The sequence below is a fragment of the Ursus americanus genome, chromosome X, assembly GCF_024610735.1.
Source record: "Ursus americanus isolate L20-20 chromosome X, mUrsAme1.1.p, whole genome shotgun sequence".
Lineage (NCBI taxonomy): Eukaryota > Metazoa > Chordata > Mammalia > Carnivora > Ursidae > Ursus > Ursus americanus.
In genome coordinates, this window is record NC_142164.1 from 82,523,075 (window position 1) to 82,667,253 (window position 144,179).

General features: G+C 41.3%; 1 protein-coding gene and 1 pseudogene across 1 annotated transcript; both read right to left on the reverse strand.

Annotated features, from left to right (window-relative positions):
- Positions 1-13,735: 13,735 nt before the first annotated feature.
- Positions 13,736-111,824, reverse strand: ZNF81 (zinc finger protein 81). The gene is made up of 4 exons (XM_045790878.2): positions 111,652-111,824; positions 39,215-39,341; positions 31,569-31,664; positions 13,736-16,304 (listed from the first exon to the last, which is right to left on the reverse strand). Exons 1-4 carry the CDS (start codon positions 111,721-111,723, stop codon positions 14,608-14,610), a joined length of 1,992 nt encoding a protein of 663 aa, XP_045646834.2. The 5' UTR covers positions 111,724-111,824; the 3' UTR covers positions 13,736-14,607.
- On the reverse strand, positions 40,235-43,803 carry LOC123787951 (calponin-1 pseudogene; annotated as a pseudogene).
- Positions 111,825-144,179: the final 32,355 nt, after the last annotated feature.

Genomic DNA, 144,179 nt, shown 5'->3' on the forward strand with positions numbered 1-144,179 from the left:
GTCCTTTTGTATCTGGCTTCTTTAATGTAGCATAATGTTTTCAAAGTTTATATTATGGCATGCATCCACGCTTCGTTCCTTTTTATGGCTGAATAATATTGCATTGTGTGAATAGACCACATTTTGTTTACCCACTCATCAGCTGATAGACACTTGGGCTATTTCCACCTTTCAGCTATTGTGAATAGTGCCTCTATGAATATCTTTGTACAAGTTTTTATTCGAACACATGCTTTCAACTATTTTGGGTGTACATCTCTAAGTAGAATTGCTGGATCATATGGTAATTCTATGTTTAACTTATCGAGGAGCTGCCAAACTATTTTCCACAGAGGTAGTTCAATTTCACATTCCCATAAGCAAGGCATGTAAGTTCCAATTTCTCTCTATCCTTGCCAACATTTCAGAATACATAATTTCTTTCAGAAAAAAAAGGAGGGAACAGTTCCCAACTCATTTTATTAGGCCAGCATTACCAAATACTAAAATCAGAAAAAGATATGACAGGGGCACCTGGGTGGCTCTGTCGTTAAGCGTCTGCCTTCGGCTCAGGTCATGATCCCAGCGTTCTGGAATCAAGCCCTGCCATCAGGCTCCCTGCTCAGCGGGAAGCCTGCTTCTCCCTCTCCCACTCCCCCTGCTTGTGTTCCCTCTCTCGCTGTCTCTCTTTCTGTCAAATAAATAAATAAAATCTTTAAAAACAAAAAAGAAAGAAAAAGATATGACAGAAAAAGAAATCTGAAGACCACTGTCTCTCACAAACATGACACAGATGTCATTAAAGTATTAGTTATACAGGGGCGCCTGGGTGGTGCAGTAGGTTAAGCGTCTGACTCTTGGTCTTGGCTCATGTCATGATCTCAGGGTCATTGGATCAAGCCCTGCACTGGGCTCTGTGCTCAGTGCGGAGTCTGCTTAAGACTCACTCTCCCAATGCCCCTCCCCCCGGCTCTCTCTCTCAAATAAGTAAATCTTTAAAAAATATTAGTTATATATATATAAATATATTTTATATATTTAAATTTATTAAAAGATATAGAAAACATACAGGAGACATATAAAAGAGATCACACACACAGACACACACACATATGTATATATCTCACACATCACAACAATGAGGGCTCATGCCAAGAGTGCAAGGCTGTTTCAACATATGAAAATCAATCATTTTAATTTACCATATTAACAGACTAAGTAAGCCAAGCCACATAATCATCTCAGTAGATACAGAGAAAGCATTTTATGAAATTAAATATCCATTTATTATAGAAGCTCAAAGCAAACTAGGAATATAACGGAAATTCCTTAACCTAACAAATGGCATCAACACAAAACCTACAAGTTACATCATACTGAATGGTGAGAAATTGTACACTTTCTTCCTAAGATCAGAAAAAAGGCAAGGATGTCCTCTCTGACTACTCCTATTCAACATTCTGATGGAAGTCCTAGATAGTGCTGTTAGATAAGAAAAAGAAATAGGGCGCCTGGGTGGCGCAGTCGTTAAGCGTCTGCCTTCGGCTCAGGGTGTGATCCCGGCGTTCTGGGATCGAGCCCCACATCAGGCTCCTCTGCTGGGAGCCTGCTTCTTCCTCTCTCACTCCCCCTGATTGTGTTCCCTCTCTCGCTGGCTGTCTCTCTCTGTCAAATAAATAAATAAATAAATAAATAAATAAATAAATAAAATCTTAAAAAAAAAAGAAAAGAAAAAGAAATAAGAGGCATTCAGATTAAAAAGAAAGAAATAAAACTCTATTTCCAGACAACATTGTTGTCTATGCAGGAATAATTTAAAAATCTACAACTAGATCTAGTGAGTTTAGTAAAGTTTCAGGCTACACTGTCAATATACAGAAGTGAATTATATCCTATGTACCAGTTATGAACAATAGGAATTTGAAATTTAAAAATATAACACATACAATATCACCACAAAAATGAACTCCTTAGGTAGATATCTAACAAAATATGCATGGGATCCATATACCGAAAAGAAAAAGACATCAGTGAAAGAAATCCACCATCATCTAAATAAATTGGGGAGGGGGTGCCTGGATGGCTCAGGTGGTTAAGCTTCTGACTCTTGATTTCGGCTCAGGTCATGGTCTCAGGGTTGTGAGATTGAGCCTCACGTCAGACTCTGCACTGGGCGTGGAGCCTGTTTAAGATTCTCTCTCTCCCTCTGCCCCTGCTCCCCTCTTTCCCTTTCTAAAAAATAAATGAATAAATGGGAAGACAGCCCACACTCAAGGATTGTAAGACTCAAAAAATTAAGATGCCAAGTCTCCCCAATTTGCTCTATAGATACAATGTAATTCCAGTCTAATTCCCAGCAAAACTTTTTGTTTTTTAGATACCAACAAAATAATTCTAAAGTTAATATGGTAAAATAAAGGAGCAAGAATAGCCAAAACAATTCTGAAAAATAAAGCAAAGTTGGAGTCTTTGCATTAGTTAATTTCAAGACTCACTGTAGAGCCTCAGTTATCAAGACAGGGTGGTATTGACAAAGTGCAAGAAACACAGATCGATGGAACAGAGTAGAGAATGGAGAACAATACAGAGAACCCTAAAATTGGCCCACACAAATGGAGTTAACTGTTCTTCTTTCTTGTCAGAGAAAGAAGTACAAACAAGCAAGGACAGGGAGAAGGCTAAAGGAACCTTCTGGTACTGGGTTTGAGTCAAAAACGTCAGTATAAACTCATGTTTATTTAAAAATATATATAAAGAAGTAAAAATAAATATGTATGTATCCATGCGTTAGAATATATATATAGGTATTTCCTTGCTCTTTGACACTAGTGGTGATACACTAGTAGCAATAAACACACCTAATATGAAGAGTCTGGTTTCTAATGCCACTTTCCGGCAAAGGAACCAGATCTCATTATCGAAATTAATTGCTGATTGTAGATCTGGAATGGGGAAAACGCAAGATGAGCCCGGGCCATCCTATTGTTCTAGTAAATAAGGAAGTGCCCTCCTCTACAGTAAAGAGATGGGGGCATGTCAGAGGGATGCAGGAACCAACCTCAAAGACCTAACAGTGGCCAAACCTGTAACAATCTGTGCCACATAATAAAGAACACAGTATTGGGTTATAACACAAAGAATAAAATAAATGTCCATTCATTCATGTTAACAAATAACTGAATAAATAAATAAATGGGGATGCAAAGGGCAAATCTGTCTTATAGAAGAATCCCAATTAATAAATGTAGAAGTGGGGCACCTGGGTGGCTCAGTCAGTTAAGCGTCTGCCTTCGGCTCAGGTCATGATCCCAGGGTCCTGGGATCGAGCCCCATGTCGGGCTCTCTGCTCAGCGGGGAGCCTGTTTCTCCCTCTCCCTCTGCCTGCTGCTCCCCCTGCTTGTGCTCTCTCTCTCTCTGTCAAATAAATAAATAAAATTTTTAAAAAAAGATAAATGTAGAAGCGATGAGGGAAACAAAATCACTCTTGGAGCAAGACAGCAGTATTACTGAAGGGAAGATCCACTGATGAATGCTATAATTACTGAGTAAAACTTTAAGGAGAAACAGGGTATTTGCATAACCTCAAAGTAATTCCCTTGTGGTGATTTTAATATGTGACCATGAACTCTTTGATACCCCCTCCATCCAGAATGTGGAGCTTAATCCCTCTTCTCCTTTAGTACTGAGGACTTTGACTCATTTCTAATGAAGAGTATGGAAAGAGGAAAAATAGTAACTTTATAACAGAGAAACCTGGGAGATACCACTATAGCAAAGTAACCGAGGTTAATATCACCAGTAATAAGTCATGTGGATATCATCTGTCCCTGAAATAATGAGAAGGGCACATGATCTCTGTGACATCCATCCCCCAAATCCATAACCTCATCACCTTTTTATAATAAAACATCAGACGAACATAAGATACATGACTACTCTTCAAAAGTGTCAAGCTCATGACAGACAGACCAAGAAGCTGTCACAGACTGGAGATTATGGAGACATGACATCTAAAAGGAATGTGATATCTTGGATTGGGTCCTGGAATAGAAAAAGCTTAGTAAGGGACTCACCTTGCTCAGAGAAAGGTTTGGCCCTTTGCCCTGACTCCTAGGAGGTAATTTCAGCCTTTGGAGTGTCTTGTTTGATAAGAGAATCTGTTTACCTGAAGGCTTGAGCCATGCTGGACGGTCTATACTAACAATATAATTTATGGTAGGGGCTTTGGGCCATGTGGTATCAGTCCAGCCTCTGGAGGACTAGAGACTTTACATGTATCATGGGAAAACACATACTTGCTAAAATTAATCAAAAGAAAAAATGGAGTGGCTATTATAATTTTTTTTAACCAGGATAGTCATTTTATAATGAAATAAATGGAAAGATACACCCTGTTCATGGACCTGAAAGCTCAATATTGTTAAAATGTCAATTACTTCCAAATAGATCTATAGATTCAATTCAATCCCAATCAAAACCCAAGCAGGCTTTTTTACAGTAATCAACAAACTGATTCTAAAATTCATATGGAATTTCGAAAGACCTAGGATAGCCAAAACAGCTGTGGACAAGAAGAGGAAAGTTGGAGGACTTACACTATCTGACTTCAGACTTCTTATGAAGCTGTAGCAAGCAGTAAATGCCATCATAATACAGAAGCTACCACAGTCCCAGGAGGGGTACTGGCATTAAGACAGACAAAGAGGAAAACAGAACTGAAGTACTTCAAGAAATACTGCCAACTGATTTTTTACAGAGATGACAAGGCAATTCAGTGGAGAAAGAATAATCTTTTTCAACAAATGGTTCGAGAACAGTTGAACAGCCATAAGAAAACAAAATGAATTTAAATCTTTTCCTAAGACCATATAGAAAGCTAACTCAAAATGGATCATAGAACCAAAAGAGTCAATATTAGAAAATGTCTAGATGAAAGCATAAGATAAAATCTTAGTGACCTTGAGTTTTTTAAAAAAAATTTCTTAACCATTACTCAAACAGCATGAGCTATAAAAGAAAGGATAAATGAAATGGAATTATTAAAATTAAAAACTTTGGCTCTTCTGTTATTCAAATGAAAAGGCAAACCTGGGAGAGAATGTTTGCAAAATATATATCTAACAAAGGATTTATATCTAGGATATACAGAGGACTCTTACAACTCAATAACAAGACAAACAGCCCGATTTAAAAATGGGCTAATTATTTTAAGGGAAACATCAACCAAGATGATATATAGATGGCAAAACAGCACAAGATTCTCAGCAGCATTAGTTATTAGGACAGTGTCCATTAAAACCACAGTGAGATACCACTTCACTCCCACTAAAATGACTAAAATTAATAGGAATACTCATACCCAACGAAGGCAAAGATATGAGGCAAATGGAACACTTATATACCACTGGTGGGAATATAAAATTGGCAAGCTTAGCAGTTTCTTAAAAAGTTAAATAAATACTCACCATATGACCAAACCATTCATTCCTAGATATTTACACAAGAGAAATGAAAGCTATGTCCACACAAAGACTTATATATAAATGTTTGTATCAGTTTTATTTGTAATAGAAACAACACATTTTAATCAACACATGAATGGATAAACAAATTTGGTATATATATATATATATACAATGAAATTCCACTTAGTAACAAAAAGGAATGAATACAGATGCCTTTAGCAACACAAATAAATCACAAAATAATTATGCTAAATGAAAGAAGCCAAACAAGAGTGCCTATGGTAGGATTCCATTCGTACAAGATTATAGAAAATGCAACTAATCTATAATGACTGAAAACAGATCGGTGGTTGCCTGTGGATGGGGGAAGGGTGTAGGGTGGGAGAGTTGGATGACAAGGGGGTATAAGGAAACTTCTGGGCACGATGAATATGTTATTTCTATCGTAATGGCAGTTTTAAAGGTGCATACGTATGTCAAAACTCATCAAATTCTATTTACCATGTGCTAATGACACCTCGATAAAGCTGTAAAATATATTTTGAGGACGATGGGATAAATTTGAAAACAGACCAGCTATGAGATATCACAGAATTAGGTGGATAATAATAATCCAGTTATGTGGGAGGATGTCCTTCTTTTCAGGAAACGGACGCTCAAGTATTTATGAGTGTAATGCTAGGTCTGTAACTTACCATCAGTTTTTCTGGAAAAAATTTATGTACACATTGTTAAATCCAGATGAAAGTTATACATGTGTGTTCACTGTACTGTTCTTTCAGTATTTCTCCATGATTAGAAATTTGCATAATTAAATGTGGGAAAAACAATCTTGCTATATCATTTTATTGCCCATCCTCCTCTTCAGAGAGAGAAACATTATCTTTAACATACTGGAATGTAGGCAGATCTTTTCTGGGAATTTCTCCAGGGAGAAAAACATTCTCTATCTTTACAGCCCAGGAATATAAATAAATCGGAGCACATTGGCTGTTACTGTCCAGACAATAAGAAACATGAGAGATTCATGGAGAACTGTCTTTGAATAGGAGGGACAATCACTCACAACTAAAAAGAATAATGATATGAAATGAACGTAGACTGGCATGAAATGGATGGAGAAGATAACAAAGACATATTATATATGCAATAATTGACGTCCTTGAAGAAGAGAAGAAATGGATCAGAAAAAAAAGGCATCAGAAAAAGAAGTTTATAAAATAAAAACTTCACTGGAATGAAAGGCCTGAATCATGATTGAAACAGCTCACTCATTGTAACTAAAATTTATTCACAAAAATCGAGACCAAGGCATAGGCTTCTAAAGATCCTTAGCCTCGTGCATAAAAAAGAATTATATGGCAGAGAGGTACAAGAAAAAAAGAGAGGGGATTAGTCTGAGACTTCTCAATGGCATCACACCACTTTATTTATTTATTTATTTATTTATTTATTTATTTATTTATTAGATTTTATTTATTTATTTGACAGAGAGAGAGACAGCCAGTGGGAGAAGCAGGCTCCCAGCAGAGAAGCCTGATGTGGGGCTTGATCCCATAATGCCGGGATCACGCCCTGAGCCAAAGGCAGCAGCTTAACCGCTGTGCCACCCAGGCGCCCCATCACTCCACTTTAAAAGAGCAACATTTACCACATTCTCAGGGAAAGGAAGTAACTTATCAATCAGGGTTCAATCAGGGAAGTGGATTCACTATAATTATTACGGAAGAAGGAATTTGTTACATGAATTCGACCATGCACAATTGTGCGCGTAGCTGGGAAAGTAAAGGTATGGAAAGGGGAGTTGGAAGATTAGAGAAGTCACTAAACCAGCCTTTTGAAATGCTGGCATGGGTGGTGGCTAAGTTCCAGCTTGCAGGAAAATCTGAGAAGCCAGGCACATCCAGCTGCTGAACTGCCATTGTCAAGGGAGAGCTTATAGAGAAGTCTGTGAAAAGCTGTGGCCTTTGTGGGCCTCAGCCAAGCATCTGGTGGTCAGCCCGGGACGGCTGGTGGTCAGCAGTGCTGGGAGACACAAAGAAGGGCTGAAGAGAGAACGGAAGAGAGTGAGGAAAAATCCAAACTTTCGGGGTACCTGTGCGTCTGTCCTTCACTGTATCTAATCTTAAACTTGTAGAGTAATGGTTGCTCCTTCCCTTTGACCTCCCAAATCTCGTGCAATCTCTACTTCTGGCCAACTCTAACCTGGAGTCAATAGGATTCTTGAAAATGCATTTCTTAGTACAACCCCAACAACAAGAGAGTAATACAGCCCAATGATCTAGTATTTTTCTATCGAAAAAGTTTTGTGGTAAAGTAGCATTACTGGAGTTCAGAAATCCCTTCTGGTTTGCTCAGGGTTTTTTTCTTTAGTTAAATTCACTTCTAAAATAACACTCATCAAAGTTAACAGTGACCTTCTTGTCACAAATTCCAAGAACCGATTTTCTTCCATCTTCCTATGAATTGACCTCCAGTCTGGACAATCCCCCCACTGAAATACTGCTTCCACAGTGTTTCCAACACTGTCTTCTGTGAGCGTCTTGCTCACCTGGTATGTTTTTACCTCTCTGGCTGCACCTTCCCATTATCCTCTATAGACGAATCCCTCTTGGCCTGGTCCTCCAATGTTGGTAGCACAAACCTCGGTCCTCGGCCTGCTTTTCCAGTTACCCAATACACTTTCTTTTGGTAACCAGACGGGACTAAGAGACCACAGACAATCTCTCCTAGCCTGGCCAAGCAGAGAGAATTATAGGGGGACCTGAGCAGGTACAGGAAGTGGGGTACATCTAATATTCACCGAGAACTTCTCTTCACACGTAGTTCTAAGTGCTTCATACAAACAAGGGCATTAACTTCTTGTCATGGGTAATTGCGTTCCCCCCCAAGATATGCCCAAGTTCTAACCCCCAGCATCTCAGAATGTAAACTTATTTGGAAACAGAGTCTTTATAGAAGTATTCAAGTTAAAATGAGGCCATTGGGGGGGGGCTTAATTTAATACAACTTGTGTCCTTACAAGGGGAAAATTAGACACACAGACAGACACGCAAAGGGAACACAATGTGAAGATACACAGGGAGAAAACGGCCATGTGATTAGAGTAATGCTTCGAATGCCAAGGAATGCCTGAGGCTACCGGAAACTAGGAGAGAGGCAAGGAACAGTTCCTTTCCTAGAGCTTTCAGAGGGCAGGTGGCTCTGCTGACTCCTTGATTTCAGACTTCTGGCCTCCATAACTGCGGGACCAAGCAATTTCTGTCGTTTTGAGCCACTCAAGTTGAGCTTTGTTACGGTGGCCCTGAGCCGTTAATACACTTCTCATATCAAACCTGTGAGACAGGTACTAGTGTGGACGTCCTTCACAACTGAAGAAATCCGGACAAAAAGGTTAACTAACCTGCCTAAGGTAACACAGCCAGTAACTAGTAGAGCCAGGATTAAAACCTTAGCAGACTGGGGGCGCCTGGGTAGTGCAGTGGTTAAGCATCTGCCTTCGGCTCAGGGCGTGATCCCAGTGTTCTGGGTTCGAGCCCCACATCAGGCTCCTCCACTAAGAGCCTGCTTCTTCCTCTCCCACTCCCCCTGCTTGTGTTCCCTCTCTCGCTGGCTGTCTCTCTGTGTCAAATAAATAAATAATCTTCAAAAAAAAAAAAAAAAACCTTAGCAGACTGGTTCCTGAGCCCATCTACCCAACCACTATGCAAACTACCTCTTCGTATTTTTAACAGCATTGCTCCTAGTGAGGACAAAAGTTTAAAAAAAAAAGGGTGTGTGTGTGGATAAGTCTTAAGAAAAAGGTTGAATAAATTATTGCGTATCCATCCCTATGAACTATCATGCAACCATTCAAAATAGTTGTTGAGTAATAAAGCAAGATGCAGAGACTGCTGTATGACATGATCCCATCTTTGAATATCAAGGAAGAAAGCAATCTTTATGTAGCTTCTATCTGATTATAAGCACGGGAACATATGTATGTCTATATAGAATTAACAGCACAGATTAAAACATGGAAGTGTTCATAGTAGTTGATTAGTGTTGGTTATCTGTTGGAGGTGAATAGGTGGAGGAGGAAATTCAATAAATAATTACTGTATTAGTTAGCCTTTTCTGGATAACAAGCCACCCAAAATTTAGCACTTAAAACAATCAATCCATGATTCTATGAGTTGTCTGGGATGGATGGCAGAGCTTTTCTAGTCTGCGCCAGTGTATTACTAATCTGTTACTATGTAACACGTTACCCTAAAATTGAGCAGCTTAAAACAACAAGTATTTATTAGCTCACAGTTTCTGTGGGTCAGGAATTCAGGTGAGGCTCAGAAGGGTATCTCTGGCTGAAGGTCTTCATGAGGTTGCAGCCAAGCTGTCATGTAGGGCTATGGTCTCATCTGAAGGCTAGACTGGGAGGGTATGCACCCAAACTCACCCACATGGGTCTCTCCATAGATCTGCCTCATGAGACGGCAGCTGGCTTCCCCTAGGGTGAGCCATCTGAGAGAGTACCTGAAACAGAAGCCCCAGTTTCTCCGTGACATCGCATTACCTCAGCTTCATTCTATTTACTAGAACCAAGTCACTAAATCCAGCCCAAGCTTGAGGAGGGGGTTATACAAAGGTGTGGATACCAGGAAATGGGGATCATGCAGGGTCATCTCAGATGCTACTGACCACAGTGGGCTTGACAAGGGTTGGATGGCTGTATAGCTTCATCTGCATGTCTGGCAGATGAAAATCTGGTTGGTGTAGGGAACCTCAACTGGGATGGTTCACCTCTATTCCATCACTGCTTCATGACGTCTCTCATCATCTAATAGCACAACCCAGGCCTTTTCACACTTGTACTTGGGATTCCAAAGAGAAGCAAAAGTGGGCAAACCTCAATGTGTAAGCACTTCTCAAACATCTGCTTGTGTCCTATTTGCTAATGTCCCATTGGCCAAAGAAATGGCCAAGCCCTGTTTTAAGGTTTGGAAAAGTGGACTCTATCTCTTGACGGGTGAAGTGGACGAGTCACATTGAAAGGGGGGCATATATTCTGATGTTAATGGCCAAAGGAAACCATCAAGACTTCTGGCTTCTGCCTAGGATGCAGACATCTGGAAAGAGCATAGCTTCCATTCTTATAATAAGAAAAAATTTGGGTAATCTACAAAATCATAACTTTCCTTGAACTCATCAGAGAACTAAGATCATAGAGCAACCAACTAGCTTGATGTATAAGACAAGTACCTCAAAGGAGACAGGAAGTGGTCACTGGGTCACCTGTGGCAAAGCAAGAATGAAGATGGGTCCACCATACCAGCAGTAAGATTTCAGCAAGAAGTTTTAATGAAGTTCTAAAGGCTGAGTGTGGGAGAGTATGAGAATATAGAACTCCTGAGAACTGGAGACCAAAGGGTAGTCGACCTTCACTTGCAGGCTTGTTGCTATAGACCCCCCTGGATGCTCACAAGAAATAATGGGGGTAGGGAAGGAGACTGGAGAAAGCCTCTCTCAGTGGTGTAGGCCCGCAAGGGGACAGCTGCGGATACAGAAATGGCACAAAGCCCCAATGGGACCCTACTTCCTTACAGAACAAAAGCCTTAAACCACTGGGGGAAATGATGCAAACCCAGTCCCCCCCAGGACACAGGTGCAGATCCGCTGTGGCTAGAGAAAAAGGAAAAGGAAAAAAACCTTCCATTCATGAGAGAAGGGTGTGTAATCATCCTGAGCTGAGACCATCAAAGGCCATTTACCTGTGGGTAGGGGCATGATTACCAAAAAACCCTACCCTCAAGACCTAGGGCTACAAGGCCTGCCTAAAACTGAGGTTGGCCCAGGACAACTCCTGACCCCCTACTCATCAGGTCACCAAGACCCAAGTAATAACAGCAGTCTATTACTACGGGAGAGACAAGGGCATGGAGAGAGAGCCTCCTCCCTGAGATGCAGGCACACAGGAAAGGCCTAAAGGCAGGGGTGGTACAAGAATATTGAGAAAAATTATCTGGAAAACCAGTGCCTACCCTAAGCCCAAGGTAATACTTGAGAAATTTGAAGTCCATGGTATAACGAAGGTACCACGGCAACAACAAAACCTGAACCCAGCCCAAATGCTGACTAGATGGACTCATCCCCTCCCCCCTTAATGATTTATCAGAAAAGCAGTCATAACTATTTCCAGGACTAAATATTAATTACCTCAGTTTCTACCCTCCTATATACAACATCTGACATTCAGCCAAAAATTATTAGATGCAAAAAGCAAGAATAAACAGTCCACTGTTAAAGAGACAGAGCGATAAAAAAAAATCCAGACTCAGCTGACCCAGTTGTTAGTACTATCAAATAGGGAATTTAAATTAACAATGATTAAAATGTTAGCAAGGATGGTGGGAAATATGAACAACAAGTATGAACAGATGGGGAATTTCAGCAGAAAAATGAAACCTGTAAGAGTCAAATGGAAATACTAGAAATAAAGAAAACATAACTGAGATGAAGAATGCCTTTAATGGGTTCATCAGCAGACCTAACAGAAGTAGGGGTTAAACAGACCTAATGGGGTAGGGGTTAAAAATCCGTGAACCTGAAGATAGGGTAATAGAAATTATCCCAACTGAAACACAAAGCAAAATAAAGACTGAAAAGGGACACACATATAGGGAGGGTAGAAATTTGTAACATTTTTCTATCTAACACAATCTATCTTCTGGTCATTAATTATTCACATTACCACACCATGCAAAATATGTTCACCCTCATTCCACGACCTCCAACTGTCTCATCCCACATTAGGGCATCAGGCTCAAATCCAGGACCTCAAGTCTTCCGTATCAGGTTCAGATGTGGCTGAAACTCCTTGGGTGCAATATCTCAGTTTCTTGATCCAGAGACCTGTGAGCTAAATGACAAGTTATATGGCCATCACCGCCCTCCCCATACACACACACACTCCACACACACACAATGGTGAGATAGGGACTGGTGAACTGCAGTAGATACTCTCATTTAAAAGAAGGGAGGAACAAGAGGCACATCTTAGTCACTGTTCCATAACACAGTCCCACAGAGCAAATGTTGTCTCCCCGCTCCAGGGGATGATGTTTCTTGAGTGGGTCCCAGTTCTACCTGGGAATAGCTTCCCAGTCCATTTTAATATACTGTTCTTGGATCTTCCCTCTGAGACATCCTTCTTTTCCCATAAGAAATGGCAGCTGAGTAACTTTCTCTGCTTGTTTCACGTTCATAGAAGTTAGAGAAGGTAGTCCAAGGCTGCTTTTCATTTTGGACTGTTTCAATTCCTTTAAGTTCAACCCGGAGGTAGTAAAACTCTATTAAGAAACTTCATAGATGTTCCATGAATCTCGTTTGTATTTAGTCCATGCCCCGAATGCCACATTGACAATTCTTTTTAAAACAGGTCCCTCTCTACTTCAGCAATGTGTCAGGCTACTGGACGGACAGTGTCATGCAGTTTTTAGAAGCCATTTGGTTTAGCTGACAGAGTCTCCCAAACACCAACTTACATATTTCCCACATTTTAACACAGGGTCTTATAGCCGCATTCATGATTTGATCTCTACCCTGAGACCATTTTTCGCCTTGAGAATATTTTGATGGCTGGAGAGACTTGGAGATGTGAGAAACAGTTATTTTCCAACCCAGCAAGTCCTGGCTTTTTTTGTATTTCTTCTGGAGTCTGCTTATAAATGGAACAGTTATTTCTTTAGTTCCTCTCTCTTTTGGTACCTTACCATATGCAGCTAAAAAGAAGCAAACTGGTATTTCCAACATTCTCCGCAAGTTCGTTTGGTATGTTCTCTATCTTCTCACAGAGCATGGTGACTGTTTTGCTATTCTTTTCCTTAGTAAATAACATGAGCTACCATCTTTTCCAGCCTTTCTTAACAGTTTTCCTCATTGTTTCCAGTCTCCACCTGCCACCGAGGCCCAGAGCTAATGCCACATGTCTTATGTTTTGTATAATGCCCCCCCCTCCAGGATTTTACACTTTTAGGTATTACTTGGCATTTTCTGTGCAACAAACTACCCAAAACTTAGTAGCTTAAAACAAGAATCACGTTATGTATCTCGTAATCCTTCAGGTTGGCTGGGGTAACTAGTATGGCTCTTTCGGTGTGGGCCAGTTTGGCTGGGGCTGGAGGCTGAGGAAAGTCTCAGTCTCATGTCTAAGTTGGTCTAAGAGGCCTCATCTGTGGCAGAGTACTCTTGAATTTCTTCACATGAAGGTCTCAGAATTCCAGGGAGCAGCAAGAGAAGAGAAGGCTCAAGGCAAACTTTTCTCCAGCCTCTTGAATCTCTTTGCTAATGTACATTGGCCAAAGCAAATCACATGGCCAAGCTCAGAGTCAAGGAGTAGAGAGAGCTCTACCTCTTAATAAAAGAAAAAAAACAAGTAACATTGCAAAGGGTTATGCATAAAAGGACGGGAGAGGTCTGTGGCTATTTTGCATTGTACCACAATGAAAGATGATAAACAAATGATGTCGTGGAAACAAGTATGAATGATAGGATATTTATGTGTTCAAGTGAGATTATATCTGCAGCTGTGTGTCTCTATCAATCCATAATGACTTTAAAACTGTGGATTCACACGAGGATTCAATAGGAAAGATATGTGACAGACACAATTATATTAAATTCCAAAAAGAATTTCAAGTCAATGATTCGTCCTGTTGTGTAATGTGTTCTGCCACAAACACCCTACGGAACTGAGAGTAGGTCTACACATCGAATATGGTATTTTGTTGCTCTTCATTTTCTTGCCACTTTACATTGCTTAATATAACACAGTAAACATGACTGTCACATACTTTTGCTCACTCCATCTACAAAGAATTTGGTAACACTTTGCCTTATAATACTTTCTAGAGGAAGGCTCTTCCGAATGCATCAAACTGACAGCATTTTTCCCAGTACGAATTCTACGATGTGCGAGGCCATGCAAATATGAAAAGTCCCTTTTATTCAATGCATTCTTAGGGGGTCTCTTTTGAATAATTTTTCTCATCTCAGGTGAGAGAGCCTGGTGAATGCTTTTTATTATGCAGTGTCTTCATATAGGATCTGTCTTGGGTGGATTTTCTAACACACACTTGGACCTAACTTCTGTGATAAGCCTTCCTCATTTGTAAGAAAAAGGTGACTTTCATGTATGAATATTGCGATGCATACTTAGGACCGATTTCTGAGTGAAGCCCTTTCCACAGTCACTGCATTTATAGGGTTTATCTCCAGTATGAATTGTCTGGTGTTTATTGAAATTTGACCTGTCAGTGAAGGCCTTCCCACATTCTGCACACATGTATGGCTTCTCTCCTGTGTGAATTCGCTGATGTACTTTGAGATGTGGTTTCTTGGAGAAGGATTTCTCACACTCAGGACATTTGTAAGGCTTCTCTGTAGTATGAATTCTCTGATGTGTCATTAACTCTGACTTCTGGATGAAGGCCCTCCCACAATCAGCACAAACATAGGGCTTCTCTCCGGTGTGAATTGTTTGGTGTTTATTGAAATTTGACCTGTCAGTGAAGGCCTTTCCACACTCAGCACATATATAAGACTTCTCTCCAGTATGAGATTTCTGGTGAGTGTTGAGATTTGACCTGTTGGTAAAGGCCTTCCCACATTCAGTGCATATATAGGGTTTCTCTCCTGTGTGAATTCGCTTATGCATCTGGAGTTGTGACTTAGAAGGGAAAGATTTCCCACAGTCACTGCATTCGTAAGGCTTCTCTCCAGTATGGATTCTCTGATGGGCAATCAAGTGCGCCTTCTGGATGAAGGCCTGCCCACATTCAGTACATATGTACGATCTCTCTCCTGTGTGGATTCTCTGATGCATCCTGAGTGTTGATTTTTGGGTAAAGGCTTTCCCACACTCACCGCATTTGTGGTGTCTCTCTCCTGTATGAATTTTCTGATGTACATTGAGAGCTGAGTTCAGGGAGAAGCCTTTCCCACATTCACTGCATTCATAGAGTTTTTCTCCAGTGTGAGTTGTCTGGTGCCTAAGTAGAGAGGACACCTGAAAAAATGATTTTCCACATTCATTGCATTTATAGGGTTTTTCTCTAGTATGAGTTTTCTTATGCACGATTAATTCTGAATTCTGGATGAATGCCTTCCCACATTCGGTACATATATATAGCTTTTCATCTCTGTGAACTCTCAGATATATACTGAGTAGTGGTTTCTGTGTAAACACATCGACACATTTGCTAAGTTCATGAGGTTTTTCCATAGTGTGGATTCTCTGAGGTGCAAAGAGGTGTGACTTTTGGGTGAAGATCTTCCCGAGTTCAGAACACATATCTGCTTTCTCCCCAACAGGAAATTTCAGATTGTGACTGAGTGCTTGCTTGAGACTGACGACTTTTCCACACTGATTACTTTCACAGAACTGCACTCCTGTATGCGTACTTTCGTGGTTGGTATAAGAAGAGCTCTGCGTAAACACTTGACCATGTCCGATGTTCTTATCAAAGTTCTTTGTTGCACTGTTTTTACTAGGAATATGTATGTCTAAATGATGCCTAAAACTCTTTCCAAATGAGTCACATTTATGGGGTCTTTTCGGTGAAAGAATACGATTTGCGCTTGGATGAGCAAATTTTCCACTGTCTTTATATTCAAAATCCCATTCTGTATTCAGTATTTTCTTATTGATGAAAGCAGCATGACTCAGAGGTTTGCTCTGTTTTTCCTGATATCTTTTTATCTGTTCAGAATCTTGCCACAGTTCTTCTAAAATGGAATACAATGAATCATCCCTTGTGTCTTCACTATGAAACGAAGCTTTTCCAGAAATTCTTTTTTGTGAGGTCTTAATCCCAAACCTCCCATCTAAAAAGAGAAAGAAAAAGTAAAATTGACACAAAGAATAGATAACAGAGGATTAAAAGGTACACATAAGCTAATCCAAATTGAACACAGGGGGAAACCAGTAAACATGATGATGATGACCACGATGATGACAAGAGATACAGCATTTATTATGCACCAAGTTCCTGCATAACATTTACGATGTTCCAGGCATTACTCTAAGAAATGTGTGTATATATATTATAAATATATATATAATATATATATACACACATACACATTCTAAGAAATATATATATATACACACAATATATATGTGTGTATATATATTGTATATGTATACACACACACACACACACACACACACACACACCCCTACTCACTTAATGCTTTCAAAAGCCCTTTGAGGTATTTTCTACTATTATCTACCTATTGTAGATAAGGAAAGAGAAGCTCAGAATGGTTATTTATATAATTTGCCCTAAAACATAGTTAATTAAGTGTTGAAGGCTGGAGTTCAACATAAGCAGTCTAGCTCTAGTTTGGTAGGAGGCTTGGATATAAAGTAGGGTGGACTGAAGATTAAAAAGACAAAGGTTTTAAGGGAAATGATCTGTGGAGAGACTAGGTTTGGATGGCATGATTCAAAGTCTGAGTTCACATTAGCTTTTGATTCTAAATCTTCACCTCACCACTCTTGCTCCTTTTTGCTTGTTAGCAACAACACTAAATCAATGTGATCAAAAAACCAATTTAGGGGCGCCTGGGTGGCACAGCGGTTAAGCATCTGCCTTCGGCTCAGGGCGTGATCCCGGCGTTATGGGATCGAGCCCCACATCAGGCTCCTCTGCTATGAGCCTGCTTCTTCCTCTCCCACTCCCCCTGCTTGTGTTCCCTCTCTCGCTGGCTGTCTCTATCTCTGTCAAATAAATAAATAAAATCTTTAAAAAAAAAACCAATTTAATGTGCTAATGGAGTAGACTCGAAAAGTTCTCATTACAAGGAAAACACACTTTGTCTTTTTTTTTTTTGCTATCTTTACGAGATGGATTTTAACTATGCTTATTGTGGTAATCAGTTCACAATGTATTACGTGAAGTCATTATGCAGGACTCCTTAAACCTATACAGTGATGCAGCATGTCAACTGCATCTCAATAAAACCAAGAAAACGGATTTACTCATGCCTATAGGAAAAATACTGTAGTCATAGCCATCCTGTCCTATACAAACAATAAACAGATTTCTATACTCCAACTCTCTATCTAGGTAAAATTGTTTTCTTGGACCTAAAAATACATATACATCTAACAAGAAGCATGAAATCGGAGAGAAGACAAGCTATTTGTGGTAGGTTGAAAGCCGTCCACTGGAATCTGTTTCACCATTCTTTTGCATTAACAGAACAGCAGCCAGGCATATGGCTGCCCAGTCATATAACATTTCTCAGCCTCCTTTGAAAATTGGTATGGCCATGTGACAATGTTCTCATCAACAGAATATGAGAGGAAATGATGGGTGTCACTTTCAAGCCAGAGCATTGAGACTGTAGGCGTGTTTTCTCTATACCCTCTTCTACCTTCTTGCTTACTAAAATCTGGACTTGGCAATAACACAGATACAAACATACAGATGCCACCAAAAAAAAAAAAAAAAAACCCAAGAGATGGTGGGGTTATGTAATGGAAGGAACCTGGATTCTGGAAGCAACATGAGCAATGAGGTTTTCCAAAGGCCTGTGGTAATAGAAACTTCATATAAGAGAGAAGTAAAATCTTTAGCATTTAAGTCACTATGTCTTATAATCTCTTTATTACTACAAATAAGCTTTAACATAATTAATATACTATTTTCAGAGTGGGAATCACAGATGTTTCCATTACCAGTATAATGCATGAGACAGATTCTCGATAATTTTAAAATGGAAAAATTGTACATTATTTCATCAGCAAGAGATTTTATTTCATTTTTTAAAGATTTTATTTACTTATTTATTTGACAGAGAGAGAGAGAGAGCGAGTGTACAAATGGGGGGAGCAGCAGGCAGAGGGAGAGGGTGAAGCAGTCTCCCTGCTGAGCTGGGAGTCCAAAGTGGGGCTTGATCCCAGAACTCTGGGATCATGACCTGAGCCAGACAGACACTTAACCCACTGTGCCACCCAGGCACCCCAGCAAGAGATTTTAGATAGTGAGAACACTCGGAGTCATCAAATCCCGTTCCCCTGTTGGCCACTTTGATACTGTATTCTGCATACATATCCCATCCAAAATCTCAGCCTCTTAACTCTTAAGTTGCATTTTTTTTAAAAGATTTTATTTATTTATTCAACAGAGATAGAGACAGCCAGCGAGAGAGGGAACACAAGCAGGGGGAGTGGGAGAGGAAGAAGCAGGCTCATAGCGGAGGAGCCTGATGTGGGGCTCGATCCCAGAACGCCGGGATCACGCCCTGAGCCAAAGGCAGACGCTTAACCGCTGTGCCACCCAGGCGCCCCCTTAAGTTGCATTTTTATTCTTACGTACTTGGCTTTAATTTATTCTGTAGCTATTAAGCACTGGATTCCCAGGCAGGGTTTCAGAAGTACTTCTGCTTTTCACTTTAACTTTATATATATATATATATATAGTATAACTTATAAATAATAAAGTTAACTTCTAAACCCCTGCTGTACTGGACAATGTTTAGATCACCAATACCCATTTTCATTGTAAAAAAATCTGTTCCTGCAATAATAAGCTTCTCTACACGTTTCCTGAGCCACAGATTCAGTGAACAGTACAAAAATGGAGAGTCAACAGTCTAGGTAAGAGCTGTGTGTGCAAACCTGCAGGCTATTTGCCACTCACAAAAATGCCTCCAAAAGTCCCGTTTATTCTCGAATCAAGAGACACATTCATGCCCTCTTCCTCCATTTAGCCTTCTTAGCATTTTCTTTTGTGCCATTTAAAAACATAGATGATTCATTAAGCAGTTTGAACCTTTTACTTTGAAAATTAATCTGATCATATTGCTAATAAGACTTTTTTCCCTAAATTTCAAAAGCAGACACCTTCTGTGCTATTCATTTTGCTAATCATTTTAATAGATTTCTATCATAATAGAAACACAATGCACAAGCAGTAAATTTTTATTATTTGATGCCACCATCTTCACTTTCCAATTACAATCTATGTTCTACTGAAACCTCTCAGTAGAGTTTTTAAAAATCCCTCTGAAATTTAGCAAAATCCTCTTATATTCTTATCCCCCACAAATTCGATGAGTTAATCTTGGTAAGTATCTCCTTCATGCTTAGTGTTCAAATACTGAAAATAGGATAGAGGCTCTGATTTTCGGGGACTTTTAAAAAAGAAGCATCAGCCCCTAGTAATTTTTGAAAGTCCCTGAAATGGAGAAGGGCAATGAATTTGCCATTTCATGGAATAGATGATAACCTGAAATGAAACAAAATGAAAGTGTCTATTACCTAGATAGGCAGAATACAAGATAATAAAGATCCTAGATGCAGAGACGAACTTCATCTATGGTACACATTAAAGACGAGGTGAAAAGTGGAGAGGCTCACGAATTAAGGAACTGTATGGATACAACTTGAACTGGAAATACATGGGCCACACTGGCCATGTGTTATATAATATGGAACAATTGTAAGTTTACTTCATAAAGCCAATGACAAAGATAAATGCAATGTTTCAGGTAACGAAATCTATCAGGAGCATTTAGGATGAACTAGACACAAGAATAGAATCTGCAAATCTCATTAGGAACAGAATAATCCAAGCACAAGAAAATATAGATCTGCTTTTGGGTGATGCTACTAGGAGTCAAGCTGAGAGTATATCTGAATAGTATTCTTAAAAAAAAATAGGAATCACAGAGTATAAAAGTTAGTAAGAGAAGATAATTAAGAGGGAAGAAACAAGAAAGAGCAGAATCTGACAAAATTTATAACATGAAGATTCCTGATTTGGGCAATGATGATGCCAATTCTCCACATACTAAGTAAGGATGAATAAAGTAGAATATTCTATGGGAATTGTCTAATATGCAGGTAAATGTGGTACCAGAACCCAGTTATAATATAGCAACCAGTGGTGTCAATATAGAAGTCATCAGAATACAAATAAAAAGCTTAAGTGTCCAGAATGGAAGATTCTTTTGAGTTAATTACTATAGGAACAAATATCCAGAAGATGGTAAATAACACCCATAACCAGGGGTATCTCAGTGGGGGTAAAGCCTCTATGGAAAAGGAAATGAGCAAATTAGATGCAAATCAAGGAGAGAAAAAACTAGTTAGAAAAGATAAAATAGGGGCGCCTGGGTAGCACAGTTGTTAAGCGTCTGCCTTCGGCTCAGGGCGTGATCCCGGTGATCTGGGATCGAGCCCCACATCAAGCTCCTCCGCTGGGAGCCTGCTTCTTCCTCTCCCACTCCCCTGCTGTGTTCCCTCTCTCGCTGGCGGTCTCTATCTCTCTGTCAAGTAAATAAATAAAATCTTTAAAAAAAAAAAGAAAAGATAAAATAATAGGAACAAGCAATTCACAGAAGGGGAAACCCAAACGGATAACTGATATTAGAAAGAGCAAGAAATAGGGCGCCTGGGTGGTTCAGTCAGTTAAGGGTCTGCCTTCAGCTCAGGTCAGGATCTCCGGGTCCTGGGATCCCCACTCAGCAGGGAGTCTGCTTCTCCCTTTGCCCTCTGCCCCCCACTCGTGCTCTCTCTTTTATGCTCTCTCTTTCATGCTCTCTCTCTCACACTCTCTCAAATAAATAAATAAAATCTTTTTTAAAAAAAGAAAGAGCAAGAAACAATCATTAGATGGGCCACAAAATAAGAAATACGGATAATACCAAGTGTTGCCATAGATGTAATGAAATGGGCATACTTGTGTACTGCATGTATATCCCAATGATCAAGTAATATCATTTCTATAAAAATATCCCCAAGGAATAATCTCATAGGCTCATAAGATGACGTGTATAGGAAATTCTTTGTTTTTTAAAAATTGAGGTATAATTTCTACATAGTAAAATGCAGATCTTAACTGTAGAGCTCAATGAATTTTCTGTATGTATATACCCCCAGTTACCCATGTAACCACCATCTAGATGAAAATATAAAACATTTTAATTGTCCCAGAAAGTTCCCCTGCAGCTCTTCCTAGTCAATCACTGACTCTCAGAGATAACCACCACTCTGATCATAGACCACTAATCATTTATCACTATAGATTAGTTTTGCTTGTCCTTGAACTTCACATAAGTTGAGCTATATATATATATATAGCATGTATCTGCATACGTGGCTTTTCTGTTCAATAAATTTTTTGAGATTCATCCAAGTTCTTGTGTGTGTCAGTAGCTCTTTCTTTTTCATTGCTGTGTATTATCATATTGTAAGAAAACAGCACAACATTCACCCATTCTCCTGTTGATGGACACTTGGGGTGTTTCGTGTTTTGGGCAATTATGCTAATGCTGATATGAACATTCTGTACATTTCTTTTAGTGGACATATTCATTTCTCTTAAGTAAATGCCTACGAGTGGCACTGCTGGGATACAGGATAGCTGTACATTTAGCATCAGTAGGTACTGCCTGTTTCCCAAAGTGGTTGAAAGTATTTCTATTCCTACCATCAATGTATGTAAATTCCAGTTGCTACAAATACTCATTAACACTTGATATTGTAAGTCTTTCTAACTGCATCCATTCTTTTGTGTGTATGTATCTGTGTAGGGTTGTCCCATTGTGGTTTAAGTTTCATTTCCCGGATAAGTAGTGATGTATAGCACCTTTTCATATACATAATGACCATTTACTTAAAAGTGTCTGTTCATGTCTCTTACCCATTTTTTTTACTACTGGGTTGTCTGCCTTTCTCTTTTTTTGATTTCTAAGAGTTCTTTATATATTCCGAATATAAGTCATTTATCCAATCTATGTATTGTAATTATCTTCTCCCAGTTTCTGGCTTCCTATTCACTTTCTTAATATCTTTTGAAGAAGTGTAATTCTTCATTCGAATACAGTTCCACTTACTATCAAATGAGACGGGAAGCGTTCTCTCTCTCTTTTTGTCTCCAAAAGAACTTGAATAATATTGGTATTATTCCTTCTTTAAATAACAGGAAGAATTCACCAATGAAGCCATGTAGGCTGGAAGCTTGTTTGTAGAAAGATTTTATTTTATTTTATTTTAAAGATTTTATTTATATGATTATGAGAGAGAGAGAGTGTGTGTACGCACAGGGGGAGGTGCAGAGGCAGAGAGAGAGAGAAAGAGAATCTCAAACAGACTCTGCACTGAGTGCAGAGCCTGACATGGGGCTTGATCCCTTGACCCTGAGATCATGACCTGTGGAAACCAAGAGTTGGACACTTAACTGACTGAGCCACCCAGGCACCCCTGCAGAAAGATTTTAAATTATAAATTAATATTTTCTTTAAAAAAAAAAGATTTTATTTATTTATTTGAGAGTGAGAGAGCACAAGCAGGGGTGTGGCAGAGGGAGAGAGAGAAGCAGGCTCCTCGCTGAGTAGGGAGCCTGATGTGGGTTTCCGTCCCAGGATGCTGGATCACGCCATGAGCCAAAGGCAGACGCTCAACCAACTGAGCCACCCAGGTGCCCCATAAATTAATATTTTCAATAGATAAAAAGACTACTAGGATTTTTTTCTTTCTTTTCATGATATTTCTTGTAATTCGTGTTTTTTAGGACTGTGTCCATTTAATCTCAATTACCAAATTTATTGGCATACAGTTGGTAATATCTTTTTAATATCCTTTTAATATCTGTAGGATTTATAATGATGTTTCTTTTTCTTTCATGGCATTAATAATCTGTGTTTTCTCTTTTTCTTGATTGGTCTTGTTAGAGATTTATCAATTGTATTAATCTTTTCAAAGAACCAACTTTTGGCTTTGTTAGTTTTCATTATTTTATGTCCTGAGTTGCAAACTTAGATCACTACTTTTTAAACTTTCTAATTTTCTGGTAGATATGTATAAAGCAATACATTTCAAGCTGAGTGGTGCTTCAGCTTCATCCCACAAGTTCTAATGTGCCATATTTTCATTATCATTCTGCTCAAAACATCTTCTAGTTCCATTGTGGTTTCTTCTTTGACTTACGGGATATTTGCATGTGTGTTGCTTACTTTCCAAACATTTGGATATTTTCTGGTTGTCTTTCTGTTCAGTTTTAATTTATTTCAACAGTAATTACAGAACATTTAGCATATTATTTCAATCCTTTGAAATCTGTTGCAATTAGCCTTTTACCCTAAAATCGGGTCTATTTTGCTCAGTGTGCCATATGCACTCGAAAGAGATGTATATTCTACAGTTGAGGGATGTTGGGACCGATGGTATGCCAATTAGGTTACATTGGTTTATCGTGTTCAAATCTTCTATCGTTTTTGAAAGATTTCTTTATTTTAGAGAGACACAGAGAGAGAGCAAGCATGGGAGGAGGAGGGGCAGAGGGAGAGAGAGACTCTCAAGCAGACTCCCCATTGAGTGCAGAGCCCAACGTGGGGCTTGATCCCACGACCTTAAGACCATGACCTGAGCCGGAATCAAGAGTTGGATGCTCAAGTGACCGAGCCATCCAGGCGCCCCTCAAATCCTCTCTATCTTTAGAGATTCTTTTGTCTGTAAACAGACAAAAATCAATTACAGAGATAGGTATGTTAAAATCTGCAACTATGATTATGCATTTTGTCTATCTCTTCTTTTAGCACTTTCAATATTTACTTTATATATTTTGAAGCTACATTATTAAGTGCATAAAAATATAGATTTTTAATATATTCCTGTTGAACTGAAGTGTTATCAATTGCAGGGAAAGAGGGTACATTGTGGAAGATACAACAGACATTAAAACAATGATGAGGAATATTATGAAACAACCACATGCCAAAACTTTGATAACATAGATAAAATGTACAAACTCAAAGAAATCAAAACAAGAAGAAATTGAAAATCTGAATATTTCCGTATCTATTAAAGACACTGAATTTGAAATTAAAGGTAATCCCACAAGGAGAACTTCAGACCCATATGAGTTCACTGATATATTTTATCACATATTTAAAGAAAAATTATAAAATTTAAAGCAATCTTATGTAAAAATCACAAAACAGAGGAGTGAATATTTAAAAATCCTAGCAAATATAGCAATTTTACACAAACTCTTTCAGAAGATAGAGTGGGCATGAAATTTCCCAGCTCATTTTATGAGGCTAGCATTAACATGATACTAAGATACTATATGCAAAGTATCTCCCAAAACTGAAGACTAATACCTCATTTAAACATACTGTTAAAAATCCTTACCAATTATTAGCAAACTGATTCAAGAAATACATAAAAAAATATAATAATCATGATCGAGTAAGGTTTATCCCAGTAAGGAGGCAAAGTCAGTTTAACATCTGAAAATCTGAAATTCACCGTTATCAGTAGAATAAAACGTTCGTCCCAATAAATGCAAAAAAAGCATCTGGAAAATCTAATACCCATTCATGTTAAAGACCTTCATCAAACTAGGAATAGAAAGAAACTGCCACAAATTAATAAAGGACATCTAAGGAAAACCACAGCTAATATACTCAATGCTGGAAGACTGAAAGCTTTTGCCCTCAAGGTAAAATAAAAATAAAGGGCATGCCGACTAAAAAGGAAATGATAAAAAGACATGGTAATTGATGCCAAAAAAATTTAAGGAATTTACAAAAATACTCACTAGAATTAATAAGTGAATTTAGCAAGGTCTCAGAATACAGGATCGATGTACAAGAATTAATTGTAAGAGTTCCACGTCTAGTATGGAGAAGTAAGCTCCTAAAAAAATCCTTCTACAGACAGTAACTATATTCTCTAGAAAAACAAAACAAAACATGTACTGGTAGAGTGAACAGAAGCAGGCAGATTTTGAAGAGGAGTTAGAAGTTAGAACAAGTCTGAACAGAGATCTATCTAAGTTGTTACTCACCATAGGTGAGACAGCATCTCCAGTTTGAGTCTAACCTAGATAACTGCCTACTATGACAAAAACACGTAAGAATGTAACAGAAAATGGTGTTACTGTAACATAACCCTGATAATATCTGGGATAACAATCCAAAATTACTCAATAAAAGATGACCCAGAAAAATGTTCCCTTTGGTCACTATCCAGTGTCTTCAGTAGTTTTTTTTCCCCAAATGTTTACATTCTAGGTAGTTAACATACAGTGCAATATTGGTTTCAGAAGCAGAATTTAGTGATCAATCACTTACATACAACACCCAGGGCTCATCCTAACAAGTGCCCTCCTTGATACCCATCACCCATTTACCCATCCCCCACACACCTCCCCCCCCCCCCCCCCCCCCCCGTCAACCCTCAGCTTGTTCTCTATCATTAAAAGTCTCTTATGGTTTGCTTCACTCTCTTTTTTTCCCCTTTCCATATGTTTATCTGTTTTGTTTCTTGACTTCCACATATGAGTGAAATGATATGGCATTTGTCTTTCAGCAGTTTTTAAAGTGTATTTTTCATAGTTAACAGTTTATATCTGTTAGATGGGTTGGTCTAATAGAAACATCTCAATCATATTAAACTCAAGGTATTTTTATATATGGTGTGAGGTGTGGGTCAAGGGTATTTTTCCTCCAGTACCGATACCCATTTGTTCCAACACGATTTGTTCAAAAACAAAATTCCTTTCCCCCACTGAATTGTATTTGTACCTTTGTCAAAACTCAGTTGTCCATATATGTGTGGGCCTATTTTTGGACTCTCTCTTCTATTCCATTTTTTTTTTAAATATTTTATTTATTTATTTGACAGAGATAGAGACAGCCAGCGAGAGAGGGAACACAAGCAGGGGGAGTGGGAGAGGAAGAAGCAGGCTCCCAGCAGAGGAGCCTGATGTGGGGCTCGATCCCATAACGCTGGGATCACGCCCTGAGCCGAAGGCAGGCGCTTAACCGCTGTGCCACCCAGGCGCCCCTCTTCTATTCCATTTATATATCTGTTTGTACTTACATCAAAACCACACTATCTGGATTGTTGTAGCTTTATAATAAATCTTAACACTTTTCCTTCTTTTCAAGACTATGTTGGCTATTCTAGGGCCTTTTCCTCTCCGTAAAAACTTTAAAATATCTTTGTCAGTTTTTATCCCCTAAAATTACAAATAATTGATTGAACTAGTCAAATACAATTCAGTAAAGCAACAGATTTCAACATGAAACCAACTTGATTTATACGCTAGAGAACACAACACCCACCAACAGCTGAATATACATTCTTTTCAGAGACACATGGATTATTCCCCTAGATAGACCATACACAGAAATCATGCAGAGTATGATTTAAATTAGACAACATAAAGTACATAGACAAGTTCCTTGAAAAATACAACTTACTATGTCTGACAAAAGATGAAAGAGAAAATCTCAATAACCCTATGTCTATGACAGAAATTGAATTTGTTATTAACTTTCCCAGGGAGCCTGATGGCTCAGTCAGTTAAGTGTCTGCCTTTGGCTCAGTTCATGATCCTGGAGTCCTGGGATCGAGCACCGTATCTGGCTCCCTACTCAGCAGGGAGTCTGTTTCTCCCTTTGCCCCTTACCCTGCTCATGTCCTCTCTCTCTCTCACTATCTCTGTCTAAAAAACAAAAAACAACTTTCCCATCAAGAAAATCCCAGGCCCAGATGGTTTCACTGGTGAATTCCATGAAACAGTAAAAGAAGAAATAACAATTTTACACGAACTATTTCAGAAAATAGAAAAGGGAACACTTCACAACTCATTTATGTGGGCAGCATAACCCTAATACCAAAACCTGACGAGGACATTGCAGAAAAAGAAAACTACAATCAATATGACTCATAAAAAATGCAAATACTTTAAAACAAAATACCAGTAAATATAATCCAACAATTTATAATAAGGGTTATATATCATAATCAACTAGTATTTATCTTAGAAATACAAGGTTAATTTAACATTTGAAATTCAACAAACTCACATATTAACCAAATAAAGCAACAACTCATATGATTCCTCTAATAAGATGAAGAAAAAGGATTTGAGAAAATTCAACACGTAACCATGATTAAAAAAAACAAAACCAAAAACAACTCTTCAACAAGCTAGGATTAAAAAAAAACTTCTATACCCCGATAAAGGGCAGCTTCAAAAAACATCATGCATAATGGTATGCATTTTTTTATCCCTAATATCAGGAACGAGGCAAGCATGCTCACACTCACCACTTCTATTCAGCATCAAACTGAAGGGGTTAGTGAAATCAGAGAAGGAAAAGAAATTTTAAAAAAGTATGAAACTAGGGGCGCCTGGGTGGCGCAGTCCTTAAGCGTCTGCCTTCGGCTCAGGGCGTGATCCCGGCGTTCTGGGATCGAGCCCCACATCAGGCTCCTCCGCTGGGAGCCTGCTTCTTCCTCTCCCACTCCCCCTGCTTGTGTTCCCTCTCTCGCTGGCTGTCTCTCTCTCTGTTAAATAAATAAATAAAATCTTAAAAAAAAAAAAAGTATGAAACTAGAAAGGAAAAAGTAAAAGTGTCTCTAAAGTGCTAATGATTACTTACACGAAAAACCTCAAGGAACCTACAAGAAAGCTAATAGGTGGATGTAGGAATGCTTCAGGACACAAAGTCAATGTACAAAACTCAATCATGAGCAACTTATACTAGCAATGAACAATCCGTAATAAATTTTAAAAATCGTCATTTACAATACTGTCGAAAAGTATCAAATACTTAGGGATAAATTTAATTAAGGATGCAGCCTTCTACGCTGAAAACTATAAAACACTGCTGACAGAAATCAAACATTTAAATAAATGCAGAAGGGCCCCTGGGTGGCTCAGTCAGTTAAGCGTCTGCCTTCAGCTCAGGTCATGATCCCAGGGTCCTGGAATTGAGTCCCATGTCGGGCTCCCTGCTCTGCCAGGAGTCTGCTTCTCCCTCTGCCTACCCCCCACTCGTTCTCTCAATCTCTCTTGCTCTTGTGCTCTCTCTCAAATAAATTTAAAAAAATCCTTTAAAATAAATAAATAAATGCAGAAAATATGCCATGCTCGCAGATTGGAAGACTCAATATTGTGAAAATATCAATTCTCCTAACATTGATCTGTAGAGCGAACTCAACTCCAAACAAAAGCCCAGCAGGCTTTTTCAAAAAAAAAAAAAAGTGCAAACTGATTATAAAATTTATATGGAAATGCAAATGACCTAGGAGAGCCAAAGTAATTTTTAAAAAGGCAAAGTTGGAGAACTTATCCTACCTGATTCCAAGACTCATTATAAAAGCTACAGTAATAAAGAAAATATGGGTTTGCCAAAAGAACAGTATACATAGTAACTATATTTTCTGTATTTTTTTCAAGTTTTTAATTTTAATTCCGGTATAGTTAACATACAGTGTTATATTCGTTTCAGGTGTACAACAGAGTGATTCCACAATTCTATACGTTACTCAGCGCTCATCATGGTAAGGGTGCTCTTAATCCCCATCACCTATTTCACCCATCCCCCCACCTCCCCTCTGGCAACCATCAGTTTGTTCTCTATAGTTCAAAGTCTGTTTTTTGTTTTGTCTCTCTCTCTCTCTTTTTCCCCTTTGTTCATTTGTTTTGTTTCTTAAACTCCACATGGGAGTGAAATCATACGGTATCTGTCTTTCTCTGGCTGACTTATTTCCCTTAGCATTATACTCTCTAGCTCCATCCATGTTGTTGTCAATGGCAAGGTTTTGTTCTTTTTTATGGCTGAAGAATATGCCATTTTATACATAATCACATCTTCTTTATCTTATTTTCTGTATTGTTGATGCTTGGCCATGTGGTGCCTTCCTCAGTGCTAGTTAATTCCTAGGGATAGCAAATGCGTTCCCTGTAAGCACACCTTTTATATGCAAACCAACCAATCCAGAGCCCACCTCCACCAACTCTCCTCCTTTGTTAAGCTCTCACAGGCTGAGCCACTATCCTGGTCTCATCACCTCAGTGCCAGGTACCAGGTACCTAGAGACAGTCCCTATACCCCTGGAGCCCCACTGAGATTACTCAGAACTAGCCAATCCTGAACCTCCCCTGCCTGCTCACTCCGCTTCACCCATTCTTCCCCATGAAAATAACAATAAAGGCTCTTATCCGTGCTTTCCCCTAAAACTGTGGCCTCCTGACTGACCCTAGTGTTCCCTGGTGTGGCCTTGCATGGTATGGCATGTCTCCTCCTCTCGGGAACTGTGAATTACAAACTCTTTTTAATGGCAGTCATCTCTGGATCTGTTGGCCTCACCACGCCTGACTAATATTAAAACCTACATTTTAAAGCGGAAAGGCATATAGATCAATGGAGCAGAATAAAGAGTCCAGAAATAGGTTCACTATATAAAGTCAATTGATTTTGATAAACACGACTGGGAAGTGCAATAGTTTGGAAAAGAAGCCTCTTCAGCCAATGGTTCTGGCACAAGTGGGTATTGTACTGATAAAAATGAAGACGGGGTCCTTACATCGAACATACAAAACGGACTGTAGGTCTAAACTGAGAAAGCTAAAATGCTAAAACTTATGGAACAAAATAGGAGAAAATCTTTGTGACTTTGTGGCAGGCAAAGATTTCTTAAACAGATCACAGAAGCACTAGAAAATTTTAAAAGATGATAAATTAGACTCCATCAAAATCAAAATGTTTACTCTTTGATAGGCACCAGTAAGAAGAGAAAAGTGAAAGCCACCAATTGGAACAAAATGTCGGCAATGTATATATCTGGCATAGGAGTTATATCCAGCAAATATAAACAACTCTGAAAACCCATTAAGAAAGCAAACAACCCAATTAAAAAACGGGAAGATATCTGAACAGACACTTCAAACAAAAATGTACGAATGGTCAATAAGCACACGAAACGATACTTATCATTACTCATCAGAGGAATGCAACTTAAAATCATAATGAGAAACCATTACACATCCACTATAATAGCAAAAATTAAAGAGATTGATGGTAACAGGTGTTGTTAGCAAGGCTGTGGAGCAATAAATTCTTGTGTATTGCTGCTGTAAGTATAAAATCACACAGCCGCTTTGGAAGATAGTTTGGCAATTTCTTATAAAGGCAAGCATACACTTACACAATTAGATGACCCACCAACACCACTCCTAGGTATTTACACACACAAAGACATGCCAGAATGTTCACTACAGCTGTACTCATAATAACCAAATAACAACCACCTGTCATCAACAGGTATGTGGATACACAAATTGCCGTCTATTCAATCATGGAATAGTCTTCAGCATTTAAAAGGAATAAACTAGCAATATACTCAGTAACATGAATCACAGAATCATGATGCTGAACAAATGAAGCCAAACCCAAAAGGGTATAGACAGGATTCCACCCACATGAAACCCTAATAAAGACAAATCTAATCTACAGTGACAGAAAGCCTGTCAATGGTTTGCCTGGGGCCGAAGTGGTGGTGCCTACTGACTACAAGGGGCATGGAGGCTCATTTTTGTGAGAAGGAATGTTCCCCATATCACGATTGGGGTGGTGGTTACACCAGTGTGGACTTTCATCAAACAGGGCACTTCAAATGGATACATTTTACTGTATGTAAATTATATCTTAATATAGTTGATTTATTTAAAAGATAAAAATGTTAAGTGACGGTGATCCCAAGTTCAGCAGATAGGAGAGAGGCATGGCGGCAGGGGAAGCAGAGAGAAGTGAGGAACCTGAAAAGAGAAGAGGAAGTGAGGCTGGTTCTACATGAGTTTCTTGGTATTTTAGAGTTGAGAGGAAGAAAATGAGGAGGAAGAAAGTGAAAAGGTCCTCAGAAGAACAGGAGTGGGGCAACCAACCAGTTTTCAAAGAAGGCAAACCCATTAAAACCTGACAGTATATACTGTAAGAATCTCAGGCCCTGGGGGTGGGGCTTAAGGAATGAAGGATAAAAACGTGATGGAAGGAGAGAACATCCAAAGAAGCAAGATTTATAGGGAGGAAGCCTGGCATATGATCCTGAGTGTAGGAATTACAGCAATTCTCCCGGAGGAAAGCCAGGCAAAAAAGACAGTCAAGTGTTAGAACAGCTGGTACCTAAGAGGCCAATGTTCTCTCTTCTCAAGCAGTTTCCAAAGTTAAGATCCTTCAAGAAGGTAGCAATAAATAGCATTTTCAAGGCATAGGCCTCTTAGGAAAAGAAAAGCATTTCCACGTCCCCCATCTGCCTGGATCTCACTCACTCACCTGAACAGCTCTGATGTGGGGTTTTTCTCTCCAAAATCCATGGTTCCTCTCCTTGTTCCAACTTGAAGATGATCTCTGGTTTGGGAACTTCATACCCTGTTAACAGGACATGAGAGAATTGGGTCCAGTTAATTGCTTTCCACTTGTTTTTTGTTTTTTTTTAAAGTAACCACATTTCATTGGGAAAAGAATAATCATCACAGAGGTGAATGGACTGAAGGATCTCAGGCCAACCAAGGACACCACCAGCACACACTTCAGATGGCTCAGAGTACTCAGCAGCTGAGAATGGAAATACTCTCATGGAGGCTCTGTGTTCATTTCCTAGGGCTGCTGTAACACAGTACCAAAACCTGGGTGGCTCAAAACAGTGGGAAGTATTGTCTCGGGCTTCTGGAGCCTCAAGTCTGAAATCAAAGTGCTAGCAGGGCCATGCTCTCTCTGGCAGATACAAGGGAGAATCCTTTGAGTCTTCTAGCTTGTTTGCCAGCTATCTTTGGTGTCTCTTTAGCTTGTAAATGCATCACTCCAGTCAAATGGCCATCTTCTCCCTGAGTGTCTTCACATCGTCTTCCCTCTATATGTGTCTATTTTTTTCCTTTTTTTAAATAAAGATTTTATTTATTTATTTGAGAAACAGCACAAGCTGGGGAGAGGGGCAGAAGGAGAGGGAAGAGCAGACTCCCTGCTGAGCAGAGAGCCCAACACAGGGCTCAACCCCAGGACCCTGGGATCATGACCTGAGCCAAAGGCGTTCACTTAACCAACTAAGCCACCCAGGCATCCCCATAATGTGTCTATTTCTATGCCCAAATTTCCCTTTTTTTATAAGGACCCCAGTCATATTAGATTAGGGCCCACTCCAATGAACTCATTTTAACTTGATTACCTCTGTAAAGACACTATGTCCAAATAAGGTCACATTCTGAGGTACTGGGGGTTCAGATTTCCACGTATGTTTTTTTTCAGGGGGACACACAATTCAACCCACTAAACATCTACCCTCTGGCACCCCTGCCACCAAATTCATGTCCTTCCTATGTGCTAAATAAACCATCTGCATCCCAATATCCCCAAGTCTTAATCATTCCAGCATCAAATCTTAAATTCAAAATCTATCTGAACATCAACTCTAAGTCGCAAATCTTATCACCTAAATCACCCGAATTGGTTATGGGTGTGACGTGAGTATGAGTCATCTCAGGGCAGCTTCTCTCCACACAAACCTGTGAAAGCAGACAAGTTACCTACTTCCAAAATGCAATGGTAGGACAGGCATAGGACAGACACTTCCATTTCAAAAGGGAGAGAGTGGAATGAAAAAAGGGATCACAGATCCCAAGAAAGTCCAAAACCTAGCAAGACAAAGCCCATTAGATTTTAAGGCTTGAGAGTGATTCTTATCGGCTCAACGTTCTGTTCTCCAAGCCTACCCGGGTGGTGGCCCCACCCTGCTGGCCCGGGGCCAGGAGTGGCACAATTCACGACTACCTCTACTGGTCCGCTAGCAAAATATTTGCTTCCTGTTTCTGTGCCCCTTTCACTCTGCTGTTCTCTGTCTTAGTTCTTAAGGGAAGAATGCTTCTGCCAGGAGACACAGTAGTGATTCCACTGAACTGGAAGTTAAGTCTGTTAAATGGACACTTTGGGCTCCTCGTGTCTCTGAATCAAAAGGCAAAGAAGGGAGTTACTGTGCTGGCTGGGGTGACTCATCCTGACTACTCAGGGGAAACTGGACTGCTACCCCACAATGGAAATAAGGAAGAGTGTCTGGAATACATGTAATCCCTTAGGGCATTTCTTAGTACTACCATGCCCTGTCATGAAAGTCAACAGGAACTACAACAATCCAATTCAGGCAGGACTACTAATGGCCCAGATCCTTTAAGAATGAAATTCTGGGGGGCACCTGGGTGGCTCAGTCAGTTAAGTGCCTGTCTTTGGCTCAGGTCATGATCTCAGGGTCCTGGGATAGAGTCCTGAGTCGGATACCCTGGTCAGCGGGGAGCCTGCTTCTCCCTCTCCCTCTGCCTGTCCTACCCTCTTGCATGCGCGCTCTCTCTCAAATAAATAAGTAAAATCTTTAAAAAAAAGAATGAAGTTTTGGGTCACCCCACCAGGTAAAGAACCACAATCTGTTGAGGGGTTTGCTGTGGGCAAAGAAAACAAGGAATGGTTAGTGAAAGAAGGAGTTCTATCTTAAGACTGCAACACAGACACTGTCTCAGTGTGCAGTCTACTGGCCTGCACTGCGGATTTCGGATTACAACATGACCTCACTCGAATTTCCAGCCTGCAGGCCTGCCCTATAAATTTCAGACTTGTCGGTCCCTGCAATCAGGCGAGCCAGTTCCTTAAATAAATCTCTTCCCCGGACTCTGTGTACATGTATTCATTCTCCCTGTCTCTCTTTCTCTATATAGGTAGGTATGTAGGTATTTATAGAGTGTGTGTGTGTGTGTGTGTGTGTGTACTCTGTATGTATGTGTGTATATATATATAAACACACACCCATATCTTATTGATTCCATTTCTCTGGAGAAGCATAATACAGATTTTGAGAGTGGTGCTAGAGGAACAGAATACTAAGAATGACTTTTCTGAACGGGTTATAGGGGTTTCTAGAATTGGTTCCCTACTCCGATTAGATGTGAAGGCACCAACGACTCTATTTCCAGTAGTAAAGAGCACACGGTCCACGGGGTGATGTGGCAAAAGAGCTACACGAAATATCACCGCTGGATACTTCTCATCAAATGCTTGTGAGAGGCATGGTTCTGGGTGACCTTGTATTTGACACCTTAGAAATTTTTGTGAAACTTACAAGTATAAGATTGCCAGCTGGCTCCTAATTGTGCTGGACAAAGCGGGAGGGAAAAGGATGGACTCAGGGATTTGATTTCCCAGCTCAAGCGCTGCATAAATGACCCGAAAATTGCTATGTCTGTCCTGAAAGAAACCCCTAACTTCTGTAGCCCCAGAGCTGATATTGCTGAAAACCAAACCCAGAGTCTCATCCTGGGAGTGGCTACGTTACAACACAGATAGAATTCCCAACCTTACAGGGTGTCTGCTATTAAGGTAAGGGGACTGACTGAAAGGAATCCAGAAAATTGGAACGGACATATATGAGGACACTGAACTTCTAAGTTCTGATGAGTCTCCTTTCCGAGCAGAAGCAGCCCTCTAGCCCTGTCTGCGAAGACTAACCCTACTTTGCCTGAGAATCCCGCAACGGTCTCCCCTGAGGTACTTGCCTTGCAAGATACTGCTGATTTCTCTCACGACCTACCCCCACCACCCTTATTTGCTTCTCGACCTAGAACTAGACTCAAGTCTCATCAGGGCCCAAAGGGGGAGGTATACTGTAATCCAGGAGGAGGTGCAAGAGATCTGTATTATTTGTCCAATTTATACAGACAGAAAGCTGGGAAAGCTGGGTGCAAATGGATATTTAAGAGTATGGGATAATGGAAAAGACATAAAGTTGGATCGATCAGGCCAAATGTGTTGATGTGTGCACACTAAGCAGCAAGGGTTAGAAAGGGCTCGAACATTTTGTTTGGCTGGCTGAAACATGGATGAAAATGTGGCTTGTACCAAATGCAATTGAAATGGAGAGTGCTTTGGAAGATCTCTCTATACTACAGAGAAAGGCATCCAAGGTCTTCGGGAGATTGGCATGTGCAAGTGGATTTATCATGTAAGACATGCTCTCCCACACTGGCAGGGTCCAGAGGACACACCTGTCACCATGACTGGGAAGTTAGGGGTTTCTTTCAGGACATAGCAATTTGTGAGGGGGGGGGGCAGTATTCTTGAAGAGCTCTGTGATTGCTCTTCTCTGTAGGACTCAAATTGGGAAACCCCAATGCCATGGGAGTAGTTGGGTCCTGGGGTGACGGGGCCAAATGGGGGCACTGAATTGCTAAACGCAAGGTGTACGTGGTTACTATAATGTACAGCAGGGTCAAAGCAGTGATCAGAAGAGTCTGACCCGCAGAGACCCATGGTGTTGGCCAGTTGATTATGGTGCCCCTAGAAAAGAAAGAGATGAGCTGTCTATTAAATTCTTACTTGATCTGCATTAAGAGAAGAGTTCTAGGTCAAGTGAACACAAGTCTAACGTGAAACATAAAAACAGTCTCAGCTCTTCAATCAATTTCAGACTTGAGCCAGTTTACAGACCCAGAATCCTTTGAACGAAGGAGAGCCCGGGTCCCCTGAGAGAGGACCCCACTACACCATCAAAATGTATACCGCTAATCTTTCTCTTCCCTACAGGGATTTATAGCCCTTTATCAGGGTGACTGTGCAGGGAGGGAAAGGACATAATGAGGCCTTTCTGAGATTACTGGAGATCAGTTCTGAACTGACACGAATTCCAGGAGACCCAAGATGTCACCATGGCCCACCAGACAGCACAGGGGCTTATGAGAGTGAAGTCATCAACTGAGTTTCAGCTAGCTCCATCTCATAGGGGGCCCTGCAGGCCCCCCAATCCATCCTGTAGTTATTTCCCGGGTTCAGGAATGCAAATTTAGAATATAGATATTCAGCAACTGGCGGAATACCCATCCTGGTTCCCTGACCCGTGCAGTGAGGACTATTATGGTGAGAAGGGCCAAGTGGAAGCTACTAGAATTGCCTCAACTAGAAAAATAGTAAACCAAGAGAAATACTGCATTCCTGTAGGAATTGCAGAGATCAATGCCACCATCAAGAACCTGAAGGATGCAGGGGTAGCGAGTCCCACCACATCCCCATTCGACTCACCTCTTTGGCCCGTGCAGAGGACAAACAGATCTTGGAGAACGTAGCTCATCATGAGCTTAACCAGGTGCTAACTTCAATAGCAGCTGCTGGACCAGATGTGGGTTCATTGCTTAAACAAACTAACACATCCCTTGGTACCTGGTGAATAGCTGTTGATCTGGCAAATGTGTGGGTTTGTCTTTGGTTTTTTGGGTTTTTGTTGCGGTTGTTGTGTATTTTTGTTTTTGTTTTTGCAATACCTGTTATTAAAGACTACTAGAAGCAGTTTGTTTTCAGCTGGCAAGGCCAACTATATATATGTGTGTGTGTGTATATATATATGTGTGTGTGTATACAGTGAAGGTATACACACCTTCACTGTCCTACCTCAGAGGTATATCAGCCCTCCAGTCCTACATCATAATTTAGTCTGTAGGGATCCTGACTGACTTTCCCTTCCACAAGGTATCACATTGGTCCATTACACTGATGCCATTATGCTGACTGGACCTGATGAATGAGAAGTAGTAACCACTCTTGACTTACTGGTAAGATATTTGCATGGCAGAGAGTAGGAAATAAATCTGACCACAATTTAGGGGCCATCCACCTTGGGGAAATTTCTAGGGGTAGAGCAGTATGGATCCACCGGACCCCCAGAAATTTCTAAGTGAAGAATAAGTTTTTGCCTCTGGCTCTTCCTACAAATAAAAAGAGGGACAATGGCTACTGGGCCTCTATGGACTTCAGAGGCAATATGTTCCTCAAACGGGCGTGTAACTCTGCCCCATTTACCATGTGATCCAAAAAACTGCTAGTTTTGAGCAGAGCCCAGAACAAAAGAAGGCTCTGCAACAGGTCCAGAGTGCCATATGAGCTTCTCTGCCACTGGGGCTGTATGATCTGGTAGATCCAGTGGTGCTTCGAGTGTCGGTGGCAGATGGGGATGGCGCCTTTGGCAGGCCCCTATAAAGGTGAATCACAGAGCAAATCTTGGGATTTTGGAGCAAAGCCCTACCATCCTCTGAGGATAACTGCTCTCCTGTTGAGAAACAGCTTTTGGCTCGCTACTAGGTCTCAGTTTACTTGCTTGCTGAATTTAAGCATATTTGTCAGTGGAAGAAAGGAAACTTAACAGGTACTCCTTTGGTAATGGTCAGTGAACACGGACGAGCCCACACAGTGGTAGGACATGAGAAATATGGCAAACGGTAAATAACCACTCAGAGGGGGGCCCGAGTCCTTCTGTTCAAGCCCCCACCTGCGGATGGTGTGAGGTCAGTAGCAGCCCCTGGAGCACCGAGCCTGAGTCCTCTCAGAGTTGTGCTGCTCGGGCACACAGCCCAAGGTGGGTGGCAAGCTCCTTCTAAGGCTAAATGATGGCACAAACTCAATCGTCAACAAATACCGGAAAGGAACGTTGAAAAGCACTTTAAAGAGCGAATTCAAGAGAGCACGAAGTTGTTATGAGGTGTGACCTCAGATGAGATGTGGCAACTCCACACCCTTGACCCTGGGTGGTGGCTCTGCCCCTTCAGGCCTGGAACCACGTAAGGTGGCTTGCCCTCTGGAACTGAGGAGGTGATGGTCTGTCACATCCCATTTTGCCAGCCTGGGCCCTCAGAACAATCCTTAGAGTCATTCATCCCTCTTCCAGAAGGCTAACGCATGTGCGCAACTGAATAGTTTTACCAGTCCATCTCCTACCCGTAGAATCCCAGATACCCTACCGCCTTCCCTCACTGTTTCCTGTCTCTGTCTTCTTCACTCGAAGCTGGAAATGTTTCTACTGACATGGTTGATGGGATCCACAAGCCATTCATCTGATCTCTTTAGCAACTGGTTGTGCATACCTTTGGTGTTCTTTCCAGAGTCCATCTCATGTTTCGCAGTATGGATAGGCTGAACATTTTCCAAATCTTCAAGTTCTGCTTCTTCTCTTACTAACGATTCCTCTCCAATGTCTCTCTTTCCTCCACCATTTTATGGTAAGCAGCAAGGAAAGCACAGGCCATGCCTCTAACACTTTTGCTTAGAAATTTCCACAGCTAACTATCCAAGTTTATCACTTACGATTTCTGCTCTTCACCCAACAGAACACAATTTAGTCAAGTTCCCTGCCACTTTTTAACACGGATCTCCTTTCCCTCCAGTTTCCAGTAACACCCTCCTCACTCCATCGGATACCTCACCCAAAGCCCCTTTAACATCCATATTTCTACCAGCGATCTCTTCAAGGCAATGGAGGCTTTTGCTATCAAGCACCTAAAACCTTTCTAGCCTCTACCCATTGTCCAGTTCCAAAGCCACGTCCATGTCTTTTCCCGTATTTGTTACGGCAGCACCCCACTTCCCAAGTACAAAAATCTGTATTAGTTTCCTAAGACTGTTATAACAAAGTGCCAGCAGCTGGGCAGCTCAAAATATCAGACGTTCACTGCGTCACCGTTCTAGAAACCAGAAGTCCGAAATCAAGGTGTCAGGAGGGCCATGCTCTTTTTGAAGGAGAACCTTCAAAACAGGAAGGAACTCTTCCATGCTTCTCTCTGAGCTCCTGGTGGCCTCGGGCATGTCTCGCCTTACAGAGGCGTCACTCCAGTGACCTGGCCATCCTCTTTTCCTATGTGTCTTCACACTGTCTTTCCTCTGTGTGTGTCCGTCTATGTGTCTAGATTTCCCTTATTTTAAGTCCACTGGTCATACTGGATTAGGACCCACCCTAAAGACCCTGTTTAAGCTTGGTTACTTGGGTAAAGACCCTAATTCCAAAAAAGATCATATCCCGAGGTGCTTAGTCCTAACCAAGGTTAGGACTTAAACATAGCTTACTTGGAGGATACGATTTTACCCATAACACGCTCCTCGGAGTATCTTCGAAGGGCTGTGCTTACCCACTGACAGCAGGTGACTGTAGTTCTCCAGCGTCACATCCTGGTACAGGCGCCTCTGAGCAGGGTCCAGTTGCTGCCACTCCTCCCTGCTGAAGTCCACAGTCACATCCTCGAATGACACGGAGACCTGTAACAACACACTCCTGTTCAAGGCAACATGGTCAGCAGCGGGGGATAGGGAGAGGATCAGTACGAAATTATTTTTAATGATTTTTCTCTCCAGAATATGCTCACAATATGTCTATTAAATACCTAGTTATATATAATGATGTGTAGCATATAAATATCTAATTGTAAATTTTTGCCATTCATTGTATACGGCATTTAGTCAGTCTTTTTTTTTAAGATTTTATTTATTTATTCACGAGAGACAGAGAGAGAGAGAGAGAGAGAGAGAGAGAGAGGCAGAGGCAGAGGGAGAAGCAGGCTCCCCCAAGGAGCAGGGAGCCCGATGAGGGACTTGATCCCAGGACCCTGGGATCATGACCTGAGCTGAAGGCAGATGCTTCACCGACTGCGCCACCCAGGCCCCCCAGTCTTTCATTTTTAAAAATAATAATTTTGTACAGGATTTGACCTTGATGCTATTTTGTTGTTCGTTTTAATGGGAAGTCTGTGTTCTATAACTTTTATTTGTTTTTATTTTACAGCCATTTATTGTGCTCCAGTGAAAAAGAAAGTGCTCGCATTACGAACGCCACTGTCACATCCACATATGCCAGTCGCAGCAAACCAAACCACATGTGTCCGTCCACTGGGTCTCCGGGCATGCAGTTTGCTTCCACTGCAGGAATGGGGAGGGGGCAGGCCAAACCTGGGCTCTGGGGGTTTTGCTTGGGGGGGGACTTCTTGTCCTGGGGGGACCCACCTGTAAGGGAGTCAGGGGACAGCTAGGGGTAGCTTTGCTCAGTGCATCATTTAGGTGCTGTTGGGAACACCCGGCTCAATGTTGGATCCCGCAGCGCTCTGAGGAGGAGGGCCCCTCCCCCACCACAGGCTCCCCAGTCCGAACCCCCAGTGTTAACCCTGTAGGCAGATGCCAGGGTGCTGGAGGACGCCATGCAGGGGGAGGGGATGGTGGAGCCGGCTCAGCCCTGCCGAGAGCAGCAGGCTGTTCTCCAGGGAGAGCCTCCCTGGAGTGAAGGCAGGGTGGGGGGCCCAGGGCCCCAGGCTGAGTTGTAGTAGTTGTGTGGGTGGTGGTTGTGGGTAGGCTAGCCCGGCTGAGTATTGAGGCATCAGGCAGTACTTGGGGTCACAGACCTGGCACAGCAGCCCATACACTGTCACGCTCTGCCATGAGGCCCCCTTGTTGCTGCCCATCTGCAGACTGGCGTTGAGCACGTCACAGTGCTCCATGCCCAGCCCTGGCTTGAGGATCTGTTGCTTGGTCCCGGGTGCAGTCAGGCCGGCCAGGCTGGCTCCCTTGTTGGTAACTACCTGCAGGCTGATGGTGGCCTAGACCAGGGGCTGGTCCTTACCCAGCTTGGGGTCATAGAGGTGGCGCCAGGGGCCATAGGCCGTCACGCCCTGCTGGCTAGCAAACCTGTTGGTGCCAATCTGTAGCCTGATGATGTTCGGCCCTTCTCTTAGCTTCTCTGGCTCAAATTTCTGTTCCTGCTTCTCTGCATACTTCACCCCTACACTCACCTCATTCCCTTTCATCTTGGCCATGGCTGGGGGTGTGCACTGCACCTGGGTGCGGTCGGTATTCTCAAACAGGTCATGGGCCTCAAAAATGTCATGGGCCCTCACCCTATATTTGGTGATGGCCTTGATGCAGTTGCCAATGTTTTCCAGCAGGTGCCAATTTTGGGTCGACTTACCGACCTTTTTCATGGAGCCTGGCTGGAACTTACTGATGAACTGCAAAGAATGATGCCAATTAGAGGCCGTCCATGAAACTGTTGCCGATGCTGTGCCCTATCACCCCCTCGATTCATTCTCGAAGCTCCCGCTCCCGCTTGTGATTGTACTTTTGGGCCAGCTTGTTCTCGACCTCAACAGACAACCCATAGGCGGGGCCCTGGTTGAAGTGAGCAAAGGACATGCTGGCTGGTGGTGGGCAGCAGTGGCAGTGGCACTGAGAACCAAGGGAGCAGCTAAGGCTCCGTCTGCCTGTGTTCTATAACTTCTAGAAGGAAGCATGCATACTTTTTTTTTTTTAACTTTACATAGCTCCCTCTACTGTTGTTTAATTAATTCTTCACAAATATGGCCATTTTCTCTTCATGCCTTTTTACTGCTCATTTCTAATTTAATTCTGTAGTGTTCAGGAAATATATTCTGTATGATTTCAACATACGGTCTATCTGGGAGCATGTTTCATGTGTCCCTGGAAAAGAACATATATTCAGCCATTGACAGCTGTAGTAGACTATAATATATAAATCAAGTTGGCTGAGTGTTGTTGAAATTTTCTATCACCACCCTCACTTGTCTTCTACTTGTTCAACCAATTATTTGTCAACTTTCTGGTAAAAACTGGCAAGGAAATGTTCAAGTTTATATGGCTATGCAAAGGACCTAGAATAGCCAAAGCAAGAAACAGTGTTGAGGATTTATATGTAATGATAAGTCTTACCGTAAAGCTATGATACTTCGGACAGTATGGTATTGATGTAGGTACAGACAGATATATCAGTGGAGAAGAATAGAGAATCCGGAAACAGAACCACACACATATGGACAACTGTTTATTTGACAAAGGTACCAAAGTAATTCAATGGGGAAAAGGAAAGTCTTTTCAAAAAATTGTGCTTGAACAATGGATATGTTTTGGAGGAAAAAACAAACCTTGACCCATAGCTTACACCACATAAAAATTAACAGTAATTAAGTTCCAGTATGACTGAGTTAATTTTATCAGACCAACTTTCACATAGATAACTATACTCTGAACAAAATATTTTGAAAAACCTATCTGGAGACACTGAAGAGTAACAAAAATCAGGTATTTACTGGAAGAGAACTGACAATTAGAAGAAGGGATGGCACTGGATGTGTTTACCAAGTTTACAGCCTTCTGCTTGTAAACAGACCTAGTCACTGCCATGCAGGGTAACTACAATTCCACTAGAAAAACTTCAGTCTTACTGACTTGAAGAAGCAAAGGAGAGTTTTGCGGTCATCATGACCACCAGAAAGTCCAGGGAGATTTCAGATCAAAAAAGGTGCCTAAGATCTGTGTGTTAATTCTTCCTAATCTCTGGTTGAATAAATTAACTAAATTTGAGTTACCACACACCACAGAGGAGACAGTTGCCAATTTGAGTCCAGCCAAATTAGGTGCTTGCTAAACCAAATGAAACAAAAAAATCAGCGATCTTCAGGGGGAAATAAACAGAATTCAAAAGGTCTACGATATGATTCACAACAACCAAGATAACAGCTGAAAATAATCAACATAGAAAGAAACAGAAAGGTACCGAGAAAAATAAAAGAGGTTCAACAGGAAATGTGATCAGAGACTGACCCTGAACTGATTCAAATGCTGGAATTAGCAGTAAAGGATTTTAAACCAGCTGTCTATAAGCATGCTCAAGAACATAAAGAAAAACACATTCACAGTGAAAGAATAATACGATAGTTCAACTGAGAAGAACTATAAAAATAACCACCTAGATTACTATGAACAATTTTATGTGAACAAACTGGACAACCTAGAAGAAATAGATAAATTTCTAGAAACACACAACCTACCAAGACTGAATCATGAAAAAACAGAAAATCTAAACAGACTGAATACTAATAAGGAGACTGAATCAGTAATCAAAAACCTCTCAACAAAGAAAAGTCCAGAATCAAACAGCTTCACTAGGAATTCCACCAAACATTCAAAGAAGAATACCAATCCTTCTCAAACTCTTCCAAAAAACAGGAGAGAATGGAACACTTTGAAATTCATCTAACGAGGTCAAAATTACCCTGATACCAAAACCAGACACCATAAGACAAGAAAATTATAGCTCAATATCCCTGATGAATACAGATGCAAAAATCCTCAACAAAATATTACCAAAATGAATTCCACAATCCATTAAAATAATCATGCAAAATGATCAAATGGGATTTATTCCAGTGATATAAGGATGGTTCAACAACAGCAAATCAATGTGACACATCACACATTAACAAAATAAAGGATAAAAATCATATGATCATCTCAACAGATGCAGAAAAAGAATTTAACAAAGTTCAACATCCATTTATGATAAAAACTCTCAATAAAGCTGGCATAGAGAGAAGGTATCTCAACACATTAAGAACCATATATGACAAGCACACAGCTAACGTCATAATTAACAGTGGAAAGCTGAAAGCTTTTCTAAGATCAGAAACAAGACAAAGATGCCCACTCTTGCCACTTTTATTCAAGGGTATTGGAAGTCCTAGCCAGAGCAATTAGGCAAGAAAAAGAAATAAAAGGCATCCAAATTGAAAAGGAAGATGGCAAACTGTCGCTATTTGCAGATGACATCATATTATACATAGAAAACCCTAAAGATTCCACCAAAAAAATCTGTTAGAACTAAAAAATGAATTCAATAAAGTCGCAGGTCACAAAAATCAATATACAAAAATCTGTTGTGTTTCACTAATAAATTATCAGAAAAAGAAATTAAGAAAACAATCCCATTTATAAACACATTAAGAAAAATACCTCTGTTTAAAAAAAAAGAAAAAGAAAAAAAAGAAAAATACCTAGGAATAAATTACCCAAGGAGGTAAAAGAACTATACATTGAAAATTATAACACATTGATAAAAGAAACTAAATAAGACAAGTAAATAGAAAGATATTCTGTGCTCATGGATGTGAAGAATTCATATTGTTAAAATATTACCAAATTACCAATATTACCATATTACCAAAAACAATCTACAGATTCACTGCAATCCCTGTCAAAATTCCAAAGGCATTTTGCAGAGAAATAGAACAAACCTGAAATATTTATGGAACCACAAAAGACCCTAAATAGCCAAAGCAATCTTCAGAAAGAACAAAGCTGGAAGTATCACAACCCAGATTTCAAACTGTATTACAAGGCTATAACAATCAAAACAGTACGTTATTAGCATAAGAACAGACACTTTAAATCAACGGAATAGAAGAGAGAGCCCAGAAAGTAGCCCACCCATACATGGCCAATTAATTTACAACAAAAGGGACAAAAATATACAATGGAGAAAGAACAATCTCTTCAACAAATAGTGTTAGGAAAACTGGACAACTACATGCAAAACAATGAAATTGGACCACCTTCTTACACCAAACACAAAAATAAATTCAAAATGGATTAGGGGTGCCTGGGTGGCTCAGTTGTTAAGCGTCTGCCTTCGGCTCAGGGCGTGATCCCAGAGTCCTGGGATTGAGCTCTGCATCGGACTCCTCCGCTGGGAGTCTCCTTCTTCCTCTCCCACTCCCCCTGCTTGTGTTCCCTCTCTCGCTGGCTGTCTCTCCCTCTGTGTCAAATAAATAAATAAAATCTTTTTAAAAAACCAAAAAACCAAAATGGATTAAAGACTTAAATGTGAGATCTGAAACCATAAAACTCCTAGAAGGAAACACAGGCAATAATCTCTTTAACGTCAGTCTAAGCAACATTTTTTGTAAATATGTCTCCTCAGGCAAGGGAAACATAAGCAAACATAAACTATTGGCACTACACCAAAATAAAAAGCTTACGCACAGCAAAGGAAACCATCAACAAAACAAAAAGGCAGCCTAGTGAAAGGGAGAAGATATTTGCAGATGATATATCTGATAAGGTGTTAATATCCAGAATACATAAAGAACTTATAAAACTCAATTCCAAAATAAACCCCCCACCAAATAATCTGATTTAACAATAGGCAGAAGACCAGAATAGAAATTTTTCCAAAAAAGACACACATGAAAAGATGCTCAACACCACTGATCATCACGGAAATGCAAATCAGAACCACAGTGAGTTATCACCTTACACCTGTCAGAATGGCTAGAATCAAAAAGAAACAACAAGTGGTGAGGATGTGGAGAAATGGGAACCCTTGTGTACTGTTGGTGGGAAGGGAAATTGGTGCAGACACTGTGGAAAATCACGTGGCGGTTCCTCAAAAAATTAAAAATAAAGTACCATATGATCCAGCAATTCCACTACTGGGTATTTACCCAAAGAAAATGAAATCACTAATTCAAAAAGATACGTCACCCCTTTGTTAACTGCAGCATTACTTACAATAGCCAAGATATGGAGGCAACTCAAGTGTCCATCGATAGATGAATGGATAAAGAAGATGGGGTATATAAAACAAAATATTACTCAGCCTTGCCATTTGTGACAACATGGATGGACCTAGAGGGTATTATGCTAAGCAAATTAAGTCAGACAGAGAAGACAAATACCACATGATTTCACTTATATGTGGACTCTAAAAAACAAGACAAACGAACAAACAAAAAAACAGACTCTTAAATACAGAGAGCAAACTGGTGGTTGCCAGAGGAGATGGGTGAAATAGATAAAGGGGATTAAGAGGTACAAGCTTACAGTTATAAAATAAGTAAGTCATGAGATGAAAAGTACAGCAAAGGAAATACAGTCAATGATACTGTAATAATGTATGGAGACTACACTTATTGTACTGAGCACTGACTAATATATAGAATTGCTTAATCAAGATACTGTACACCTGAAACTAACATGACATTTTACGTTAGTTATATTTCAATTAAAAAAAGGAAAAAGACCCTAAAATTAAAAGTGCCCTAAAGAAAACATAAGAGAATATCTTTGCAACACTGAGTCAAGCAAGGATTTCTTGTAGTACAAAAAACAATAAATATGAAAGAGGATTTTGATAAATGGGACCTCACCAAAATTAAAACTCCTGCTCATCAAAAGATGCCATGAAGAGGGGCGCCTGGGTGGCTCAGTCGTTAAGCGTCTGCCTTCGGCCCAGGGCGTGATCCCAGGGTTCTGGGATCGAGCCCTGCATCAGGCTCCCTGCTCCACTGGGAAGCCTGCTTCTTCCTCTCCCACTCCCCCTGCTTGTGTTCCCACTCTCACTGGCTGTCTCCTCTGTCAAATAAATAAATAAAATCTTTAAAAAAAAAAAAAAGATGCCATGAAGAAAATGAAAAATCAAGACACCGCCTGGGAGAAAATATTTGCGACACATACACAAAACACCCATAGTGAGAACACAGAAAGAACTCCTACAAAGTAAGAACAAAAAGACACATAACCCAACTTTTTTAAACGGGCAAAATCCTTGAACAGACACCAAAAAAGATCTACAAATGGCCAATAAAGCATATGAACAGATGTTCAACAGCTTTATCCCTGGTAACTGAACACTAGAAACATTCAAAATGTTCATCGGCAGGTGACTGCATATGCAAATTGTGCTATATTCATACCCTGGAATGCTCAGCAATAAAAAGGGAAGAGCTGGTGACAGACACAACATGTATGAGTCTCCAAAATATTTGTTCGTTTAGAAACAGAAGCCAAACACAGACCAAATGATTCCATTTCTATGATAATCCAGAACAAGCAGAGCTAATCTATAGGGATTAAAAATCTTAAAAAATGGTCGCCTCAGGGGTAGGATACTGACTGGTCAAGGGGATGATGGACCTGTTCTGTATTTTAGTTCGACTGGTGGTTACATAAATATATTTGTCAAAACTCATCAAACTATACATAATTCAATGTCTTTCAAATATAGCTCAGTTTCAAAAAACAAAGAAAACAAAAGCGCGTGTTAGAAATATACTTAGCGTACACTGTAGGCCCCAAAGAGAAAGGAGTTCTACTGGGGGTGTAGGGTTAGGGTCCTTAGAGTTGGTACAGTTCAAAAAAAATGTTGGGGGGGGGTAGTAAGTATGATGGAGATACATGGGGGAAATATTCTCTAGAAAAGACAAAGAGAAAGGTATGGAGAAAGGAAAATACATGGTAATTAAGGAAGAACGAATAGCTCTGTAAAAAAGGAGAGAAGACTATAAAATATGTCAGGCAGGTGATTGTAAGAAAAACAGCCCAAGGAAGTATGCTAGAGTCTGATCATGAAAACAGTGTAAATTCTTTTCATAATACAGTTGTACCTTGTTTTATTGGGCTTCCCTTTATTGCATGTTGCTGATACCCCATTTTTTACAAATTGAAGGTTTGCTGCAACCCTGCATTGAGCAAATCTATTAGCACCATTTGTCCAATAGCATTTGCTCATTTCGTGTCTCTGTGTCACATTTTGGTAATTCTCGCAGTATTTCAAACTTTTTAATTATTATTTTCTTTGTTACGGTGATCTGAGATCAGTGATCTTGGATGTCACTACTGTAATTGTTTCGGAGTACCATGAACTGCGTCCATATAAGACAGTCTCCTTGGGCCTCCCTATTCCCTGAGACACAACAATATTGGAATCAGACCCATTAACAGCCCTAGAGTGGCCTCCAAGTGTTCAAGTGAAAGGAAAAGTCACATGTCTCTCACTTTTTTTTAAAGATTTTTTTAAATTTATTTATTCGACAGAGATAAAGACAGCCAGCGAGAGAGCGAACACAAGCAGGGGGAGTGGGAGAGGAAGAAGCAGGCTCATAGCGGAGGAGCCTGATGTGGGGCTCGATCCCACAACACCGGGATCATGCCCTGAGCCGAAGGCAGACGCTCAACCGCTGTGCCACCCAGGCGCCCCCACATGTCTCTCACTTTAGACCAAAAGCTAGAAATGATCAAGCTGAGTGAAGAAGGCCTATCAAAAATGGAGATAAACCAAAAGTTAGGCCTCTTGCCCCAGTTAGCCAAGTTGTGCAATGCAAAGAAAAGTTCTTGAAGGATATTAAAAGTGCTTCTTCAGTGAACACATGACTGTTAAGAAAGTGAGACTACCTTCCGGCTGATATGGAGGAAGTTTGAGTGGTCTGGGAAAGAAGACCAAATAAGCAAACACACTCCCTTAAGCCAAAGCCTAATCCAGCACAAGGCCCGAACTCTCTTCAATGCTGTGAAAGCTGACAGAGGTGAGGAAGCTGCGGAAGAAAAGTCTGAAGCTAGCAGAGGTTGGTTCATGAGGTGTAAGGAAAGAAGCTGTCTCCTTAACATCAAAGCGCCAGGCGGAGCAGCCAAGTGCTGACGGAGAAGCTGTATCAAGGGATCCCGACGATCCAGCTAAGATCGTTCATGAAGATGGCTACATTAAAAAACATATTTTAATGTAGATGAAACAGCCTTCTGTTGAAGGAAGATGCCAGTTGGGACTTCCAGAGCCAGAGGGAAGTCAATGCCTGGTTTCGAAGCTTCAGCGGCCAGGCTGACTCTCTTGTTAGGGGCTAGTGCAGCTGATAACCTTAGGTTGAAGCCAGTGCTCATTTACCATTCTGAGAATCCCAGGGCTCTTAAGAATGATGCTAAACTGACTATAACTCTATAAATGGAAGAACAGAGCCCGGATGACAGCGTATCTGTTTACAACATTACTGGATATTTTAAGCCCACTGTTGAGACCCGCTGTTTAGAGACAAAGATTCCTTTCAAAATATGACTGCTCATTGACAACGCTCCTGGTCAGCCAAGAGCTCTGATGGAGATGGACAAGGAGATGAATGCTGTTCTCACGCCTGCTAACATAACATCCATTCTGCAGCCCATGGATCAAGGAGTCATTTTAACTTTCAAGTCTTACTATTTAAAAAACCCACTTTGTAAGACTATGGCTGCCATAGATGGTGATTCCTCTGATGGATCCGGGCAAAGTAAATTGAAAACCTTCTGGAAAGGATTCACCCATTAAGAACATTCATGGTTCGTGGGAAGAGGTTGAAACTTCACCATTAACAGGATTTTAGAAGACACAGATTCCAACCTACACTCATGGATGCCTTTGAGGGGTTCAACACTTCAGTGGAGGAAGTAACTGCAGATGTGGAGAAACAGCAAGAGAACTAGAATTAGAAGTGGAGCCTGAAGATGTCAGAGAATTGCAGTCTCACGATGAAACTTTAATGGATTGCTTAATGGAGTTGCTTTAACGGAAAGCAATGGAGTTGCTTCTTATGGATAAACAAAAAAAAATGGCTTCTTCTTTTTTTTTTAAGTAAGCTCTACCCCCATCATAGGGCTTGAACTCATGATCTTGAGATCAAGAGTCACATGCTTTACTGACTGAGCCAGCCAGGCGCCCCAGCAAGTGGCTTCTTGAGATAGAATCTACTCCTGGTGAAGCTGCTGTGATGATCACTGAAAGGACAACAAAGGGTTTAGAGTATTACAAACATTCGGTTGACAGAGCAGTAGCAGGGTTGGAGAGGACTGCTCCGATTTTGAAAGAAATTCTACTGTGGGTAAAATGCTATCAAACGGCATCACACGCTACAGAGAAATCACTCATGAAAAGGAAGAGTCAATCCCCACAGCAAACTTCATCATTGTCTTATTTTAAGAAATTGCCACAGTCACCCTGACCTTCAGTGCCCACCACCCTGATCAGTCAACAGCCATCAACACTGAGGCAAGATCCTTCATCGGCAAAAAGATTTTGACTCGCTGAAAGCTCCAGGTGATGGTGAGCATTTTTTAGCAATAAAGTATTTCTTAATTAAGGTAAGTACTTTTTTTTAGACAGAATGGCACTGCACACTCTATAGACTGCAGTAGAGTGTAAACCTACCTTTTATATGCACAGGAAATCAAAAAAATTCATTTGACTCGCTTTATTGCAATATTCCTTTTATTGCAATGGTCTGGATGTGAACCTGAGATATCCCCAAGGTATGCCTGTAGGTCACCACTGAAGTGTTTTATGTATCAGGAAGGAGATATGACTTGAGTTTCATATTAAAATGATTATCTTTCTGGGGCACCTGGGTGGCGCAGTCGGTGAAGCGTCTGCCTTCGGCTCAGGTCATGATCTCAGGGTCCTGGGATCGAGCCCCATGTCGAGCCCCACGTCGGGCTCCCCACTCAGCAAGGAGCCTGCTTGTCTCTCTCCCGTTGCCCCTCCCTCTGCTTGTGGGCTCTCTCTCTCAAATAAATAGAATCTTCTAAAAATTAAAAAAATGATTATCTTTCCTCTAAGTACTGCACTTTAGGATAAATAGTTGGTTATGGAATTTTATTCTTTGCAGAAGTATTCCAGCTAATAGGTGCTAATAAAAGCAGAGATCTTCAAAGGGTGTAAAACTATTAGGTGAAAGACTGAAGAAACTTTACCATCTGGCTCAGGTTGATGACCCCTGAACACACTGCGAGAGATAACCAGGCATTACGTTCCTCCTGGAGGTATGAATTAGCAAGCCCTCACCACCACCTATGAAGTATTCTTGCCAAGAAATTAAATCTGAATTGATCAGACCTCTAGGTTTATCAGTTCGAATTAAAATGGAGATACAGGAACTGCTAAATAAATAACCATGAGAATACAACTGGCAAATTCCAAAAATGTGGGACCTAGGTCAGGGCAAAGGGCCCAGTTTCTTCAACAAACAAATAGCAGGGGGGAAAATACAAGGGAGGACAATGTGTCAGACCTGTTACAAATTAAAAGGGACATGAGAGACTATTGACAGACAATTCTCCAGGCATCTCACATTTCTGCATGCCTTGCAAGCAGACTCACTGATGGCTTTTTTTTCTGAACTGTCTTTTTTTTTTTTAAGACTTTACTTATTTATTTGAGAGAGAGAGCGCGCGCACACGAGTACACACACACACACACACACACACACACACACCAGCGAGAGGCGGAGGGGCAGAGGGAGAGGGAGAAGCGGACTCCCTGCTGAGCAGAGAGCCTGACTCAGGGCTGGATCCCAGGGCCCTGGAATAATGAATGACCTGAGCTGAAGGCAGACACTTAACCCGACTGAGCCACCCAGACACCCCCCACCCCAAACTGTCCTTTCAAGCATGTTTATACAGCAAACAGCCTTAAAAGATAGAGTCCCCCAACTCCAGAGCAAGGGACAGGTTATATAAATTACACTCAAGGTAATTTCAGGTGCCTGGGTGGCTTAGCAGGAAGGCTCAGGGTTGGGCTCCCTGCTCAGCAGGGGGTCTGCTTCTCCCTCTCCCTCTGCCGCCCCCCCCTCCCCCGCTTGTGCTCTCTCTTTCTCCCTCTCTCTCTCTGTCAAATAAATAAATAAAATATTTTTTTAAAAAAGGTAATTTCTCCCTCCAGGCAAAGATCAGGTTGCTCACTATGAAAGATGTGGCGTCCAGAGGCTTGGGGGTTCCTCCCATATAATGGAACCCACTGCATGTGCAAGTATCATCTGGCCTTCTTTGCATCACCCTGTGGGAACTGAGGCTTAGAGAAGCGGCAAATGTTCACATTGGCTCCCACGACTATCCTGAGTATTCAAGTCCTTTGTCTCTGACTCAGCAGTCTCATGTCTTCCGCCAGCCTCCATGAATCTGTGGCAGGCTGTTGTTAGCTTGCAAATGGGATAAAATTTCAGACCCTTTGCAGTTCTTGGAAGTTTGGGTGATTAGGAATGGTTGCGCCCAGAGATGGGGCTTTCCAGAAAAGGGAAGAATGAAGGCGTCGTGGGCTTCTGTGGTAGGCAGAATGATGACCCTATCACCATTACCACAAAGATGTTCACGTCCTAATCCCTGGGACCTGGGACCTTTGAGGGAAGTCCATGGGAACCAACAATGAATATGTTGACCTTATGAAGGCTCCCCTGTCACATAAAACTTATATGAAGTAAATATGTATGCTCTTCTCTTATTAATCTGTCTTTGTCAGTTTCATTTTCAGACCAAGCCAAGGACCCTAAGAAGGTCAACCTAAACTTTTTCCTCCCTTAAACGATCATGAAAATGGGCAGCGAGTGCCCCCAGATTAAAGTGGATATGCAAAAAAAAAAAAAAAAAAAGGTGCCACTATCCTCGGAAAGCCAATGGGCACAGCTAGAAAGCAACGTGGCTGTGGCTATGGAATTGAGGCATCCCCGATGTTGAAACAGACGGCGCCGGTCATGAGGACCTAACCATCTGACACAGAGCTCTGTGCATCCTGAAAACAGGAGCTGTTCATTTGGGTAAGTCCTGAGTAGCTGCTTCATGGTTCAAACCCAAAAATAAACATAAAGATGGATCCATGCTGGTTGGCCTGGATCCACCCTCTCACTCCATGTCTCCCCCCTTCCTCTCTTTCTACCCTGACATCAGCTGCTTTGAAGAAATGATTAGGGGTGGGACAGAGGCTCCCTGTTCCCAAGAGGGACCAAAGGCCAAACACAGCCCCTGAGTATGCTGGAGAACTTCAGGGGTGGGAGTGCACCCATTTTTAAGACTCTTTTGGAGACAGGCACCCGAGACCGTCCCATCTGATCTCAAGGGGGCAAGGGAACACCCAAATTCAACCAATGGGCTTTTGGCATGGATTAGCAAGGAAAGGAAGGTTGTGACGGGGGGTGGGGAGGCTTTGGGCCAATTCAGTATACAGTCATTGTGGCTTCCGTGGCTAAATGCATCACCGGTATGGTGTTTCATGGGCTTGTTCTGTGAATGTTCATAAAGTCCAAAGGGGGTCCTCCCATTCAGGGACTGCCCTAGGTGAAGACATGGTAGTGGGACATGCAAATTGCTCCCCAACCTATCTCCCTATCCTCTCCCGGGTGGCCCAACAGAAACAGCAGAGAATCCCTGGAGGACAAAGGGAAGTCACAGCCTTGATTAAGACCAATATGCAGCAGGTGCAGTAAGATATGTAACACATCAATACGACCACCTCGTAGGGCCAGTGAAAAAGTCCAGCAGAAGCCACACGCTCGCCGTGGATTTCTGCCCACAGAATTCAGCTGTCGATCCCGTGCACCTGGCTCTTCCAGATACTGCGACTGTAACTAAATAGACAGCACAGACCGATGTCATTTGGGATGCTGGCTTGGACACTGCATTAAGTTTTCTTTTCTGTCCCAGTGGAGTTGGAAGATCCTCTTCCATGGGTCTCTCATGCTCTGCTGGCTTGGACAAGAAAGCAAGCTCTAAACACTTGTTCCCTGGCATTTCTCAGGTTCGTGTGTGTGGCAAGCAACTTTGAGGCTGGCTTGCAGGCTGCTAGTAAGCAGCAGATTACCCGGAGCTCTGTCGTGCAACCCACTGCCTGCACACACAGCTGTCAAGGACAACCTGAGTTCCCGTGGGAGAACTGTGGCCATCAAGGAAACACAAATCGAAACCACACTGAGATACCACCTTACGCCAGTTAGAATGGCAAAAATTAACAAGACAAGAAACAACAAATGTTGGCGAGGATGCGGAGAAAGGGGATCCCTCTTACACTGCTGGTGGGAATGCAGGCTGGTGCAGCCACTCTGGAAAACAGGATGGAGGTTCCTCAAGACATTAAAAACAGAGCTACCCTATGACCCAGTGATTGCACTACTGGGTATTTACCCCAAAGATACAGATGTAGTGAAAAGAAGGGGCACATGCACCCCAATGTTCACAGCAGCAATGTCCACAATAGCCAAACTATGGAAGGAGCTGAGATGCCCTTCAACAGATGAATGGATAAAGAAGATGGGGTTCATATATATATGATGGAATATTACTCAGCCATCAGAAAGGATGAATACCTACCATTTGCATCGACAAGGATGGAACTGGAGGGGATTGTGCTGAGTGAAATAAGTCAAGCAGAGAAAGACAATTATCATATGGTTTCACTCATATGTGGAATATAAGGAATCGTGCAGAGGACCACAGGGAAAGGGAGGGAAAATCGGGAAGAAATCAGAGAGGGAGACAAACAGTGAGAGACTCTTGACTGGGGGAAACAAACTGAGGGTTGCAGAAAGGGAAGTGGGTGGGGGGGATGGGGTAACTGGGTGATGGGCATTAAGGAGGGCGTGTGTTGTGATGAGCACCGCGTGTTATATGCAACTAATGAATCACTGAACACTACATCAAAAACTAATGATGTACTATATGTTGGCTAATTGAATTTAAATTTAAAAAATAGTAAAAAATAAAAACATGGAGCTTTCCCTGTAACCAAAACAGAGACCCTTCCCCCCTTCCCTTAGAGTATTTCCTTAAGAAAACTGGTATTTGTAAATCCTTCCTCTGCCCCTTGGATATATATGTAAATCTTAAAAAAGGCTAAATAAGCCTTTTGTCAGCATTACAACCCAGGGATGTTTTCTCTAGGGAAGCCATTGCTTTCAAATGGAAACATCAAGGAAGACAGTGTTCCTATCCACCCCCCCCTTGTGGGGGAATTTGATTCTGCCTTTTAGATGAAGCAATTAACTGGCACAAATGGCCACTCCAATTACCAGGTGAAATTTAGGAGGAACTATGCAAGAATGTGTAGCAAATGGTGCCGTCAGGTCCTTTCCATGAGGACTAGCTACCATTTATCTTGAAAACATGCAGATAATGGACTATATCTGCTCCGCTACAAAAGAGGGTGAGATTTCTTTCTGTCTTTGCAATCTCTTTAGCAGATTACCCACAATGCAAATCAGTCTGGTTTAATACTCAGTAGTAAAATGCTTTTCTTTTTTTTTAACATTTGTAGAAAGAATTTCCTAGATTGCCAGATTTTATTTTTAATTTTCCCCAACAATCCGCTGATAAGGATGGGATGGCCATCCTGAAAGTTCCTGAACTGAGGGGCACCTGGGGGGGTCAATGAGTTAAGCATCTGACTCTTGGTTTCGGCTCAGGTCATGATCTCAGGGTCTTGAGATCAAGCCCCATGCTAGGTTCCATGCTCAGTGCGGAGTCGGCTTGTGATTTTTCCCCCTTCCTCCCCTCCCCCTCTGCTTCTACCTGCCCCACCCCCCCCAAAAAAATTCCTGAACTGAGCAGAGCAGAAGGTGAATTATAAAATATCTCCCTTCTAGCTCTTGTGCATTTTTCAAATACTAGCTGGACAAATCATGCTCTCCAATTCTAGATCTTATCCTTGAGTAAACACGTATAATACAGGACCTAAAATCTATCAGGGTCACCACTAGTTTTGATGGTAGAAAAATATGGTAAGCCAGGAATGTTGCCTGCGGGTCTCTCTCTTAAAGAGCTAACGTGTCTCCAGATAGCATTTGGAATGGAATCTATGTGGAATGAGAATCCAGTATTACAGTGGCCTGAGGACAAGGCCTTTGGTTTGAGTGAATTGACTTGTCTGTGGTGGTTATTAGAAGGACCCCACCTTCAGGAAATGAATCACTTGTGTTCCTGGGATGAATCTCATTCCAGGGAAAAAGTTAAAAATTATTTGGAAAAAAAATGAGCAAAACCAAAGAAGAAATGAAAGAATTAAAGCCACTTTTTCTTTACCAACCTCTCCTCCTTTCTCTGCCGTCCCCACTCCCTTCCTTGCTCCCCTTCCCTTAGATATCTTTATCCCTTCCTGTCTCTAACTCCTGGTAAGAGGGAAGCTGTGATCTTTGAGACAGGCAGTTCTGTTCATTAGCAGATTGCCCTGCAAAGAGGGAAAAGGGCACAACTTTTTGAGCCAGTAATGAATTATGTGCCCTGTGTGAGGTCTGCGTGCCTCACGCCCCAGCTCTAATCTATTTCATGCTTCAGCTAGCCTCCCCCTCCAAGAGTCCCTTCTTATCCACATACCGTGTGGCTAGGAAAACAGAGATGGTAAAACAGCACCATCAGGGAATAATTGGGAACTTGGCTAAAAGGCTGTGTCTTCCTACGAAAGCAACAGGATAGAGAGTAGCAAGGGCAGTCACTTGGAAAAGACAAACCAAAAAGGTGCTAGGCTGAAAAATACCAACACGGGGATACCAAATCCCCCATACGTGACACCAGGGTGTCGTCTAATTCGACATTTTCCCTCATTCGGTGAGAAGACAGACAGCCCTTCCTTTTTTTTTTTTTAAGATTTTATTTATTTATTCGACAGAGATAGAGACAGCCAGCGAGAGAGGGAACACAAGCAGGGGGAGTGGGAGAGGAAGAAGCAGGCTCCCAGCAGAGGAGCCTGATGCGGTGCTCGATCCCAGAACGCCGGGATCACGCCCTGAGCCGAAGGCAGACGCTTAACGACTGAGCCACCCAGGTGCCCCGACATTCATGTTTTTTTAAAGATTTTATTTATTTGTCAGAGAAAGAGAGAGAGAGCGCAAAAGTAGGAGGAGCGGCAGGCAGAGGGAGAGGAGAAGCAGGCTCCCCTGCTGAGCAGGAAGCCGGATGCAGGGCTTGATCCCAGGACCCTGGGATCATGACCTGAGCCAAAGGCAGACGCTTAACCGCTGTGCCACCCAGGCGCCCCGACAGACAGCCCTTCCTAACCTCATAAAGTTGATGTCATTAAGAAGCTAGCTGGGCTCCCCAGAAGGGACTTGGAAGAGGAAGAATGCCCTTCTGCTCTGCCAACTTTACTCATCCAAGGCCGCCTTCTCCCGTGCCCAGGGAAGAGCCACAGAAGTTTGCACACGTACTTGGCAGTGCTTTTGCAGCTTACAAACCCCACACGTGGGGATGTGCAGCGGCTGCTGCACAGAATTCTGCAACCAGCAGGCTTTGCTTGTTTGGTGGAACAAGCCCGTCAGGACTGGAAGATGACCCCCTGCGTCAGGGGGTATCATGGCTCAAAGACTCCAACTATCTACTGCCAACCCCCCCAATCATGGAAAAACTAAGGGCTTGGGGTGCCTGGGTGGCTCAGTCGGTGAAGCATCTGCCTTCGGCTCAGGTCATGATCCCAGGGTCCTGGGATCGAGCCCCACGTTGGGCTCCCCGCTCAGCAGGGAGTCTGATTCTCCCTCTGCCCCATCCCCCTGCTTGTGCTTTTCCCCTCTCTCTCTCTCAAATAAATAAATAAAATCTTTAAAAAAAACCCTAAGGGCTTTGGGGACCCACTGAAAGGGGCTGCAAATGGCCACACTTGAATTCTTTCTAGCTAAAAGTGAGTTGAGAGAAATGACGGCAGTGTGCCCAGATGAGTGAGTTTCCTGTTGATGTTCATCAGCACTTTGAAGAGGCTTTCTCACAAGTTACTGCGAGGGATCCAGGAGCAGACCAAGGTCACCTGCTGGTACTACCCACCTCAGTCTCTGCCCAGGACAGACTATTGTTCAAATCCTCGCAGCAGCTGCTGCGTCTGGAGACGATCTAGAGAAAGATGATGAAGGAGAGAAGCGACCAAAAACCACTGTGTTAGCTGCTCGGTTACAAGTATTTTCTAAGGGAATGTCCCTACTCTGGACAACATGAGGGGAGCTGAGGCAGCCGGGAAAACTGTATGTCGTTGTTGCAAGAAGCCAAGACATTGGAAGAAGGTTTATAGGAAGAGACTCCAGAGGACAGAGATAAGAACAAGGAACAAGGGAATCAGGAGAAAACCCTCAGTCAGGGAATAAGAGGCAAATGGCTCAACACTGACCCGTGGAGGAAGCCTTGGAGGTGGGACCTGGCGAACCACAGGTTCAATAACTTCCCCTCAGGCTAAACTATGCTTGCCTTTTCCGGTAAACACGGACGCTGCTCATTCTGCAGTTCCTTCAGAAAAGTGTCACTAGCATCTAGTGGTAGGTCCACACTGGTTCTTGACATTTCATGGAAGCCTTCTATTTGTTCCTTTTCTTCCACGGTTTCCATACAGACAGGTCATGTGAGGAAGAACATGCTTTCTTACTTTCTCCTGTAAACCTAAGGGCAAGAGACCCGCTTGCAAATTTGCTGAGCGAAAGAAAGGCCACCATATTCGGAGCCCTGGGCGGAGTGCAGTGGTGCTCCCTGCAGAAAAGACAACCGATCTGGTGGCTCCATGGCTACAGAAAGAAAAGGGGTGTGGGAGACAGTGGCAGTCTCACTCTGTGCCGCAAAATACCCCACACTGGGACAAATCAATGCATTGCTTTGGGGCCCTAGAAAATAATGATATTGGTTCAATTAAAGGCCTAGAATTGTTCAAAGAACCTTACCAGAAATATAAGCTCTGGCTATGTGTAAAACAATATCCTTTGCTGAGAGTCCCATTAGAGAGAATAAAATCGGTTATGAAAAAATTAGAAAAACCAGGGATAATTTAAAAAGAGAATTCACCCTCTGATACTCCTATACTCCCAGTAAAGAAGGAAGGTAAATTTGATGAAGGTGGACCGTCACTACATAGATTTGTACAAGATTTTAGAGAAGTAAATAAATTTGTTGTTCCATTAACCCCTAGAGTTCCTCACCCAGCCACTACTCTGACTTTGGTACCAGAGACTGCAAAGTTGGTCTCTGTAATTTATCTGTGTTCTATTTTTTCTGTTCCTCTAGCTTATGAGTCTATATTCTTTTTTTTTAAGTGGTTAAGATGGCATATATTTTAAAAATATTTATTTGTCAGAGAGCGAGCGAGCGAGTGCGTGTGCACACAAGCAGGGGGAGCTGCAGGCAGAGGGAGAAGCAGGCTCCTCGCTGAAGGAGGAGCCCCATGTGGGGCTCGATCCCAGGACCCCGGGATCATGACCTGAGCCAAAGGCAGATGCTTAACCCACTGAGCTACCCAGGTGCCCCATGAGTCTAAATTTGTAAGGATTTTACTTCTTAAGGACTCTAGTATTTATGGCAAGGGACTCTCCTACTACTTACTCAAAGCCACTTGCAGGAAAGCTTAGTGAAATCTGTCCCACTAGAGGAACTGATAATTATTCAATATGCAGATGATTTGCTACGAGCCTCTGAAACTAAAGAGCAATGCAAAACTGGTACTTTGGCTTTGTTACCATTCCTTGCTTCACTGGGGCATAGGCCTCTCTGGACAAATTCTAATCCTGCCATCCTGGAATAAAATATCGAGGTTATCTGTTGTCAGCTAAGGGATGTAATTTAGCAGATGAAAGGCTCTAGTCCAATAAGACATTCAGACAATTTGAGGGACTAGGAGGGTACCGCACCCAGTGGACCCCAGCTTCTGCGGGGGTTGGGGGGGCAGAACCTCTAGTGGGGCACTTGGATAGCGAGGCTGCAGAGTCTCTGATTTGGTCCCTAGGACCCGAAGAGGCCTGTGAACGACGGAAATTGGCTGTAGCCTCTCCCCCACCTTTGGAGATTCCAAATCTTGAAAAACCTTCCTGCTGGTCTTGCGGAACTTTAACTCCAAAGATGGGGTTCAACTATAGACCAACGGCACATTTCTCAGTTTTGGATGCTTTGGTGTGGTGGAAGCAGCCACCACACTTAGTGAAAAGACTCAAGCCCTTAGGTGGGATGGCTTGACTTTTCTGCACGTCCCACATGCTATGACAGCTACCTTCCAAGTATATAAGAGCCAGCATTTATTGGTAGCCCCATCTGACTGTGAATAAAGATCATTATCCAGTCCTACTAATCTTGTGCTTGGAAGATGTAATCTCCTAAACCCTGCTACTCTTCTACCAGATCTTGGCCAAAAAAGATGATCATGAGTGTATAACGGTAACGGACGGCACTAGGCAGCAATCTGAGGTTTCCGATATTCCTTTTCTTTTTTAAGTTTTTTTTTTTTTATTTGACAGAGATAGAGACAGCCAGCGAGAGAGGGAACACAAGGGGGAGTGGGAGAGGAAGAAGCAGGCTCATAGTGGAGGAGCCTGATGTGGGGCTCAATCCCAGAACGCCGGGATCACGCCCTGAGCCGAAGGCAGACACGTAACCGCTGTGCCACCCAGGCGCCCCTCCGATATTCCTGTTCAAAGTGCATATTTGATAACATTTACTGATGGATCATTGGCCCGGGAGGAAAAGAGCCATCTTGAGGCTTTACGCATTGTGGCAACTGCTCAGGAAATCTTGGAAGCTTATGTTTTGCCTGGAATTAAATCGGCAGGAGCAGCCAAGTTAACAGCAGCTCTAGGACTGCAATTCGTGGTTTGGGACTTAAAAGTGAATCTATATACTGATAGTAAATATGCATTTGGTGTCTATTACGTCATAAGGAAAATGTGAAAAAAATAGGGGATCCCTGACTTCAGTGGGAACTGAAATATCTCGTGGAAAATGAATATCCCAGTTGTTAGTGGCTTCACAACTGCCCGCTCAGGTATCAGTAATCCGTTGCAAAGCGCATACAGGGCAGAATGACTGAACTTCTAAAGGCAAGGATTTCGCTGGCAGAGCTGTGGAAGTCACTGGTAAAATGTGGTGGACTCAACTTAGAAGCCCCACTTCTGACACACGAAGAAACTCTCATCCTTTTTTAAACAGATGCCTTCCAAAAGGAAATGGACAGATTAAGAAAGGGGCTAAAAAAATTCAACTGTACCATGGTTATTACCTAACAATATAATGCCTGGTCCACAGTCTTTACAAATTTGCTTGGTATTGTTGGGTCATCAACAAAATCAGCCAAGTCAGAGAGGGATTTTAAAGGCCTTAGCCTCTTACGACGTTCACCAAAAAGATGAACTTCTTCAAAACATATTAAAGAGGAGTGCTCTTTGTCAGCAGAATACTTTCCAGGCTGTTCCCAAGGTAAGCGGCAGAAGTTTTCCCCAACCAGCTTTACCAGAACCTGGTGGCAGGTGGATTTCACAAAATCGATGCCTGCCGGAAAGATAAGAGGTTTTGTCTAGGTATGAAATGTGTGATGTCAGGAGAGCCTGAAATTTTCCTTTCTTCAAAAGCCAATGTGCAGGCAATGGTAAACATTCTTTTAATAAACAGAATTCCCACTTTGGGGATACCAGAGCGTACAGAATCAGACAGAGGAAGTCAATTTATTTCTACTCTTATTTAGGGAACGATGCAAATGATTTCTATAAGCTATCACACAGTCTGTCATTCTTTGTTCTGTGGACATGCAGAACAAATGAATCAAACTCTAAAAAAAAAAAAAAAAACCACTGGCCAAAATTCAGTGTCCAATTAGGGTAAAAATGGCCTATGGCTTTATCACTAGCTTTGTTAAAAATCAGAACCCCTGCCAGCAAGCACAGAATCTCTCTCTTTAAACTTATGGTTGGCAGGCCATAAATTTTGGTGTGAGACCATGGCCTGTACCTAACTGAATCCTCTCATAATCATATTCAATACTTAAAAGGGTTTCTCTCTTCCCTAGAAGCTCTGGGACATAAAGTCATAAGAACCTGGAAGGACCCCCTGAAAGAAGTCTGCCACCTCTATCAACCAGAAGATGGAGAACCATCTATCACGCTAATGAACGTCCATAGAGAGCCGGGTAGCCATACTTATATCAGGCAAACTAGATTTTAAAACAAAGACTGTAACACAAGATGAAGAAGGGCATTATATCATAATTAAGGGTCTACCCATCAAGAAGATCTAACAATTGTAAATATTATGCCCCCGACTTGGGAGCACCGGAATATATCAATCGATTAATAACGAACACAAAAGACCTCATTGCTAATAACACAATTATAGTAGGGGACTTTAATACTTCACTTATAGCAATGGACAGATCATCTAAGCAGAAGATCAACAAGGAAACAAGGCCTTTGAATGACACAGTGGACCAGATGGACTTAACAGATATATTCAGAACATTCCATCCTAAAACAGCAGATACACATTCTTTTCGAGTGTACATAAGACATTCTCCAGAACAGATCACATACTGGATCATAAATCAGGCCTCGACAAGTACAAAAGAGATTGAGATTGTACGATGCATATTTTCAGACCACAACGCTATGAAACTTGAAGTTAACCACAAGAAAATAATGTGGAAAGACCACGAATACGTGGAGGTTAAAGAACACGCTACTAAAGAATGAAAGGGTTAGCCAGGAAATTAAAGAAGAAATTAAAAAATACATGGAAGCAAATGAAAATGAAAACATGACAGTCCACAATATGATTCCAGATTTCAAGCTATATTACAAAGCTGTAGGCATTAAGACAGTATGGTACTGGCACAAAAACAGACACACAGATCAATGGAGCAGAACAGAAAACCCAGAAATGGACCCACAGCTATAAGGTCAACTAATCTTTGACAAAGCAGGAAAATATCCAACGGAAAAAAGGCAGTCTCTTCAACAAATGGTGCTGGGCAAACTGGACAGCAACATGCAAAAGAATAAAACTGGACCCTTTCTTATACCATACACAAAATAAATTCAAACGGAATGAAAGACCTAAATGTGAGACAAGAAACCATCAAAATCCTAGAGGAGAACATAGGCAGGAACTTCTTTGATATCAGACATAGCAGCTTCTCACTAGACATGTCTCTGGAGGCAAGGGACACAAAAGCAAAAATGAACTAGTGGCACTTCATCAAGAGAAAAAGCTTTTGCACAGCAAAGGAAACAATCAACAAAACTAAAAGGCAGCCTATGGAACAGGAGAATATAATTGCAAATAACATGTATGATAAAGGGTTAGTATCCAAAATCTATAAAGAACTTATCAAACTCAACACCCAAAAAACAAATAATCTAATTATGAAATGGGAAGAAGACAGAAATAGACACTTTTCTAAAGACATCCAGATGGCCAACAGACACATGAAAAGACGCTCAACATCACTCATCATCAGGGAAATGCAAACCAAAGCTACAATGAGATGCCACCTCACACCTGTCAGAATGGCTAAAATTAATAACACAAGAAACAGCAGGTATTGGCGAGGATGCGGAGAAAGGGGAACCCTCTTACACTGCTGGTGGGAACTCAAACTGGTGCAGCCACTCTGGAAAACAATATAGAGGTTCCTGAAAAAGTTAAAAATAGATCTATCCTATGATCCGGCAATTGCACTACTAGGTATTTACCCAAAGGATACAAAAATACTGATTCAAAGGGCACATGCACCCCAAAGTTTATAGCAGCATCATCAACAATAGCCAAATGTCCATCAGCGGATGAATTGATAAAGAACATGTGGTATATACATACACACACACATTCAAAAAGAATGGATTTTGCCATTTGCAACTATGTGGATGGAGCTAGAGTGTATTATGCTAAGCAAAATAAGTCAGTCAAAGACAAATACTGTATGATCTCACTCATATGTGTAATTTAATAAAGAAAACAGATGAACATATAGGAAAGGAGAAAGAAAAAGGAAAGGGGGGAAACAAACCATAAGAGACTCTTCACGATAGAGAACAAAGTAAGGGTTGATGGAGGGAGGTGGGTGGGAAATGAGCTAGATGAGTGATGGGTAATAAAGAGAGAACTTGTGATGAGCACAGGGTGTTGTGTGGAAGTGATGAGTCATTGAATTTTACTCCAATAACCAATATTGCACTGTATGTTAACTAAAATTTAAATAACGAAAAAATAAGGTGGAGAAACTTGGAAAAAAAAGTTAATCAATGAAGACAACTTTAGATCCTATCAACCTGGAGATGGCACCTACATAACAAAGTTTACTAATTAGCCTTTATCTACCATTAATTTCCTCCTATATGTTTACTTTCCCACAGTTCGGTGGCACTGGAAGCCTAAAACTGTTTTGTTTTGTTTTTTGTCCTGTCATTTCTCCATTAATGTATTGTTCTTTGTTGCAGATGCTCTATAAGCCAGAGTTCTAAGCTACCACTTTGTGCTCCTCATTCTCCCTTGGGTATCTCCCATGTATACATGAGATACTAACATGTGTTAATAAACTTCTTTTTGTTTTTCTCTTGTTAATCTGTATTTTAGTAAGGGGCTCAGCCAAGCACTTAGAAGGATGAGACAAAAATTAGTTTTTCCTCCCCTGTAAGATATTCTAGTGAACTTACTACTATTCCCATATACTGCCTTGCTGTCCTAGTAACAGTAGGGTTATTTCAATTATTTAAGAATCACGTTTTACTAGAAAACAAACATCTTATTTGCTACACTGCTTTTTCTGTACTTCCGATAACGGTCTCAAAAATTACATATCTCCAATCTATTCCATATTGTATTCCCAGAATAGACATGATGTGGACTTGCAATTCCAACAACTCAATTATTGGCAGACTAAAGGTGGAACCATCTTCATTAGTAATTTTTTATAATACCAAAGTAAAGTAACTAATAGGCATCAAGATACTGAAGCCCTAAATTCGACATACAATGTTCTGTTAACTGGTTTGATCAAAAGGATTTTTACAGAACAAAGAAATCCTTTAACTACACTACAATCAAGAGAACTGTAGGCGTAACCCCATTAGCACATTATTCTCTCACCTTTACTATGGTAGGGGTTTGGTTCAACAAAACTACTAATAGCTATAAGGAGAGTGATAGTAAGTTACATTCAAACTGGTGGAAATCCAAGACCCCTCAAGATTCGTATTTTTATATATTGCATATATATATAATATAAAGGTCTCCCTCCTATATTTGGAACATGGCAATACCCTGAGCCTATTTGAATACCCCCCCCAAGAATTACAGGTGGATAGTTTCTCTTAATATATCTGAGGACGATATCAGTTTTCACAACCAGACAGGTAATCCTTGAGTCCTCCCATTACAGAATCTGTTTAAGGGGCCTGTTTGGGGCCAGAGAAGGGCAAAAGAAGACTTATTAGAATACAATCCTGGGGGGAACAAGAATAGGCACAGGTACAGTGATCCCTTATGATACTGAGACTTTGCATAATAAACTTTTGCTTTGGGAGAATTATAAAACACACAACACAATCACAAGCTGGACTGAATCATATCACGCAAGATGGTTAAAAGCCACGGGAGCTCAAGGAGGATGGAGATGGAGAACATTTTGGAATTGGACTGCTTGGAATAATTTAACGATAGAACAAAACATCACCAGGAAGGTCTCAGAGCCACCCACTTGTACAGTCAAGAAGCAATTAGCTATCAAATAGCTCCATGACAGCATCGCAGTTCAGAGTTACAGGACTGTTCATATTGAAGGGAACAAACAGATATTAGACTATGACTACACCAGAAAGGAGAGAAGACTGGTGTAAAAAAGCATCTAATTAATAGGCAACAAAATCTGGCATTTCCATAAGGGAAATAAGTCAGTCAGAGAAAGACAAATACCATATGATTTCGCTCATATGTGGAATTGAAGAAACAAAAACACATGAGCAAAAGGAAAAAAGAGAGAGAAGGGCAAACGAAGAAACAGACTCTTAACTATAGGGAACACGCTGATGGTTACCAGAGGGGAGGTAGGGGGAATGGGGGAAATAGGTGATGGGGATTAAGGAATAGGAGTACCCGGTGATGAACGGAAGTGTGGAATCACTATACTGTATGTCTGAAACTAATATTATACCATATGTTAACTAACTGGAATATAAAGAAAAACTTGAAAAAAAGAAGAAAATCTGGCATTTATAGAGACCACAGAAGATAGGTCTGACATCACTGGGTTACTTTTAGGATGCAAATTCTTTCCATTCCTAGTATGGATAAACAAAAGTGGATACCTATTATTCATGGAGGTTTGGGTGCCCATTATAATAATATAATTATTGATTTGGACCAATGCAAAAAATGGCCCATAGGCTGGGTTTTTCCTCAAGACTTAAAACAATTAGGGTCCAATACACAAAACACCGGAAATTCAATCTACACCCTTCAAAAAGTGTCTCGTAATAAATAACACGCTACATAATGACCATGGATGTCTTCGTGCTTTGCATCTGGGAAATCTTATTTGGGGAGACTGAACAACTAATGCATAATAAGTTATGTAAATGTGATGTTACTTACTGAATGCTAGGAACTCAGGAGAAATTCATCGGACCTTATAAGAAAAAACTCTTCGTTAAAAATTAGATTATCAGGGGGTGCCTGGGTGGGGCAGTCATTAAGCGTCTGCCTTCGGCTCGGGGTGTGATCCCGGCATTCTGGGATCGAGCCCCACATCAGGCTTCTCCACTAGGAGCCTGCTTCTTCCTCTCCCACTCCCCCTGCTTGTGTTCCCTCTCTCGCTGGCTGTCTCTCTGTCACATAAATAAATAAAATCTTTAAAAAATAAAAATAAAGGGGCACCTGGGTGGCACAGCGGTTAAGCGTCTGCCTTCGGCTCAGGGCGTGATCCCGGCGTTCTGGGATCGAGCCCCACATCAGGCTCTTCCGCTATGAGCCTGCTTCTTCCTCTCCCACTCCCCCTGCTTGTGTTCCCTCTCTCGCTGGCTGTCTCTATCTCTGTCGAATAAATAAATTAAAAAAATCTTTAAAAAAAAATAAAAATAAAAATAAATAAAAATAAAAAAATTAGATTATCAGGCCTCCAGAGAACTACTGTTTAGGCTTGGATTGGGTGAGATTTCATAAGAAATTACAAAACAATACTTAATCATTTGAAAAAGCAAGCACACAACAGTTTGTAAAAGTAATCTGTGAGAACGGGCAATTTTTGCACACAGCTAATCAAGAATCTGCTTGAACTACTGGTAAAACATACTTAAAGGTTTATTCCCTAAGGCAAATACCACACGGATTTTTTCCACTCAGGCTATGGAAATTTTCATAATTGCTTTACTTTGTTATTGTGTGGCCTTGCTGGCTATTTAGGTGACTGCAAGCTGCCCAGAGAAAGGTAGAAACTTCAATGGACATAATTAGAAAATTGTGGGATTATTTTCTTTAAAGATTTTATTTATTTATTTATTTGAGAGAAAGAGAGCATGAGCGGTGGGGAGGGGCAGAGGGAGAGGGAGAAGCAGACTCCCCACTGAGCAGGGAGCCCTCAATCCCAGGACTCTGAGATCTTGACCTGAGCTGAAGGCAGATGCTTAATGACGGAGCCACCCAGAAGTCGGAAAATTGTGGTATTATAAAAGAAGGGGAAATTGTAAGCGTTAAAAAAATTGGATTTTTCCCTGCTGTCAAAAGGGAGAAAGACCTTTTCTTCCCTCTCTTTTCTTTGAGCCTTTCTTTGAGACAACTGGTCTTTGTAAATCCTTCCTCTGCCCTTTGGATAAATCTTTGTATCTGTATATAAATCTTTAAAAAGGCTAAATAAGCCTTTTGTCGGCCTCACAACCCAGGAATGCTTTTCTTCAGGGCCTGGGAGCTATCTCCTTGAAAAGTAAACATCAAAGAAAATAGCGTCTTTATCTCCCCATCACTCTGGGAGCTTAGCCTGGGCACCTGGCTCAAAGCCCTAACTACCTGCTTGTCACAGAAACAGAAGCTTAATTTTGCATTTGAATAGAAGCAATTAAGGAGCACAGATGGCCGCTCCAATTGCTAGGTGAATTTAGGATGAAAGAATTAGAGTGAAACGTGCTTTCGAGTCCTCCTCAGGAGGACAAGTTATCATTTACCTTGAGAACAGGCACATAACGGACTCTATCTGCTCAGCAACACAAAAGGGCCGAGATTTCTTTCTGTCTCTGCAAACTCTTGAGTTAATTGCTTGTGATTTGCACTTCAATCTGGTTTAATGCTCATTCGGTAAAATGGTTTTCTTTCTATTCTCCATTTGTGGCCATTTCCTGGGTTGCCAGGAGATTTTATTTTAATTTTTTCCCCCTAACGTGCAACCAAGCTGATTCTGGCCACTGCATCTTCTGTAACAAAGTCTTTCATCGGGGCGCCTAGGTGGCTCAGTCAGTTAAGCGTCTGCTTGGCTCAGGTCATGATCCCAGGGTCCTGGGATCGAGTTCCATGTCCGGCTCCTTGCTCAGCGGGGAGCCTGCTTCTCCCTCTGCCTGCTGCTCCCCCTGCTTGGGCTCTCTCTCTCTCTCTAATAAAGAACTAAAATCTTAAAAAAACAAAACTAAACACCTGACCCCTGGAGGCCTTAAAACTCTCTAGCCTCACAGTCCCACTCTGGGGCAGGTCAATTCAGACTCAATGACTAACAAGATGGAAAGGACCGCCCCCGCCCCCCAAATCCTCACTTGTCGAAAGCAAAGAGTATATTCAAGAGCACAGCTGGCCTGGGTCCAACGGCATCTTAGCTTTATAGGAAAATGGGACAGCTCTCCCTCTGGAGGAAATGCATTTCCCACGCTGCCAAGTGGAGCAGTGCTGCTGGACTAATGGGGCCCTTGATTCACAGAGGTTTCCCCAAATGCCTCGACCTATTCCACTAATGGTTTGTCCAAGCTGGAATGTAATGGTTTCCACTGGGCCCTGTCGCTCAGCAGGACCGAGAATGGGTGCAGGCGCGCCACTCAGCAGGCAGAAGTCAAGGCCACTCTCCTAACACTGGCTACTATTCCTTTTGATATGTATTGATCCCTGACCTAGTGCCAATGCCCAGCTGTTCAGTCTCCCGCTTGGAAGACTCTAGACTGAGAGACGGGACAGCCCTCTCTGGTATCGTGGACTGTGGAAACAAACCGTAGCTATTAACTGGAATGGTCTGGGTCACCCGCAGAGAGGCCTACGGGAAGGGTCCATTCTCCGATGACACTGACTGGAATCAAGCTGCTGGTCCAGCCTCCTCTGCCCAGATTACTGCCACTGCCTTCTGCACCCACCACCACATTGCGCATGGCGACGTATCCGTCAGCATAGACGGGGCGCACATTACGGGACTCTACCTTTCTCGTGCCGAAGCTACCCCTGCGTGCCAAACTTGTTACTCCCCCCGCAAGATGACCAGTGGTGATGAGGAAGGGCACATCCCATGAAGTACGGCCCCGCCTGCTCGTGACAAACCGACTCTCTCACACCTCAAGCCCCCTTCTCAGAGCTTTCACTGGTGTTGCGCCATTGTTGACATTTTTTTCAGGCTAAAGTGTTACAGAATGACTGTGTGCCGGGTGTTCAGCTTTCTGCACTATTTGCAGCCTGAAGATGGCTCACCTTTTATTGCAAAAGCCACCTAACAACGGGCCGATAGTCAAGGTATTCAGTGGACCGTCACACCGGCCTCTGGTACTGTTGAGCACTGGAATGGGCCCCTCAAAAATGGACTCGGAAGAATTTCAGACTCTACCTCCCCCACCTCTTCCTGGTCCCTATGTCCTAGCAAGGCAGTTTGGTCGATAAATATGGCTGTCCCCAGAATAATCTTTCAGCCATTCCCTGGGTACTGATCAGAACAAAAGGTGTCAGGGGTTATATGGATATATTTTGACAATCTGGGATCCTGTCTGAAACGTTCCTGAGTATAATCTTCTTTTTTCACCTAACGGCAACCCCAGACTGTTAGGTAACCCTCTAGGTGGCAGCCCAACCAGAAGGTGGGTAGCCTAAGAGATTAAAACTGAATTTCGGTTCAGCCACTTGAATTCTCTGGTTGGACTGACAGCATCCTAGATCATAAGGGTAATTACCACTTGGTTTGAGCACATTACGCACTGTGTCCTCCCACAGTGACTTACATGGGCCAAGGTACAGAATGTAACAGATCTCTGTCAATTTATAAAAATGCCCTTGTCCCTCCTGCACCTGACCCAGTCAGATGAAAAGTCTGGGGACTAATAGGAAACAGTTGGTGGGGGGAGTTGAATTTATAGTTACCACAACAGTCCAGAATGATTCTCTGTCAGTAGAGGGTGAGTAACAACACAGACCCTGAAGAGGGAAACACAGAAGACCCCAAGAGGTACAGAAAAAGGAGGGACATTAATGATCTTTGTCTTTCAGAATCCCCGCTGGAGACTTCCTCACAAAGGAAAGTGCCCTGTATACCTCCCCCAAACTGTTGCAAGGGCCTGAAATGTAACTATCAGGTCTGCCAATACGTGCAACCAGGATGTTATCACCTTCTCCTTAACCTTGCTGAGAAGTCTATCAGAAACAGCAGGGAGGGGCCCCACGTCCTGCACCTCACAAGCAAAACAGCGGTCAACACCTCTAAATGTCTCCTTGAACCACTTCCCTTAGCCATCACTCAGTCGTTCAGTGAGGCAGAAGAATGCCATGTGGCTGGTGACGTGGACACACGGGACTAGCCTCAAGTTTCCAAACAGTACTGAGAACCCTTGACAATTCTGAACTACTGCACCTGAACCCTGAAAATAGTGACAGTTAAGAAATAACCCCACCTGGGGACGCCTGGGTGGCTCAGTCGGTTAAGTGTCTGCCCTCGGCTCAGGTCAAGATCCCAGGGTCCCAAGATTGAGCCCCACACTGGGCTCCCTGCTCAGTAGGGAGCCTGCTTCTCCCTCTCTCTCTGCCTGCCGCTCCCCGTTTGTGCTCTCTCTCTCACACAAATAAATTTTTAAAATCTTAAAAAAAAAAAAAAGAAAAGAAATACCCCCACCTGTTTGTGCTCTTCCTCAAGAAGTGACTTGCCACCAAAAAAGTCATTCTTCCCATATAACTTAGATAAGGCTGGCTGACCACTCTTTCTCATGACTCCCAGAAGATTCTCAAATGACTCCCTTGTTTACCCATGACAAGGCTAAATGTAGACCTTTCCCCTTTTCCCCGAACCCGTGGGCAAGGCCAGAACAGACCCTCCAACTCCCTGTTCTTTGTCTCATAAATGATTAACTGAGATGAGAAATCAGTCCCTCTTAAACTAGGCAGACACAAAGATAAACATTTCTTTTTCAGCTGACTGATCTGACTTTCCCTGCTTGCTAGAACAATCCCACCCATAGATCTCCCCACTATAACTTGTTTACTCCTCCCTGTGAAAGTAAAACACAAAACCACCCTGCCAAGACACTCCGATGCTCAGATCTTAAGAGCTCTCTCAATTGCGACAGCCTGAACAAAATCAATTTTCTTGCTCGTTCAGTTTTTGCCTGGGGCAGTTTGGTGCCGTGACTTGAATAGGACCGGAAACCTGTCTCCAGAACCCCATCTTCCCCACCCAGGTAGTGAGGCCGCTGTGAGCGCACTGTGTTCCTTCCCTGCCTGGTGATCCAGGGAGCCCACGATGAGCTCAGCTCCTGATCCCTGCGCTCTGGGCACCATCCGTGGTTGTACACTAAGGATATGATTTTCATTCTTCTTTTGGTTTTATATTGTTGCTGGATTTTATTTAACCTTGGTACTCGTTTGAAACTCTCAGTCCAGTTCTCTACCCCTTCATAAAACTCCTGCCAATTATATGCCTCACTGCTATGGCAACAATTCACTGCCTCCAAAAATAGCCTAATTTCATAACTAAGGACAACTGAGAACTCCAATGTCCCTAAACGTGTTTGTTTTTGAAGCACCCTCAAATCTTGGGGCTCTAAGATCTGTTTTCACCAATGGTCAGCTTATTTCGTTTGGTATAAAGAGGTTGAAAAATGAGAAAATACCTCTAATCTCACCCAAACTGGATAGTCCCTTAAGGACTCTCTCTCACTACCAGTCCACCCCTCCTGCTCCTCGTTCACCCCCAACTAAACCTCACAACCCTTTCCTCACCAGAACCCTCAGGGGTGCCATCCCAGTTCTTTCCCCTACTCACTAGTCCTCCTTATTCTGTAGATTCTTTTTATCCTCCACTTCAGCCCCCACTCCCCCTCTTCTACCCTCTGTGGCTCCATGAAACTCTCCAGCTCCCAGATACCCACTCTGACCTAGATTACTGCCTGCTCTTGTTCAGATCTGCATGCTACTCTTAAAGACTTTCCAGACCTGTAAGAACAGAGAAGAATTGATTTATATCAATTAATGAAACTGCTAGTGGGCCCCAAAGATAGACCTTCAAAAAAATCAGAATACCTCTGAGGCTAACATGCAAGTTAAAACCATAGGACAGAGCAAAACAATCTACAGATTCAAGGCGAATCCCTATCAAAATACCAACAGCATTTTTCACAAAACTAGAACAATCTTAAAATTCATACGGAATCGCAAAAGACCCCAAATGGCCAAAGCAATCTTGAAAAAGAAGAACAACGCTGAAGGTTATCACAATCCCAGATTTCAAGATTCACCACAAAGCTGTAGAAATCCAAACAGTATAGCACTAGCACAAAAATAGACACGTAGATTAATGGAACAGAACAGAGAGCCCAGAAATAAACCCACAAGTATATGGTCAATTAATTTCTAGCAAAGGAAGCAAGAATATACAGTGGGCAAAAGACAGTCTCTTCAATCAATGGTGTTGGGAAAACTGGACAGCTACATGCAGAAGAATGAAACAACCACTTTCTAACATCATTCACAAAAATCAACTCAAAATGGATTAAAGACCCAAATGTAAGACCTGAAACCATAAAAATCTGAGGAGAGAACACAGTCAGTAATTTCTCTAACATCAGCTTTAGCAACATTTTTCTAGATACATCTCTTCAGGCAAGGGAGACAAAAAACAAAAACTTTTAGGACCACACCAAAATAAAAGGTTTTGCACAGCAAAGGAAAACATCAACAAAACACAAAGGTAACCTACTGAATGGGAGAAGATATTTGCAAATGATATATCCAATAGGTGGTTAATGTCCAAAATACATAAAAAACATATACAGTTCAACACCAAAAAAACAAACAGCCCAATTAAAAAATGGGCAGAGAACTGGCATAGAAGACATAGAGATGGCCAACAGACACACGAGAAGATACTCAGCATCACTAATCAATCATTGGTGAAATGCAAATCAAAATCATAATGAGATATCACCTTATACCTGCCAGAACGTTTAGAATCAAAAGACCAGAAATAACAGCTGTTGGGGAGGATGTGGAGAAAAAGGAACCCTCATGCACTATTGGTGGGAATTCAAGCTGGTGCAGCCACTGTGGAAGGTTCCTCAAAAAATTAAAAACAGAAATACCATATGATCCAGTAATTCCACTCCTGGGTATTTACCCCAAGAAAACAAAAACACTAATTTGAAAAGATATATGCACCCCTATGTTTACTGCAGCATTATCTATAATAGCCACGATACGGAAGCAACCTAAATGTCCACTGATAAACAAATGGATAAGGACGTTTTCGTGTATATATAGATATATATACACACACACACAGATACACACACACTGGAGTATTACGCAACTGTAAAAAGGATGAGATTATGCCATTTGCAACAACACGGGTGGACCTAGAGGGTCTTATGTTAAGTGAAGTAAGTCCATCACAGAAAGACAAATACCACAGGCTTTCACTCATATGCGGAATCTAAAAAAAAAAAAAAAGGAATAAACAAACAAAAGGCAGAATCGGATCTATAAATACAGAGAACACGCCGATGGTTGTCAGAGGGGAGGGGAGTGAAAGGATGGGCAAAATGGGTGAAGGGGAGGGGGAGATACAAGGTTTCCAGTTATGGAATGAATCAGGGGAATAAAAGTCACAGCATAGGGAATAGAGTCAATGGAATTGTAACAGCGTTGCCTGGTGACAGACGATAGCTACACTTGTGGTGAGCACAGCATAATGTATAGAGAAGTTGAATTACTATGTTGGGGAGAGACTTTTAGAATCCATTCCCACTGTCTTCCCCTCAAAAATTTATTAGTCAAAGATACAAGATTGCAGGGGCGCCTGGGTGGCTCAGTCGTTAAGCGTCTGCCTTCGGCCCAGGGTGGGATCCCAGGGTCCTGGGATCGAGCCCTGCATCGGGCTCCCTGCTCTGCTGGGAAGCCTGCTTCTTCCTCTCCCACTCCCCCTGCTTGTGTTCCCTCTCTCGCTGTCTCTCTCTCTCTGTCAAATAAAAAAAAAAAGATACAAGATTGCAGACAACAAAGAGATGAATTGATCTCTAACTACAGACACAGATTAGAAAATATTTGAAAAGATTACTCCAGTCTTGCCTCTGAACAATCAACCTGCATCCACCTTGGTCACTAACTGTTCATGGCTTACAATCAAGAAATTACAGACATTATTCAAAAACATAATGTAAACTGATGAACCACTTTTCTCCCCTAAATACATACACTAGCTCAACACCATAAGGGCTCCACAAGTCAACACAATACAAACCCATGACTTTTCAACTGAAATAATTAGGACACAAGCCAGGACAATCTGCTCCCCACATAACCTCCACAGACAGGGACACTCGCAGATATCATTATTCAAGAAAAAGAAAGGGGCACCAGACTTGGGATTTCCTGGCCCTAAAATACAAAAGGGAACAAGAGTCCCCAAATCCCTCTCCCCAGTGGCTTTCCTCAATGGGACCCTCCCACTTGTGCCCACAACTGACTCAGTGCGCGAGGGGAAATAATCATCCCCGAGCCATGGACATCCTACCACCTCGCTAGTGGAAGCAAGGCAACACATTCCACTACTAACACCTCTTATTCTCCTATTACCCTCCCTCGGAATATACAAACCATACCTGTGGTGGAACTGGGTAACGTGCAACATGACTTCCTTCCATCTAAACCTCCTTCTGTCTTACCAGGTTCTCTCAGTACCCAGGACAGGGTTCTGCTTAGCTCTACCACTGCAGGAAGCCCTCTGGGGAAAAAAACAGCTCTTTTACATGAACCAGGGAGCCATAAGCCTTCTATCTGTGTCCGTATGCATGTTTATGTGTCTACGAGTAAGTAATATTTTCCTACCTCTAGGGAAAAATGAATAGTCCTAACATTCCCCCCAATTAAATAACTTGGAACTTCTAATACTTTCAATGGGCTTACAACAACATATTCTTCCAGAAACTCAAATATTTTAAGAATCCAAGTTCTAATAACTGAAGTAAATCTTTGACTAATGAGACTACTTTCATATTGTCAGTTAATAAAAAAACAGCCATGTCTTCCACATTACCAGCAGCAAGTATAACACAAGCATGCTTTCTTTTTTATTGCAACCAGCTTTTATTTTTAATGATATAGAGTAGAGGAAAAAAGAAGAGAAAATATCCCAGCACATTATTTCTAAAGGGTACTGCTTCTAAAACTTTGGTTTCTATTACATTTGTGTGTGTGTGTGTGTGTGTGTGTGTGTGTGTGTGTGTGTGTGTACAGTGTGTGGATACAGTCAGGGTGTATATACGGTCACCATGTAAAATGTACTTCTCCCCCTGCATCATAGTTCAAAATGTTTGGAAAAAGACTCAACGAACCCTTTTAAACATGTTTGAAAGCCTTTGCTTTAGTTGCTGGATTGCCTGGAAGGGCAAGTAAAGCAAGAGGCTGTAGTGCCATTTTCCATTAGATATAGTATTTGCCTGAAGAATCTAGGATGTCTGATTGAAGTCTACAAACTGAGCAGCTTTCTCTGTCCATCAAGCAGCAGTATTGGGGAGGTTCTCAGCATATCAGTGCTTTGTGTACAATTGCCACCTTGCTTTTCATTCCAAATTACCATCAATCACAAGATCACTGACTTCTTTCCAGTCCCCTTGAGGCTAACGGACTCTTACTTACTCCTGTTAAGGGTGGACATGGCTAGGCAGAAGACCTGAAGAGACATTTTTCCAAAGAAGACATACAGACGGCCAACAGACACATGAAAAGATGCTCAACTTCACTCATCATCAGGGAAATGCAAATCAAAACTACAATGAGCTATCACCTCACACCAGACAGAATGGCTAAAATTAACAACACAGGAAACAAGAGATGTTGGTGAGGATGCGGAGAAAGGGGAACCATCTTACGCCGTTGGTGGGAATGCAAACTGGTGCAGCCACTCTGGAAAACAGTGTGGAGTTTCCTCAGTATGGTAAAAATAGAACTACCCTCTGATCCAGCAATTGTACTACTAAGTATTTACCCAAAGGATACAAAAATACAGAGTCAAAGGGATACATGCACTCTGATGTTTATAACAGTATTATCAACAATAGCCAAACAATGGAAAGAACCCAGATGTCCATCAACTGATGAATGGATAAAGATGATGTGGTATACATATACAATGGCATATTACTCAGCCATAAAAATAATGAAATCTTGCCATTTGCAATGATGTGGATGGAGCTAGAGAATATTATGCTAAATGAAATAAGTCAGTCAGAGGAAGACAAATACAGTATGATTTCACTCACATGCAAAATTTACTAAACAAAACAGATGAACATAGGGGGAAAAAAGAGAGGCAAACCAGAAAACAGACTCTCAACTATAGAGAACAAACTGATGGTTACCGGAGGGGAGCTGGGTGGGAGGAAAGGGGGTTAAACAGGTGATGGGGATTAAAGAGTGCACTTGTTGTAATGAGTACTAGGTGTTCTATGTAAGTGATGAATCACTAAATTCTACTTCCGAAACTAATATTACACTGTACATTAACTAATTGGAATTTAATTTTTTAAAAGATTTATTTATTTATTTGAGAGAGAGAGAGCATAAGCAGGGGTAGGGGCAGAGGGAGGGGAGAAGCAGACTCTCTGCTGAGCAGGGAGACCAATGTGGGGCTCCATCCCAGGACCCTGGGATCACGACCTGAGCCAAAGGCAGATGCTTAACGAATGAGCCACCCAGGCGCCCCTAACTGGAATTCAAATAAAAACTTGAAAAAGATAAAAAAGAGTGGACATAGCTATAGCACTAAAAAACTGAAATCCATGAGTGATCCAAGAACTTCCTTTCAAATGATTTTCTACATCAAAAATTGAGATTGAACAGAAACATACCTTTTTATTCTGCTTCGGTATATTCTTTCTAAATTTACCCGTGTTTACTGAGTGCATAACCTAGCATTACATCTACCAGAAGTTTAAGGTTATGACAAATGTAAATCTGTATTTAACCAAATTGAGCCATCATTCTGACAAACTTTACTTCACCGGTAATTATGTTTTGTAGTGTGTTAGCATGAAGATCGTTTCCGATATCTTTAGGTAACTTATAACCTTAGACTTATGTTAAATTAAGTTAATGGATATCCATTAGATACCTATATCATTTAAAGGTAAGACAGAATACTGAAACATGAAGCATAACTTTAAGTTTACATACCTTTTGCATCTTATTTTTATATGGTACAGGGAGGCTACATATATTGATTCTGTTAATGAACATGTTCAGTTTTGCCAGTGTGAGAAGTTGTACTACAAAGGCTGTTAATGGCTATGAAAAACTGTGAGATGTATATTTATAAGACCTGCTACTCAGCTATGAAATGTTGGTACAGGGCAGACAATTAAGTTATTTACAGCTCCTAGTTTTCTCTGTGAAATAGAAGTTATTGTAGTTAAAAGCTGTAATCAACAGGGGTGTCTGGCTGGCTCAGTTGGTGGAGCACACAACTCTTGATCTTGGGGCCGTGAGTTCGAGCCCCACATTGGTTGTAGAGATTACTTAAAAATAAAATCTTAAGATGGTAACCACTCTTCGCTTCCAAGGAGTTTACTAGCACAGTAATCATCAGTGAACATTCCTTGAGTTTGAGCAAGGCAGTACACTAAGCAGGAGACAAAGAGGCTTATTTTAACAAAAAAAATCAAAGCGCACCTAGGTAAAGGTCCAAACACTCCCCACTGCAATCAAGGAGAAACTCTGTAGAGGACTGACCTGTGGGGAAGAGCAGTGAAAACACAGCAGAGAGTATACAGAGCATACACCGGAAACACTTTCTGAAGCACCAGGCCCTGGACAGTGTATGACCCCTTCTTAATATAGCATTACTCTCAGGAGCAGGATACATAACCAGCTTTCATAATATGAAAAAGGCAGAAACCCAGACATAATGACAAGATGGAGAAATTCTCTCCCAAAGAAAGATCAAGAAGAAATCACAGCCAGGGATTTGCTCAAAACAGATATATGCAATATATCTGAACAAGAATTTAGAAGAAAAGTCATAAGAATATAGCTGGGCTTCAAAAAAGCCCAGAGGACACCAGAGAAACCCTTGTTGCAAAGATAAAAGACCTAAAAAGTAGTCAGGCCAAAATAAAATGTACTATAAATGAGATGCAAAACCAACTGGATGTAATCCCAACAAGGATGGAAGCAGCAGATGAGAGGACAGATGATACAGAAGATAAAATTATGGAAAATGATGAAGCTGAAAAGAATAGAGAAAGAAAAATATTATATCACGAACGTAGACTTAGGGAACTCAGCAATTCCATGAAGTGCAATAATATCCATATCACTGGAGTCCCAATAGAAGAGAGGGAAAAAGGGGCAGAAGGTTTATTTGAACAAACTATCGCTGAGAACTTCCCTAATCTGGGGAAGGGAACAGGCTTTCAAGTTCAAGAGGCATAGAGAACTCCCTCCAAAACCAACAAAAACAGGTCAACACCTAGACATATCAAGTGAAACTTGCAAAATACAAAGATAAAGAGAGAATTCTGACAGCAGCTAGGGACAAAAGGTACTTAACCTACAAGGGTAGACATATAAGGTTAGCAGCAGAGCTGTCCACAGAAACATGGCAGGCCAGAAAGTATGACATGAAATATTCAACGTACTAAATGGAAAAAATATGCAACCAAGAATAATTTATCCAGCAAGGCTGTCATTCAGAGTAGAAGGAGAGATAAAAAGTTTCTAAGACAAGAAAAAACTAAATGAGTCTGTTAACACTAAACCATCTCTGCAAGAAATATTAAAGGGGACCCTCTGAGTGGGAAAGAGAGAACAAAGCAACAAAGACTAGAAAGGACAATCTACAGGACAGCAACTTTACACGTAATACAATGGCACTAAATTCGTATCTATCAATAATTACTCCGAATGCAAATGGACTAAATGCTCCAATCAAGAGACACAGGGTATCAGAATGGATAAAAAAAAATAGGACACACATTTTAGACCCCTAAACACCTCCAGATTAAAAGTGAGGGAGTAGAGAACCGTTTATCATGCTAATGGACATCAAAAAAGATGGAGTAGCTATACTTACATCAGACAAACTAGATTTTAAAACAAAGACTGTAATAAGAGAGAAAGGACACTAACACATAATAAAGGGGTCTATCCATCAAGAAGATCTAACAATTATAAATAAATATTTATGCCCCCAACTTGGGAACAGCCAAATATATAAATCAATTAATAACAAACTTAAAGAAACTCATTGATTATAATACAATGATAGTAGGGGACTTTAACACCCCACTCACAGTAATACAGACCACCTGAGCAGAAGATCAACAAGGAAATAATGGCTTTGAATGATACACTGGACCAGACGGACTTAACAGATATATTCAAAACATTTCATCCTAAAGCAGCAGAAAACACATTCTTTTCGAGTGCACATGGAACATTCTCCAGAATAGATCACATACTGGGTCACAAATCAGGCCTCAACAAGTACAAAAGGACTGAGATCGTATCATGCATATTTTCAGACCACAACATTGTAAACTTGAAGTCAACCATGAGAAAAAATGTGGAAAGACCACAAATACAAGGAGGTTAAAGAACATCTTACTAGAGAATGAATGGGTTAGCCAGGAAATCAAAGAAGAAATGAAAAATACATGAAAGCAAATGAAAATGAAAACACAGCAGTCCAAACCTTTGGGATGCATCAAAGGCACTCCTAAGACGGAAGTATATAGCAATACAGCCCTTCCTCAAGAAACAAGAAGAGTCTAAAATACACAACTTCACCGTACACCTAAAGGAGCTATAAAAAGAACAGTAAATAAAGCCTAAAACCAGGAGAAGAAGGGAAATAATAAAGATAAGAGCAGAAATAAATGATACTGAAACAAGAAAACCCAGTAGAACAGATTAACGATTCTAAAGAGTTGGTTCTTCAAAGGAATTAATAAAATTGATAAACCGTGAGCCAGACTTATCAAAAAGAAAAGAGAAGGGACTCAAATAAATAAAATCCTGAACAAAAGAGGAGAGATCACAACCAACACCACAGAAATACAAATAATTATGAGAATATTATGAAAAATTATATGCCAACAAACTGGGCAATCTGGAAGAAACGGATAGATACCTAGAAACTTACAAACTACCAAAACTGAAACAGGAAGAAATAAAAAATTTGAACAGACCCATAACCAGCAAAGAAATTTCAGTAATCAAAAATCTCCCAATAAACAAAAGTCTTGGGCCAGATGGCTTCCCAGAGGAATTCTACCAGAATTTAAAGAAGAGTTAATACCTAGTCCTCTCAAACTGTTCCAAAAAGTAGAAACGGAAGGAAAACTTCCAAACTCATTCTGTGAGGCCGGCATTGCCTTGATTCTAAAACCAGACAAAGACACCACTAAAAAGGAGAATTACAGGCCAATATCCCTGATGAACATGGATGCAAAAATTCTCAACAAAATACTAGCAAACTGAATCCAACAGTACATTAAAAGAATCACTCACCATGATCAAGTGGGATTGATTCCTGGGCTGCAGAGGTGGGTCAATACCCACAAATCAATCAAGGTGATACACCACATTAATAAAAGAAAGGATAGGTTTCATATGATCCTCTCAATAGATGCAGAAAGAGCATTTGACGTAATACAGAACCCTTTCTTGAGAAAAAGCCTCAAGAAAGTAGGAATACAAGGAACATACCTCAACATCAAGAAGGCCATATATGAAAGACCCACAGCTAATACCATCCTCAATGGGGAAAAACTGACAACTTCTCCCCTCAGGTCAGGAACACAACAGGGATGTCTACTCTCGCCAGTTGTTCAACATAGTACTGAAGTCCTAGGCTCAGCAATCAGACAAGAAAAGAAATAAAAGGCATGTCATTACTCATATATATATACACACATATATAGGAGCACTTTTCATCCCTGATAACCACCATTTTCTCCCCTACCACTTTCCAATCAGCCTTATGGATTTTGCTTAGTTCTACCCAAAGACTCTGCCCTCCTGAGGGGCCATGGCCAAGGTTAACCACAACCATTTATTAATAAGGATTCCTACAGTGAAAACTCTGTGACCCCTATGATACTACTTTTTATGTGGCTGCCAGCCAACCTCTGCCTTCCTCACACCCATCTTTCCTGCATGTTTGCAATCCTTGGCCAGGATCTTCCAATGTTGAAAACTACCACCCCACTTGCTGACCATGGGTCCCTTTGGAGACTTAGACAGTCACTTCAAAAGGCATCAACGACAGGGTTCTTACACTCCCCTGGGAAATCAGCAATTCTCTCTTGTAGGAAGAGCTAGAGGCAAAAACTTATTCTTCAGTTAGAAATTTCTGGGGGTCCCGATTACACATTTGCAGCAACATGGACGGGACTAGAGGAGATTATGCTAAGTGAAATAAGTCAAGCAGAGAAAGACAATTATCATATGGTTTCACTCATTTATGGAACATAAGAAATAAGAAGATCGGTAGGAGAAGGAAGGGAAGAATGAAAGGGGGGTAAGGGGACGCCTGGGTGGCGCAGTCGTTAAGCGTCTGCCTCCGGCTCAGGGCATGATCCCAGCGTTCTGGGATCGAGCCCCACATCAGGCTCCTCCCCCGGGAGCCTGCTTCTTCCTCTCCCACTCCCCCTGCTTGTGTTCCCTCTTTCGCTGGCTGTCTCTCTCTGTCAAATAAATAATAAAATAAAATCTTTAAAAAAAAAAAAGAAAGGGGGTAAACAGAAGGGGGAATGAACCACGAGAGACTATGGACTCTGGGAAACAAACTGAGAGCTTCAGAGGGAAGGTGGGTGGGGGATTGGGATAGGCCAGTGATGGGTAGTAAGGAGGGCATGTACTGCATGGTGCACTGGGTGTTATACGCAACTAATGAATCATGGAATCATCAAAAACTAAGGATGTACTTTTATGGTGATTAACATAACATAATAAAAATTAATTTAAAAAAACAAAAAAACCAAAGACATTATCCTGAAAAAAAAAAAGAAAAAAGAAAAGAAAAGGTGGTAAGAAAGGTGTCCCTGATTTTAGCCAAGGTGATCAATCATACTACTTTGGCCCTGGAGGGCATTCCGGTCAGCCTCAGCTTACTGTCCAGGGATCTTACAGACGATGAAATCGCCCCACTGGGCCAAGGCAAAGTTTGTGCAATTGCTAATACGTGCTGCTGCCCCTAGATTAGTGCCTCAGGCCAAGCGGAAAGGTCAGTATAGCAACTTAAGGAGAAAAGCACCCCGCTTTGCACGGTAAACATTAATCACTTCTGGGATCTGTTGAGCTGCGTGAGTCTGGAATCCTGGAGGTCCTGCTTAAGCAAGATACTGCAGCATGGCCTCATTCTATCACTTGGAGCCCTGTGGATAACAGTTTTAATCCAATGCTGCAGGAGACAAACAACAGATTTGGCCCTCGCCTCCGTCAGGCAGATGAATCAGAGTGGCTAATGGAGTAGTGTACTCCTGAGAAAATCTGCAGAAGACAAGACAATATAGAAACGATATTGGAGGGACGCCCGGGGGGCTCAGTCGGTGAAGCGTCTGCCTTCGGCTCAGGTCATGATCCCGGGGTCCTGGGATCAAGTCCCGCATCGGGCTCCTTGCTCAGTGGTGAGCCTGCTTCTCCCTCGGCCTGCTGCTTCCCCTGCTTGCGCTCTCTTACTCTCTCTCTCAATCTGACAAATAAATAAAAATCTTTAAAAAAAACAATATTGGATATTGCAAATATGCAATGGATAGCCAGAGGATACTGTTGGGAGGCAATTCTCCACGGGACTCTCACGCTTCTGCATGTCTAGTGAGCACAGGCACGGACTGCCCTTTGTTCTGGACTATCTTTTCAAGGACGTTCGCATGGCCAACAGCCTTGGAACACGTTTGTGCCATCCTCCAGGGCAAAGGACAGGTTTGCTTACTACTCATTATGAAAGATTCAGGTAATCTAAGGAACCCGCTGTGTGTGCAGATGCCACACGGGCCTCTTCGTGTCACCTTGGAGGGAACTGGCACACATGCTAAGACACTGGCTACTACTGCCATGGCCATTAAGTCCTCTTTCTCTGACCCAGGAGTCTCGAGTCTTCTGCCAGCACCCAGGCCACTGTGGCAGGCTCACTGGTGAGCTTGCAAGTAGGATAAAATCTCAGACCCTTCCCAGTTCTTGACAGAGACACAGGAACAAAGTGTAATGACGTGGATGGAGCTAGAGAGTATGATGCTAAGCGAAATAAGCCAGAGAAAGACAAATACCATGATTTCACTTACATATGGAATTTAAGAAACAAGACAAATGGGGGCACTTGGGTGGCTCAGTCGGTTAAGCGTCTGCCTTCGGCTCAGGTCATGATCCCAAGGTCCTGGGATCGAGTCCCACATCGGGCTCTGTGCTCAGCGGGGAGTCTGCTTCTCCCTCTCCCTCTGCCCCCACTCGTGCTTGCTCTCTCTCTCTAGTGCTCTCTCTCTCTCAAATAAATAAAGAAAATCTTTTAAAAAGAAAGAAACAAACAAGACAAATGAGCAAAGGGGAAAAAAAGAGAGACAAAGCAAGAAACAAACTCCTAATCATAGAGAACAAACTGATGGTTACCAAGCGGAGGTGGGTGGGGGATGGCTGAAACAAGGGATGGGGATTAAGGAGGGCAGTTGTGATGAGCACTAGGTGATGTATGCAAGTGTTGAATCACTATATTGCACACCTGAAACTAATATTGCACTGTATGATAACTAAATGGAATTAAAATAAAAACTTACAAAAAATGCAGTGTGTGGACTTCATCTGGATTCTGATTTGAAGTAACCAACTTCGGAAAAGACGCTTGAGTGGTCTTAAAAATTTGCGTAATATGTTGGCAGACCTCAATAAAAAGTAGAAACAGACAAACAAACAAACAATAATACAGAAATGAAGTCTTTAACAGTTCCTGCCCAGAGAGTAGGAGATAAACAAAGAACTAGGACTAATAAAGAAAGTAAAGTGGAAATGAATCAAGACTTTAAAATATAGTAGAGAAAAAATGACGAAAATATGGAGGAGAGGAAATTCAATATGCATATCACTGTGTCCCTAGACTGACCCAAACAAATTGAATAGACAAGCTCTCAGAGTTCAAGGAAAGCTTACAACAAAGAAAAGAACTCTTGAAATAGCAGTATATAAATCTTGTCATTACTCATACTGGACAGTTAACAGATACTGTTTCAATTATCAGAGTATTAATTATCTTTTACAACATTAATGTTATAAAGGTAACCACCGAAAGAACCAAAAAAGAATTCAACCCTTTCAAATTACTAGAAGGAACCCAAAACAAAGCAAAAGAGAGCATACAGTGAAAGATATTCTTTTAAAAAGCAGCATGAAAACTAGAAGGCATAATATAAAATACACTTTCTCAAATGTTGTACAGGAAAAATGCACAAAGGCGATGGTAAAAAGAATGAGCAAAGGTGTATCAGGAAAAGCCAGCAGAAAGGAAGCAAGGTCTCCATTTTAATATCAATCAGAGTAGAATTCTGGGACAAAAAAAATTAAGACAGAGGAAGACACTTCATAAAGATAAAAGACTCAATCCAACATAAAGAATTCTGGACATCATCAATGTATAAGGAAGTGCCCACAGAAAGGAAGCAAGGTCTCCATTTTAATATCAGTCAGAGGAGAATTCTGGAAAAGTATTAAACAAGACAAAGGAAGGCAATTTATAAAGATAAAGGACTCAATTTAAAATGAAGAATTCTGGATGTCATTAATCAATCCCCATTGCATCGGTGACAATCCCTACTGTGAGGTTTGGGAAGGAACTGAAGTGCGAAGTGCTCAACTTTGATACTATTTATTTATTTATTTATTTGTTTGTTTGTTTATTTATTTATTTATTAAAGATTTTATTTATTTATTTGACAGAGAGAGACAGCCAGCGAGAGAGGGAACACAAGCAGGGGGAGTGGGAGAGGAAGAAGCAGGCTCCTAGCGGAGGAGCCTGATGTGGGGCTCGATCCCAGAACACCAGGATCACGCCCTGAGCTGAAGGCAGACGCTTAACAACTGCGCCACCCACGCGCCCCTCAACTTTGATACTTTTTAAAATCAAGCACAGATGTTGAATTTTATCAAAGCACTTTTTTCCAGTGATATGTTCATATTGGTGAATTATAGAGATTTTGTAATACTGAACCGTGTGCTCAGAATGAAAGCTTTTTTACAGAACTGCTAGATTCCATTTGATGATATTTCATTTATAATTGCCCCGTCACTATTCACAAGTGAGAATGACCTGTCATTGGTGTTCCCTTTGCCAGGCTTCTGTATCAAAACATTCAGCAGAGAGTATAGGAAACCCTCGGGAAAGCAAGATTCTGGCAAGGACGTAGAGTAGGTCGTGGGAACGGAGACTTAGAGCATAAGAAAGGAAGAGTTGAGGGCTAGGGGGTTGGCTTAAGGGGGACTCCCAAGATCCGCAGAGAACTGTGGGGGGGACGGCTATAGGGGGAGTGACTCCACCCCTATCCCAGTTGGAAGAAGCAAATCCCTGGCCAAAAACCCAACTAAGAGGAGAGGGCATTAGACATATCTAGAGCAGAAGGTTTAGTCTGTGAGCTTGCAGGAATTACTTATCCGGTGAAACACCTCGGCTGGAAGTGGATCAGGGGTCAAGGGAAGATTTTTTGAGATGAAAAATATTACTGCATGTTATATGCTTTGGGAAGGTACCAGCACAGAAGGGGAAAGGTGGTGATATAGGAAAGAGAGGATACCTAAAGGGGTACGGGGGGAAGGGGTTCAGTGGAGAGCTCATTTCTATTTAACGGGAAGGAAAGTTTGTGGGACTAGGGAAGGAATAAGTAAAGGCATTTGAATCTATCATTTTCCCTCTACCTGCAAGTTTTGCTTTAGTGCATACACTTTAAAATGTGTCACTTGAAGTTCACCTCTGTGACGGACTGGATGCTTGTGTCCCCCTAAAATTCGTAGGTTGAAGCCCTAACCTCAATGAGATGGTATGCAGAGATGGGGCCTTCGAGAGGTAATTAGGATTATATGAGGTCATGAGGATGGGGCCCTCACGATGGGATTTAGGCTGGGGCCTTTCTATAACTGCCCTTATAAAAACACCAGAGAACCTGCTTGCTCTCTGCAATCCCTCTCCGCATGCGCAGAGATCGTATGAAGACAGTGGGATGGTGGCCATGTACAAGCCAGGAAAAGGGTCCTCACCAGAACCTGACCCTGCTGGCACCAGGATCTCAGGCTCCCAGCCTCCAGAACTGTAAGAAAAAAAATTTCTGTCGCTTAAGCCACCGAGTTTAAGGTACTTTCTTAGGGCAGCCGAGTCAAGACAACCTCTATGTATTTTGTGAGACTACTTGCTTTCTATTTAACACATAGTCATGTAAAATATTCTAATGTTTGTAGACATGATTTATTTTTGCTGGCTTTTTACTTTTTATTTGGAATTTAATTCCCTGTGGTTATAGAATATTATAATCTGTATTACAGCAAAGCTTTAGATTATTTTTCTTTGCATGATCAAGGGTAGGTTAAAATGGTTAAGGGTAGAATTAACTATTTCTGCTAGCTTTAATTTTACATAGTTTAAGGATGTATATATCATTAGCTTTATGTGTGCTGATAATTTTTGTATTTCTTAGGATTCAATAGTTTGAACCATTTACCTTCATCCCTTGTGATGTTTTTTCCATTCTCTCTGGTCTGATATTAAAAATGCAGGCCCAGATTGCCATTGGTTCTTGTTTGCCAAGTCTATCATTTTTCTGTCCCTTTATTTTCACATTTCCTGGGTCTTTTCATTTTTAAGTGTAATTAAAAGTTTATAAAATAATGCTTGAAATTCAACAGTTTTTGCTTGTTTTTTTCTTTCGCATCTAGTCTGAGAATCTCTTTTAAGGAATGATTTTAACCCATTCACAATGATTACTATAAAACACTAGGACTGATTTCTGCTATTTATATAGTTCTTTTCATTTCTTTTAATCTCCTTGACAAATCGAATTTCGGGTGTTTCCCCACTTAATGCTCATTTGAAAATTATCCATTCTATTTTTATTCTGCTTACTTATTCCAGCCTAAGATCATAATTATTTGAATGTGTCTCTAACAGGCTCTATCAATATCCATATCCTTCTCCTAAACAAGAGTAAGAAAACCATAGTATTCTTTGTTTTTCCTTTCACTCATTCTCCAACTATCTCTTGTGTATATAATTGTAATTTTAGTTCCAATTTATAATATACACTCATATATATTTGCATTGTATTTTTTCCTTTACATAACAGAAACAAAAACTGATACCAAAAATATATTTGAAGAGGGGCGCCTGGGTGGCTCTGTTGGTTAAGTGTCTGCCTTTGGCTCAGGTCATGATCCCAGGGTCCTGGGATCGAGCCCTGCGTTGGGCTCTCTGTTCAGCAGGAGTCTGCTTCTCCTTCTCCCCCTGCCCATCACCCTGCTCGTGCTCTCTCTCTTTCGCTTGCGCTCTAATAAATAAATAAATAAATAAAATCTTTAAAACATATAAATACATATTTGAAGAAAATATTAACACGCTAAGGGGAAATGCAAAGATTACTTGAAAAAGTACAGATGACATACCTTATTCTTTAGCAGGAAATCTGAATTGTCTTAAACAGACAAATGATTCTTAAAATATAAATGTAATGCAAGCTCATTAACAACAGCAAGGACATTGTTTTTGAATTTGGTAAGCTGATCACAAATTGTGTACAGGAATTAAATCAATCAGGAAAATGATAAATTTCTGAAAAAGGGCAATCAGAGACTTAGCCCTACAATCTATTAGAATAAATTATGAACACAGAGGAATTACGATCATAAAGATTGTGACTATTATTATTTTTTTAAGATTTTATTTATTCATTTGACAGAGAGAGAGACAGCCAGCAAGAAAGGGAACACAAGCAGGGGGGGGTGGGAGAGGAAGAAGCAGGCTCCTAGCGGAGCAGGGAGCCCGATGCGGGGCTCGATCCCAGGACCCCAGGATCACACCCCGAGCCAAAGGCAGATGCTTAATGACTGAGCCACCCAGGTGCCCCTATTTTTTGTTTTCTGTTTCAAGTTTTTATTTAAATTCTAGTTAGTTAACATACAGTGTAATAGTGGCTTCAGGAGTACAATTTAGTGACTCGTCACAATTATGACTATTATTAGATCAATAGCACAAATAAGGTCCATAAATATAACCACAGTTATATACTGGAATGTACATATACACTACTGTAGTACTGTATGTTAGTGGGGGAAATACAGGTTATTCAATAAATGGTGTTGGGACAGATAAGTAGGCATCTTGAAGAAAATGAAAATGGAGGGGCGCCTGGGTGGCTCAGCCGTTTAAGCGTCCAACTCATGATTTCAGCTCAGGTCATGATCTCATGAGTGGTCAGATCGAGCCCTGAGTTGGGAGTCTGCCTGAGGTTCTCCTCCTCTCCCTCTGCCCCTCCCCTACTCACATACATGCATCATCTCTCTCTCTCTCTCTCTCAAATAAATAAATCTTTAAAAAAAAAAAGAAAGAAAAAAGAAAATGAAAATGGATCCCTAGCTAAGGCTTTTACAACAACCACCAAAAATCTAGACAGTGAGAGAAGTAAAGGTTAATACTAAAGATATAAAAGTACTTAAAAAGAAACCCACAGAAGCTTTTTTTAAGCATAGCTGAGCATTGGGGAAGGCAGGCCCCTCTAATTCTGACACAGAACTTGAAGGACATAAAAGATTCATAAGCACAATTATGTGAAATGCATGGAGAAAACACTAAAATTTTCATTTAAAAGACAAATGAGAAGTTGAGGAAAAATATTTGGGTCCCCTATAAAAGTTAAAGAGCTACTCTCCTTCATATATAAATAACAACCACCTCATAGAAAAATGGGCAAAGGGAATTTATATCAGCTCAGGAAAAATAACATAAATGGCTCTCTAAACACAGTCAAATATATTTAACCTCGCCCATACTAAGAGAAATGCAAATTAAATCTATCCTGAGATACCATATTTTAACCTATCTGATGTGCCAAAAAGAAAAAATGAATATGACAAGACATTGCTCCATAGGGTATGGTAAAAACAGGCACTCTTCTATAACGGATACAACCCACAAGGAAAGCCACTTTGCTGTATCAATCAAAAATGAAAATGCATGTATCATTTGTCCTGGGAATTCCATTTGCAGAAATTTCTCTTCAAACATACTCCCTTTTGTGCTAAGTGAAATATGTACAAGGACTTCCACTGCAGCACTGTAAGAGCAAAAGACTGGAAATACCTTAAATGTCTATCAAGAGGGGAGTGGTAATATTTTGACATATCCATACACTGGAGTAAGATTCCAATCCAGCTTTTAAAAAGAATAAGGAACTAGGGGTGCCTGGGTGGCTCAGTTGGTTAAGCGTCCAACTCTTGGTTTCAGCTCAGGTCATGATCTCAGGGTCATGAAATCGAGACCCACGTCGGGCTCCACACTCAGCGGGGTGTCTGCTTGAGATTCTTTCCCTCTGCCTCTCCCCCTGCTCATGCTCACGTTCTCTCTCTCTCAAATAAATAAGTCTTAAAAAAAAGAAGAAAAAGTAACTCATTAGACTGAATGATCACCAGGATTTGTTATTAAATAAGAAAAGCAAGTGTTGGAAGTGTAAAAATGGATATAGGTGTGTGTGTGTGTGTGTGTGTGTGTGTGTGTGTGTGTATCTGCCTTTGCAAAGTATATATGGGAGACTGGGGTTAAAATCAGAGCGGACAGTCATACACTATTGGTGGGAATGCAAACTGTGCAGCCACTGTGGAAAACAGTATGGGGGGGGGCTCCACAAAAAGTTAAAAATAGATCTACCCTATGATCCAGTAATCGCATTACTGGGTATTTACCCCAAAAACACAAAAACACTAATTCAAAGAGATACACGCACCCCTATGTTTACTGCAGCATTATTTACAATAGCCAAACTATGGAAGCAACCCACGTGTCCATCCAAAGATGAATGGATAAAGATGTGGTGTGTGTATATAAATATAAAATGGAATATTATTCCACCATAAAAAAGAATGAAATCTTGCCATTTGCAACAACATGGATGGATTTAGAAAGTACAGTGGTAAGCGAAATAAGCCAATCAGAGAAAGACAAATACCACATGACTATGACTTCACTCATATGTGGAATTTAAGAAACAAAACAAATGAACGAAGGAAAAAAAGAGAGAGAGAGACAAAACAAGAAACAGACTCTCAACTGTAGAGAACAAACTGGTGGTTACCAAAGGGGAGATGGGGGGGGGTGAGTGAAATAGGCAAAGGGGATTAAGAGCACACTTATCGTGATGAGCACCGAGTCATGTATAGAACTGTTGAATCACTATATTGCATACCTGAAACTAATGTAACACTGTATGTTAACAACACTGGAATTAAAATTAAAACCTTAGTAAAACAATTAGAGGGTACATATGGTTTTCCTTTTCAAAAGATTTTTATTATGAAATATAATATTCATGTAAAAATACAGGAAACATGAATATTTGGCTTACTAATTGTTCAAGGCAAATACCTACCTAATTCTCACCCTGGTGTGGAAACAGAACACTGCCAGCTCTTTGCCCAGAAGCCTTCCTCATGCCTCTTTTCCTCCCCCAACCCTCCACCCCCAGCCCCCACCAATCAAGGAAACCACCACCCTGCCTCTGATAGTAAACACTTCCCTGCTTTGCTTTCTAGTGTTACCACCTCGCTATACACCCCGGTACAATACAGATTCGTTTGGCCTGTCTTAAACTTTTTGCGCATTGAAATAATACAAATTCTTTTGTGTCTGGCTTCTTTCACTCAATACTGCGCTCAGCTTCTTTATCCAGACTCCTATTAATGGACATTTAAGTTACTTCTAGGTTCTGGCTGTGACAAGCAATGCTACAGTGAGCATTTACACATGCGTCCTGGTATGTCAGCCAAGGATTTCTGCTGCGTGTTTTCCTAGGAGAATTGTTTCCTCATATGGTCTACACGTGCCTGGATGAAGAAGGCTAAAAGGTTTTCCAAAGAGATTGTGCCAGTTTACGGCCCCACCAGCAGCACAGAACTGCAGACATGAGCTGATACATCAACAGCTGCGTGTGTTGACATGAGCATATGAGCCGCTCATACGGCTCTACATCCTCCCCACTCTTGTCATTGTCAGTCTTCTTAATTTTTTAAGATTTTTATTTATTCATTTAAGAAAGAGAGAGAGAGAGAGAAAGCACGAGCAGGTGGAGGGGCAGAGGCAGAGGGAGAAGCAGACTCCCCGCTGAGCAGGGAGCCCGATGCGGGGCTCCATCCCAGGACCCTAAGACCATGACCCGAGCCGAAGGCAGATGCGTAATGGACTGAGCCACCCAGGTGCCCCTCAGTCTTCTAAATTTTAGCCATTCTGGTTAAAGTGTAGTGGAATTACATTGTGGTTTAAATTGTGCATTTCCCTGACGACTAAGGAGACTGAGCACCATCTCAGGTGTTCATGAGCTATTTCGATATCTTCTTTTGTTACATGTCCGTTCAAATAAGGCCTCTGACTACTGGGTAGTCTGCTTTTTCTTACTGTTTTGTTGTTCTGGGTATAAGTCCTGTCTTGTCTATCTCTTCTCCCACTCTGTGGCTTGTGATCTTCTCTTAATGGAAGGGATAGCAGTTATCACTTATCAGGATAGCAGTTATCTTTGGGAGTAGGAGGACTCTGGAATGCTAACTCGGATACTTTCTAGATCTACCCAGTGAAAAATCACTGAGCTATACATGTCTGTCTGGTACACCTTTCTGTATGTATGCTGTATTTTACAATAAAAATCTTTAAAAGATAGCCTTAATCTACGAACCATTAATTCCACCACTGTGTATATAGTTAAGAGATAGGGGTACACATGTATACGAGGAGACATGATAAAAAAATGTTCATGGCAGCACTGTTTGTAATTCATATAATATGTCACCAAGATTAACAAAACTGATCAAATTTAGTTAGTAAGTCACTGTTTTGTGAAATAAACAGGATAAAATAAGAATGTATTTTCATCTGCTTTTCTTTGCATAAAAAACCCCTAATCGTATAGAGAAAACTAACCTGGTTAAATGTATTAGAGAGAACTGAGCTGAGAGGAGAAAGCTAATTAAGACTGTATACTTTTATATTTTTTAAATTTTATATACTTGTATATTTTTTAAATTTTTGAGCCATGTGTCTAGCTCATTATTCAAAAAATTACACTAAAAACTAATATCCTTACAGTGATAAGATGCTGTATCCATAAACCAAAAACAGTATGTGGGGAGCCTGGGGGGCTCAGTCAGTTAAGTGAAGACTCTTGACTTCAGCTCAGTTTGTGATCTCAGGGTTGTGGGACTGAGCCCTGTGTCAGGCTCCTCATTCAAGTGGGGAGTCTGCAGGACATTCTCTCTCTCTCTGCCTCTCCCCCACATGCACTCTCTCTCTCTCTAAAAAATAAATAAATCTTAAAAAAACAAAAACAGCATGCTATTTAAAAAAATCCTGAAAACAAAAAGAGCTATTTGAAATAAAAATGTATAACAGCATTAATGAGAGACACGAAAGAAGAACTGGAAGATAGTTCTTTTAAAAACTACTAGCAGGGGCACCTGGGTGGCACAGCAGTTAAGCGTCTGCCTTCGGCTCAGGGCGTGATCCCGGCGTTCTGGGATCGAGCCCCACATCAGGCTCCTCCGCTATGAGCCTGCTTCTTCCTCTCCCACTCCCCTGCTGTGTTCCCTCTCTCGCTGGCTGTCACTATCTCTGTCGAATAAATAAATTAAAAAATCTTTAAAAACAAAACAAAACAAAACTACTAGCAATGACAGCAAAAGAGAAAGAAACGGAAATCAGTAGAACAAAAAATGGTTTTAAATGGAGGATCAATGACCATATAAGAAGAGTTTTTTGAAAGGCAAAGAAAAATGTGTATGTGTGAATAGAAAAGGACTAAAATGCAAACTAGGCTTTTAAAATTCTGCACAGGTAGAGGGAGTTAAGATGGCGGAGGAGTAGGGGACCCCTTTTTCAGCCGGTCCCCTGAGTCGAGCTGGATAGGTACCAGACCAGCCTGAACAACCACGGAATCAGTCTGAGACACAGTAAGATACATCTGGATCTCTACAAATGAACATCTCCAGCGCTGAGTATTGAGGTACGAAGCGGGGAGCCGTGAAACCGCGCACAGATATCGGAAGATAAACAGAAGGGGGAGGGAGCCGCCGCGTTCGGGTGCCAGGAAGCGGTAGCCACCTGCACAGGGGAGTTGGCGGACTCACGGACTGGCACCCGCGAGAGAGCAGACTGAGACCGGGAGCCAGGGAACGCGCAACCAGACTGAAACGGAGCTCCGGTGCGCTCACTGGAACCAGACTGAGACCGGGAGCTCCGGTGCTTGTGGGGGCGGCTGGCGGCTGGCGGTGTTAGAAACACAAAGGACAGAGACGTGCCGGCCCTGGAAGTGAGGGCAGGGACGCCGGGTGTGGGGCGCACATCCCGGGACGCTGCAGGGTTGAACAGCACCAACAGTAACAGAGTTAAAGTGGCCAGAACATCAGGGAGAATGGCCTGTGATCCCTCTGTTCTGAGACAGAGGCTGAGATTTGGCCACTGCTGCTCTGACTCTCAGAAGAGGCACAGCAAACCGCCAGGGAAAGCCACCAGAGAACAAAAGCCTGGAGATACCGGCTGACAGTGTGCCCGTCCCCACCCCCCCTCGCAGGGGACACGGAGACTCTACCCAAACAGGGCTGCTTGAGTATTGGCACGGCAGGCCCCTCCTCCAGAAAGCAGGCTGAAAAATCAAGAAGCCTGCATCCCTAAGATCGCTATAAACAAGGGCGCACGGCCTGGGTCCTGGTCAATGATTTGGGCTCTGGACAACCCCGCAACCTCTCCTCATCAGAATTACGAGAAGGAGAAATCCCCCCCCAGCAAAGAAAAGACAATGAGTCTGTGGCCTCTGCCACAGAACTAATGGATATGGATATAACCAAATTATCAGAAATGGAATTCACAGTAACAATGGTCAAGATGATGTGTAGACTTGAAAAAGTCTCATTAATGAAAATGTTAATGAGAATATAGAATATCTAAGGGCGGAAATGAGAGCGAATCTGGCAGAAATTAAAAATTCTATGAGCCAAATGCAGCCAAAACTAGAGGCTCTGACGGTCAGGGTGAATGAGGCAGAAGAACGTATCAGCAAATTAGAGGATGGGTTAGTAGAAGAAAAAGCTAAAACAGAATCTGGACTCAAAAAAATCCACGCTCAGGAATGTAGGTTACGGGAGATTACTGACTCAATGAAACGTTCCAATGTCAGAATCATTGGCATCCCCGAGGGGGTGGAAAAAAACAGAGGTCTAGAAGAGATATTTGAACAAACTGTAGCTGAAAACTTCCCTATTCTAGCAAGGGAAACAAACATTCGTGTCCAAGAGGCAGAGAGGACCCCTCCCAAGCTCAACCACGACAAACCTACACCACATCACGTCACAGTGCAATTCGCAAATATTAGATCCAAGGATACAGTATTGAAAGCGGCCAGGGCAAAGAAATTTCTCACGTACCAAGGCAAAGACATCAGAATTACGTCAGACCTGTCTACACAGACCTGGAATGAGAGAAAGGGTTGGGGGACCATTTTTAAAGCTCTTTCAGAGAAAAACATGCAGCCAAGGATCCTCTATCCAGCAAGGCTGTCATTCAGAATTGATGGAGAAATAAAGACCTTCCAGAATCGCCAGTCATTGACCAATTTCGTAACCACGAAACCAGCCCTACAGGAGATATTAAGGGGGTTCTATAAAAGTAAAAAGGCCCCAAGAGTGATACAGAACAGAAAGTTACAACCTATAGAACAAAGACTTTACTGGCAACATGGCATCATTAAAATCATATCTCTCAATTATCAGTCTCAATGTAAATGGCCTAAATGCTCCCATAATACCACAGGGTTGCAGATTGGATAAAAAGACATGACCCATCCATTTGCTGTCTACAAGAGACTCATTTTGAACCCAAAGATACATTCAGACTGAAAGTAAAGGGATGGAGAACCATCTTTCATGCCAATGGACCTCAAAAGAAAGCTGGGGTAGCAATTCTCATATCAGATAGATTGGATTTTAAACTAAAGACTATAGTTAGAGACACAGAAGGGCACTATATTATTCTTAAAGGATGTATCCAACAAGTGGATATGACAATTATAAATATATATGCCCTCAACAGGGGAGCAGCAATATATACAAGCCAACTCTTAACCAGAATAAAGAGACATATAGATAAAAATACACTAATAGTAGGAGACCTCAACACTCCACTATCGGCAATAGACAGATCACCTAAGCAAGAAATCAGCAAAGAAACAAGAGCTTTGAATGCCATACTCGACGAGTTGGACCTCATAGATATATATAGAACACTACACCCCAGAACCAAAGAATACTCATTCTATTCTAATGCCCATGGAACATTCTCAAGAATAGACCATGTTCTGGGTCACAAAACAGGTCTCAACTGATACCAAAACACTGAAATTATTCCCTGCATATTCTCAGACCACAATGCTCTGAAATTGGAACTCAACCACAAGGAAAAATTTGGAAGAAACTCAAACACTTGGAGACTAAGAACCATCCTGCTCAGGAATGACTCGATAAACCAGGAAATCAAAAATTAATTTAAACAATTTATGGAGACCAACGAGAATGAAAACACAATAGTCTAAAACCTATGGGATACTGCAAAGGCAGTCCTAAGGGGAAAATACATAGCCATCCAAGCCTCACTCAAGAATAGAAAAATCTAAAATGCAGTTTTTATATTCTCACCTCAAGAAGTTGGAGCTGGAAGAGAAGAACAGGCCTAACCCACGGATGAGAAAGCAGCTGATCAAGATTAGAGCAAAGATCAATGAATTAGAAACCAGGAGCACAGTAGAGCATATCAACAGAACCAGAAGCTGGTTCTTTGAGAGAATAAATAAGATCAATAAGCCACTGCAAGACTTATTCAAAAGAATAAAGGACCCAAATTAATAAAATTATGAATGAAAAGGGAGAGGTCACAACCAACACCAATGAAATGGAAGGATTATTGGAAACTTTTATCAACAGCTTTATGCCAATAAATTAAGCAATCTGGAAGAGATGGAGGACTTCCTGGAAACTTATAAACTACCAAGGCTGATACAGGAAGAAATTGATTTTTTAAACAGGCCAATTAATTATGAGGAGATTCAGTCAGTGATAAACAACCTTCCAAAAAACAAAACTCCAGGCCCGGATGGTTTTCCTGGGGAATTCTACCAAACATTCAAAGAAGAAATAATACCTATTCTCCTAAAGCTATTTCAAAAATAGAAACAGAGGAGCGCCTGGATGGCACAGCAGTTAAGCGTCTGCCTTCGGCTCAGGGCGTGATCCCGGCGTTATGGGATCAAGCCCCACATCAGGCTCTTCCACTATGAGTCTGCTTCTTCCTCTCCCACTCCCCCTGCTTGTGTTCCCTCTCTCTCTGGCTGTCTCTATCTCTGTCAAAAAAATAAATAAAATCTTTAAAACAAAAATAGAAACAGAAGGAAAGCTACCACACTCATTCTATGAGGCCAATATTACCTTGATCCCCAAACCAGGCAAAGACCCCATCAAAAAGGAGAATTACAGACCAATTTCCCTAATGAATATGGACGCCAAAATCCTCAACAAGATCCTGGCTAATAGAATCCAACAGTACATTAAAAGGATTATCCATCATGACCAAGTGGGATTCATCCCTGGGATGCAAGCGTGGTTCAACATTCGCAAATCGATCAGCGTGATACATCATATGAACAGAAAAGACTCAGGAACCATATGATGCTTTCAAGGGATGCAGAAAAAGCATTCGACAAAATACAGCATCCTTTCCTGATTAAAACCCTTCAGAGTGTAGGGATAGAGGGTACATTCCTCAATCTCATAAAAACCATCTATGAAAAGCCTACAGCAAATATCATTCTCAATGGGGAAAAGCTGGAAGCCTTTCCCTTAAGATCAGGAACACGACAAGGATGCCCACTCTCGCCACTATTATTCAACATAGTACTAGAAGTCCTTGCAACAGCAATCAGACAACAAAAAGGGATCAAAGGTATCCAAATTGGCAAAGAAGAAGTCAAAATGTCTCTCTTTGCAGATGACATGATACTCTATATGGAAAACCCAAAAGAATCCATGCCCAAACTATTAGAAGTTATAGAGCAATTCAGTAACGTGGCGGGATACAAAATCAATGCTCAGAAATCAGTTGCATTTCTATACACGAATACTGAGACTGAAGAAAGAGAAATTAGGGAATCCATCCCATTTACAATAGCACCAAAAACCATACGTTACCTTGGAATTAACTTAACCAGAGACGTAAAGGACCTATATGCTAGAAACTATAAATCACTCTTGAAAGACATTGAAGAAGACACAAAAAGATGGAAAAATATTCCATGCTCATGGATCGGAAGAATTAACATAGTGAAAATGTCCATGCTACCCAGAGCAATCTACACTTTCAATGCTATCCCGATCAAAATACCGAGGACATTTTTCAAAGAACTGGAACAAATAGTCCTTAAATTTGTATGGAAACAGAAAAGGCCCCGAATCGCCAAGGAACTGTTGAAAAGGAAAAACAAAGCTGGGGGCATCACAATGCCGGATTTCAAGCTGTACTACAAAGCTGTGATCACAAAGACAGCATGGTACTGGCACAAAAACAGACACATAGACCAATGGAACAGAATAGAGAACCCAGAAATGGACCCTTGGCTCTTTGGGCAACTAATCTTTGATAAAGCAGGAAAAAACATCCAGTGGAAAAAAGACAGTCTCTTCAATAAATGGTGCTGGGAAAATTGGACAGCTACATGTAAAAGAATGAAACTTGACCACTCTCTCACACCATACACAAAGATAAACTCCAAATGGATGAAAGACCTCGATGTGAGACAGGAATCCATCAAAATCCTAGAGGAGAACATAGGCAGCAACCTCTATGACATCGGCCACAGCAACCTTTTTCATGACACATCTCCAAAGGCAAGAGAAACAAAAGATAAAATGAACTTATGGGACTTCATCAAGATAAAAAGCTTCTGCACAGCCAAGGAAACAGTCAAAAAAACTAAGAGGCAGCCCACGGAATGGGAGAATATATTTGCAAATGACGCTACAGATAAAAGACTGGTATCCAAGATCTACAAAGAACTTCTCAAACTCAATACGCGAGAAACAAATAAACAAATCATAAAATGGGCAGAAGATATGAACAGACACTTTTCCAATGATGACATACAAATGGCTAACAGACACATGAAAAAATGTTCAAAATCATTAGCCATCAAGGAAATTCAAATCAAAACCACACTGAGATACCACCTTACGCCAGTTAGAATGGCAAAAATAGACAAGGCAAGAAACAACAATTGTTGGAGAGGATGTGGAGAAAGGGGATCCCTCCTACATTGTTGGTGGGAATGCAAGTTGGTACAGCCACTCTGGAAAACAGTGTGGAGGTCCCTTAAAAAGTTAAAAATTGAGCTACCCTATGATCCAGCCATTGCACTACTGGGTGTTTACCCCAAAGATACAGACGTAGTGAAGAGAAGGGCCATATGCACCCCAATGTTCATAGCAGCAATGTCCACAATAGCTAAATCGTGGAAGGAGCCGAGATGCCCTTCAACAGATGACTGGATTAAGAAGTTGTGGTTCATATATACAATGGAATATTACTCAGCAATCAGAAAGAACGAGTTCTCAACATTTGCTGCAACATGGACGGCACTGGAGGAGATAATGCTAAGTGAAATAAGTCAAGCAGAGAAAGACAACTATCATATGATTTCTCTCATCTATGGAACATAAGAACTAGGATGATCGGTAGGGGAAGAAAGGGATAAAGAAAGGGGGGGTAATCAGAAGGGGGAATGAAACATGAGAGACTATGGACTATGAGAAACAAACTGAGGGCTACAGAGGGGAGGGGGGTGGGGGAATGGGATAGACCGGTGATGGGTAGTAAGGAGGGCACGTATTGCATGGTGCACTGGGTGTTATACGCAACTAATGAATCATCGAACTTTATATCGGAAACCGGGGATGTACTGTATGGTGACTAACATAATATAATAAAAAAACATTAAGGAAAAATAAATAAAAGAAACATGATCTAAAAATAAATAAATAAATAAAATAAAATTCTGCCCAAAAATGATTTCCAACCTAGAATTCTATACGTAACCAAAAATATCGATTCAGTGTCAGGGTTGAGTAAACATATTTCCGTGGCATATATTACTCTTTTATTTCTATGAATATATTTATGTGATTACATATATTAAATAACATTCTTGCATGACATCGACACACATACAAAGTTTCATAAAGTCTACCTGTCATGCAACCATTCTCAAGGATATACTGGAGGACACGCTCCCACAAAATGAGGGGGTAAATCAAGAAAGAGGAAGATGCAAGAAGCAGGAAACAGGAAGGAAGACAGAAGATCCCCAAGAAAGGGGATCTGACAGAAGACAGAGGTGAGAAGGATTTCTTGGGGGATGGCAAAGGGAAGGCACCACAGTAATAGCTCTGTGTCAGCTGAGAGCAGCCCTACCAGTCTTCAGCAGGTCAACCAGCTCCAGGAGAGACTTCAGAGATGGGCCACTGATGCCCAGAGTTGAGCCCACCCCCACCTATTACCAGCTGTGTGAACATGAGCCAGACAGCTTTTCTCTATGCCTCAGTTTGCTCTTCTATAAAATGGGAATAACAATGGCACCTACTTCTCAATATTGTTATGAAGATGAGTTAGTATACGTTGTATGCGTATAACACTGCTGGCACACAGTAAACATGATATGAGTGTTTATAATTATTGCCATTATGATTGTGACCTAATACATTTGAATATGCAGAGAGGAGATTGAGACACCTGGGAAGAATTTGGAGTTGAAACATTGATATGTATCTAGTAAAGCAAAGAAATGACTAAGCCAGAAAATTATTAATTCCAGGGAAAAAAGGGGGTGCCTGGGTGGTTCAGTCAGTTAAGGCTCTGCCTTCAGCTCAGGTCATGATCCCACAGTCCTGGGACCAAGTGCCATGTGGGGCTCCTTACTCAGTGGGGAGTCTGCTTCTCCCTCTCCCACTCTGCCTGCTTGTGCTCTCTCTAAGAGATAAATAAAATCTTTAAAAAAATTCCAGGGAAAAGAAAGAGTTGTGCAGAAATAATAATCACAGCATAGATACTACATGACTCAACTACAAACAGTCACAGTAATAAACACTGATGAGGAATCTGATCAAAACGATAATATTTATAGGCAAATGTGTATGTTAGTGGGGGTGTATAGAAAAGCTAAATCTCCACCCTCCATAAAGGAAAGTCAATAGATAATGGCCAAAACTTTAAAAAAAAAATCAAATCCATTAAAAAGATTAAGAGTGCTTGCCTCCAGGGAGCTAGAATCTGGCAAAAAACAAAGCAGGAAAGAGCCATTTTTAAAAGATGACTTAGAGAAATCTTTGCCACCCTTTACCACTTGTAAATGAAACTAAAAACTAATTTCAATTATAAAGTGGCAAAAAATATTCACAAAAATATACAAGAAGCATAATGGGTCATGAATGCTAATATTAAAAAAAAAAACTTAAAAAATCCATAAGCCATGAACCAGAAATCAAGTAGAAGAAAAACTCTGGAAAGAACACAGACACACGGAGGCTAAACAACACGCTACTGAACCACAAACGGGTCAATCAGGAAATCAAAGAGCAAGTCAAAAAATACATACAAACTCGGGGCGCCTGGGTGGCACAGCGGTTAAGCGTCTGCCTTTGGCTCAGGGCGTGATCCCAACGTTCTGGGATCGAGCCCCACATGAGGCTCCTCCGCTATGAACCTGCTTCTTCCTCTCCCACTCCCCCTGCTTGTGTTCCCTCTCTCGCTGGCTGTCTCTATCTCTGTCGAATAAATAAATAAAATCTTTAAAAAAAAATACATACAAACAGATGAAAATGAAAACACAGTGGTCCCAAATCTTTGGGACTCAGCAAAAACAGTTCTAAGACGGAAGCGTATAGAAATACAGGCCTATTTCAAGAAGCAAGAAAAATCCCAAATAAATAACCTAACCTTACACTTAAAGGAGCTCAAGAAAGAACAAACAAAGCCCAAAGCTAGAGAAGGAAATAATAAATATTAGAGCAGAAATTAATGAGATAAAGTCTAAAAAAAAAAAAAAACCAACAGAAAAGGGCAATAAAACTAAGAGCTGGTTCTTTGAAAAGATCAGCAAAATTGATAAACCTTGATCTCATCAAGAAAAAAGAAGAGAATACTCAAATCAATAAAATCAGAAATGGAAAAGGAGGGGCGCCTGGGTGGCTCAGTCAGTAAAGCATCTGCCTTTGGCTCAGGTCACGATCCCAGGGTCCTGGGATTGAGCCCCACATCAGGCTCCCTGCTCAGTGGGGAGCCTGCTTCTCCCTCTCCTTCTGCCCCCCACCCCGCTCCTGCTCTCTCTCTCTCTCTCTCTCACTTGGTCACTCTCTATCTCAAATAAATAAATAAAATCTTAAAAAAAAGAAATGAAAAAGGAGACATAACAAGTGACCTCAGAGAAATACAGAGGATCATAAGAGAATATTGTGAAAAATTATATGCCAACAAACTGGACAACCTGGAAGAAATAGATATGTTCCTAGAAACATATATCTCCCAAAATTGATTCAAGAAGAAACAGAAAATTTGAACAGACTGATTAACAGCAATGAAATTGAATCAGTAATCAAAAAAATCCCAACAAACAAAAGTCCAGAACCAGATGGTTTCACAGGTGAATGCTACCAAACATTTAAAAAAGAGTTACTACTGAGGCACCTGGATGGTGCTGTCAGTTGAGCTTCCAACTCTTGGTTTCAGCTCAGGTTGTGATCTCAGGGTCATGGCTTTGCACTCAGCGAGGAGTCCTGCTTAAGATTCTCTCCTCCTCTCCCTCCACTCCCTCTGCCCTTAATCTTTCTCTCTCAAATAAATAAATAAATAAATCTTTTTAAAAATTAAAAAAAAAAGAGTTACTACCTATTCTTCTCAAACTATTCCAAAAAATAGAAGAGGAAAGAAAACTTCCAAATTCATTCTACAAGGCCAGCATTTCCCTGATACCAAAACAGACAAGGACACTACAAAAAAAAAGAGAGCTGCAGGCCAATATCTCTGATGAACATAGATGCAAAAATCCTCAACAAAATATAAGCAAACTGAATCCAACAACGTATTAAAAAAATCCTAACCCTAATCCTAACCCACAGTCAACTGAAATTTATTCCAGGGATGCAAGCGTGGTTTAATATTCACAAATCAGTCAGTGTCATACATCACATTAACAAGAGAAAGGATAAAAACCATATGACAACAGATGCAGAAAAAGCATTTGACAAAGTACATCCATTCATCACAAAAACTCTCAATAATGTGGGTTTAGAGGGAACACGCTTCAACATAATAAAGGCCATATGTGAAAAACTCACAGCTCACATCATAGTTAATGGTGAAAACCTGAAAGCTTTTCCTCTAAGATCAGGAACAAGACAGGATATCCAGTCTCACCACTTTTTTCAAAAAGATTTTACTTATTTATTTGAGACAGACAGAGAGAGAGAAGGAGTGGGGTGGTCCAGAGGGAGAGGGAGAAGCAGAATCCCTGCTGAGCAGGGAGCCCACCATTGGCTCGAACCCAGGACCCTGGGATTATGACCTAAGCTGAAGGCAGATGCTTAACTGACTGAGCACCCAGACGCCCCTACACTCACCACTTTTATTCAACATACTAGAAATCCTAGACATAGCAATCAGACAATAAAAAGAAATAAAAGACATCCAAGGAAGTAAAATGTCACTATTTGCAGATGACATGATACTATATATAGAAAACCCTGAAGATTTCACCAAAAAACTATGAGAACTCATAAATAAATTCAGTAAAGTCACAGGATACAAATCAATATACAGAAATCTGTTACATTTCCATACACTAATAATGAAGTAGCAGAAAGAGAAATTGAGAAAATTATCCTATTTATAATTGCACCAAAAGTACCTGGGAAAAATTTTTACCAAGGAGGTAAAAGAGCTACACTCTGAAAACTATAAAACACTGATTAAAAAAACTGAACATGACACAAACAAAAGGAATGATACACTAAGCTCATGGACTGGAAGAATTAATATTGTTAAAATGTCCATATTATGCAAAGTGAGCTACAGATTCAATGCAATCCCTATCAAAATACCAGATAGCTTTCATAGAACTCAAATAATCCTAAATGTTGCATAGAACCACAAAAGGCCCCAAATAGCCAAAGCATCCTTGAGAAAGAACAAAGCTGGAGGTATCACAATTCCAGATTTCAATATATACTACATGTCTGTAGCAATCAAAACAATATAGTACTGGCATAAAAATGGATACATAGATCAAAAGAACAGGACAGAGAGCCCAGAAATAAACCCACATCTATATGGTCAACTGATTTATAAACAAAGGGAGGTAAGAACATAGAATGGGGAGAAAACTGTCTTTTCAGTAAATAGTGCTCAGAAAACTGGACAGCTACATGCAAAATAATGAAAATGGGCCACTTTCTTACAACATATATAAAAATAAACTCAAAATGGATGAAAGACCTAAATGTGAGACCTGAAACCACAAAACTCCTAAAAGAAAACACAGGAAGTAATCTCTTGGACATTGCCCATAGCAACATATTTATGGGTATGTCTCCTGAGGCAACAGAAACAAAAGCAAAAATAAACTATTGGGACTATACCAAAATAAAAAGGTTTTGCACGGCAAAGGAAACCATCAACAAAACAAGAATCCAAACTAGTGAATGGGAAAGGATATGTGCAAATATATCTCCAATAAGGGGTTAATATCCAAAATATACAAAGAACGTATACAATTCAACACCAAAAAACCCCCAAATCATTAAAACTAGGCAGAGGACCTGAAGAGATACTTTCCCAAAAAAAGACATCAGATGACCAACAGGCACATGAAAAGATGCCCAACATCACTAATTATCAGGAAAGTGCCAAACAAAACCACAATGAGGTGTCACCTCACACCAGTCAGAATGGCTAGAATCAAAAAGACAAGAAATAACAAGTGTGGGTGAGGGTGTGGAGAAAAGGGAACCCTTGTGCGTTGGTGGTGGGAATGGAAATGGGAGCAATCACCTTGGTAGATGGTATGGCGGGTACTCAAAAAATTAAAAATAGTATTACTACATGATCCACTGATGCCAAGACTGGGTATTTACCCAAGAAAATGAAAATACTTATTCAAAAAGATATAGGCACCCCTATGTGTATTGAAACATTATTTACATTAGTTAAGAATCTTAACATTAGTTAAGATTAAGGAAGCAGAGGCGCCTGGGTGGCGCAGTCGTTAAGCGTCTGCCTTCGGCTCAGGGCGTGATCCCGGCGTTCTGGGATCGAGCCCCACGTCAGGCTCCTCCACTGTGAGCCTGCTTCTTCCTCTCCCACTCCCCCTGCTTGTGTTCCCTCTCTCGCTGGCTGTCTCTCTCTGTCAAATAAATAAATAAAATCTTTAAAAAAAAAGATTAAGGAAGCAACCCAAGTGTCCATTAATAGATGAATGGATAAAGAAGATGTGGTAAACACACACAGACACACACACACACACACACACACACACACACACACACACTGGAATGTTACTCAGCCATAAAAAAGAATGAAATCCTGGGGCTCCTGGCTGGCTCAGTTGGTGGGGCCTGTGACTCGATCTTGGGATTGTGGGTTTAAGCCCCATGTTGGGTATAGAGATTACTTAAAAATAAAATCTTAAAAAAAAAAGAATGGACAGGAGATCACACAAGGAAAATACTTCCCCAGAGCCACTGACTGGGAAAATGAGAGGGGCTGATTATTGTGAGTTTTTATAACCAGCAGAGCTCAAAGACTGGAGTTTTAGAGGTCCATGTCATGGCTGGTGTGGAGCCCAGCAGATGCTGCAGTGTTCCTGTAGAGGAGGGAGGAGGCCTCAGGGCCGACGGTGTGGTCTGAGGATTCCCTGGGACACGCTGGGAGAGACGGTTCCCCTTCTTGGAGGGCACCTGGGAGAGGTGGCCTTGCCTCTCAGGGGACAAAAGAGCCAGAAGGCACCATTGTGCTCCCCTGCTATTTAGCATAGGAACAGAGACACCTGCTGAGGGTGGCTTACCTGGACACTGGTTTTTGGTTGCGCTTTACTCTAAACTCCAAGCTCCTGTAAGTTGGTGCAACTGCCCTTTTGGGAGAAACCGGCACCAGCCCCAGTGTGTCAAGACCCACCCCCAGAGGACCAGTGAATGACCGCACCATGCTGGGTCCCCAAAGTTTGGAGTTCTGAAACTCAACCGGCCTGCCTGGGATAAAAGACAGGTGCACTGCACTGCCGGGCAGGCAGGTGGCCCAGACACAGACAGGGTGAAGGCAGGGATCTGAGGGACACCCGGGACACAGGAAGGGAGAGTGTTTGCTCTTCTTTGAGGGCTTCCCAGACAGCAATGGGAACGCACTCCCCACTCTGGGGATGAGGGAGAGGACTGGTGCGATTTTTCTTTCCCACCCATCAGCATGGACCGAAGTCAGGGAGCAGCACAGCGCCAACAGTGGAGGCCTGAGCCCTTACAACAAGACCCACCCCGCTATGCTCTACAGGTGCTTCTTTACTAGGGCAAGTGTGCCTGAGACCCAAAGCAGTGGGCCCATCCCCCAGAACACCAGCACAAACCCCCACATATACCACATCTCTTGACCACAAGAAGCCGCAAAGCTTCAGTTCTACTGGAAATAGCATCAGGTCTCTTTTAACAAGCAGACCCTGGAGCACACAGAGTTAAAACTCGCCAAACTCTGGACAAGGTCCAAACACTCCCCACTGCAGGCAAGGAGAAACTCTGCAGAGGACTAACCAGAGGGGAAGAGCAGCAAAAACACAGCAGCAGAGCGCAAACAGTATACACGAGGGATGCTTCCTAAAGCGCTAGGCCCTGGACAGTGTATGACCTCTTCTTCACTAAGCCATTACTCTCAGAAGCAAGAAACATTACAGGATTTCCTAACACAGAGAAGAAAACATAGACCTAGGGGTGCCTGGGTGGCTCGGTCGGTTCAGCATCTGATTCCGCTCAGGTCATGATCCCGGGGTCCTGGGATCAAGCCCCACATCAGGCTCCTTGCTCAGTGGGGAGTTTTCTTCTCCCTCTCCCTCTGCGCCTCCCCACTGTTGGTGCTCTCTCTCTCTGTGTCTCAAATAAATAAATAAAATATTTCAAAAAAAAAAAGAAACAAAAAACAAAACAGAGACCTAGACAAAATGCCAAGTTGGAGGATTCATCCCAAAAGAAAGAACAAGACAAGGTCATGGCCAGGGATTTAACTGAAATAGATATAAGTAAAATGCCTGATCCAGGATTCAAAGCAACAATCATAAGGATACCAGCTGGGCTTGTGAAAAGCATACAAGACACCAGAGAAACCCTGGCTGCAGAGATAAAAGACCTAAAAACTAGTCAGGCCAAAATAAAAAATGCTATAACTGGTGAGATGTGAAATGGATTGGATGTAATGACCACAAGGATGGAAGAAGCAGAGGCATAAGTAAGTGATACAGAAGATAAAATTATGGAAAATAATGAAGCTGAAAAGAAGAGGGAACAAAAAATACTGGATCACAAATGTAGAATTAGGAACTCAGCAACTCCATAAAGTGTAATAACATTCATATTATAGGAGTCCCAGAGAAGAAAAGAGGGAAAATGGCGTGGAGGTTTATTTGAGGAAATTATAGCTGGAAATGTCCCTAATCTGGGGAAGGAAACAGACATCCAAATCCAGGAGGCACAGAGAACTCCATCAAAATCAACAAAAGCAGGCCAACACCAAGATACATTGTAGTACAATTTGCAAAATACAGAGAAAAGGAAAAAATCCTAAAAGCAGCAAGGGAAAAGAAGTCCCTAACTTATAAGGGAAGACAAGAAAGGTTAGCAGCAGATTTTGCCACAGAAACCTGGCAGTCCAGAAGAGAGGGGCAGGATATATTCAATGTGCTAAATGGGAAAAATATGCAGCCAAGAATACTTTATCCAGCAATGCTTTCATTCAGAATAGAAGGAGAAGTAAGAGTTTCCCAGACAAACAACAACTAAAGGAGTTCAAGACCACTAAACCAGCCCTGCAAGAAATATTAAAGGGGACTCTTTGCATGGGAAAGAAAGACCAAAAGCAACAAAGACTAGAAAGGAACAGAGAAAAGCTCCAGAAACAACCACTTAACAAATAATACAATGGCAACAAATTCATATCTATCAATAATCACTCTGAATGTAAATGGACTACACGCCCTGATCAAGAGACATGGGGTACCAAAATGGATTGAAAAAACCAAGACAGTCATTTTAGACCCAAAGACACCACCAGATTAAAAGGGAGGGAGTGGAGCACCATCTATCATGCTAATGGACATCAAAAGAAAGCCGGAGTAGCAATACTTACATCAAACAAATTGGATTTTAAAACAAAGACTGTAACAAGAGATGAAGAAGGGCATTATATCAGAATTAAGGGGTCTATCCATCAAGAAGATCTAACAACTGTAAATATTTATGCCCCAACTTGGGAGCATCCAAATATATAAATCAATTAATAACAAACACAAAGAAGCTCATTGCGGGGCGCCTGGGTGGCTCAGTCGTTAAAGCGTCTGCCTTCGGCTCAGGGCATGATCCCGGCATTATAGGATCGAGCCCCACATCAGGCTCCTCCGCTATGAGCCTGCTTCTTCCTCTCCCACTCCCCCTGCTTGTGTTCCCTCTCTCGCTGGCTGTCTCTATCTCTGTTGAATAAATAAATAAAATCTTAAAAAAAAAAGCAGCTCATTGCTAGTAATACAATAATCATAGGGGACGTCAACACCCCACTTACAGCAACGGACAGATCATCTAAGCAGAAGATCAACAAGGAAACAACGGCTTTGAATAACACACTGGACCAAATGGATACATTCAAAACACTTCATCCTAAAGCCACCAAATATACATTCTTTTCGAGTGTACATGAGACGTTCTCCAAAACAGATCACATACCGGGTCACAAATTAGGCCTCAACCAGTACCAAAGACACTGAGATCGTACCATGCATATTTTCAGACCACGACGTTGTGAAACTTCAAGTCAACCACAAGAAAAAATGTGGAAAGACCACAAATACATGGAGGTTAAAGAACATCCTACTAAAGAGTGAATGAGTTAACTGGGAAATTAAAGAAGAATTTTAAAAATACATGGAACCAAATGAAAACGAAAACACAACAGTCCAAAATCTCTGCAGCAAAAGCAGTCCTAAGAGGGAAGTATACAGCAGTACAGGCCTACCTCAAGAAGCAAGAAAAATCTCAAACATACAACCTAACCTTATACCTAAAGGAGCTAGAAAAAGAACAGCAAATGAAGTCTAAAGCCAGCTGAAGAAGGGAAGTAATAAAGATTAGAGCAGAAATAAATAATATAGAAACAAAAAAAAGTAGAATAGATCAATGAAACTAGGATCTGGCTCTTTCAAAGAATTAACAAAATTGATAAACCCCTACCCAGACTTATCAAAAAGAAGAGAACAGACTCAAATAAATAAAATCACAAATGACAGAGAAGAGATCACAACAAATACCACAGAAATACAAACAATTATAAGAGAATATTATGAAAAATTATATTCCTAGAAACTTACAAACTACCAAAGCTGAAACAGGAAAAAAGAGAAAATTTGAACAGACTGATAACCAGCAAACAAATTGAATCAGAAATCAAAAGTCTCCCAATAAACAAAAACAAGGGCCAGATGGCTTCCCCGGAAAATTCTACCAGACATTTAAAGAAGAGTTAATACCTATTCTCCAAAAACTATCCCAAAAAATATAAATGGAAGGAAAACTTCCAAACTTATTCTACAAGGCCAGTATTACCTTGATTCCAAAACCAAAGACCCCACTAAAAAGGAGAATTACAGGCCAATATCCCTGATGAACATGGATGCAAAAATGCTCAACAACATACCAGCAAATGAACCCAACAGAACTTTAAAGGACTCATCCACCACAATCAAGTGGGATTGATTCCTGGGCTGCAGGGGTGGGTCGATGACCACAAAGCAATCAACATGATACACCACATTAATAAAAGAAAGGATAAGAACCATATGATCCTGTCAATAGATGCAGAAAAATCATTTGACAAAATACAGCACCCTATCTTGATAAAAACACTCAAGAAAGTAGGGTAGAAGGAACATATCTCAACATCATAAAGGTCGTATACGAAAGACCTACAGCTAACATCATCCTCAGTGGGTAAAACTGAAAGCTTTTTCCCTACGGTAAGAAACAACACAGGGATGCCCACTCTCACCAATGTTATTTAACAGAGTACTGGAAGTTCTAGTCTCAGCAATCAGACAACAAAAAGAAATAGCAGGCATCCAAATCGGCAAGGAAGAAGTCAGACTTTCACTATTTGCAGATGACACGATACTGTATGTAGAATACCTGAAAGACTCCACCAAAAAATTGCTAGAACTGATACACAAATTCAGTAAAGTCACAGGAGACAAAACCAACACACAGAAATCTGTTGCATTTTTATATACCAATAATGAAGCAGCAGAAAGAGAAAGTCAAGAAATCGACCCCATTTACAATTGTACAAAAAACATAAGATACCTAGGAATGAACCTAACCAAAGAGGTAAAGGATCTGTACTCTGAAAACCACAGAACACTTATGAAGGAAATTGAAGAGGACACAAAGAAATGGGAAAGCATTCCACACTCATGGATTGGAAGAACAAACATTATTAAAATGTCTTTACTATCCAAAGCAATCTACACATTTAATGCAATCCCTATCAAAATAACACCAGCATTTTTCACAGAGCTAGAACAAACAATTCTGAAATTTGTATGGAACCAGAAAAGACCCCGAATACACAAAGCAATCCTGAAAAAGAAAAACAAAACTGGAGGCATCACAATTCCAGACTTCAAGCTCTATTACAAAGCTGTAATGGTCAAGGCAGTATGGTACTGGCACAAAACCAGATACACACATCAATGGAACAGAATACAGAACCCAGAAATGGACCCACGACTATATAGTCAATTAATCTTTGACAAAGCAGGAAAGACTATCCAGTGGAAAAAAGACAGTCTCTTCAACAAATGATGCTGGGAAAACTGGACACCAACATGCAAAAGAATGAAACTGGACCCCTTTCTTACACCATCCACAAAAATAAATTCAAAATGGATGAAAGACCTAAATGTGAGACAGGAATCCATGAAAATCCTAGAGGAGAACACAGGCAGCAACCTCTGCGACCTTGGCCGCAGCAACTTCTTGCTAGACACGTCTCTGAAGGCAAGGGAAACAAAAGCAAAAATGAACTATTGGGACTTCATCAAGATAAAAAGCTTCTGCACAACAAAACAATCAACAAAACTAAAAGGCAACCTACAGAATGGGAGAAGATATTGCAAAGGACATAACAGATAAAGGGCTTGTATCCAAGATCTATAAAGAACTTATCAAACTCAACACCCATAAAACAAATATCCAGTTAAGAAATGGGCAGAAACAGGAATAGACATTTCTCCAAAGAAGACATCCAGATGGCCAACAGACACATGAAAAGAGGCTCAACATCACTCATTATCAGGGAAATACAAATCAAAACGACAGTGAGATACCACCTCTATATATAGATATAGACATAGATACAGATACAGATATAGATATAGATATATAGGGGCGCCTGGGTGGCACAGCAGTTAAGCGTCTGCCTTTGGCTCAGGGCGTGATCCCGGCGTTATGGGATCGAGCCCCACATCAGGCTCTTCTGCTATGAGCCTGCTTCTTCCTCTCCCATTCCCCCTGCTTGTGTTCCCTCTCTCGCTGGCTGTCTCTATCTCTGTTGAATAAATAAATAAAATCTTTAAAAAAAAAAAGATATAGATATATATCATGGACTATTACTGAGCCATAAAAAAGAATGAAATCTTGCCATTGACAATGGTGTGGACAGAGCTAGAGAGTATCATGCTAAGCGAAATAAGTCAGAGAAAGTCAAATACCATATGATTTCACATATATGCGGAATCTGAAAAATAAAACAAACAAATCAAAAAACCAAAAACAAACAGATTCCTAAATACAGAGAACTGGTGGTTGCCAGAAGAGAGGTCGATGGGGTAACGGCAAAATAGATAATGGGGAGTAAGAGTACAAACTTCCAGGTGTAAAATAAGTAAGTCATAGGAGTGAAAGGTAAGGCATAATAATACTGTAATAACATTGAATGGTGACAGACAGCGATTACACGTATTGTGGTATTTAGTAATGCATAAAACTTTCCAATCAATATGTTGTACATCTGAGGGGCGCCTGGGTGGCTCAGTCGGTTAAGCGTCTGACTCTTGATTTCGCCTCAGGTCACGATCTCAGGGTTGTAAGATTGAGCTCTGCATCGGGCTCCGCACTGGGCGTGGAGCCTGCTTAAGATTCTCTCTCTCCCTCTGCCCCTCTCTGCACCCCCCCTCTAAAAAATATGTTGTATATCTGAGAATAATATAACACGGTCTGTTAATTATCCTTCAATAAAAAAATCCATAAGCTAAGATAAATAAAGCAGCAATTGACAAGAGAAGAAAATTCACACAAGGGAAATGAACGAGCAATAAAAATTCCCTGATTATGTTGCTTGCTTAAGGAACAAGTCATACAGATTAAAATAATGAGATACTATCTTTCATTCTGGATGAATTCCTGGCCCTGGGCACCTCTCCCTCCTCACCTCACAGGAGTTGTCACATCTCCCCACAGCTAGAGCCAGGGACGGCCCGGGAGAGCTCCGGTTGGCTGGCATATTCCTGCTGGGCCTCAGCCCTCCAGCTCTCTTGCTGCTGCTCCTTCCACGAGCCTGAAGCCAAGTGGGGTCCGTGGACTCAGATCAGAGCTGCTGGAGCCAGAAGGAAGTTCCTGCAGTCTCCACTATGGGGTCTGGCCCACAGGCTCAACAGAGACTCCAAGAAACCTGGAAACACAGTGTCCACATGGTCCGTCATTCAGCATTCACCCCACAAATGCTTCCTGGGGGCACCAAGATACAGTTCCTGGCCTTCGAAACTGCGGGGTAGACAAAGTCCAGTCAATACCTATTCTCATCATTCATCAAAATGAAATATGAGAAAGGCCATGAGATTTAGACGAACATTATTAAAGCCTTAAATTCTCGCTTGGCCAACTTTTAGCTATGAGAATATAAAAATGTTTCTACAGTTTTCTTTTCAAAATGAGTCAAAACTATTCACCTCAAGGGGTTTGCGAAAATTAAATGAGATGATTTGTAAGGCACTTGGCAGCAGGCTGGCCCCAGGAAACATTTAATTCACATTAGCAAGTATTGTCATTACAAGGGATCAGGTAACATGCAGAAGGGGGTACCTCACTTAATTTGCACAATGATCCTCTCACCCACGTGTTGCCGTAATTATTATTATTTCATTTTCTGCACACAGAAACAGAGGCTTAGTGATATTAAGTCAAACCCGGTCTACCCGGCTTCAAAATTTACATTCTCAACACTATAACACACAGTACCTTTTGTGTGGTAGGCTTAAAATAAACATGGCTCTGTTTAACAGATGTTGAAAACATGACTGTGATTTGGAACCAAAAAAAAGAGAACAGAGTTTCTTAAAACAAAAGAGATATGCCGTAAGGAAAATGCTAATAGCCTGGGCCTATAAATGTTTTAACTACCTCAAAATATTCAGAGGTAAAACTGTTTCTCCTTTTACAGGATCTAGGGAGGAGAGGGGGTCTCTGTGTCTATGCTGCAGAACAATTTTATTATGATCGACTAATAGAAGCACCATGGACTTAGTTTTTCTTATTGGGAAAGGGAAAGTATCCTTTATAAAATGAAGAGGACCTTAAGAAAACAAAAGTAAGAAATGAGATAAAGAGGACACAAGAAAGTAAATAAGGAATAAAATAAAAAGCATGAACAAGTTGAATTTTAAACACATAAACATGTTATATCAAAGAAAGAGAGACTATGCTTTCCTTCCTTATGCCCACGGAACTTGTACAAAATTCCAATAAATAACTTAACCATGAAGAAAATTTGGTAGGGGCACCCGGGCAGCTCAGTTGGTTAAGTAAAGCAACTGACTCTTGGTTCCGGCTCAGGTCATGATCTCATGGGTCTTGGGATCGAGCCCCATGTAGGGCTCTGTGCTCAGCGGGGAGTCTGCTTGAAAGAGTCTCTCCCTCTGACCCTCCCCCCTCGCTCACTGACTCTCTCTCTAATAAATAAATCTTTTTAAAAAAGAAAATCTGGTAGATGTTTTAATGTTGGGAATTGACAGGCTACATGGTCTGATGATAAGATGTTCAACATCATTAGTCATTAAGGAAATGCAAAGCAAAACCAAAGTATTCCATTCATTAGGGGACCGCTTCATATCCACGAGGATGGCTAAAATAAGGGGGAGGGGGAGACAATAACAGGTATTGGTGAGATGTGAATAAGTTGGAGCTCTCATATATTGCTGGTAGAACTGTGAAATGGTATAGCCACTCAGACAAACAGTTTGGCAGTTTCTCAAAATGTTACACATAGAGTCACCATATGATCTGGCAATTCTACTTGTAGGTACCTCACCAAGACAAATGGAAACACATGTCCACTCCAAAACTTATATATACAACCATTCACAGCAGTATTATTCGTAATAGTCAAAAAGTGGAAACCACCTAAATGTCCACCAATTGAAAATGGATAAACAAAATTTATATATCCATACAATGGAATATTATTTGGCAATTAAAAAGAACTATTGATACATGCTATAACACGAATAAACCTTGAAGTCATTATCTTATGTGAAAGAAGCCACAAAAGGCCACATATTTTATGATTCCATTTATGTGAAATATTCAGAATAGACAAATACATAAACACAGAAAATTGGTTAGTAGTTGCCCAGTCAGGGGGTGTGGGGTGGCATGAATGGTGAATGTCTGCTAATGTGTACAAGGTTTCTTTCCAGGGGTATTGAAAATATCCTGAAATTAGATTGTGGTGATGATTGTACAACTCTGTGAATGTACTAATAACCTCTGAACTGTATGCTCTAAATGGATGAATTTTATGGTACTGGAAAATATCTAAATCTATTTTGTATACCTAAATAAATCTGTTTTAAAAGAAAAGGAAGACTTAACTAAATAACCCAGGATCAAAGTGGGAAGTCAATACCGAAGCTACACAATTTTTACCAGAAGTCATGGAACACACTAAAGCCATATAGAGTGAAATTTAGAGCTTTAAATGGCTTGATTTTAATTAAAAATAAATATAACAAAAAAGAGCTATGTATTCAACCTAAAACATTAGAATTAGAAAAAACAAAACTAGGCAAAGCCCCCCCAAAATAAACTAGTCATTAATAAAAATAAAATCTTAAATAATTCAAATAAATATAATAGGGGGTTTAAAGAAAACAAAGAGCTGGTCCTTTGAAATGACCAATGTCATAGATAATCCCCTAGCAAACCAGATAAAGGAGAAGAGTTGTTTGTTTGTTTGTTTAAGATTTTATTCATTTATTTGAGAGAGAGTGTGTGTGTGAGAGAGAGAGCACAAGCAGGGAAAGCTGCAGAGGGAAAGAGAGAAGCAGGCTTCCCACTGAGGAGGGAACCTGACACGGGGCTCAATCCCAGGACCCCGAGCCCATGACCTGAGCCAAGGCAGATGCCCAACCGACTGAGCCACCCAGGCGCCCCAAGAAGACTTTGAAAAAAAAAATATATATATATATATACACACACACACAATATGGAAATATATACATGGAAAATCTTTCTCAGACAGGGCATTGTTTCAAAGTAGTTATTATGGGAGATTATGCATAACTGTATAGCAACATATTTTGATACTGATGTGAAACAGGTGCTTCTCTAGCAAGGTGTAAATTATACAAAGTTAATACAGGAAAAAACAGAAGAGAACAATAAATGTAAAAGAGACCAGGAAAAAAATGACATAAGACAACAAATACAAATAGTACGACTCTGACATGTAGAAAGGAAAGGCAAATAGCCCATGGATCTCAGGGCCTGAGGAACAACACACTGGTGAGTTCCCTAGGTTTCCTTCTCCTCCCATATATCACAAACGGGACACTGGAGAACCTTATAACTCAGAACTGTCAACAGGCACAGACGAAAAAGCTCTGAGAAATGCCTACTTCCCTTAATCACAGGACCAAGAAGAGGGTGGCCTAACTAAACATACCACCCCACTCCAGCCAAATACTAACAGAATACACATTCTCTTCAAGCACCCATGCAACATTACCCAAGACATATCACACCCAGGGTCATAAAACCAACCTCAATAAATTGAAATCTTATGGTAAATGTCCTCTAATATCATCAAACTAGAAATCAATAATAGAAAGATAACAGGAAAGTCTCCAAACACTTGAAAATTAGACAATACATTTCTATATCATCCATGGACCAAAGAGATGGTCTCAAGCCAAATTAAAAAGTAACGAATGAAAATAAAAATACAACACATCAAAATTTGGGGGATGCAGATAAAGCAGTGTCGAGAGGGAAATTTATAGTACTAAATGTTTATATAAGAAAAGAATGAAGGTCTTAACTCTTAAGACCTCAAGAATTCACGATGTCAAATCAATAATTTAAGCACCCATCTCAAGAAACTAGAAAAAAGAACAAAGTAAACCCAAAGCAAGCAGAAGGAAGGAAATAAGAGCATGAATCAATGAAACTGAAAACACTTACCAATTGTTGAATCATTTCTGTTGTACACCTGAAACAAACAAAAAGAGTTGAGATGAAATATATATGTAAATACAGGAAAGAAAGAAAGAAACTGAAAACAGAAAATACACACAATCACTGAAACCAAAAGCTGGTTCTTTGAAAAGATTGATAAAATTGGTAATCCTCTAGCAAGACAGATAAAGATGAAAAGAAACAAGATACAAATTACCAATATCAGAACTGAAACACAAGACAGAACTACAAATGCTGCAGCCATTAAAACGAAAGTAAGGGAATACCACAAACAACTTAAATGCACATAAATTCAACAACTGGGATGAAATAGTCCAATTCTCCACAAAACACAAACTCCTACAACTCACCCACTATTAAATATATACTCTGAAAAAAATTAAATAATCTGAAGTCATATAACTACTACAGAAGTTGAGGCCATCATCAAAAAGCTTCCAAAAGGAAATGTCCAGGCCCAGATGGTTTCAATGGAGGATTCTACCAAATGGTTAAAGGAAAAATTAGCATAATTCTACATAATCTCTTCCAGAAAATACAAAAGGAGAGAATATTTCCTACCTCATCCTATGAGGCCAGTACTACCCTAATGCTAAAACCAGACACAAACCATATGGAAAACTCAAATTGTTGACCATTATCTTTCATAAACCAAGTCGCAGAAAATCCTCAAGAAACAAACAAAAAATAAAGGCAATAGCTAAAGCATTCCTGCAACATAAAAAAAGAATTATACACCACAACCAAATGAGATTTATTCCAGGAATGTAAGGCTGGTTCAACTCAGAAATCAATCAGTGCATTCTCCCAGATTAACAAGCTAAAGAAGAAAAATCATAAGATCATATAAATTCATACAGTACTGACAAATTTCAACACCCATTCATGATAAAACTAGATAGACACATAGATCAATGGAACAGAATAAAGAACCTAAAAATAGCCCCACTCAAGTATGTGCAATTTATTTTTCACAAAGGTGCAAAACAAGTAAAGAAAGGAAGGATAGTCTTCAACAGATGGTGCTTGAGTAATTGGACACTCAAACAGACGAGCTTAAATCTAATTCTCACACTTTATACAAAACTGAACTCAAAATGCATCATGAACAGCAGGAAGGAGAAACGGACCAATCACCAACACACTGGAGAATTTCTCTCTCCTCTGTAACAGGAGAAAAGGACAACAAAGAGTGTAAATTTTGTATGACACAGTTGGCAACTAAACAACTACATATTAGTTTTGATTAAAATATGGAACATTTATAAAAATTCACCGTGGCCTAGGCCATTAGTCTCCTCCTGTTTCAAGGAATGAGCTTCACGTACACATTTTTCTGACCACAGAAAACTAAGGCTAGAAATCTATTAAAAAGATAAACTTTTGGAAACTAAAAACGCACTTCTAAGTAACTCGTGGGCAGAAGAAAAATCGACTCTTAGGGAACACTTAGAACATAATGCACCGAACCTTGTGGGTCTTAGAGTGAACTTCAGGACCTTAACGTTGAGAGAAGAGGAAAACCTGCAAAATAATGATCAAATCACCCAACTCAGTTAGACAACCGATTCCACCACTGACCACACAGAATTCCCCAACACTCACGCTCCCCGGGGCCCCATCACCTCCACATCCCTTCGACACAGAGCACTGAGATCCTTCTGACAACTATTAAACCACTGCTGAGAACCGTAGCCGCTTCCGGTCACCACCCCTAGCACCGCCCCTTCTCAGGGTTTGGGGCGACGAACGAAGGGGGCGTGGTCCTGCACACGCGCAAAACCACATTCGAAGCCGCTATCAGCCCAGAGTCAACATGGGGCTGTTACGGGATCGGTGCTTTGGAGCTTTCCGTGCCCCTCGGCCGCGTTGTCAGGCGGGGAACATGGCCGCGCCCAGGTTGCGCTTCCCCGTGGGGTGCGCCATGTTGGAGGAGTGATCATTCCGTAACGAGGATAAGGAAGCCTCTAAACTCACAGAGCAGAGCAGTGGAGCTGCCCCAGTGGCGGGGAGCATGGGTGGCGACGTTCTTTTGGGCGGTCTTCCTGGAGGAGGGGTCTTTGGATCTGCACTCTGGATCTGTGCAATAATGTTCAGAGAAGCTGAAGGGCCTCTGGAAAGACGCAGAGGTGCCAGTGGCTGTTCTCTCCTGGCATATACCACACGATGTGAAAGGGGGGGGGGGAGTCAGACTGGTTTACAGTCCTCTCCTGGAACATACCACGAGCGAAGAAGGGGAAGAAATTGAGGGTGTGCAAGCCTCCTAGGCTATAGCACTGACATCTAACAGATTCCCCTCTGTTGTGCTTGTAGGGGTTGGCTGCGGGGTCTGAATGCTCACATAGTCTACATTATCTCCCATTCCAGCAACCCCAGATGAAATAAAATATGTACCAATAATACTTGTTGATTTTTTCCTTAATCTAAAGCAATATGTCAGTAAAAACATCTTTAGGAAACTATTATTTTTATTTCCACATAAAATAAAATCTGCATAGTGATAGTGCCCTTTGAAAATATAGCTTTAAGACAAGACTGATTGCCCTTCAACCAGTTTGCTGCCGCTAATATTACTTCTAATACAGAAATTCTGGAGATGCCCATACCCTTCTAGGAGATGTCACTGGGGTAGAAAGAGAAGAAGTCCTGTTGCCCTTTCTTGGGAATGCCTACTTTTCCTTCAAAACCAAGTTCAAATATCTTCTCCTCCAGGGAGTCCTCCTGACTGAGGTAGAAGGCTCTGTACCCCGCTGAAGGCTTTTCTAAATCCTCAGGTGAGGAAGGTATTTTGAGGGGACCTGACACGGGCTCAGGTATGGACTTACTGGATGCTCTCAGTCGTCACATCCCCTCTGGGGCTCAGTTTCACAATCTGGAATGTAAGGGTGTCCTACTCAGCCTGAGACCATCTGGGACTAATCTGTAGTCTGACAGATCCATCCATCAATGAGGGAGACCACACACCAGAGGAACCATGGAACCACTAAACAAAAGAAAAGATAGAGTTACAGGATTCTGAGGAATGGTGAAGTTCAGATGAAATAGAAATGAAGCAGTGTTTTGGTGACAGTAAAGCAAGTGTGAACCGCAAAGTGAACTGAGTCCTGTTTTCCTGAAAACAATAAAGTTATGATAGATGTAGAATGTTGTGTCTAGATACCCCTCAGCGTTGGAAATCCTGGCTGCTTCTTTGTGTCTAAATGACTAAGGGTCTCCGGCAAAAGTAGGATGTTTCATTTGTACTGATACTGTTTCAAAAGGCAGCTTTCTGGGGCGCCTGGGTGGCTTAGTCGTTGAGCGTCTGCCTTTGGCTCAGGGCGTGATCCCAGGGTACTGGGATTGAGCCCCACATCAGGCTCCCTGCTCTGCTGGAAGCCTGCTTCTTCCTCTCCCACTCCCCCTGCTTGTGTTCCCTCTCTCGCTGGCTGTCTCTTTGTCAAATAAATAAATAAAATCTTTTAAAAAAAAAAACGAAAAAAAGCAAAAGGCAGCTTTCTGATAGTACATGATTGTAGAGAAGGAAGTTTCCCAGTTACGAAGAAAGCAGTAGTCAAAGTAGACTTCTTTACGGCATTACAGGGGCAGCACATCCTTGGGAGAAATAATGTTTCCTGCTAACTTTGCATCTGAGTTTACCTGTGATTGTTATCCCAGCCTGAAGAAGGGCAGGGCAGAATTTATAGTCTGAGCTAATTTTTGCTCAGAGGGTTGAACTCGAATTATGCCCAATTCTCTTTCTACACATAAAACCCTGATCCGATCGTTTACTGAATGAAGAAACGAAGAAGGAATTGAATCAGTGGTAGCAGGTCTGGCACACCTCTACGTAGAGTTCCAAGAATCATTGTTCTTGTTGTCGGGCATCCTAACAGTACTACGGTTATCTTTTTTTTACAATAATTTTTTATTACGTTATGTTAGTCACCATACAGTATATCCTTAGTTTTTGATGTAATGTTCCATGATTCGTTATACGGTTATATTTTTAAAAATAATAGATCCGTTAGACCATTTCAGAGAAGAAGGAGAGACAGAGCCAATAAACATACAAGGAGATGTTCCAAGTCATTAGCTGTCAGGGAAATACAAATCAAGACATGAGATGACATTTTTATACCCATTCAATTTATAATAATTTCAGTCTGACAATACCAAGTGTGGAAGAGGATGTGCACCTGCGGGATCGTTTGGCCCCGTTGAAGGAACGTGAATCAGTGTAACCGCTCCTAGAGAGCAAAATGGAGTCTCTCACGTCAAGCAGGGGCCTGTGTCGAGCAATGACGCAAGTCGGTAAAGGTACTGCAGCTAAGAGATATCACCCGGACGAACGTCAGCCGACACCCCAGAACTGATAACGAACAGAACCAGACGAGGTCTGCAGGGGCCCAAGGCCGATTAAATCCCTTTAAAAGGGGGAGGATTTTGGCAGTGAGCTGTCAGACTCTTCAGAGGTGACCCCTCTACGTCTGACCACTTAAAAAAAGGCAACCACTGCCAAAGGCTCTGCCCGACTCACCTCCGAACAGAACAGAACAGAGATCCTTCACTGCTCGAACAGCAGAAGCAGGAAGTGCCAAGAGCTGCCCCAGACGCGACCGAGGCCTTGTCTCAACTGCGCCCCAAGGACTGACTGTGTGTTCATTTCGTTAACTTCCTACACCCTTCTGTTATCTTGTTTGTTGTGTGGTTTGTCTCATGTCCTGCTCCGTGTGCTGTGTAAAAAGCCAAGTTTAATCACACGGTGAAATGTCACTGGGTTTGGAATCCCGAACCTGCTTTAAAAGGGTGATTTAACTTTGCTTTAGGACTGAATAAAGCTGCCATTGTGGAAAGACACAACTCGTGTGTGCGCCGTCATAGCGTGCTCATGGCACCGCTTTAGAAAATAGGCATTCCCTCCTGCGGTGAATACTTAACATACCTCACAATCCAGCCAGTCCACTCTTAGGAATAGACCCAGAAGAGGGCAGGGCGCCTGGGTGGCTCAGTCGGTGAAACGTCTGCCTTCGGCTGAGGTCATGATCTTGGAGTCCTGGGATCGAGCCCTCACATCGGGCTCCCTGCTCAGTGGGGAGTCTGCTTCTCCTTCTCCCTCTGCCCTTCCCCCCTGCTCTTTCTCTCTCTCTTTCAAATAAATAAATAAGATCTTTAAAATAAATAAAAATAAATAAATAAAAACCATTTAAATTATTGGGAAAATTATGCTGTTAGATAAATATCTAAATGTAAAAAAAAAAGTAAAAAAAAATCTAAATGTAAAAAGACAAAGTCTGCAGGGAGAAAAGTTCTGTCCCTTCCTTGAATAGGGCAAGAAAATCGTTGGCCCCAGCCCAAAGATGCCATCCAGTGGTGGGATGAGCAGAGGCAGGAGCCCTATGACCTTGACGCCTACTGACACCCCTGCCCAAGGTGCTCCGGCTCCATGGCTTACTTCATCACACCTGCTCAAATGTCTTTTCTTTAGCTGTCTTCCTTCCCTGACCTACCCCCACCACTCTCTAGCTCCCCACCATGCCTTAGTTTTCTTTGTAGCCTTCTGTTTTATCAGAATGATCTGATTCATTTACTGTTCCCTCATTTACTTGTTCATGCTGATCCCGAAGTGATTTCTGCTTCTCCTATATGTGACATAATTGACCGCTTTATTTTTGGTAGCTTTATCACACATGTAGAGAGCAGTAAAACACACACAACCAGGGTCATTGTCTTAAAAGATTAATTACTCCCTCCAAAAGACTCTGTAGGCATCCTTGGATGACACAACTAATTATAAAATTGATTTGGTAGCAGTAATGCAGGAAATGCTAAAGAGATGGAGAACTTACAAGTATTTAAGACCCTATTTGTTCATCCATCAAATATTTATTGATCCCCAGTCACTGTTCTTGGTACTTGATATTGGGTAAAACCAAACAGACCCCAGACTCCTAGCTTCATGAGCCCAACATCCTAGTAGGGAAGAGGGCAATAAACACTGTTTGTCAAAAGTTGATAACCTCTAAAGGGGGTGCATGGGGCAGTAATGTAAATTAGAAATGTTGGGGGAGGGGGGCTGCCACTTCAGATAGAAAGATCAGAGTTTCCTTCTAAACTCTATGACGGACTGTCCTGAATCCTGGAGCAGGCCAGTTGTGAATCTTCACATTTATGCTGGCAACCAGTTGAAAACAAGGAAGAATGCAAGGTCAGAATATTTACATATCTACAGCTGAAGACATAACGATGAGCCCCTTTTTTTTCCTGTGGTAAATGCAAAGAGTGATATCCATGGTCTTCTGATCAACCTTGTCTTGTGTGCCTTCTTCCTTTAGTAGATGAAAAATATCTTACAATATGGTAAAATATTATCTGTCTTCCACTGACAGAGGTAGAGGAAAACCTCATAAAAGTATCAGGTTCTGGGGCGCCTGGGTGGCACAGCGGTTAAGCGTCTGCCTTCGGCTCGGGGCGTGATCCCGGCGTTATGGGATCGAGCCCCACATCAGGCTCCTCCGCTGGGAGCCTGCTTCTTCCTCTCCCACTCCTCCTGCTTGTGTTCCCTCTCTCGCTGGCTGTCTCTATCTCTGTCGAATAAATAAATAAAATCTTTTAAAAAAAAGTATCAAGTTCAATGGGTAAGCAGGGACCTCTGAACCAACAGCCACAACCATTTACACATGTCGGGAGAGAGCAGGCAATGACAGCTTATTTATTTTACACTCAACTTTTTTTATTATTTTTTTAAGGTTGTATTTATTAAAGAGAGAGAGCACAAGCAGGGGGAGGGACAGAGGAAGCAGCAGACTCCCCGCTGAGCAGGGAGCCCAATGTGGGCCTTCATCCCCGGACCCTGAGTCATGACCTAAGCTGAAGGCAGACGCTTATCCGACTGAGCCACCCAGGCACCCCTTACACCCACCTTTTTAATGGAAAATTTTTACACTACACGGAAGTTGAAAGAATTGTACTACGAACCTCCAAGTGCCCTCCACCTGGATATAACAACTGTTAACTTCTGCCACGTTTGCCTTATCCCTTTCTGTGCATACATGCAGGCCCCATCATTTAAAAATAATGTCTTAAATAAATAAATAAATAAATAAATAAATAAATAAATAAACAAACAAACAAACAAACAAATAAATATAATGTTCAAAGAAAATTATTTAAGTCACTGAAGTAGAGGTTAAAGGCTGTATTCAACTGATGGGCATCAGGGAACCCCAGCCCCACCTCCGACCCCCGACTGAAGTGGGATTAGGTTTTTTACAGGGGAAAGTTGGACGTGTGTCTTTAGTTTGGGCTTAGGTGATAGGTGGGTTTTTTTGTTTGTTCGTTTGTTTTTTACCTTAAGGGAAACTCACAGTTAAGGGGTTGTTCTAGTTTTTGAGTCTCTCTCTCGATCAGAGCCCCATACCGTCAGATCAGTACTTCCTGTAAGTTCACGCAGGAGGGGGAAGGATAGACAGCAACAGGAAGAAAGAAAGGAGTCCAGCATGTTTCTCTTATAATACCTTTCTACAGTAAACCGCAGACATCATGCTCCCTAAAAGCTCAGCATGCCTCTCCAGAGGGACTGAATATACAAACGGACAACGGCCAGACCATACACAGTTGGTCCTCAAACAAAGAAGTTTTAACGGCATAGGTCCGCTTATAGGCAGAATTTTTTGGATACAGTACAGTGTTGTAAACGTATTTTCTCTTATGATTTTATTTTATTTTTTTAAAGATTTTATTTATTTATTTGACAGAGAGAGAGACAGCGAGAGAGGGAACACAAGCAGGGGGAGTGGGAGAGGAAGAAGCAGGCTCCTAGCGGAGGAGTCTGATGTGGGGCTCGATCCTGTAACGCCGGGATCACGCCCTGAGCCGAAGGCAGATGCTTAACGACTGAGCCACCCAGGCGCCCCCTCTTATGATTTTAATACCATTCTTTTCTCTAGCTGACTTCATTGTAAGAATACAGTATATAATACATAAAACATACAAAATATGTGTTTGATCAACTATTTATGTTGTCAGTAAGGCTTCTAGTCAACGGTAGGCTATTAGCAGTTAAATCTGGGGGGCATCAAAAGGTATTCCACTGTGAGGGGGGCAGTGCCCCAAGCCCGGCATTGTAAAGGGTCAACTATATATGGCAATAGAACTCTGACCTACAACTTCTGTCAACAATCTTGGGAAGCCAAACCAGCACCTTTGCAGCAATGGGTCTAGATGGCCAGGACTTGGTCAATGACCAGCAAACTCCTCATTTTTTGCCCCCACTCTCCTCTTCCAGCTCAGGTCAAACCAGAGAAAACCAAATGTGCTCCCCAAACCAATCACCTAGGATGCCCAGCTTCTCGTTATTAGCCTGCCTACAGCTTCCCCATGCCAACAGCTTTCCAATTAGGGCACACCTGAAGCCTTCCCTCTTTTTTTTTTTTTTACCGTAAAGCTTTCCCACTCCTCTGTCTGCCTTTGTGTCTCTGCCAAAAGGCAAGTGACAATGTCTGACTTCCTTGCTGTAGCAAGCTTGGAATGAATGGCCTTTGCTTTTCTCATTTGGTTTGTCTTCACTGGTTTCCACAGGGCACACCTGAAGTCTTTCCTTTTCTCCCTATAAAGATTTCTTATGTGATGCTGATGGCCTCCCTTGCTAGAGAAAGCTCTGTAGTCTCTGTCCCTATTTGGGTCATCTTTGTATATTTCCACACTCCTAGGAACAAGGACTTTTTTTTTTTTTTTTGCATAGCCACAAGCCCATTCCCACATCTAAGAAATTCGAGATATGACTTTCAATTTTTTAAAAGATTTTATTTTATTTTATTTATCTGAGAGAGAGAGAGCGCACACGCAAGCGTGCATGAGTGGGGGGAGGGGCAGAGGGAGAGGGACAAGCGGACTTCCCCCCTGAGCACAGAGCCCGATGCCAGGGCTCCATCCAAGACCCTGAGATTATGACCTGAGCCAAAGTCAGACGCTTAACTGACTGAGCCACCCAGATGCTCCAACTTTCAATTTTATTTACAGATTATCATGTAGTAAAATTAACTTCTTGGTGTACGGCTCATTAATTGGAATACAAGTATAGCTTTGTAACCACCATCAGGTTACAGACACTTCCATTACGTCCCCCAACTCCTCCCAAAAATCTCATCACACGTAAGAAATTTCACAACGATAAAATAATAGTATGCATCCCAAATTCAAATGTTTCTAATTATCCTCAAATTTCTTTACAACTTTAAAAAATCCCAAATACAAGTAGGGTTCATGCCTGGCATTTGGCATCGTTCATGGCATTACACCTCTTTAGTCTCTAATCTCTTTTTAATCTAAGTGTATTTTCCCAGCCTGTTTTGTCTATCACGACCTTGATATTTTTGAAGAGAGTTTGCCCATTGTGTTGTAGATGGTTCTGCATTTCTGATTGTTTCCTCATGAATAGATTCAGGTCAAACAGCTTGGGAAAGAAATCTGCATGGGTGATTTGTCCCTCTCAGTGAGTCATGTCTGGAAACATGTTTCCATGCGTCCTATATTTGGTAATTGGTAAGTTTAATTTCTTCATTGTAAAGAAATATTTTTTCTTTTCTTTTTTTAAAAAAGATTTGTTTATTTGAGAGAGAGAGAGAGAGTGTGTGTGTGTGTGTGTGTGTGCGGGGAGGGGCAGAGGGAGAGGGAGAGAGAATCTTCAGCAGACTCCTGGCTAGGCTCAGAGCCCTCAGCGGGGCTTGATCTCACGACCCTGAGATCATGACCTGAGCCAAAATCAAGAGTCAGACACTTAACTGACTGAGCTGCCCAAGTGCCCCAGAAATCTTTTTTCTTTTGTATTTAATTACTTATCTGCAGAGTAATTCTTGGGGGACCCTATGATTAATCTATTCCCCCAATGTATGCACGTGCTAGAGCCGCCAAAGCCTGATGCCATAAACGGGGTGGCTTAACAGAAATCCATTTAGTCACAGTTCTGGAGGCTAGAAGTCCAAGATCAAGGCATTGGCAGGTTTGGTTTTTCCTGAGGCCTCTCTCCTTGGCTTGTGTATGGCCCCTCCCCTGCTGCATTTTCACATGATTGCTCTGCTATGTATGTCCTGTGTCTGTTTGTAAATCCTAATCTCTTCTTATTAAGACACCAGTCACATTGGATCAGTGCCTACCCTAAAGGTATCATTTTAACTTAATCACCTCTTTAAAGGCCCTATCTCCAAATATGTCACATTCTCAGATAACTGAGGGTTAGGGCTTCACATATGAATTTGGGGGAACACAATTCAGCCCATAACACTCAGTGAGCATTCACAAAATCGTTTTTATCATCCATTGATGATCTTTGCCTAAAACAATGATTAACTTGAGGTTTACAAATGGGGGTTTTCTATTTCTATGTCTTTCTGTACTTATTAGTTGACATTGTTCTGTAAAGAGCTTTCCTTCCTCTTGTATGTTTCTTTTGCTTGTTGAGAATTATTATATTCATGTGCTGGCACCATCGTGTATTTGCGGATACATTACATAACACACAATTAGTGACTAAGAAATACCGGTGCAGGGGCGCCTGGGTGGCACAGCGGTTAAGCGTCTGCCTTCGGCTCAGGGCGTGATCCCGGCGTTATGGGATCGAGTCCCACATCAGGCTCCTCTGCTGTGAGCCTGCTTCTTCCTCTCCCACTCCCCCTGCTTGTGTTCCCTCTCTCACTGGCTGTCTCTATCTCTGTCGAATAAATAAATAAAATCTTTAAAAAAAAAAAAAAAGAAATACCGGTGCAATTAACAAAGAGTAAGTACTATCATAACATCCTACTAGAACTCCTAGACACGATCTGTACTCATTGGCCCCGTTTCCTTCCCCAACTACAACTTGTCATATATACTGGTCCCCAGGTCTTTCTTTGTCTTGCTCTGAAACCAGGTTTATTCTTACTTCTAATGATACATCTTGGTGCTTCTTGATTCTACCAACTGGAATCATGCTGATGATTCGATTTCATTGATTTCTTTGAGTCCTGCTGATGAACACTTGGATTTTCCTATATTTTTCTATTTCAAACGATGCCACAATGAGCCACCTTGTAATATACCTTCCAAACATGCATAGGTGTGTTCCTAGAATAGAGTCCCAGAAGCGTAGTTTCCGAGTTGTAATTAAATGCATTTGTAATTTGCTAAATATTTTCACATTCACCTCCATAGGATCCTATCACTTTGACTACACCCAACAATAGAGGAGAGTGTCAGTTTTCCCACAACTTAACCAACAGAGTGGGTTGTTAAACTTTTAGATTTTTGCCAGTCTTGCTAGGTGAGAAATGATATCCCAAATGTAGTTTCAATTTTCGTTTCTCTTAGCAGGAGGGGGATTGAGCATCTTTTTATATGTTTAAAATCATCTCTATTAGTTTTTCTTTTAATGATTTTTGCCCATGTTTAGTTCAATTAATACAATGATTCATACTAATATTCTTCAAAATTTTTAAACTCCCTTGTAATCCTCCTTTAGTCTTATTTGGTTATAACATAATTATTATTTATTTTTTAAAAGATTTTATTCATTTATTTGTGAGAGAGAGACAGAGCATGAGCAGGGAGGTGGAGGAAGAGGGAGAAGCAGACTCTCTGCTGAGCAGGGAGCCTGATGTGGGGCTCGGTCCCCAGGATCCTGAGATCATGACCTGAGCCAAAGGCAGATGCTTAACCAACTGGGCCACCCAGGCGCCCCTTGTTTACTTCTGTTCTCTTTTACTTCCTTTGTGGATATTTTGTTTTCCTTTCCTACAGTTTGTACTAAAAACTTAAATAATTGGTTTCAGTCTTTCTCGTTTACTAATAAATGCACTTTATGATATAAACCATCTTAAGTATATCACTTTACGTGTCACATAGATGCTATGTGTAATGCCTTCACGCTTTCATAGTTCTAAGTAGTTGGTCATCTGTTTTAATTTCCTCCTTAACCTAACTATTAATTACGTGTGAGTGCTTTTACTGTTCAGGCATTTGAGTTTTTTGCTGTCTCTTTGTCTTTATCTCCATTTTTATTGCATTATAGCCTGTGAATATGGCCTGTGTGATATAATTTGTTAAGATTTGTTATATCCTGGGGCGCCTGGGTGGCACAGTCGTTAAACGTCTGCCTTCGGCTCAGGGCATGATCCCAGGGTCCTGGGATCGAGCCCCACATCAGGCTCCTCCGCTATGAGCCTGCTTCTTCCTCTCCCACTCCCCCTGCTTGTGTTCCCTCTCTCGCTGGCTGTCTCTCTCTGTGTCAAATGAATAAATAAAATCTTTAAAAAAAAAAAGATTTGTTATATCCTGCGTGGCCTAGTGCAAGGAGAAATTTTTCAGAATGTTTTATTTATGTGTGAAACATGTGCCTTCTCTGTTGAGTACGAAAAAAAGATGAATGTAGACGTATAAAATATCAAGTTTTTAAGTTACATTATTGCAATCTGAATACCTTGGACATTTCACCCTTTGACTTGTCTATTTCTGAGATATAATATTCTTACACTGTGATTGAATATTTGCAAAAATTTCCCTGTTGTATCTGTTTTTATTTTACATATTTCAAAAGCATACATACACACACACATAAATGCTCATGACTGGTGCATTTTCTCAGTGGCTGCATGCTTTATTTCTCTTAAAATTCTTCATTTTGAAATCTATTTTGTCTAATATTAATATTGTTAGTTGCAAATATTTCCATCCATTTCTTGTCCTCATTCAGAAAAACATTTCATGATGAACTTTATACATATATAATGCAGTAGAACCAAAAGCACGCCAAATCCTCATGTGCCCATCACTCAGTTGCAACAGTTATCAACATTGTTTCTTGCTTCATCGCTCCTCCACCCCTCCTCCTGTCCTCCCTTGTTTGAGTATTCTAAAGCTAATACCAGACTTCGTATCGTTTCACCCATATACTTCAGCATAAATCTCGCACATCTAAGGATGTTTTGCTTTCATTTTCTTTTTATTCATCTCCTCCCCCTCCCTCTTCTTTCTTTTTTTGAAGTTTTTATTTAAGTGATCTCTACACCCAACTTGGGGCTTGAACTCATGACCCCAAGATCAAGAGTCACATGCTCTTCTGACTGAGCCAACCGGGTGCCCCTCTTCTTTTAACATAATCACAGTACCATCATCACACCTAAAAAAATTGACATTAATGCTGGGAACGTTTTTAGGCATGTCTGTGTGCTAGCAAGCTTCTACAGATTCAATTTCCTCTTTTATTTGTTCACTCAACAAACAATTATCCAATCCAGGGCTGTGGGAGAGATAGAGGACTATTTGGTAATCAGAGAGTCCAGTCCTCTACTGTCCAGAAAGTTGAACTGGGGTCCAAAAAGGATGTGACTGGTCTGAGGGCACAAAGATAGGGGATACTAGAGCTCAGGTCCAAGCCCTTTCAAATGCTTTCTTCTCTTTCTTTCTTTCTTTCTTTCTTTCTTTCTTTCTTTCGTAGGCTCCACACCCAGCATGGAACCCAATGTGGAACTTGAACTCAGAGCGCTGACATCAAGAGCCAGACACTTAACTGACCAAGCCACCCATGCACCCTGACCCAGGCCATTTCAAAAAGCTATCCCCAGCTGCAGAAGCTCCTTCGGCTGGCATGGACTCTCCTACCACAGTCAGGAAGGGCTTCCCATAAGAAGTATGTGAGCTGGATTTTGAAAAATGAGTAGCAGTTCATGCATTGAAGAGATATGATGGATTCTCCTCACCTCTGCACCGGGGGGGGGGCAATGTTATCTTCATAATTTCCACATTTGAGGTGGTACGGGACAGCAAACTCATTGTGGGGCAATGTTGGAAATTTGCGGTAATGCTGCACAGGAATAATTATTGCTTAGACTTAATTTTATAAAGACCTATGAATAATAGAGTGATCTAGAAGATGCTTTTATTGACATGTTACATTAGATAAAGAAAACCACCATTGACATATCAGTGTAAAACTTATTTTTATTGATACCCTATTTTTATTTTAGTTGATGCAGCTTGGCTAGCGTGGGGGCTGATTGAGATTATGGGCACTTTTAGGCCCTCACTCCCCTGTGCTCGCTTCCACAGCACGAAATAGGCACTCACTCACCTGCCCAAGGTGGTGGGACTGGATGCTACCACTCAGACTTTTCTCCCCTCTCTCCTGGTATTGGGGGGGGGGGGTAGGGGACTATACCGCTCTTACTGCATCCTTTCTAGCACACTCTGTATAGTATCCAGGGGAAGGTACTATTGTGACATTTCTCCCCTCTCCTCCAGTGTTATCTCTCAGAATCACTTAGGGTTCTCACTCTTTCATTAGTAATGACTCCTCTCTCCTATTGTTGCAGGGTTGCAGGGTTCTTGTCTCATCAAGTCAAAGAATGAATTTCAGGGATGATGGGGTGAAGTGAAGTGAAAGTTTAGTAATGGATGGTGAAAAAAGAAAGGAAAGCTCTCTAGAGGGAGAGGGGTCCCAAATGGGTTGCTGAACAGGGAGCTTGGTAAATTTCTCATCAATACCATGGTGGATTTGTCAATATCATGTCTATATTTAGAACAAACATGGTGGACTTACAACTATCACCAGAACAAACAAGGTGTTCTTGTAAATATCATGTATATGCCTCTCCATCTGGGATTTCTGAGAGTCTGGTTACATAGCTCCTGCATGAACCTAATCACGTCGCCCCCTAACGGTCTCTCCCTACCTGGTCTTGCCTGTCCCTTACTCATTCCTCCCCCTGAAATGGTAACTCTAACTGCCTTTAGAGAATTGGGACAATGACCACTCTGGCTGCTTCCTGCTGAAATGGGTCCAGGAGCTGGTGGTATGGCTCCAGGGAGGTCGCGATCAACAGCTAATGGTGCATGCGTCGGCAGATACAAAATAAACATAAAGCAAGTGTTAGGTCTCCAAATGTTGATCACATCTCTTAGGTAAGATCCCCAATTACCAATTCCATCAAATAGACTAGTAGATACCTTGACAAATGTCCCCTGTTAATTGGGACACCTTGTGGGAGTTATCTGTAATGTTAAAACAACACATGTAAGGAAACTTCTCACACTCCAATTGGTGTAGCAATAGCAGATAGTCAATAGTGGCCCAGTTTTCAAGAAGTCCCTATCTGACTTCACTTAATTCTTGGTTGAGGGCATCTAGTGCCTGGGAAGTATCATTTAGAGTCCTTCTGAGCAAACATACTGTTTTGCTTATTTCATGTTGCAGTCCTAACATAAGTCCTGGAAGTCCCATAGTGAGCTTTGAGGCTCCTATTACCAGGAGGGCTATTGTATGTTTGCCTAAAGCCTTTGTTTGCAATTGTACATCAATAGAAGTGGCTTCTAGGATAAATATGACTAAGGGATAAAACCATCAAGAAGCCCTTTTTGTTTGAGGTCCAGCTTTAACAATATCCTAATGACAAGGGATGACTGGCAAGTGGGAGAAGACTTGTCTCAAGAGATAAGGGCATCCCCTGCCCACTCTCGCCACTATTATTCAACATAGTACTAGAAGTCCTTGCAACAGCAATCAGACAACAAAAAGGGATCAAAGGTATCCAAATCGGCAAAGAAGTCAAAATGTCTCTCTTCGCAGATGACATGATACTCTATATGGAAAACCCAAAAGAATCCACGCCCAAACTATTAGAAGTTATAGAGCAATTCAGTAATGTGGCGGGATACAAAATCAATGCTCAGAAATCGGTTGCATTTCTATACATGAATAATGAGACTGAAGAAAGAGAAATTAGCAAATCCATCCCATTTACAATAGCACCAAAAACCATACGCTACCTTGGAATTAACTTAACCAGAGATGTAAAGGATCTATATTCTAGAAACTATAAATCACTCTTGAAAGACATTGAGGAAGACACAAAAAGATGGAAAAATATTCCATGCTCATGAATCGGAAGAATTAACATAGTTAAAATGTCCATGCTACCCAGAGCAATCTACACTTTCAATGCTATCCCGATCAAAATACCGAGGACATTTTTCAAAGAACTGGAACAAATAGTCTTTAAATTTGTATGGAAACAGAAAAGGCCCCGAATCACCAAGGAACTGTTGAAAAGGAAAAACAAAGCTGGGGGCATCACAATGCCGGATTTCGAGCTGTACTACAAAGCTGTGATCATAAAGACAGCATGGTACTGGCACAAAAACAGACACATAGACCAATGGAACAGAACAGAGAGCCCAGAAATGGACCCTCGGCTCTTTGGGCAACTAATCTTTGATAAAGCAGGAAAAAACATCCAGTGGAAAAAAGACAGTCTCTTCAATAAATGGTGCTGGGAAAATTGGACACCTACATGCAAAAGAATGAAACTTGACCACTCTCTCACACCATACACAAAGATAAACTCCAAATGGACGAAAGACCTCGATGTGAGACAGGAATCCATCAAAATCCTAGAGGAGAACATAGGCAACAACCTCTACGACACTGGCCAAAGCAAACTTTCATGACACATCTCCAAAGGCAAGAGAAACAAAAGATAAAATGAACTTATGGGACTTCATCAAGATAAAAAGCTTCTGCACAGCCAAGGAAACAGTCAAAAAAAACTAAGAGGCAGCCCACGGAATGGGAGAATATATTTGCAAATGATGCTACAGATAAAAGACTGGTATCCAAGATCTACAAAGAACTTCTCAAACTCAATACACAAGAAACAAATAAACAAATCATAAAATGGGCAGAAGATATGAACAGACACTTTTCCAATGATGACATACAAATGGCTAACAGACACATGAAAAAATGTTCAAAATCATTAGCCATCAGGGAAATTCAAATCAAAACCACACTGAGATACCACCTTACGCCAGTTAGAATGGCAAAAATCGACAAGGCAAGAAACAACAATTGCTGGAGAGGATGTGGAGAAAGGGGATCCCTCCTACATTGTTGGTGGGAATGCAAGTTGATACAGCCACTCTGGAAAACAGTGTGGAGGTCCCTTAAAAAGTTAAAAATTGAGCTACCCTATGACCCAGCCATTGCACTACTGGGTATTTACCCCAATGATACAGACGTAGTGAAGAGAAGGGCCATATGCACCCCAATGTTCATAGCAGCATTGTCCACAATAGCCAAATCGTGGAAGGAACCGAGATGCCCTTCAACAGATGACTGGATTAAGAAGATGTGGTCCATATATACAATGGAATATTACTCAGCTTTCAAAAAGAATGAGTTCTCAACATTTGCTGCAACATGGACAGCACTGGAGGAGATAATGCTAAGTGAAATAAGTCAAGCAGAGAAAGACAATTATCATATGATTTCTCTCATCTATGGAATATAAGAACTAGGAAGATCGGTAGGGGAAGAAAGGGATAAAGAAAAGGGGGGCTAATCAGAAGAGGGAATGAAACATGAGAGACTATGGACTCTAAGAAACAAACTGAGGGCTTCAGAGGGGAGGGGGGTGGGGGAGTGGGATGGACTGGTGATGGGTAGTAAGGAGGGCACGTATTGCATGGTGCACTGGCTGTTTTACTCAACTAATGAAGCATCGAGCTGTACATCCGAAACCGGGTATGTACTGTATGGTGACTAACATAATAAAAAAACATTAAAATTAAAAAAAAGAGATAAGAGCATCCCCAAGCGCATCATCCAATCCAATCATAAAGAAAGTGGAGTCATCCGTTACCTCTACAAGTCCATAGTTAGCCCCATGTAGTGGGACAGGTTCTGGTTTTTAAGGAGCGATTTTGTCTTCCCAGCCACACAGAATTGGTCAAGGTACTAGTTGAGTTATACAATTGTTGGGGAATCAATCCCCATTTTCTAGTTGTTTAAATAACCATATGTCCGTGGGGTCCTTTATTATCCTCACAGAATAACAAGCAAGAAGATTGTCTATATATGAGCGATTGTGGCAATTTCTCTGAAATTTACCTCAAGTTGTCTAGCTTAAGCAAACAACATTCAAAGACAATCAGAATGAGGACTTAACATTCACAAATGTGGGTTACTGAAACATAATTTATCTCTATAATAACCCTCATTTTTAATCAGAAGTAGCCAAATCAGGACTAATTTGTCTGCAAAACTAGTCCAATTTTAACAAACTTTTTCTAATTATTTACATAAGCTCAGGAAGAATGGTGATTGAGCATACAGATCTTTTAAATTTTGCTTTGCTGGAACCTTTTTTAAGGAATCTCTAGGTTGAACTTTTAGTACCCTTTCCAGGCCAGAAGCCACGCCAAGTGCTTGCCATCAGACATGCCTGCAATATTTGTAGATTTGGGTGAATTCCTCTGAGGTTCCTGCACCTGCCAGGAAGTGACATTCTTTATTCACCTGGTGAGGCTGCTGGGAACTCTGTAAGCAAGATGTCAGGCCAACAGTTCCAAGGGGCTTTATGGCTCCACCTTTCATAAAGTCAACCTCAGTTCCTTAAAGCTGTTTGGTCATATCTGAGTCTATGCATGTGTCTCAAATACGACATTCCAGTCAAAGCCTTGGTAAAATAACCAGTGTTTCCAATGGTGTCCTGTTACAAGGAAAACAGATTCTTTTTTTTATTTTAAAGATTTTATTTATTTATTTGACAGAGACAGCCAGCGAGAGAGGGAACACAAGCAGGGGGAGTGGGAGAGGAAGAAGCAGGCTCCTAGCGGAGGAGCCTGATGTGGGGCTCGATCCCAGAACACCGGTATCACGCCCTGAGCCGAAGGCAGACGCTTAACAACTGCGCCACCCAGGCGCCCCAGGAAAACAGATTCTTATTAAACCTTTGCAAATGACTATGATTGCCATGAAAAAAAGAATATTCACTGAGACCTTTTGAATTCAGAAGCTTCAGGTAGAGAGAAAAGTTAAATGCTTCAGTCTCTTTACAAATGCATACTTTATCACATTTCTGTAAGTCATCGATATCTTAAGAGAAAGTTCCCTTAATCTGGAAGAGTAAACATTAGAGAACCAGCAATGTTTTAAACAAGAGTCACAGAACTATAATCAAATTTCCCAATTTACTTAGTCTCATGTTACTAATTTTTGTTCAGTTAGAATAACAGCCTTTTAGTTAGTTCTGGAAATTTTTGCCCGCTTTAGTTTTAGGATTTTAAAGATATCAAAAACATGTATTTGTCCTACAGTTCTTTTTAAGAATTTCCTTGAAGACAAAACATGTTTTGCAAGAGGATTATGAACAATTACAAATGACAAAAAAGTTCAAAAATGGACATGGTTAAAGATCTGATGAGAGGTTACAATATAGCTGGCAAGGAAATCTGGGTATTTCTAAGACACATAACACTTCAATAATCAGAATATCGAGTGATGATGACCTCATGCCAGAATGTAATATACCAAATAAAAAGGCCTAGTTGGTCCAAAAGAGTTCATTTATGACTTAAATCTTGGGAAGTTTGTAAAACAAGACAAAACAAAACAAAAAAACCTTAGAAAGTTATAAAGCACATACCTAAATAGGATTACAGATCATCGCAAAACTCAAACCTTCATTATTTATTTGGCCCAAGTGACAATAAGATTCCCAAGGCAAATACGTAGAGTCAAAACTCAGCTTCTTTAATGCTGAGAAGTTTTAACTAAGTAAGTAATCAAAGACCTGAAAAGAGAAAATATAGAAACTGGTTTTCCTGGGTAGATAAAGAAAAGAGAAAACAACTTTGTTTACACGTTCTTATCAAGAGCGGACCATCAGTTCAAGAAAACTTTGTTGTTGGTTTTTAACTGAGAAAGCGGGATTTCAATCTTATACCAGTGTACCTTTAAAATCCATTCATTTCAATCTTAGTCCATCCTGACCACATATAAAATTCCTTTCCAAAGATTTCCCTTCACAAACCCTCTACAACTTTCCCAACGTTGCACTCAGATTTTGTCCCAAGCCATTGCTTTTCAAACCACCAGTCTTCTCTAGGAGGAAACTACCTTCTTTGACCTTCAACAAAAATGTATTCACATTCCTTACATCTTTCCTACATATCTCCTACTTTTCTACAGAGTTGCTTCCCTTATTTCCATCGGTCTTAATTCCATTCCTTAATTCCAGAATTTTGCACTCTTAGAAACCTTAGTCTCCAGTGAAGACTAAGTAGTAACCGATTGTAAACTGTTACACCAGGATTTTTTTGACGGCAACTTAATGCATCAGTTAAGCACAAAGCATGTTTACCAACAGACTCAAATATCCCTAGTCTCTTTGCACTAAGAAACAAAAAGCACACCCTACATTCAGTGATCAGTGCTTTAGTATTTTATCCTGTTTGGAGAAGGCCTAAGATGTCCAATGAATTCCAATTTATCACCCAAGCAAAACTTTGAAGTTTCAGGTAATCAAAGGCGTTGAAAGCTATCTTAACAATTAGGCATGAAGACTTGGAGACAGACCAAATTAACCATCATTTTCAGCCATCTTTTTGCAGACACACTGCAACAGGGAGCATGAGCTTACTCGACCTCCAGTAAATCTAGGTAAAATAAAAGTTCCGCATTTAATATTGATAACTTTAAAGATAGGTCTATCTTAATTAAGCCAATCAATTTAAATTAAATATCGAATTATATTCCACCTGGATTCTCTTTTAGAAGTCTGTTAGTTTGCTCCCCATTGTCCATTTTTACCTGAGACACCGGCGGGGAAATCTGAAGTGAGCGGTACAGGCCGCAGGCCGCACCCAAGGTGGTGCAGAAGCAGGAGGGGGACGCGAAGGGGGAGGCAGAAGAGGCAGAGGGTTGCGAGAAAGCAGAGAAAGAAGGTTCCCCGGTCTAAAGCCTGTCAGCTTGGATGGATGAGCAGATGCAGGATTTTGTTGGTTGGTTCTTCCACCAAAGTGGAATGAGGCAGTCCACGTCTGGCGGGAGAAGACAGGGAACTTCCCAGAAACAAAGGGAGTTTTGGCAGCCGCTTGGGAATATTCCATAAAGTCCTCTTCCCAAGGTAGACTAACCAGAGACCGTTGGTTCCCATTATAGTCATTAACCCGGGAAACAAGGGAGAAGCCCCCACATCTGTTAGGAGGAACAGTGAGTGAGAGCGAGTTAGTGTCCCCTTCATTAGGGAGGGCCTGTGTTGCCTCCAGCGACCTGAGTTTATTCTGAGGAGGCCTACTGAGATAATTACCATTCAGTATGTCAGGGGGGAATTTACTAGCCACACACATTCTGACAAACACCTTCCACAAGAAGCCCTTAGGTCGGGGTCCTGCTGTAGAGCCCTGTTTTCTACAGAAGAGATCTACCGGATAGATCCCGCTTGAGGCCATGCCAGGTTACAGAAGCTCAGTCCTTTCTACATTTGGCAATCCAAATTGTTTCCAGCGGGTTAAAAGGCACCCCAAGGGGGGTGCCTGGGTGGCGCAGTCGTTAAGCGTCTGCCTTCAGCTCAGGGCGTGAGCCTAGCGTTCTGGGATCGAGCCCCACATCGGGCTCCTCCGCTAGGAGCCTGCTTCTTCCTCTCCCACTTCCCCTGCTTGTGTTCCCTCTCTCGCTGGCTGTCTCTGTCAAATAAATAAATAAAATCTTTAAAAAATATATTTAAAAAAAGGCACCCCAAGGGAGAGGCCTTGGGAACCGAAGAAGACACTGTGCCTTGGAGGTGGTGCCGCAAAGGTCACGCCTTATTTGACCTTGCCTTGAAGAACCAGCCGTTGTTAACCCATGGAAAACACCAGCAAAGTTTTACAAGGGGAAATTACCCAGTGTTGCAGTACACGGCCCAGAGGAGTCCCTGCGAGGACGGCCTATTTCCCATCTCTCGATTCTGGTACTATCCAGCACCTGTTACAGAGAGGTGCCTATGAAGGCATCCCTTCGGATCAGCTCTCCGTCCCTTGGCCACCAGTCCAAGAACGAGAGAATGGACTAATACCCTAAGACGCCTAAAGTGGGGCCGGCAGGAATAGCCACTCTGAACTGCACCCGGCACCTGACCCTCCCCCTCTTCCGGACTATCACTGAATGACATACGTTATCATCCTTTAGGTAGCTTAACCATAGTCAAGGGTGCAAACTGGTATCTAGGGATTTGTGGGCAGCTGTGTGCTGCTCGTGCAGGAGGCTTCCCTGGGCTCTGACCTCCAGGCTGGGTCTGCATCCGTTTGTGTGTCTCGGACACGCCATGCTTATTTGTGATGTCCAGGGGCGGGCTCGGAGCACCGGATGGCCAGTCCTTCGTGCGCTCCCCGGAGGAGGCCTGAAATTCATCAGGGGGGAATTCTGTCACCTGTATCTTCGGAGTTCTCAAATGGAACCCTCATTCATTTTGTTTGCACGCAAGACTCTGGCCAGCAGAAGCCTAATTAAATGTTTACTTTCGGCGGTAAAGCGTCCAGGCATCCCTTCTCCCATACACTTGATGACCTGTCCTCAAGTGAGTTCTCACCGAAGGGTGTATACGCCTAGCTTTAGCATTTTTACAGCTCCACACCTTCGGCTCCTGAAACAGGAGATCGTTCCCTATCTGAACCACAACCCCAGCTACAGCTTAAATGGAACCTGGGTAGTTGGGGGCCCCCAACCCCTTCTTAGTTTTAATGTCAAGGGACCCCAAGGCAGATAGAAGCCCACTAAGTAGTGAATGACTTCCGGGCAGTCATATGAAGAGATTAATTGGATTTTATCCTCATTTTATCCTCACGGTGTTTCTGCATCTGTACCTGATAATAGAAAAGGTGCTTCCCCGGGCAGTAAAAACAGATAGACCTCCATCGGGGCCCAGATCAGAGTAAAAGGGGCTCCTAAGGGGAAAAACTTCATAACGGTACATAAAGCAACTATGCACCATGAAAGGAAACCTGTCAGACCACTCCTGACACGGCTGGACTGAAGAAAGGCCAAGACCCCTTGAGAAAGTATTTCAAAGAATGAAAACTGTTTCTCACTCAAAAGAAGAGTCCCATAGTTAAGGTTCATAGTCATGATCAGAAGCTATAAAGGCACTAAGGTAGGAATACACTTCCCATAAAAAGGTAGGCCAGGCCCACCTTTCCCTTCCTGTGCAGGAATGGGGATTGGACAAACCGTTCCAAGAAATCTGTCACCTGAGTCTTAAGATCGGCAGCCCGGCTAGTCACTCTTACGTGGCCACCAGGTGCCCGGTGTTTTACTAGAGAAGAGGGCTAAACAGGGGAGAGAAGTGTTGCAGAACATAAAGACTGGGTCCACATTACACATTACTCACCTTCTGATAAAGGAAGTGGGATGGAGTTTCCCGATGTGTGATGGAGTGTCCTGGCCAAGGCACCAGAAGTTATGCAGGGTTGCAGGGTTCTTGTCTCACATTGTCTAAGAATGAGTCTCATGGACAACAGGACGAAGTGAGGTGATAGAGTGACTTGAAGTGAAAGTTTATTAAGGGAGAACAGAAAGGAAAGCTCCCAGAGTGAGAGGGATCTGGAATGGGTAGCCACTGAGGGCTTTTTGGTCGGTCTTGCACAGGAAATTGGCCAGGGAGTTTGGTACATTTCTTGTCAGTATCAAGGTGGATTTGTGACTATAATGTCTATATTTAGAACAAACATGGTGGACTTGTAACTATCATGAGAACAAACAAGGCATTCTTGTAAATATCATGTATATGTCTCCATATCGGAATTTCTTTCAGTCTGGTTACATAGCCCCCTGAGTGACTCTGGTCTCCTCACCTCTCCTCACCTGTCTCTCCCTACCTAACCTCGCCTGTCCATTGCTCACTATGTCCCTTGGAGCCCCTTAGCGTCTCCAGAAGTTGAGATCCAGAGCCTAACTCCAAAGACTCCTGTCTACCAAGAGGTCTACTCAAAGAAAGACGGGCTACTCCTTCCCAGGGCAGCCCCACTGTTTTGCTCAGTGAGGCAGAAGGCAAGTTTTTTCCACCATATGGCAGGGACTCTATTCCAAGATGGCAGTTTCCACGGAGCAGTGCCATCCTATTGCAGCCTTATTCTGAGCCAGACAGAACTGGGGATGGTAAAGAAACTTTCACAGCCGCTCAGTTCACTGTGCCCTGTTGACTGTGGAATGCAGCTTCCCAGGTGCTTTTGAGCATGGGCATGACACACCCACCCACCCCCTTTCCTCCCACAGAGGCCACAGTGTTAGAGGTCAGAACTCGGAAGGGAAGGGATTCTCAGGGGCGTTCGCTGAGGCGGTTTCGCAATAGTTGGCTCTCTGGGTGCTGTGGCCTGAGTGATGTGGGGCATTAGGGTCGGTGATGGGGCTTCTGTGGATTCAGTGTTGGGATCTTTTAGATCGGATGCCCAGCTAATTATTAGTCAGCCTTACTTTTTCTAATTTTAAGCATTAAGGCTGTACATTCTCATCTAAGACCCACAAGATTTGTTAGTAGTATTCTTCATTTCCAAATATTTTAAAATTTTAATTATGATTTCTTTCATTTCACACATGTCATTTTGTTTTGTTTTGTTTTTAAAGATTTTATTTATTTATTCGACAGAGATAGAGACAGCCAGCGAGAGAGGGAACACAAGCAGGGGGAGTGGGAGAGGAAGAAGCAGGCTCATAGCGGAAGAGCCCGATGTGGGGCTCGATCCCAGAACGCCGGGATCACGCCCTGAGCTGAAGGCAGTCGCTTAACCACTGTGCCACCCAGGCACCCCTCACACGTGTCATTTTGAAGCACATTTCTAATTGCAATGAACAGTCAATCTTTGTCACTGATTTCTAACCTAATTTCTCAGGGGTCAGATAATGTGAATTGTGCCATGAATGTTCCTTGAAACCTGCGGAGACTTGCCTTATGGTGAAGTCCTTTGCATCTTTCCATAAATGTTCCATCTATTGCTTTAAAGGAACATGGGTTCTCCAGTTGTTAATTCTGCTGTTCAAAACTTGTATACCCTCTCTGATTTTTTCCCCCTGTTTGCTCTGTAGAGGGCGGTGTGATGGTGATTTTGTGCATGTTTCTGTGCTTGTGTCCATTTTTGTTTATTTGAACCTTATTAGGTACCGGTGTGTGTATTTTTTTAAATGGACTCCAAACCCAGCCTGAGGCTGGAACTCGGGACCCTGAGATCAAGACCAGACCTGAGATCAAGAGTGAGACCCTTAACCTACTGAGCCACCCAGGTGCCCTGAGGTGTGTGTGTTTTTAAATTAGATATTGCCAAAAGACTCTCCAAAGTCTATGTAAGTTATATTACATACATTAATGTATATAATACATGTTACATACTCAATGCATATGTAAAGGCATATGAAATAGTCACACCAGCAATGTATAAACACCCCATTTTCCCAAATCTTCTCTAGCACTGAATGTTGCTCTTTTTCATTTTTTATCATTCTGAGGGATGAATAATTATATCTAGTTCTGTTTTATTTTTTTCACCTATTAATGAGTTGAGCATCTTTTCTAGTTAAACGGGCCTTAGATTCCTTCTGTGCATTCCCGTATCCTTTGTTTATTCCTCTTATCTCCCCCTGGCTTTTATATCATGAACTTTCCTGTACTCCCTCATTTGAACGTCACCGGTGTCCTATCTCTTCCCATATGCATTAAGATCAATGTCTGGACATTTTCCTATATTTTACGCTTATTTATCCTTGTTTTGATTGCATTCATTTTTATTGTAAGTTCTAATATTTGCTAGTCCAAACACCCTCTCAGTATTTCTTTACATAATTTTCTTGGTTTTTTCTTTAAATATTTTATTTATTTATTGGACAGAGAGAAAGAAAGCACAAGCAGGGGGAGTGGCAGAGGGAGAAGCAGGCTCTCCCTAAGAGGGAGGCTGATGCAGGGCTCAATCCCAGGACCCTGGGGATCATGACCTGAGCTGAAGGCAGATGCTTAACCGACTGAGCCACCCAGGCGCCTCATTTTCATACTTTCACGCAGAGTTTGAAATTGTTTTACCAAGTTGGAAAAGAATTGGAATTCTGCTTGGCACTTCATTACTTCAATAGGGTTAATACTGAAACAGTGTTGTTTTTATTTTACCATATTTGTGTCCAGGAATATGGTCATTCTCTCCATGTGTTTAAATTTTGTATTATATTTTAGAATTAAAATATTAGTTTTCTTATTTCGAGTCCAGTACAGCTCTTGTATTTTGTGGGATTTTTAGGTGTTTTGTGTTTGTTGTCATTTCCTTTCCATATGTTTCAAGCCACTGTCCTTATTTTCTTGTACCCCACCACCTTACTAAAATTCCCTATGCTAATTTTCTGAACATACAATGATATGACTTACACATAAAAATGAGTTGCTCTCCCTTCTCAGTATTTAACCAGTTTATTTCATCTTCATATTTAACTAAATTAGCTAGAGCTTTCAAAACACTGTTGTGATAGGAGCAACCCCATCTTGTCACTAGTTTTAATGGCAACGTCCTCAGTGTTTTACCTTTTAGTATTATGCTTCCTGGTGATTTCGAGACTGTGATTTCTGCTGAATTTTCATAGTTTCTTTCTAGTCTTGTTTTAGTTTGAGAATTACTGCTGAATTGTGTCAAATGTCTTTTTTATATCCACTAATACGATTGTGATGTTTTTCCTTTGAATTTGTTGATATAATAAATAAACTGATAAACCTACTGATGGTAACTGTCTTTGCCTTACCTGGAAATCCAATTTGATCATGTGGTAAATTTGTTTTTGATACTTGCTGGATTCAAATTGCTAATTTTTAGAAAACATTTTACTTCTTTATTTGACCGAGAGAGAGCACAAGTAGGCAGAATGGTAGACAGAGGGAGAGGGAGATGCAGGCTCCCCGCCAAGCAGAGAGCCCCATGCGGGGCTCGATCCCAGGACCCTGCGATCATGAACTGAGCCGAAGGCAGACGCTCAACTGACTGAGCCACCCAGGTGGCCTTCTAATTGCTAATATTTTATTTAAGATCTGAGCATCTGTAGGATGAAATTATCTGCAGATAACTGCTTGTTTGTATTAAGACTGTATTTTTTAAGGTAAGGTTATAATGCTTCATAAAATGAATTTGGAATATTCCCAATTCTTTCTATTGTTTGGAAACAGGGATTGGCAAACTTTTCCTGTGTAGGGACAGAGAGCAAATATTTTAGGCTTTGCCAGTCCTACCGTATCTATTGCAACTACTCGACTGTGCTGTTGTAACAAACACAGCCACAGACAATATGTAAACGAATGGACGTCATTGTTTTCCAGTAAAGTGTAATTTACAAATATAGGCTATAGGCCAGATTTGACCTGCAGCCATAATTTGCCGACCCCTAATCTGGAATGGAACTATTTAGAAAGTATAGAAATACTCTTTGGGAAAAAAAAAAAGTTAAATTGCACTCCATACGAAGTCAATTTCATCCTGGTGTCTTTTTGTGTGTGTACTTTATTTTTTACTTTGAAATAATTATAGATTCACAGGACATTGCAAAAAATAGTACAGAGAGCTAGAGTCTTTTAAAATGATGCACGTACAAACCTTTTGATTTCTGTTCACTGATCACTTAGAGTTTCTTTTGTTGTTTCTTTTTTCACAGTAATTTTGTTAACTTGTATTTTGCTGTGGAAGCATGTCCGTATTTATTTATTTATTTTAAAATTTTTTATTTATTTATTTGAGGGAGAGAGAGCACGAGCGGGTGAGAGGCAGAGGGAGAAGGAGAAGCAGACTTCCCGCTGAGTGGGGAGCCCAACTCGGGCTTGATCCCAAGACCTGAACTGAAGTCAGACGTTTAAGCCACTGAGCCCCCCAGGCGCCCCTCACGTCCGTATTTAAATGTTGCTACGGAGTTGCCCATAGTATTCTACTGGAAATAATATTAATAATAATAATATAATAGTAATCATATAATATCTCCTCATTCCTAATATTTTCTTTTTCTTTCTTTCTTTTTCTTTCTTTCTTTCTCTTTTTCTTTCTTTCTTCCTTTCTTTCTCTTTTTCTTTCTTTCTTTCTTTCTTTCTTTCTCTTTTTCTTTCTTTCTTCCTTTCTTTCTCTTTTTCTTTCTTTCTTTCTTTCTTTCTTTCTTTCTTTCTTTCTTTCTTTCTTTCTCTTTCTTTCTTTCTTTCCTTAATCAGATTTGCTAGGAGTTTATTTATGTAACTGGTTATTTCGAAGGATGAGCCCTTCACTTTATTTACTCTCCATGTGCATATAACACACACTTGCACACACACACACACACACACGTATAATGCGCTTGTTTTATTCACATTGATTATCACTATCTGAGGGTTTTATGAATGTATTTTTGTGTTTTTTCTAATTGCTTAGGTTGAGTTCTCTCAGCTTATTTATTTTGAGGTTTTCTCACATCTTAATAACAAAATCATGTAGGACTGGCAATTTTTTTTATAAATATAGCTTTTACCATGTCCAGTAACTTTTCTTATGAAGTATATAGCCATACTGGAGGTGCACCTGGAGTCCAGTTTTTAGTTTTTACTTATTTATGTTTTTAATTATCTTTACTGCGGTAAATACACATACCATAAACTTTACCGTCTTAATCATTTCTTAGTGTACCGTTCAGTAGTGTTAAGTATATTCACATTGCTGTGCAACTCGTCTCCAGAATTTTTTAAAAGA

Bases quoted from the DNA above. Each gene is read 5' to 3' on its own strand.
- ZNF81 (XM_045790878.2), bottom strand. From the start codon at position 111,723: ATGCCAGCCAACCGGAGCTCTCCCGGGCCGTCCCTGGCTCTAGCTGTG. The intron at 31,665-39,214 runs GTAAGCACAGCC...TCCTGTTAACAG, and splicing joins CAGTCACCTGCTGTCAGTGG to GGTATGAAGTTCCCAAACCA. The intron at 16,305-31,568 runs GTGAGTGAGTGA...TTCTCTTTTTAG, and splicing joins CCCACATCAGAGCTGTTCAG to ATGGGAGGTTTGGGATTAAG.